Source organism: Macrotis lagotis, chromosome 1 (genome assembly GCF_037893015.1).
Source record: "Macrotis lagotis isolate mMagLag1 chromosome 1, bilby.v1.9.chrom.fasta, whole genome shotgun sequence".
In the NCBI taxonomy this organism is placed as follows: domain Eukaryota; kingdom Metazoa; phylum Chordata; class Mammalia; order Peramelemorphia; family Peramelidae; genus Macrotis; species Macrotis lagotis.
Genome location: NC_133658.1, coordinates 384268924 through 384413102, shown reverse-complemented (window position 1 = coordinate 384413102; position 144179 = coordinate 384268924). Strand labels below are relative to the sequence as shown.

The 144179-nt window shown below is 35.3% G+C and overlaps 4 protein-coding genes, 1 long non-coding RNA gene, 1 other non-coding gene and 1 pseudogene across 13 annotated transcripts; 5 read left to right on the top strand and 2 right to left on the bottom strand.

The window, feature by feature from the left end:
• The first annotated feature begins 7873 nt into the window (after positions 1-7873).
• Positions 7874-8371, top strand: LOC141518141 (small ribosomal subunit protein eS10-like; annotated as a pseudogene).
• Positions 8372-33655: 25284 nt separating this feature from the next.
• LOC141510574 (U6 spliceosomal RNA) lies at positions 33656-33758 on the top strand. The gene has a single exon (XR_012475036.1). It is a non-coding gene; the product is annotated as a U6 spliceosomal RNA (small nuclear RNA).
• Positions 33759-49109: 15351 nt separating this feature from the next.
• CCNG1 (cyclin G1) lies at positions 49110-56062 on the top strand. Its single transcript, XM_074212479.1, has 7 exons — positions 49110-49335; positions 50025-50288; positions 52184-52437; positions 52724-52802; positions 52884-52982; positions 53161-53355; positions 54687-56062. The coding sequence occupies exons 2-6, from the start codon at positions 50025-50027 to the stop codon at positions 53350-53352; spliced, it is 888 nt and encodes a 295-aa protein (XP_074068580.1). The 5' UTR covers positions 49110-49335; the 3' UTR covers positions 53353-53355; positions 54687-56062.
• On the bottom strand, positions 50930-64221 carry LOC141506061 (nudC domain-containing protein 2). Of its 2 annotated transcripts, XM_074212480.1 has the most exons (5): positions 64073-64217; positions 63580-63978; positions 61119-61167; positions 60751-60902; positions 50930-57927 (listed from the first exon to the last, which is right to left on the bottom strand). In XM_074212480.1, exons 2-5 carry the CDS (start codon positions 63766-63768, stop codon positions 57844-57846), a joined length of 474 nt encoding a protein of 157 aa, XP_074068581.1. In that variant the 5' UTR covers positions 63769-63978; positions 64073-64217; the 3' UTR covers positions 50930-57843. The 2 variants fall into 2 exon arrangements, with proteins under 2 accessions (XP_074068581.1, XP_074068582.1); XM_074212481.1 differs by having other exon boundaries at positions 57867-60278; positions 63580-64221.
• HMMR (hyaluronan mediated motility receptor) lies at positions 63858-88242 on the top strand. 5 transcript variants are annotated; one of them, XM_074212476.1, is made up of 18 exons: positions 63864-64461; positions 67071-67169; positions 67887-67978; positions 71167-71223; positions 74375-74563; positions 77699-77782; positions 77868-77971; positions 78459-78533; positions 78632-78810; positions 79649-79812; positions 79973-80187; positions 80927-81043; positions 81320-81478; positions 81889-82041; positions 82124-82217; positions 82640-82816; positions 85011-85173; positions 85859-88242. In XM_074212476.1, the coding sequence occupies exons 1-18, from the start codon at positions 64416-64418 to the stop codon at positions 85876-85878; spliced, it is 2187 nt and encodes a 728-aa protein (XP_074068577.1). In that variant the 5' UTR covers positions 63864-64415; the 3' UTR covers positions 85879-88242. The 5 variants fall into 5 exon arrangements, with proteins under 5 accessions (XP_074068574.1, XP_074068576.1, XP_074068573.1 ...); XM_074212473.1 differs by lacking the exon at positions 85859-88242 and having other exon boundaries at positions 63858-64461; positions 67890-67978; positions 85011-85849; XM_074212475.1 differs by lacking the exon at positions 85859-88242 and having other exon boundaries at positions 63860-64461; positions 67890-67978; positions 79664-79812; positions 85011-85849.
• On the bottom strand, positions 70786-93115 carry LOC141506062 (uncharacterized). 2 transcript variants are annotated; one of them, XR_012473762.1, is made up of 5 exons: positions 92567-93115; positions 88755-88866; positions 87151-87283; positions 81537-81643; positions 70786-71070 (listed from the first exon to the last, which is right to left on the bottom strand). It is a non-coding gene; the product is annotated as an uncharacterized LOC141506062 (long non-coding RNA). The 2 variants fall into 2 exon arrangements; XR_012473763.1 differs by lacking the exons at positions 70786-71070; positions 92567-93115 and adding an exon at positions 75478-76051 and having other exon boundaries at positions 88755-88997.
• Positions 90860-105675, top strand: MAT2B (methionine adenosyltransferase 2 non-catalytic beta subunit). 2 transcript variants are annotated; one of them, XM_074212478.1, is made up of 7 exons: positions 90860-91008; positions 95998-96192; positions 97201-97315; positions 97510-97662; positions 98445-98638; positions 103451-103564; positions 104685-105675. In XM_074212478.1, exons 1-7 carry the CDS (start codon positions 90979-90981, stop codon positions 104853-104855), a joined length of 972 nt encoding a protein of 323 aa, XP_074068579.1. In that variant the 5' UTR covers positions 90860-90978; the 3' UTR covers positions 104856-105675. The 2 variants fall into 2 exon arrangements, with proteins under 2 accessions (XP_074068579.1, XP_074068578.1); XM_074212477.1 differs by lacking the exon at positions 90860-91008 and adding an exon at positions 92945-93074.
• The last annotated feature ends 38504 nt before the right edge of the window (positions 105676-144179 follow it).

Genomic DNA, 144179 nt, shown 5'->3' with positions numbered 1-144179 from the left:
AAGTTGACTGAACCTTGAAGGGAGAAAAAGAATGTCAGCATTTGGAAATGATGAAAGTCAAGACTTGGGAGATAGCATGAGAATGATATGGAAAAAGAAGGTAACTTCCCTATTTCTGTTGGAGGCACTACTGTTCTTCATTGTCCCAGTTTTGAACCTTGATGTTCTCCTTTACTCCTTTCATATGACATTACACTCTGTTGTGAAGGGTTTCAAACACAGAAAAGCCTCCAGGAGTGTGTTGTTTGGATTTCTCAAGAGACTTTCCTGAAGAAAGTAGGAGAATATCTATGTGGCTTCCAGTGTCCAAACTTTCCAAAACATAGCTGGGGAGCTATGTGTGGTATTTGTTTACCCTCCCCAAGACCAAAAGCAGATATCTGTACCTGGACTATATTTGGTACCTTTCCAGTTAATAAAGGGTAAATTTTCCAAGAGAGGTCCCAAGAACCTCTAGGCAGGTTTGAGAGCTCCAGACATAACACCTGATCAGTAACTTTATTTTCACAAATATTTCTACCTACTCTTAAAGCGGTATTCTCATACCATTACAATAATTGTCTTACAGTGCTCTTTGCTGTTTCAAGGTTTTTAATCTTGTCTCTTCAAGACCTATGGTTGACTATTCCCTATAGAACCTTTTATATTATGCACATAACATAAAAATAATTCACAGAATGATAGAACTTCAGATTTCAAAGAAGCTTCAGAAACTTTATAACCCAAATCACACCTGAAAAACCAACCCTTCTACAAATAGGAATCATATAACATTTAAGGTTTCTCCTAAAACAATCCATTCCACTTCTTGGTAAGTCTAAATCTTAGTTATTTCCTTATGCCAAGTTGAAACTTTTCTCTTTGCAGATTTCATCCATACTCACAGTTCTTCCCTCCTGAGCCAAAGAGGATAAGTCTAGTTCTTCTTTTAAACAAGAGAACTTTAAATTCTTAATGATAGCTATCAAATCCTTCCAATGCTTCTCTTCTCCAGGCTAAATATGTCTAGTTCCTTCAGCCAATATTTATATTGCCTGAACTAAGGGTCTATCAATACCCTGATTGTCTTCTGCTGGATACTCTTTGGTTTGGTAATGTACTTTCTAAGATATGACACCTAGAACTGAACATTTTATTCCAGATATTTTCTGAATATAGCAGTGTACATTGTGACTATCATCTCATTATTCTTGGATGTTTGTCTCTTTTAAATATTTTTAGATTTCTTATCAACCATATAAAATTGAATAATACAATTCCTCCTTCAGGTCCAAAAATCTTGCTCCTTCCTTCTAAAAAAGCCAGCTTGGATGCCATTATTCATTTCCAATACCCAGACAATGTGCTGTTCAAGCAAAAGTGAAGTTGTTTTTTTTTTTGCTTGAATCATCTAGGAAAAAATTCAATTCTAAAATCAACTTGTCTTCATTTCTTTTGTGAATGTAGATACAGAGAAATTTTCTTAGAAGTCTTAATTGAATCAGCTTTTTTTTTCCTAATGTGGAAGGAGAGATACTATGAGTGTATATGTATGTGTTGTGTCTGTATGTGTTTGTGTGTTTGTATGTGCACATGAGTGCATGAATGTGCATAAGAGGCTGGAAAGATTTAACATAGATATAGGGTATTTCCTATCAATAAAATCTTTCAAGCCTCTCTTGATATTAGAAACTAGACATCATGTCATTTGCAAAAACCTTAGTTTGGAGTAACTAATATTAGTGACTGGTCCAAGAGAAAAATTTGGGTTTAACTCAGATGAAATATACTTAAGGCTAGAGTAATCCATTAGGAATATTAGAAGCACCTCAAGGATTCAACATTCTCTGCAGCAGGAAGCAAAATGCCCCCAGGGCGTTAATTAAAATTATGGCTCTCCCTCTCAGTGAATATTTTTACAATCACAGAAATTTCCAGTCATTATTTATGGATGAAGTCCAAAAAAAATGAATATCACATCCATACATAGGAAAGACATGAACAAGCTAGTAAGCTTTATTAAACTCCTAGGCTGAATGTTCTCTCTATATATTTAGATGAATCAAGCTTGACCTTCAATCGAAAAGTGGCATAATGCTGCCATCTACAGTTAAAATGATGAATATCAAAGATCCCAATGGTCAAATAAAGCTGACAATTCCAGTCTGGTGTTGCAAAGGAACATTACTTTTTTTTTTTGCAAGTGAACTTTAATTTATTATTACAATAATTTTGTTATGAGTAAACATAAACCCCCCTGCTCCCCCAAAAAGCTGAGAAACCTCAAGAATAGTGAGAGAGAAAAAAAATGTACTTCAGTCTATGTTCAGATTCCAATGACTCTATCTCTGGAGTGAGTTGCTTTCTATATCATAAGTCCACCAGAGAAGTTGCTTCAATATTTTTCCCACAGTTACTATTACTAGCTGTATTTCTCTCCACTCTATTCCTCCCCACTCTCATTTATTCTATTCTCTCTCTCTCTCTCTCTCTCTCTCTCTCTCTCTCTCTCTCTCTCTCTCTCTCTCTCCTTTCATCCTGGCCCTGTCCAAAAGTGTGTTGTCTCTGAGTACCCTCTCCCTCAATCTTCCCTCTCTCCTATCACCTATTCCTCCCTTCCCTCCCCCATTCCCCCTTATCCCATCCCTTTCTTCTCATTTTTCTCTAGGGTAAGGTAGATTTCTTCACCCTATTAAGTGTATATGTTATTTCCTCTCTGAGCCATTTCTGATGAAAATGAAGACTTACTCATTCCCCCTTGCCTTCCCCCTTTCCACTCCATTGAAAAAGCTTTTTCTTGACTCTTATGTGAAATTTCTTAGTTTCTTCTTCATCTCCTTTCCCTTCCTCCCAGTACTTTCCTTTATCACCCATTGACTCCATCTGTTTACTATATTATATCATTATATTCCACTCCTTCCTGTGCCCTGTCTATATATGTTCCTTCTAACAGCTCTTATAAATCAGAAAGTTCATATGAGTTATCAATATCTTCTTCCAATGCAAGAATACAAACAGTTCAATATCATTAAATTCCTCATTGTTAGTCCTTCTTATCTACCCCCTCTGTGGTTCACCAGAGTCCTGTACTTTGAGATCAAACTTTCTATTCAGCTCTGGTTGTTTCAATAGGAAAGTTTTAAAGTCCCCTGTTTCATTGAAAGTCCATCTTTTCCCCTGAAAGAGGATGTTCAGTTTTGCTGGGAAGTTGATTCTTGGTTGTAAACCAAGATGTTTTGCCTTCCGGAATATCATATTCCAATCCCTGTGAGCCCTTAATGTAGATGTTTCCAGATCCTGTATAATCCTGACTTATACAGACTTGGTAGCTAAATTGTTTGTTTCTGACAGCTTTTAGAATTTTCTCTTTGATTTTGGAGTTTGGGATTTTGGCTGTAATATTCCTGGAAGTTTTTCTTTTGGGATCTTTTTCAGGAGGTGACCAGTGAATTCCCTCAATTTCTATTTTACCCTCTGCTTCTAGGATCTCAGGGAAATTTTGATGTATTATTTCTTGAAAAAAAATGAAGTCTAGGCTATTTTCCTGGTTGTGGCTTTCAGGTAGCCCAATAATTTTTAAATTATTTCTTCTGGGTCTGTTTTCGAGGTTGGTTGTTTCCCCCAGGGAAATATTTCACATTTTCTTCTAATTTTTTACCTTTTTGGAAGAGTTTTATTTCTTCCTGATTTCTTGAAAAGTCATTAGCTTCCTTTAGTTCCATTCTGTATTTGAAGGAGTTATTTTCCTCAGAAAGCTTTTTTATCCCCTTTTCCAGCTGGCCAATTCTGCTTTTTAAGGCATTCTTCTCCTCATGTGCCTTTTCTTTTGCTTTTTCCATTAGGTCTAAACTGGTTTTTAACATATTATTTTCTTCAGTATTTTTTGTACTTCTTTCACCAAGCTGTTGATTTGGTTTTCATGATTTTTCTGCATCACTCTCATTTTTCCTCCCACTTTTTCCTCTACCTCCCTTGCTTTTCAAAATCTTTTTTGAGCTCATCCATAGTCTGAGCCCATTTTCTATTTATCTTGGAGGTTTTGGATATGGGGGCATCAATTTTGTCATCATCTGAGTACATGTTTTGATCTTCCATAGGACTAAAGTGATTCTCTATGGTCAGATTCTTCTTTTCCTGTTGTTTACTCATTTCCTCAGCCCAAGACTAATTTACAGCACTTCCAAGGCTGTGGGGTTTTGGGGGGGGGGAGACACTCCACTAAGACCTTTATTCCTCCAAGGTCTTATGCCCTCTCGCCTGTGCTTTGATATGTAGATGACCACAGCACTTCCCTCTGCCCTAGAGCTGTACGGAGGCATCCTGCTCTGCTATCTTAGTATGGAAGCCCAAACTGAAACCTGGATCTGAGTGTGCTCCTCCCCCAGGGAGAGCAGAGAAATTTCTTCAGTCTCCCCTGACCCCCTACCCTCTGTGAGCTATGCTCTGGAGGTGCAGGCTCCAGATTCTCCAGATTCATGCTGCAGGTTCTGCTGCCCTTGCTCCATCACTTCACACTCACTCTAGTGCAGCAGAATTCTCTCCCCACCCCTTCAAGCTGTTCCAGGGCTGCGCTGCAACCAGGCTTTTTCCAACTCCTCGTCCTGGTGAAACACACCTTTCCAGCAGAACTTCTAAGTTATCTTGGGCTGGGAAAATGTATCACTCAGTTTTTCTGTAGGTTCTGCCCCTCTAAATTTTGGCTAGAGTCATAATTTGATGGCTTTTGGAGTTTGAGGGGGGAAGGAGTTCCCAGGAAATGTTGCCTTCACGCTGTCATCTTGGCTCCACCACCCCCAAGGGAACATTTCTAAAGGTGAACACAGAAGGAAAGGGAGAACAGGCATAAATTTCAGAATAAGAGGCCAATCATTAATATACCCCAAATAATCTTTCTCTAATCAGCTTCATTTCTTCATACTTTTATAAAACATTAGAACCAAAATAAGCTTTTAAGTCGTTTGATTTCTCACATATTTATAATTGAATGAGTGAATGAAAAAGCACTTTTTAAATGCTTTCATTTGTGTGCTAAATGATGAGGATGAAAATACAAATATAAAGATACTCTCTGCTTCCAAAGAGTTTCCATTCAAATATAAGGAGACAACAAATATAGGCTAATAATGACACAAGATGTAGCCATCACTTTAATTTAACAAATCACAAAGTTGGTAAATGAAGATGCTTTTACATCCTTTTCAATAGTAATGGCAGCATTGATTTGATTATAGCTTCAAACCAGAAGAGTTGGGGTAAGGGAAAAGATGCATGTACAACTGTTGCAGGTAAGAAAATGACTGGTACTAAAAGTAAGGCATGCCTAGAGCTGGACTACATTTAGTTGACTATATGGAGCACTCACCAAAAAGAATAACAGTGTGAGAATTCCTAAATTGAAAGTGTCCAAGACATGCTCTCATTAGCAAGACAGTTAATGAGAAAATAGCTAGGGAATAAAACATATAATATTCATTAAAATTCTTTTTCTACTTAAATAACTAGTTCCTTGTAACATATCTCACCAAACAATGGGCTTTTAAAAAATTTATTAATGAAGATATTCTAATGCCCTATTGAATAATACAAGGTTCTTAAAGACCATGAGAAAGTAACACAAGCTCTAGGAAAGATTTTGAGATAAAGCCTATTGGTATATCAGTCTGCTAAGCACTAACTAGTACTGAAGTTGGGGTCCTTGTTGTGTCCAAATCTTTAGAAAAGATATTGGAGCATTTTACCATTTCCTGCTCAAGTAAATTAAGGTAAATAGAGATTTATGTATAGCACTGCATTGCTCATCTGGGTAAGAGCACATGCAAATATCAAGACTTGATTTGATGAAAATGATGAGGAAACACAGAAGTTGCTTAATTAAAAAGGAGAACTTCACAGGATCTACCAGCAGGATAGTTCAACAATCTTTATGATAGCAGGATTTGATTCCATCAAAAGTAAAGTGCAGGAGAAGTTAAGAGAGATGCAGTTCAGTAGGAAAGCAGATGATATTCAATTTTATGCCCTAAATAACAATCCAAAGCACTTTTATGATATCCTGAAGACTATGGGTCAAAAGTCTATGTTGCATCTCAACTACTGGAGGATGATGGAGCCACATTGATTAGTGTTAAGGATATGACCCTAAAGAGATGGGTTGAAAATCAGCATACTATTCTCAACAGACTGTCTTCAATCAATGCTGAAGTCATCGACCTTTTATCTCAGGTTGAAGTCAATCTTTGCCCAATAGGTTTCAACTGAGCTTTTGAAGACCTTTCCTGAAGCCAACACCTGGTGCTGCTTCAATTCCAGATGAGATCTACAAGGGGGATTGTATGGGGAAAGCATTCCTCATATAAAAATTGACTAAGATTTTCTGGGTTATGTGTCAAGAAGAAGTTATACCCCAGGAGTTCAAGGATGCCTCCATTGTCCATCTCTATAAAGGAATAGGGAATAGATTGTCCTGTGACAATCACAGTAAGGGTTTCTTCACTTAGTCATTCTTGTCAGAGTACCCCTTCATAGTCTGAGCCTTCACCTGGAAGATGCTCATCTACCAAGAGCCAGTGTGCCTTAAAAAGAGGCCAGAGGAATGGTCTCTACAGTGTTTCCTGATCAACAATGCCAGAAGAAATGCCAGGAGCAGAACAGAGGTCTATACAGAACATTTATAGATCTCACAGAGGCTTTTGATGCTGTCAGTTGTGAAGATTTATGGAAAATTATTTCAAATTTTGGTTACCCAAAGAAGTATATCATCATTGTACTTTAATTTCATGATATCATACTTACCTTGGTTCTGGATAATGGACAATGCTCTTGCATATTCCTGGTCACCTATGGAGTGAAGCATGTCCTTCCTCCCTAGCTATTTAACATGATTTTTTTCAGTCATGTTGCCAAATATCTTCATTGAGGAAGAACAGTACAGACAGCAAATTCTTCAACCTGAAAAGGTTTACCAGCCAAGACCAAAGTGGAAAAATTGTTGGTACTTGATTTTCTGTTTACAGATGATTGTGTACTCAATGCAGCCTCTGAAACTGAGATGCAACAAAGTATGCATTGGTTCTCTGCAACTTGTGCTAATTTTATCCTAACAATTAGCACCAAGAAAACACAGGTGTTGCATTGGCTAGCACTATACCACTCCTATGTAGAACCATTAGTTATAGCAAATGGGGAAATACAATGATGATGAAATTCTCCAGGTAACCAAAATTTGACATAATTTTCCATAAACCTTCACAACTGACAGCATCAAAGGCTTTAGTCAGATCTATAAATCTTCTGAACAGACCTCTTGCTCCTGGCATTTCTTCTGGAGTTGCTAGTCAGCAAATGCTATATAGATCATTCCTCTATGAATAAGTTCACTTGCCTTGGCAGTGTAATTTCCAGGGATGAGCACATTGATAATAAGGTTGATATACTCATTCCCAGAGCTAGCTCAGCATTAAGGAAAATGGAGGACAGAAATGGCATTAGACTATTAAACTGAAGGTCTACAGAACTATTGTTGTATGCCTGTGAAATCTGGACAGTATACAGTGCCAAGTCAGGAAACAAAGTTGCTTCCATGTGCATTGTCTTAGGAAGACATTTGGCAGATCACCTGGCAGGACAAGACACCAAATAGTGTGGTCCTTTCTCAATTGAAAATGTCAAGCATTCAAATTCTGCTATAGAAAGCACAACTCTTTTGAGCTTAGCACATGTTTAGTATGACAACATACTCTTGTCAATATTATTTTATGGAGAATTCACACAAGGTAAGCACCCAGGGTGGTCAGGAAAAGTTAAACAATGGCTCTCTCAAAGTTTCTCTTAAGAACTTTGGAATTCTTTTCTATCCTGGGCTCCTTGAAGAGCAGCACCTGTCTCTGCCGTCGAGATGTTGATGTCCAAGAAGAACCGAATTGCCATCTATAAACTCCTTTTTAAAGAGGGAGTAATGGTATCCAAGAAGGATGTCTACATGCCAAAGCATTCTGAGCTGGCAGACAAGAATGTACCCAATCTCCATGTCATGAAGGCCATGTAGTCTCTAAAGTGTCATGGTTATGTTAAGGAGCAGTTCCCATGGAGGCATTTCTACTGGTATCTCACCAGTGAGGGCATTCAGTACCTCTGGGATCACCTTCACCTGCCCCCTGAGATTGTGCCTGCCACTCTTCCCAGAAGTATACCTGAGAGAGGAAGGCCAAGGCCTAAAGGTCTGGAGGGTGAGTGACCTGCCTGGCTTACTTGGGGTGAAGCTGACAGAGACACATACAGACTAAGTGCTGCTCCCCCTAGTACTGACAAGAAGGCTGAAGCTGGGGCTGGGTCAGCAACAGAATTCCAATTTAGAGGTGGATTTGGTCCTGGACATGGTCAACCTCCTCAATAAGAACCTTAGAGATATGTTTCATATTGAATAAAATTTTGGGGAAGAAATAATGATTTATGTACTTGTTGTGTTGGCATTTGTAGTCTTTTTTTGTACCTTTGGTCATTCCCAGGAAAGATGACTGATTTGTATATCAGTATTTGAACTGAAAGGTGCCATTTTTAGTATCCGGGGAGGTGAAAGGAGGAAGTTAGGGAAACAGCTTTCTTGCCCTCACTTTTATATATACATATATATATATATATATATATATATATATAGAGAGAGAGAGAGAGAGAGAGAGAGAGAGAGAGAGGGAGAGACATATATATGCAAAGATTTTGAGTTTTACATATATAATATATATTTTGAGTTATATATATGCAAAGATTTTGAGTTTTACATATATACATATATATGTATATATCTTGAGTTATATATATATATATATATATATATATATATGCAAAGATTTTGAGTTTTACAATTTCTCCCCAATCTTACTTCCCTCCCTCCCCCCACAGAAGGCAATTTGTCTGTCTTTACATTGTTTCCATGTTTACATTGATCCATTGCCCTCATTTTCAAGATGACAAGTTATTTCTGTGAGAGCTGCTTTGAAATGGGAGCTGTCTGTTCTGCTTGGCTAAAAATGTTCCTAAGTACTCTTGATTTTCCCCTCAGTAAAGCCTGCTAGTTACTTGCAAGAATGCATGAGGTGACGCAGTGGATAGAGCACTAGCCCTGGATTCAGGAGTACCTGGGTTCAAATCCGGTCTCAGACACTTAATAATTACCTAGCTGTGTGGCCTTGGGCAAGCCACTTAACCCTATTTGCCTTGCAAAAACCTAAAAAAAAAAAAAAAAGAATGCATGAATGTAGTTCTTAATAGAGAGAGTATTTTCACCAGTGAAAATGTTAAATTTCAGACTGGAGATATATTGTAATAAGAGGAATTTTTAAACTGTCCTTAAGATGAAAGCCCTGAGAAGCCAGAGAAATTCATAGTTTTTGAGTTCTAGTAAACTATTTACAGTCTAAGCTGGGTCATTTGTTTAATAAGTCCAAGTCACTGAATGCTAATTTAGGAGGGATTGGTTGCTCTTGCAAAGTTTTCATTTTAAGCACAATCATAAGTAGCAAACTTTTTTTCTTCCAGTGTAGTAGATGAAAAGATTCTCTCCATAGAATTCTTGATTCTTTGGGGGGAAAAATGCAAAATCTCAGCAAGAGTTTTGTAGAGCAGAGTTTCTTTATCTGAGATCTTTGAACTTGTTCATTTTTTTAATACTTGGATTACTCAATATAAGTGGTTACCTTTGTAATACTATATACTTAATCCATTTAAAAACATTAAGAAGTTCATAGCCTTCACCAAACCACCAAGAAGAGCCCATGACAGAAAAATTAAGAAACTTTACTATAGAAGGATGTGAAAGGCAGAATATAAATTATAAAAATTTAGAAGAGAATCCTGAGTTTTCCATTCCTGCATTTTGCTTTCATTGTAAGTGAATTTCAAGATTAAGTTGGATATTAAAGAATGTTTATTTAAAAAAAAAGGAACTTTGGAATTGATTGTACAATATAGGAAATACTGGCCCAGGACTGCCCAGCATGATATACCCCCATCAGAGAAGGTACTCTATGAGCAAGGCAGAATTGTGGTAATTGAAAGGAAACACTAGATATGAATATTTAGAAAATGCACTCGAAATGTTTAGTCTATTTTTACATGAAACATTCTGAAGTCATATTGGTCTGATCAGTCAGTTGGATACACTATAACCAAAAGGAGGGCCTGTAAGTGAGAGACCCATTGGCCAAAGCATTCCATTGAAGTAATAAACAATGCTAATCAAGATTAATACCTTAAAGTTTCAAATCACAATTTGCCTATGTGTACAGAAGCAGGGGCATCCCTTGAGCAATATCAGAAGATGTAAAGAGTTATCTTTATCATCATCCCATCTCTTCTTTCAGCACCTACACACACACATACACACACACACACACACACACACATCACTTCTCATGCCTTTCCCAGATTTGATATCATCACCCTCTACCTTTTAATCCTACTCTTGACTAACTATCTTGCCTGAGAAGAAAGTTGATAGGAAGCATTCGTGGGCCTCAAACTCAAAGATTTATCTTCATTTCAGAGGCAGTAGAATTTCACAATTTATCCTCCCAATAACAGAAGGAAGATTTCTAAGTATCAGAAGCTTTTAAGGCTTCTTGGGACATGCTTTGAGGGCTTGTAGACTATATTCCCTAGAGAAGAAATTGAAGGAGTTCCCAAATCACTGTAGCCATTGCAATAGGAAAAAGAATAAAAGACTAAATTTGCACAGCGTAGTTTCAAAGTATATTTGGGGGAAGAGGGAATTCAAACCATCGGTTCACTATTAGTCTTAGAGGGTGATTGTGTAAGGTTCTATAAGACAGTTTCTCCCACTGTTGCCCCAAAGCCAACATCAAATTTAGTTCCCTTCCTAGAGGAGTTAATGTGTTTTCTGCATTTGCTTATAGGTTCCTTACAGAGCTTTGCAACTTCTGCAGTTTTCCAGGTAACGAAAACGTTCTCTCCCAACCAATATGCAGTGTTACATTAAATACTCATACTTGAATTAAGATGCTGTTAGCTACATTTGGGGCATGCACATATTTGTAGATTTCTCTGAGGAAACTCTAGGTGTAAACACTTGAGTTAAAAGAGAATATGGCCTTTTAATGACAGTCCCTGAAATCATATACAATCTTTGTGATGAGCAGAGCTTGAGGGTCCTAGGCCTTATACGTTCCATTTACCAACTATGGAGGCAGCTAGATGGCACAGTGGATGCAGAATATCACCTGGAGTCAAGAAGACCTGAATTCCTTCTCAATAGTGATGAAAGGCAATTCCTAAAGACTTTTTTTTAGGTTTTTTGCAAGGCAATTGAGTTAAATGACTTAACCAAGGCCACACAGCTAGGCAATTATTAAGTGTCTGAGGTCACATTTGAACTCAGGTCCTCCTGACTCCAGGGCCGGTGATCTATCCACTGTGCCACCTAGCCACCCCTGCAAAAGACTTTCAATGGAAAATACCATTCACATCCAGGGAAAGAACTATGGACTCAGAATGCATACTAAAGTATACTCTTTTAACTCTTTTAAAGTTTTTTTTTCTTGTGTTTTTTTTCCCCCTTTTGTTCTGGTTCTTTTTCAACTTGACTAATATGGAAATATATGAAAATGGAAATATGTTTAACATAATTGCACATGGATAACCTGTATCAGATTACTTGCTATCTTGGGGGCGGTGGAGGGAAGGAGGGAGGGGAAAAATGTGAAATTCAAAATCTTATTAAAAAGAATGTTGATAATGGCCAATATGACCAGAAGGGACAATGATCAATGTTGGAAGGGATGCAGGAAGTCTGGGATGCTAATACATTGTTGGTGGAGCTGTGAACTCATCCAACCTTTCTGGAGAACAATTTGGGATTATGCCCAAAGGGCAATAAAAACGTTAATACCCTTTGATCCAGTAATACCACTACTGGGTCTATACCCTGAAGAGATTATAAAAAAGGGTAAAAACATCACTTGTACAAAAATATTTATAGCATCCCTGTTTGTGGTGGCAAAAATATCGGAAATTAAGTGAATGTCCTTCAATTGGGGAATGGCTTAACGAACTGTAGTACATGTTTGTCATGGAACATTATTGTTCTATTAGAAACCAGAAGGGATGGGAATTCAGGGAAACCTGGAAAGATTTGCATGAACTAATGCTGAGCAAGATGAGGAGAACCAGAAAAACATTGTACACCCTAATAGCAACATGGGAGGTGATAATCAACCCTGATGGACTTGCTCATCCCTTCAGTGCAACAACCAGGAACAATTTTGAGCTATCTGCAATGGAGAATATCATCTGTATCCAGAGAAAGAATTGTGGACTTTGAACAAAGACCAAAGATTATTACTGTCAAATTAGGGGGGGAAAGCATTATATTATTATGTAATTTTACTATCTCATTCTTTATTTATCTTCCTTATGAATATGATTTCTTTGTCATCACATTCAACTGAGATAAATGTATAACATGGAACCAATGTAAAGACTAACAGAATGCCTTCTGTGGGGGTGAGAGGAGGGAAGCAAGAATGGGGAAAAAATTGTAAAACTAAAAATAAATAAAATCTTTAAAAATAAATAAATAAATGTTAACAATCTGAAAAAAAGCATTTTGAAAGCTATCTTTACATCTAATTAGAAAATATAAAATACAAAAATAAGGAGGAGGAGGAGGAGAAGGAGAAGGAGGAGGAGGAGGAGGAGGAGAAGGAGAAGGAGGAGGAGGAGGAGAAGGAAGTGGAGAAGAACAGAACAAAAACAGGAAGAACAAGAAGATCAACCTTTTAAATACTGTCCAACACAATAAATAAAAGGGGAAAACCCATTCACATTAAAAGTTATCTTCTAGTACTCAATACTCTGAACCTATGATAATGTATTACTCCCCACATGGATATCTGTATTTTAATAGCAGTCAATAAAATGAATATTTAACTGGGAGTCAAGAGTCCTGGAATCTAATCCTTATTCTGACTTATCTTTGTAATATTGGGTAAATTCTTTGATTCTTAAGGTCTTCATCTGTTTAAAAAAATGAAGGGGAGGACTGGATCTCTAAGGTTCCTTTCAGTTCAAAATTTCAATGACTTTATAATTTTCCTTTAAGCCAACAGTATTGACATGGCACTCATGGCTGTCTCTTTCATCCTAATGCAAAAGCATCACCTTCAATGAAGCATTATCTTTCATAGCAGACAGATAGTAATTCCATGACCATGAAACTTGAAGAAGCTAAATGAAGGCCTTTGCTAATTATGCCAAATCTCAGAGTAATACTACAGTGACTCCTTAAGTAGATCCACAAAGAATCAAAAAAGTTTAAATCTTTAGTAAATGAAGCAGAGCTACTGCAGACTTCTCACTAAAATGACAAATCAATATATATATTGTCTAGTGTTTTAATAAAAACTTTTAAAAATAAGGTTGAACAGCCCTGATCTAGACTATGCAGGTAGATAGATGAATGATTGAATTGGTCTGAGTACATATAATTGAGCAGCCTGGCCCCAGAGTTTATAAAAAAGACTGGGCAACTAGGTGGCACAGTGAATAGACCGCTAGCCATGGAGTCAGGAGGACAGGAGTTCAAATCCAGACTCAGACACTTGATACATTCTAGTCATGTGATCTTGGACAAGTCATTTAACCCTCATTGTCTCGAATCCAGGGTCATCTCCAGTCATCCCGATTTACATCTGACCACTGGACCCCAAATGACTCTGGAGGAGAAAGTAAGGCTGGTGACTTAGTACAGTTTCTCCTCTTTCAAATCCAATATATCTGCTTGTCATGTCATTACCTCCCTGATGTCAAGGTCTTCTGTGAGAATGAAAGACAAAGAAAAGGATTCGGTTATGCACTTGGGAAATGATGTGGCATTTTCAGCATTCTCAAGCTCCTCTCAGATATAAAAACTCATTAAAGAATAATATTCTTCCTATGATTCTACATAGCCAACCAAAAGGTCATAAATAAGCTATAGGCAGTGATGTATGTCAAGGGAGACAGAGAAAGCAAAGTCTGACATTATGAAAAGTAAAAAAAATAATAAAGATAAAATAAAATAATATTAATAATTAATGATCTGTATTTTACATATATACATACATATATAATTTCTGTTTTATTCTTGTCAACAAAAACAAAAACGAAGTAAGGCAGTGGCAATCTGTGTCTCAAGTCAGATTGTGCAATACTCTCACAAACTGGGTTAAGCACATACAAGAAGTATGTACTATTGCTATTTCTTTGGATTAGGTTCAAACAGTGCAAATCCTAACTGATATTGTTTGTGCCTCCCTAGTTATGGACCCCACCACACATCTGACCAGCACTGACTTACAAAAGCAGGAATCTAAATGATACCATCCACAAAATGTAAGATCAGAAAAGGTGGTAGATCAACCATGTAAAAAGAGCAACTATTAACAGAATGTCTTTCTCTGTATCCCCAAAGTAAAGCAAAGTATCTTGCAGGCAGTCAGTCAATAAACATTTATTAAGAACGTACTATGTGTCAATCACTATGCTTAATCATGGGGATGTGGAAAAATACAAAATACCAGTCCCTATTATCATAATCTAATGGTATGTAGTAGGTGTTTGATAAATGCTTCTTGACTTGACTTCCACACCAGGTAAGATGTAGAAGATCTCCAGAATGAGTGCTCTCCCATGAAGAATTTAGGAAGGATATGGACAATATAAAAAAAAGGTATGAATGGTTTGTGAGTCATACAACTGAAAAGAACACTCATATCTCTCGTGTAACAAATATATATTTGGCCTTGGTATATGTGAATTAGAACAAAAAGTCTTTGAGAACAGGAACCCACTTCTCTATTAATATATTCAGTGTTCCAATGATGGTAATGATAATGCTGAAAATTAGCAGAAATATAGGACCTTAAGGTTTGCAAAGAAGTTTTTAAAACATCACTTTTATTCTAACAACAACCCCAGGCAATAAATGTCAATACTATTCTTGTGAGGAAACTGAGGCTGACATTAGTTAAGTGACTTGCCCAGGATCCCACTATTGCTAAGTATATGAGGCTAGATTTGGATTCAAGTCTTTCTGGTATAACTCCACTTAATAAATTCTTAAGAAATGTTTACTTCCTTCATTTACTGACTCTTCAGAAGAACCTGAATAACACCCAGATACATAGAGAGTAGTTATTGTTGTGAACTCACTTGGGGAAAGGGGCAATGATGAAATAACTATATCTTACAATTATTTGCTTTAACATATTTTGTCTTATTTGATTCTTTCTTTCTTTTATTCTTTCCTTCTTTCTTTCCTCCCTTCCTAGGTGGCACAGTAGAAAGCACCCTAGGCCTGGAATCAGGAAGACCTGAGTTCAAATCTGGTCTTAGATATGTCCTAGTTGTGTGACTCTAGGCAAATTGTGTTTGTCTATTTCCTCATTTTTAAAATGGTGGTAATAATATTACTTGCCTCCCAGGGCTGTTATGAAGAGCAAATAAGATAGCTATAAAGTGTTTATCATCAGCCTTGACACCTAACCTCAGAACCATAAATGCTGTGTAAATATTAGTTATTAGACCAATCATTCCTCCCTTCCTTCCTCTCACCTCCACCACCACATTCCCAAGGGCCTGATGTTCTTAGTCCCCAAATTGTGCTCCTGACACTTTTGACTCTGAATTTTTCCATCTCTCCACCTCTTCTTAAAACTTTCCTGTCCTGTTCCCATTTCTTTCAATGTTGTTAGGTGAATGACTAATAAACTAACGACTTAAAGTGTTAATGGCTAGTAATTTAAAGTGCCATACTTTCTAAGAGGACACAGATCATTTTGAGAGCCCATTCAATGCCTTGCCCAAAATAACTAAGTAATTATGGATGTAGCAGTCATTCTATCATGATCAATGAAGGAGTTAGCTGGGCTCAGAGGGGTACCTCTTAGTACACTTCTGACCATATATATCTATCATTTGTGCCCATGAATATTCCACATCTAGGGAGGCAGCATGGGAGTAGAGAAGTGTTTAATTCTTAGCTCTACTACTTACTTCTTCTATGGTCTTATTAAATTAATATAATATTAGTGGGCCTTAGTTTTCTTATCTACACAAATGAGGGCATTTAGATTAAATAGTCTCTAAGATCTTGTCTAGTTATAAATCTGTTGTTTTACATGAGATCTTGGAGATATGCCCCAGATTTGGTCATTTCTACAAACAATTATATGAAAAGGAGTCCTATCAAAGATACATGGCAGTTACTGTTAATTTGGGCTCTAAAATGGAGCTAAATACCCCATTTAACTATCTACACATCAAATTTATCAGACAATTGTTGTAACTCACTTGATCCTGTGGTAAGGAAACCTGGCTATTTCCTTTGAGTTCATCCTTGTTGATCTAAATGCCAAAGGATAAACATTATCTCAATCACCACAGCAATCAACAATCTTCCTAATATTTTCAGAAAAGTCAATTATAGATTAATCAATGGTGTTCAACTAGAATAAAAAACATTAGCTCTGATCATACTTTTCTAGGAAAATGTGACATAATTTGGATATGTAGCAAGAAAGAATATTTTTCATTTTCTTGGAGAGAATCAAGAAGATTACACTGAATGACCTCTAGGATCCCATCTGTCTCTAAATCTATGATCCAATGATCATAGAATTTCAGAAATGGGGAAAAACCTAATCAGACATTCCTATTGTACAGGGATTTGTTCACAATCATGCAGTTTAATAATGAAAGGCTCAAAATAAGAATTCATATTTCTTTCCAAATCCAATATTCTTTTCCTCTATATAATATTGTTTTATAATAGGAGGATTAGGAAATAATCTAAAGATTGAGTAGGAAGTAATGATTTAGAGTTAAGAGAAATACCTCATTAACCCTTTAAATGCTTCAGGAAATTCAGTAGTGAAATTGATACTGAAAGATCAATCTTGAAGCCCAAATAATGAAGACAACATGTTGTCAAGAGTAAAGCTCCTTTCTTAATGTCAAAAAAGATGAATTCTAGTGAGTGCTAGTTTATTTTAACAACCAACTCTCCGAAAAGAAATACATGGCATACTTTTAAGTTTAATCTGTATTATTAATATTTTTTAGTTTCTTAAATCTCTCTGAATAATCAACAAAACAGTAAATAAACTCTGAATTGTAATAGTATACCTATTTCCAATAGTAAATGATTACAATGGAAATTAAACAATGCGAGGCAGATAGAGTAGGACCCTGTATGCTGCTTGATTCCAATCATGTATTTCTGTCACTCATTCATTAATTTTCACAAGTCATTTAATTTCTCAGCTTCCCTTTATTATTCTGTAAAATGAAAGAATTGAACTAAATTATCTAGCTACAACATTTTAGTTTGATTCTAACCTCCCTGAAAGAATGCTTTCTAATCAATATGCTCTTCCCAATTTGAAGTGGCATGTCTGCAATTTTCCTCCTTTGAATTGGGGAAAGCAAGACTGACAAAATGATATAGAGTTTGACATTCGGGGTAGAAAAAACTGAAATTCTCCTTTTTTTTGTCTCAAATTAATTTTATTCCATTCAGATCTAACCTTCATCCCTAATCTATTCTCATCTACTTCTTACCCTAAGCTTGTTTGTGTTCTTGGTTTTGACCTGGATTTAGCTTCAGGCATCCACCCTGCCTTCCTTTTCCCCTCTGCCCCCCCCCACTATTTTTTGAGGCAGAATTAAGTGATTTGAGCAATTAGTACTTTTCTGAGATTGAATTTGAACAAAGGTTCTCCTGACTTCAGGGCCAGTGCTCCATCCACTCTGACACATAGCTACATCCACATTGCCTTTTGACAAGTCAGGTGCATGTTGGGCAAACCCAACTGATTTTGGTTTTTGCTACAAATACCCCTATCATCAGGCCCTTCTTGTGTCCCTATAAATACCCCTAAGAGCAGTCCCCTATTGTTCATACTCTCTTACCATGACCTGTGCTGAAATATCTTGAAATCAACTTCTAGTCTTGTGACCTTAGGAATAAAGGACACCTGGGAAAAGTTCAGTCAAACTCAGGTAGCCTATATAACTATAGGCTTTGCTGTCCCTTACCCAAGTGCTTCTGAGATGAAAAGTATGAGATTAAAATCTTTTTCACAGAAACACTTTGGATACCCTTTGAAATAACCAAATTGCTAATTGTATGTATGATGTTCTTGCTAGTAAAAAGGAAGCTCTGCTATCCAGGGGAAGAGAAAGGGTTAAATATTGTCAAATATTTTGATTAATCAAAAGTTAATTGGTATTACCCTAGGTCTTTATTCCTTGAGCTTCCTTATTCTTCAGTCAAACCAAAAGTAATAAAATGGCAATGATTACCTTATTGTTTGAAAGAAATATGAGCAGAGAGGTGGGAACAATAGCAACTCACTCCTAAGCATGAATTCAAACAGGAATAATAAACAAGTATTCCCTAGCACTCTATACTAACTCCAACATACACTGTCCTTGCATAATAGCAACATTGGTACCAGTTGTGAGACTAAGCATCTCTATTAGAAATGCCAGTTTCTAAAGCTTGGTGATTGACAAACTACCAGGTAACACACCTTTTGCTGTAGTCCCTGTCCCCACATGCAAAAAAATGTCTCTGAAGCTATGTTGCTCATGGAAATCATCAGGAGCAATTACACTAAATGCCATTTAGACTTTGTGTTCTTGAAGGTCAATAATTTAATGCTGTGGACATGCTCAATTAAATCTCAGCATAAACTCCCCATTCATCCCTAGGAATCCTAAGTCACCTTCAAATCTATGTTTCCCTTCTAATTTTTCTTGATAAAGTACTTCTTTCATCTTTAATCTTTCCAATGATTCACTTTGAATGACTTTATAATTAGAAAGTGCTTTAGAGACTTTACATTGAGCTCAGAATAACACCCTGTTAGTTTGGATTGTAGAAAGTGTTTTAGTACAAACTGAAGTAGTATTTTTTTTTTGGTGGGATTGATGATAGAAGCACACCATCAGCACCATAAGCTCCTTTCATTTTTAGAATTAGAATTGCTGCAAAAACAAACAACCTCTATTTTGGAGGGTTACGAAAAACTCATTTAATCAAATCTTTACAAAAGTTAATTTTGCTTCCCTAACTTTCTATACATAGACCTATACATAGGTAGACTATATGGTCACTTACTTGGCATGATTGATGGACACTGAAAAACCAGACTGAGTATCTTTCTCACTGGCCTGATAGTGCCTGAAATTCCTATCAAATGCAATGTGTCACTTATTTGGATTCATGCCCAGTCTCCAAGAAAGAAAGCACCTGTTAAAATTCACAAATGTTAAATGAGAGTAGAAAAAAAAATGACCCACCAGTCTCTACTAACAAATTAGCATGGATTTGTTGTATTGTTTTCCCTATCACCAAGAAGATCCTTAAGGAAAAAGCAATTGAAAAACTAAGTTTTGACAAGTGGGACTAAGAATAAATGCAAATGTCCAGAGCCAAAGTTGCTTTTCTTAGGGGAGACAGAACTGAGTAGGAAAAGGATAATGGAAATTACAAAAGACACACTTCTCTTAATTAATTTTGCCTGAAGTAGAAATTTTCATAGCTGATGACAGAGGTAGAATCCAAATTGCCATTCCCCATATTTCAAGACTACAAATGCAGATAGGGCAGGAAATAAACAGCAGTTTCAAACTTGCAACTGAGACATTCATTGTTTTCACTCTAAGGAAGCTACAATTGTTGAGTGATGGGGTCTGCAGTAGCATTTAGAGGCCAAAGGCTATCATCATCTCCCACTCTTAGCCTTCTGGTTTATACAGAAAAATCAGAGAGGGTTAGAACTTCTGGCTGGGGTTTGTTAGACCTGCTTCATTGCAGTGGGAGGAAAAAAGAAACAGTAATTCATAAAATTGCTTTTGGTGGTAGAGCTGTGCAAATCTAGCAAAGTATTCTGTGTGTAGAGTGGAGGACAAGTGAGGAGGCTTTTAAATGAACTGTTCTAAGTCATATGTAAACCTAGGAAAATATGTTTGCTAGGCGATGTGATGGGCTAGCCAAGGTTTAACACACAAAAAAACCCCAGAAGATTATATATATATGTGTGTGTGTGTGTGTGTGTGTGTGTGTGTGCATGAATATGTGAATATGTGTATTTGCATCTATATATGTGTTATGTATACAGATTGCATAAATGTGTATATTCATATATATGTATATTTGATTGTTTCCATAAACAATCACACTCTTGATCAGATGTCATGGTCATGGTGAGAGAAGATGATACTAAGTTCATACGTAAAGAACTAAACACACAGTCCTTATCAGTACTTTTTAATTATCACTAGATTCACTTAGAAGATTTATTGTATTTTTTTATCGATGACATTGAAGAAGGGAGGAATAGTGTAAGTATATGTATTCCTGCATATATACTCATATACCGCATGAAAAATCCTAATATATTTCAGATATGTAATATAATGTATCAATATATAGTATGTATGCTATACTTGATATCATTTCATAGAGAATACATCAATAAAGTTACTGTTTATATTCACATAAACTACATGAATATATTATATATGCATGTATTATGCATATATTATAATATATTATGCAGGTAATTGTTTCCTTATAGTAACTGATATGCATAAATACTATTAAATATATAATATCATATATCATTTAAACTGTTAACTTCCAGTAGTTAGCATAGAACCTGACATAACAGGTCTTATTAACTGACTACTAATATATACCATATATCAATAAATAATTATATTTATATATTCACTGCAAATATATAATAAACATTAGGATCTGAAAGCATAACTAACTCTTTCAGGTAATTAATGTAATTCCAGATATTGTTGTAATATTTTACTCAGAAATTGGGCTTCAATATTTTAGCAGTAAATTATCCCTCCTGTCAAGTACATATGTCACTAGCATCTCTTATGCTAGAAACTTTAAACACTAATCGCATATTTATCTGTATATATCCCTGCCATACATGAAATTATCATATTTATTAATAAAAACAATTGAACTTTCTATTACTTGTACATAAGTTATCTATAACAAATGTTTAATTCCTGATTAATTTCCTATAATCACATAATTTATATCAAAAATATAAACCATATTTTAACACCTTATCAAATAAAATCAAGCATACAATTGCTTTAAAGTCATAAAATAATTTTTCATCAAAAATTATACATGAGGGTGAATGGTCTAGAATGAAAAATAGATATACATATATATATATATATGTTTATATATACTATAAGGGAAAGTCAATAGATGAATTTTAATTTTCATTAACATTATTTATTGTCAATGGATACATGATGACAGATCCTCCTTACTGTGTCTGTATGATCTTGAATTCAGGATCAGTCAGCTGCTCTGTGAACAATGGAAAGAAGAAAACAAATATTTATCAAGCAATCTATTCCAGGCTTTGTGTTAAGCATTTTATAAATACTGTCTTATTTAATTCTTACAATTACCCTGAGAAGCAGGGTATAACATTTTACAGTTAAAAAAAATTTAGGAAGAAAATAATAAAGTGACTAGGGAAGTATCTGAGGTTGAAGTTGAACTCAGGTCTTCCTGACTCCAGACACAGTACTCTAGTCATTATTCAACCTTTAGGGATCATGCATGTACCTAATAAATTTTGAAGTCACTAATACTTTCTAATACACAATGCAGTTGCCTCTCGTTATTTGTAAATTTCCAAAGTTTTATAAATAAAATTTACTTTTTTCCATTGTTCAGCACTCCAGAATATGAATTATCTTATTCATGTGAAGAGTTTGGCTTTCATTTGTTTTTCTGTTTTCCTGTTTTTCCCAAAAAAATAGTATTTCATACCATACTTTTACAAACTCCAAGGATTAGAAGCTTGATTCCCTAGAGGGTGGTCAACTACTTCTCCATCAAGGTTGTAGAGAAAACTGAAAAAGCAGGGAGGTCTATGGTCACTGGGGAACAAGTCTGACCAGAAGGATGCCTCAAGCAGATCATTTCAAAAAACCAGGGAATGACTGTGCAACAGGCAGTGGTGGTTATCTGAATGAAGAGTATCTTGTTATTTAAATAAAATGGTAGCAACTGTTAACAGCTGTTTTTCTACTGCTCTTCTTGTTGCTCTACCAACTTCAAAAAGTTTATGAGTTTACAACTACAATAGTTAGAAAGATTTTTATCTTTCTAACAGTCATTGAAATGTTCTCTTTAATGCCTGTATCTTTTGCAAGTTTCCTTGGTATAATATCCATTCTTAAGAAATCATAGAATTAAAAACACAACAAAATAGTGCAATAGGGCTTTGCACATGCCCAGCTCAATTAAGATGGAAATCCTCACTAATGTGGAAATTTCTTCTGAGAGAAGACATGGAATTATCCTATCACTTGGTTGCACAGTCTCTTTCCATTGCATAAGCAGAACTGGCTGTAATTTTAAATTTATCCAACTGAGGCACAATTATTATCATTGTTTTTCTGGTGACACCTAGGGGTGAAGATCTTGTACATCCAAAGCATGGACTTCATGCACTAAATTGGCCATGAGGAAAGGTGACCCTCCTACTCTTCCTTTAGACTCCCTGTATCTTAAGATTTGGGTCTGTTTTGTTTCTCCTTTTCAGTTGTAAACCAGTGGTAGCCTCCAAACCAGGAGCTTGAGACAAAATGAACTGAAGTCAGCATTCCAGGTCAGTGTTATTACCAATTCAGCAAGGAAGCGCTGACAATTCAAGGTGCATAGACATGGATCTGAAGGGGTTTGGGACTTAAAACTTGGACTAGCTAAGCTGGTACATGGGTAGGATATTGTCTGGATATTTTTAGCTCAATTAGATCAAACTCAGATATTATGAGTCAGTTCACTATTATAAGAGCTATATACAAATGACCATTGCAGTCTCAAAATGAAACTGTTATAATCGTTGCGCTTATTAAGTATTTGCATGCCACTTTGTGTGTGTGTGTGTGTGTGTGTGTGTGTATGAGAAGCAGAATGATGTAGTGAATGCAGATTAAAGTGCTGTCCCTGACATATATTGGTATTGTGAGCCTGGACAAACCAATTAACATCTCAATTCTATAAGAAAACTCTATCAGTCTTCAAAAACTTTTATTAAGCACCCACTATGAGACAGGCACTGTGCTAAGTGCTGGAAATACAAAGAAAGATGAAAGGTAGTCCCTGTGTTCAAAAAGCTCACAAATTAATGAGGAGAAGATATATAAAATGAAGCTGAAAAGATGGGGAAGGGAAGGATAACTAGTATGAAGGCATGATGAAGTCCAGAGGAGTGAAGGTAGATGGGGAAGGATAAAATGATTGCCCTGAGTTCCCTCCTTAAATGGAGGATCTGTGAGGTGCTCTCCACTGTCCATCCTCTGACCTTCCCATTCAGAAGGAAGAAGAGGCCTCTGAGACATGGGTTATTGAGGATATGAGGGTTTCAGAGCTAATGTAATCTTGTAGGATGGTAAGATTCTAAAATTCTAAGGCTATGTAAGTAGCAAAGAAGGAGCCAACCCACATTGGTAGTGAGAATTTCCTCATCTAGAGAGTTTGCTACATCAATAAATAATGCCTAGTTCCCATACTATCTCTATAGATAGAAAAATAGATATAATATTAAGAAACATTTGCTAGAGCTCTTTTTTGTAGAGATAAAGATTTGGAAATTAAGGGGATGCTCTCAATAAGGGAATGGTTAAACAAGTTATGATAAATGAATTTGATGTAGTGCTATTGTTGTATAAGAAAGAAAGACTAGACTTTAGAAAAGCCTAGAAAGACTTGCATGAACTGATGCTGAGTGAAGTGAGCAGAAGGAGGAGAACATTGTATACATTAACAGCAACACTGTGAGCTGATCAAATATGATGAAAGCAGTTCCTCTCAGCAGTTTGATGATCAAGGACAATCTTGAAAGACCTGTTATGGAAGATGCTATCTACATGGAGGGGGGGGAACTATGGGGTCTGAATGAAGAGCAAAACATGCTAATTACATTTTCTTTTATGTTTTCCTTTCTTATGATTTCCCCCCTTAATTCTAATTCTTCTTTCACAACATGACTAATATGGAAATATGTTCAACACAATTGTAGATATATGACCTATATAAGATTGTTCACTACTATGGAAATGGGGGAGGGAAGGGAGAGCAGTAGAAAAATGTGAAACTCAAAAGCTGACAAAAAGATGAACATAGAAATCTCCTTTTCCATGTAATTGGAAAAAATAAATAAAATTTAAAAAAAAAAGAAAGAGGGGAAGTTAGGTGGCGCAGTGGATAGAGCACTGGCCTTGGAGTCAGGAGTAACTGAGTTCAAATCCAGCCTCAGATATTTAATTACCTAGCCGTGTGGCCTTGGGCAAGGCACTTAACCCCATTGCCTTGCAAAAATCTTAGGAAAAAAAAACCCTTCACTAGATCCAGAAATCCGAGACACTATGCCCATCACCTTTCCTACTGAAGTTTGGTCTGTTCTGGTCCCAGAAGCAGAATCAGAATGGATTTGGTCCTGTAAGACCCTGACTTCTAATAAATGACTTTTTTTCTCATGGAGGGTAATGTAAAGGATTCATCACATAGACTATATCAGGTATTAACAAGTGTTTATTTTCTACAAACAAAATAAGTAACAAAACACAAAAGACTGACAATACTGACATGGCATCGAACAGTATTCAGTTACTTAAAATATAACTACTGTTATAATTTATCGTGAAGTTGATATTCCTCATCAGAAGATAAAGCATTTGGTGGGATTGCTAATTAGTCATTTAATATTTTGCCTCAACTCTCTACTGTCCAAACAACCCCTCTCCACATCTGCTAATAAGACAGACTATGCTGGACCAATTATCATCAATCCTCTTGCTGGTAGCTGTCTTCTCTGATCAAAAACTTTGCCTTATATCATCCGGTTCCACTCATTAGACCCTATAAGTTTCTTCTGAACTTCTCAAACTCACAAGGTCACCTCCAAGCTTGGACATATCTGCCACAAGACTGATATTCAGCCTAGACAGGAAACACAAAGTGATAAAAGACAGCCAGGGCCCTGGCATAGGCTTGTCTAGTTGGGTCCACATTCTCCATGGGGGTAACAGTTTGGAAGTACAACAGTGGGAGATGGTGGGAGTCAGAGATCACAGTCTACCCATCCCTCAAAGGGTATCTAGCCACATAATGCACTGTTTGCCCCTTAGGAGAATAGAAGCAAGGGCTGAGTCAGAAACTGTTTCCTTTTAAAAAGTTCATTGAGTCACAGGCTTTTTCAGCTCCGCAGCCATTTAGGGCATCGCTTCATAATTTCAAAGAGTCCATGTCCTTTAAGCCCTGAGCTAACACATAACCAGAAACATAATGGTAGTGTGATACCTACAATATATCTAAATATTGACTCAACATGGCCTTGGATTTAGTCCCCACTAGGTTTCAGGGAAATGTCAAGTATAAAAATCCCATATGGATCTCTGCTACATATGAAATATTTATTTATAAGCATATATGTTTGCATGTATTTCAAAACTCCTACGGATTCATGATCTCATCAAAATGGATATTCCCTCCTTTGGTGCAGATCACAAGAAATCTTCACTTTCTTATCTATAATTCCTCTTACCCATGTCCTCCATAAAAGCTCCACAGACCATTTTCTAGGTATATTTCATTTCATGGACACCCATATAGTTATAAAACCATCCATCCTGGTGCATTTTTGCTTCCTAAACAGACTTCCTCATTTTATACTAGGTGTATTCTAAGTGATTTATAAAAGTAAACACCTTAGTTTGCATTGATAAATTATACTTTGGAGTAGATAGGGGCTCACAGAGTACCTTAAGCATAGAAATATATTATATAAATCTTCTTAATTCAATAATATATAACACCTGAAAATAAACATACTTTATCATATATAATTCTTATTTTAGTTCTGTTTGGGTTGGAGGGTTAATATAGGGAGGGGAATAATGTTACTAATAAAAGAAGAGCTAACTGAAGTTAGAAGGAAAATAGAAAAGTAGGATAATTTTGAAAGTTACATGTTTAATTTATTACATACTTTTAAAAACCAAGCTATAGGTAACAAATATTCGTGTTTGCATATATAATTATTTTCTATACCATTTTGCATATAGAGCTATGACTTTTTGAAGCTTGTTAAAAAAATTCTTAACATGTCATAGAAATGAAGTGACAAATTATAATCAGTATTTCCTCAGAATAAATTAGGAAATAGTTGAGCAAAAATGAGTTTAAAGAAAATTTGTCAAGAAACTCAACTAAACAAAGTAATCCTGAGAGTATTTAATGATGACACTAGAAAGAAGAAAACAACCAATTGAAAAATATAAAAAGTCTGCAAATATTTTATGACAAATACTTTTTACTTTCAAAACAGTAGTGCCATCATCTTTGTATTCTAACATTACATCACAGGTATACTGAATGAGGAAATGGAAATAATGCTGAAATTTTTAAAGCCAGGATAGGAATCTAGATTTCAAGAAATCTATGTTGGAATCTATAGGAAATTCATTTGGAAGCTATACAAGGTGGTGAAAGATAATTTTTCAAGCTGTCTGAATAAGAAAATACCAAAGCATGAGGGGAGGGATAAAAATTTCTTCCACTGGCATCCTCATGATGTTAAAAGCAATCAAAGATGCCACAAACTATAATTGATATCATGTGGCAAATTTATGAAAGGCAACAGACAAGAGTCTCATAGATTGAGTAGGGATTTGCAACACTGCAGAGAGTAACTATGTTTATAAAATACAGATCAGTTTAAGTCATCACTTAGTCCTTGCTATTCATTTTCCAAATATTAATTTGATCTTTGTATTGTTCTACAATCTCCACCCCTTATCTTCCTCTTTCCTAACCCAAATTCTTGGATTTTCTTTTCTTTCTTCCCTTTCTTTCCCTCCCCTTGTTCCCTGATCCCTTATCCTACCCTCCCTTCCAACTGAGAGAGAAGGGAAAGATTGGAGTGCATTTCAGTTCAGTCATTTTTCAGTTGTACCTAGCTCTCTGTGACTTCAGTTGAGATTTTCCTGGAGTGTTTTTGCCTTGTCTCTTTCCAAATCAATTTTCAGAGAAAAAATTGAGGCAAATGGCGTAGTGATTTGTACAAGGACAACCATTTGTGTTAGAGTGTCTGAGACCAGATTTGAACTTAGGAGAGTGAATTTTTCTGACTTTCTGGTACTTTTTTTCCAGCTAGCTGCTGTAGGATATAATAGGGGAGAGATTTGAGAGAGATAAATTGGGGAGAGATAAATAGTTTGGAATAGACAATATGGTTATTACAGAACAATTACAGTATGATAAAGATGCAATTAGGAGAGAATTTCTTCCCTTCATTCCCCTCCCATGACCTTTCCCTCCCTTTTCACTTTTCTACATTCTTCCCTTCTTGTCTCTGGGGAAACCTGTCAAAATGACACCCAGAACATTCCTGCTTCATGAAGTATCCAAATCCCAGTCCCATGCATTCCTAAAGCTCTCCAGATTGGGTGAAAGATTAAAAAAGAATAAGATATGTCTCTAGGAATACCCAATTAGACATGCATTTCAAACCCTCCTCTTCCTCACCACCCAATTTATTTTACCCTATACTTTCCCACAACCAAAAATGTTGTTTCTTTAAGAAGAGACTATAAGTAGGGACAGTTAGGTGGTTCAGTGCATAGAGCACTGACCTTGGATTCAGCAGTACCTGAATTCAAATATGGCCTCAGGCACCTTAAGAATTGCCTAGCTCTGTGTCATTAAGCAAGCCATTTAACCCTATAGCCTTAAATAAATAAATAAAAAATTTAAAAAGATAGAACATAAGTTAAAGGAAAAAAAATTCAATTTTTTAATCTATTTATTTCTTTTACCCCTTAAATTCCTTTAACCTGTAATATCTCTCTACCATTATAGGTTTGTATTGTTTTGGTATGATTTTTATGCATGGTCTTATCTAGTCCTTTAATGGAAAATAGTTTGATTTCCTGCTTATTCTTTTCTTACCTACTGCTTTGATTTTCCTAAATAGTATTTCTTGGGGCAGCTAGGTGATACAGGACATAGAGCATTAGCCCTAGAATCAGGAGGACCTAAGTTCAAATGTGACCTCAGACACTTAAAACTTAGCTGTATGATCTTGAGCAAGTCAATTAATCCCATTGTCTTGCAAAAATAAAATGGTGTTTCCTTTGATGTTTATGGTACAAGGTGCATGAATGGGAGATGAGATTCCAGAATAGCTTTCTATTCTCTGTGAAGAAGGGAGACCATTAAGAAAGGGAATAAAGCAAAAAAAAAAAAAAACTGTTTAGAAGAGGGAAGAATCTAAGTATAACTATAGACTGAAGATTTTAAAAAAAGAAGAAGCAATTGAAGTGTATGTCAAATGTCCAAACGAAGTAGAAAGTATTAAAAGCACAAAGGAGTTGTCACTGCTTTGTCAAGGCTGAAGAAAAATTGGAAAGAATAAAAGGGATGATATTGAAGGATGTTAGGGTACAGAATAGGGGAGTAATAGAGTTTATAAAAGATAATTTCTATTTCCTCAGTTAACCAATCAATCAACCAGCATTTTTTAAGTGCCTACTGTTTTGGGTGGGGGGTACAGTACTAGCCACTGAATTACAAGAGTAAGACACAAACACTATTCTCAAGGAGCTAACAATTTACTGGGTGAATACAATATTTTCACAGAGAAGTACATGATATATGCAAATACATTCAAAAATTTCAAGGCAGAGAACAGTAACATCTGAAATCAAGAAGAGTCTCTTGAAGGAGGTGGACAGGATTTTTATGATAACCCTGAAAATAAGAATGAGAAAAATTAGCTAGACAAGTAAAAAAAATTACTGTAACAGAGAAGAATAAAAACCCAGGGGTGAAAGAGTATCCAAGTGAAACTGATAAGCTATGTCAGCTATTGCAAAGAAGTCAAGAAGATTGAGGACTAGGCGAATTTTAAAAACAACAAAAAACTCAACTATTGACTAAAGCAAGAGAAATATTCTTAAGTGGGAGATGATACATATAGATAGCTTTTTCTAGAATTGTGACTGTGAAACAGAAGAACAAAAATATAAGGTCAAGTGACAAAGACAGAAAGTTTAGGACACATTATGAAGCTTAATTGAGGAGTGACAACCACTGTGAGTCTGGCCTTAAAAATAATAATTAAATGAAATATATGTCAACCTTCAGAGTTTGTCCTAATAAGAGACAAACATTAGTCCATAAGAGTTTGGCCTCAAGAAATAGCAAAACAGAATTAGGTTAACAAGCATGTTTATTAATATTTCTTTAAGCTCACTAATTACACAAGTGGGGGAGGGCGCTGGCTAGAGAACCAGACCCCCCAAAAATGGGTGTTTTGGAAAGGGATTTTTTTTTAAATTCACTATCAGAAGGTAGAATCTTAAAAGCCATTTCTGGATTTCTCCATTAAGGGTTAAGTGGTCCTCCACTCATATCAGAGTCATATATCAGACACATCTCCTAGGAGGTACATCCACAAGGACATGCCAGGAGAGATTGTTTCTCTCAAACCCAGAATCTTTTGCCTTATCAATTATGCTAAAATCTCCACAAAGCAATGTGATTTTCCACCTCTAGATTGTCAATACCACCCAGTGATCATTAATGGGAATTAGAGATCATCAGGAGATATAGTTTGGAATAGACAATATAGATATAGAAGTATAATGCAATAAAGATTCAATTAAGGAAAAATAAAAGGATTGACCTGCAACTGTGATGATCCAGTTAAGATAACATAAATCAATATTGATCCTAGTTGACATAGTTTTATTGCATTCCAGCAGTATTTCCCAAAATATATTTATGACTGAAGACAGAAAATGGTGAAAGATTGCAGTTTAATAAGATATGAGAATAAAGAGTAATCTATACAACTGAATTTTCTATTAAAAAAAAGAAAGACAAATAAACCCAAAGAATAATTAATGAGAGTTAAAAAAAGTAGAAGAAGAAATATGATACTTGGATTTCCTCTGGGCAGTCTATTTTCATATTCAGTCTTGAATAGCATTCATTTGGCTTTATAACATTCATACCCTTTCAATTTTGTTGACATTTTATTGTTTTATTAAATTGTCTTCCATTTCTATGTTTAAGGACTCCATAGCTACCATTTATTTTTTGGAAAGGATTTCTTTTTTGAAGGTATTTCTTCTTGTAAGTTCTCTCTATTTACTTTTGAAATTTCTTCACTGAGTCATCTGACAATCACTAATTTCCATATTTGTTTCTTTTTTTAAGTAGTTATTTCATTCATTTCTGTATGATCCTGGAACTTCTTGTCATTGTTCCATCACCATTTCTGAAAGTATGCCTTGCTTTTCCTTTAATCAGGGATTTTTGAGTAATTTTTGTTATCCAATATTTATTCATTATAGTGTATCCTTTTCTAGATTTCCCAGAGTTTTTTGTTTTTGGTTGTTTTTTAATCAGTCTTTCGGTTGGTTTATTTATGATGTGTACTTTTTTAAAAAATCTGTTTATGTTTTATTTTTGTTTCCCATTATTCTTTATTTCCATGTGGCATACTATTTCTTTGTTTTGGATCTATTTGATTATTTTTTGGATGATATAAAGAGGTTCAACTTAGAGTCCTCTCAGTTATCTCCTTGCAATTTCTTTGGGTTTTTTTTTCTTTCCTTTGTTTATTCTGGTGCTTTAGTCATTTAGGAGGTCATGACAGGAGGATTAGCCATATCCAGTTTTTGGGGGGGGATTTTTTGGCAAGACAATGGGGTTAAGTGGCTGGCCCAAGGCCACACAGCTAGGTGTCTGAGGCCGGATTTGAACTAAAGTACTACAGACTCCAGGGCTGGTGCTTTATCCATTGTGCCACCTAGCCACTACCATATCCAGTTTTAAATTTAGATTTTTTCCTTTTATTACTATAGTGTTATATTAGATCTTGCATTCTTGTGAAACCCCCCCATCCACAATTTGTTGTTTTCTCCCATATAGATTTCTGTAGATTGCTAAATTCAATGCTATTGCTATTTTCAGTCATTCAGTCATGTCCCACTCTTCAGAATCCCATGCACCATAATGCATCAAACCTTTCTATCTTCCACTATCTCTTGAAGTCTGTCCAAGTTCACCCAAACTCAATGGGAGTATTGGTCTGATTCAGTGGGGAAAAGGGAAAAGGTCTAAGAGGTAACATCAACACTGGCACAGACAGACTTATACTTGACCTCTTAGGAAGCTTTCTTTTCAGAAATCACTTCCATTTGGTTCTTGAAAACTCTAGATAAGACCTTAAATTTTAAACATTCTTCCTCCACTCCACATCTACCCCCAGGCTGTCCACATACACCTTTACAGCCTCTATATTTCTTCTCTAGAACATGGACTAACTAAGCTTGTTCAGATGATGCCATAAGAAATGATGACCTATGCCAGTGTCCTTTATCTGCCATAGTTTTTTTTGCTATGAGTTTATTGCATTGTAACCATTGTCAGATTGCTCAACAGTTGAAATAGACTCCCCTCCAATTCTCCCATTCATTGACTCTTCACCCCTCCCCCATCAGAGATTCTGGAGGAAGTTCCTATATATGAATAATAGATCCATTTCTAAGCTCAAAGTCCAAAATTTTATCTTCTTCAAAAGTGGAAGGAAAAAAAAGGGAACTAGTGTACCAACTTGATTTAGGTATGGAACAGGAAGTTTATTTATGTCACAAGAAAAGGAACACTAAGATATTTAAAATCAAAGAATGATTAGAAAAGAATCTGGTGAATCATCACTTCTAGTACAATCAGTTGAGAAGTTTGTTGGGGAACATAAACAGTATTTAGAAGACAGCTAACTCAGGTAGTTAGCATTCTGTCTCCACTAAGCATGGTATGATTAGTCAACAAAGGACCTTCCTTCTAGGGACCTCCTTCTTCTGTACCAATGTCTTCCCTATAAGAAGTTCTAATCCTGCTACTACTGTTGCACAGCCACTCCAATAGATACCATCCTTGTTGCCAGCCTTCAAGGACCTCCCAGAACCTGAATTTGCAAGGTTGATATTAGAAGAATTAAACATAAAAAGAGGGGAAGGCAACCTGGGCCTTAAGTACCAACCTCACTATTGCTCAAGTAAGAGAAGAACCACTTTCCATCTTCCTAAAGTAAAGAAGGCCCTTTCCTCCCAAATGGAGTTACATTTTAGCTTCTCAAAAAACTTCCCCAAGAGAACCACCAGCCAGAAGCCACTCCTTCTACCAGGAGTGGCACCCTGCACCATCAACTTTTCTGGTTCAACAATCAATTGGGAGATTAAATGGAGCTGTGGCACACACATAGCCAGAAGCAGTCAGAGGATATCTGTAACTGCTCAAATTCTTGTTAGGTCAACTTCCCCACTCCATCCACAAAACAGAAAAGATGGGGAACAGGAGGATAGGAATTTGTTGTATCACAAGTATTTAACTGAAATTAGTGGGATTCAGTAACTATTGCTCTAAAGTGGGTATGGTTATCCAACTGGCTCACTGCCTAAGGGAAAGTATGAGAGAAAGCAAAAGGTGTTACCATAACTACTGGAATTGAGACAACAGATCAACTTATGAAAGCTGAAAATTTTGATTTCTGTCCATGTTGTTTTTTTCTCTCTGAATCATTCTCTCAATTTTTCTACTATTGTTTTATTATTTTATAAGTAGTATTGCTTGCTCTTTTGAACTGGATGAAGATGAGGGGCAATGCTTAAGTGAAATATCTCACAGAAATCTCTACAGAAATCCTTGGGATCACATTTTCTTTTATTAACCACAGTATTCTAGTGGTGCTGTTTAATGATGAAAGTCCTGGAAAGAACCTCAAAGAATTAAAGCTGTGCTAGTATCAAAAGAGAGGATGGCAAATGTGAACAGGTTACAAACATTAAGAAGATACCTGTGCTAAGTATATAGTGAAAGAAAAGGATAAACAGAACAATGAAGGAAGTGCCCCAGTGATATCTATATCACAATCATAATTCAATAAGTATTTATTAAGAATTTACTATGGACCAGATACCATGCTAGGTGCTGGAGATACAAGAGATATGGAGGAAGTTCCACTGCCATGTTGAACTGAACCATGTTTGTGGATGGACATGGTTAGGAATCAAAAAGGCTGAGAAAGCTTAGATGGGATCTGCTTCTTTGGAAGAGTTGTCCAAATCAGAAAGGTCACAAAGCCCAGTGAAGCACTAAAATTACAAAGTGTATTCAAAGTGGGAGCAAAACCTTTGTTAACAGATCTGTACCTCCCCGTTTTATGCTTCATTTGCATAGTCAGAAAGTCAAAAGAGATAGTTCTATGATTGGACTTATTAAAGAATCTCATATACATGAGAGACCACTTATTGGAGGAAAGCTTTTAAAAACCAGAAAAAAAATCTAGGCAGAAAACAATGTTATCAAAATTATAGAAGGTTTTTTTTTCCTGTAACATCACAATATTTTTTTAAATGAGGTTTCTTAGAAATCAAATGTTTATTTACCATGTTTGCCACTGCTAAGGATTTTAATGATGTTAAACATCTTATTTAGAGTTATATAATATATATAAAGATAACTTTTCCATTCAAAATATATAGAGATGTGCTCGCTTCAGCAGCACATATACTAAAACTGGAGTGATACAGAGAAGATTAGCATGGCCCCTGCGCAAAATATATAGAGACATCATGCTCCTAAAACTTATTATTTTGAGATGAATTTTCTCATGGGTGGCTTCCAAAAAAAGACTAGGTATTGTAGGAAAGTTTAAGAAAATTCATTGCTTTGCTTTATATCTGAATTAGATATGGGTATGATGAACACATTCATTGCTTGGGTTTGGGTTTTTTTTTCAGCACTGATTCAAAGCCACAAAAACATGACAAGTCAAAAGGTTTTAACTGAGGAAAAAATTTTCAGAATAATCCTAGAAATAAAGTGCATCAGCTTCTGGAACCTTTATTTCTCACCTCATTTTCCTCAAAAATAATTTTTCATAAAGGAAAATGTGTAGAATTAATAGCTTCCCTGTCCTATAGGGTAATTTGAATAGCCTACTTGGTTAAAAGAGATTCTTCCCTATTTAAGAGAGAACTATGGAAAAATCATGACTTTTTATTAGTTCTAAACAAGTTGGGACTATTGCTCATATAAGAGAATACCCATCTCACATGATGGGGGTGGGGAAGAAATTCAAGAGTTGCAGTCATCACATATGACTTTAAAGTGAATAACAAGGAATCTTTTGAAGTTGGAGAACAATAGAGTTTTGTTCAATACATAAACTGTGTGGTCAGAGGTCACTAGCATCAGCAGCAAAGGAAAAATCCTCAATAAGAGGACATCCTTAGTTTGGCAAAGACTTATAAGTTTAATGCAGAAAACTGGCTACTTTCAGACAGGGAAAATGATGAGAACTTTCCTAGAGAAAGACTTTTGGGTAGAGTTTGGGCCATGCTTGAGAGCAGCAACACCTGGTGCTGACTGCTGGTAGCCTGTTATATAGAAGTGCAAACACACTTTGTTGGATAATACTTACAAAGAGAACAACAAATTCTGAAGGAGTTACAATGCCTGACATCACCTTCTTGGAGCAAAGAAAAACAGGAGAAAAAAGTCATGTTTGACAAAAAACCAGCTGGGAGTAGCAGAGAAAAAAGCTGCCTATTCAAAATTATGTTTGAGAATCCTTGTAAAACTTTAGAAAAGGGCTGCTCAAGTGAAAGTCTCTCTTCCCCTCTTTCCCCCAATGAAATTTCCCTTCTCTAACTTGGTGAATCTTTTGCTTACAAGGGAGATAGTGGCAGAAAACCAGTTAGTGGAAGATACTGACTTTCTATGATTTTCCAAGTGGGAGAAATGAAGCCTCTATTCTGACATTCAAGCTACAGATTCCCCGCAAGAAAAAGAGAAGATTCAAAGAAGTTTTCAACTGTAGATATTATGGATGATATTTAGTGAAGGTCTGTCTCTTTGGGGAAAAGGACGAAGTAAAGTGCAGGAGGTGGGAGAGCAGGCAAGCAAGAAGCTTTTAGCCACAATGTAACCAAGGTTCCAACAGCTTGACAAGAGCAGAGTTCCAAGCAGCTAGATAGCAAACCAGCAGGGAGGATCCCAACCTTAAACAAAGTCTGTACCCTGGGAACACCAGGGCAAAAAACAGGACTGGGTTGGAAACAAACCACTGCTAAGTCAAAACCTGGACATAAAGGAGGAAACAAACCTCTGAAAAGGCAAGGCCTGGACTGCATAGACAGCATCTTGGCCAACCATAAACCAGGGATTAGACCCCAATCCCAGCAAAGCAAAAAAACAAAAAAAAAACAAAAACTATACTCCCTATACCTCAGGAGCATAGTTAAAACAACAAAGATAAGCAAAAAATTTAAAAGAGTGCTCACTATAGAAAACTACTTTACAAAGTTGATAACAATGTCATGTCTGAAAAAGAAATCAGTGAAAAATCACTCATGGGGAAGTCTCAAATCAGTCTATGAAATGGACTCAGATCCAAAAGCTCTTCTACGACCTTAAAAGAATTTTAAAAGTTTAAAAAAGAATTTAAAAACCAAAGAAGAGAGAAAAAAGAAAAATGAGAGTCATATAGGAAAACTATGAAAAAATGACAAGAGAAGTGGTAATTGAAGAAAATAAAACCCTAAAAATTAGAATTGAACAAATAGAAACCAATGAATCTATAAGACTGCAATATTCCATCAAACAAAATTAAAAGGCTGAAAAAAATGGAAGAAAACTTTTAAAAGGGGAAAACAAATGACCTGGAAAATAGATCCAGAAGACACAATCTATGAATCAATGGACTATTAGTAAACCTGGACCAATAAAAGAACCTGGAAAGCATCATGCAGGAAATTATTAGAGAAGACTACCCAAATATGCTAGAATAAGAATACAGTTATAACTAATGAAAGAATACACAGAACCCCTCCAGAGAAAGATCCCAGGATAAAAACTCCAAAGGATGTTAAAGCCAAATTTCGGAATTCTCAAATAAAGGAGAGAATATTGCAAGCAGCAAAAAGAAAACAATTCAAATACAAAGGAAACACAATCACACTCACACAGGACCAATCAGTCTCAACATTGAAGGTCCAGAAGACCTGGAATAACATATATCAGAGAGCAAAGGACCTGGGATTGCAACCCAGTTTATACTAACCTGCAAAATTCAGCATATACTGTCAGGGGAAAAAGATGGATGTCCACTGAGATTTTCCAGGTGGGAGCTAAGACCCAAAGAAATGAAAAATCTCCTCAATGTAACTCACATAATAAGAGCTTGGCATAAAGATTGCATAAATTATAAATAGGCAATGATGACACAAAACATTGACATTTTAGAAACATTTAATGATGTTCTTAAAGATCAACCTCAAGTCTGAAAATTTCAACCATGAAAATTTCTTTTTATCCTCCCCACTCCAGTCCAAATCAAACATTCATATTAATCCATGAGTTATTAACTTGTAGTTTTCATAACAACATAGTTGGTATAGTTAATGTTAAAGTAATTGTAAATTCATTTGGAATTTTCCTTGTAGTGCCACAACTTGATGAAAGGTGTTATTGAAGTATATTTAAAGTAAATAATGATGAACACAGAATGCACACATTTTCTATTCCATTATATTTGAAGATGATTCTCCTAACAGGTTTAAGTTTGCCTGAAACATGAGTTGCCATCAGTTCTTGTAATGACTCATTGCCCTTCTGGGGCAAAGTTTTAATGTGAAGTTTTAATCATTCTCTGCCAAGCTTTGCCAGCTAGCAATATTTGAAACAGTCTTCTTTGAATATTCATGTAAAGTCCAGGATATGTGATTCTACTGATTCTAGGTTGTACAGCTTCCAATAAACAGACCCTTTTTGTCTATTATATATTAGTTCTCCTCCTCCTTCTCCAGTTCCTGAAGACCATGTTTGTTTCTATAAATACACACACACACACACACACACACACACACACACACACACACAAACACACTCACACACACAAATCTACACTATGCAATGTTTATGTTACACACAATTTCACTTTCTCCATCTATATTCACACTGGCAGTTAAATTCTCAGAGCAAGATTGCTTCTTCCATTGATTATCAGCTGAAATTAGTCAGACTTAATTAGTTGTCAGAAATGGTTATTTATTGAGTAGATATAGCAGGATCAGGAGTACAAAAATACCCTCTAAATTAGTGCATACTGACCCCTCTAAAAACCCATTGGGAAAGTAGAACCAGAATTAAAGTAGTTGCTACAAAACTATTCCCCTCACTCCCAAAATTCACTTCTTGTTGTGATACACACTATGGAGGAGTTATTTCCTTACTTGCAAGGGTGTCTTAGCTACAAATTCAATTCATTGCTGGACCAGATAAACTAGACAGGTCACTTCTCACTTCTGACAACTGACCTAACTAAGCTATTCAGCTGTAACTTTATAATAGACTTCTATTTTTGTTTGGGGTTTTTTTGGCAAGGCAGTGGGGTTAAGTGACTTGCTCAAGGTCACACAGCTAGGTTAATTATTAAGCATCTAAGGCTGTATTTGAACTTAGGTCCTCCTTACTCCAGGGCCAGTGCTCTATTCATTGCACCACCTTATAATAGACTTCTAATGACTCTTCCAACTTTTCAAAGCTCATAATATCATAATCTGATCCATTCAATCTCTAATTATTTATCAAAGATCAAGAAATAATGATCACAACAGGTTAGAAGAAACAGAGGGAATAGGGGTCACATGGCCTCCTGAATGGGGGGATAAGGTAGCCAGAGGAACTATTTATTATCTCTCTCTCCCCTTCTAGAGGGTTAGAATTTCTTGCTCATTTCTCAAAAGGCTCCAAGAAAAAAAATAGTCATCTTTTCCTGACTATGGTATTCACACAGTGCCAAATCAATAGTCAATTTAAAGGTTTTCTATCAGCATACAGAAAGCAGATAAGAAATGATTAAAGAAAAATTTTCACATACTCTGAAATGGGGTTTGTCCTTACAACATATTATGTATTTCTGGAACCACAGTCCCCAGTCTTTCACATTGGTTAACAACAGGCACAGCATCCTTTTTCAGACCAGCATCATGTGCATAACACTCGTAGAGCATGTAAAGATAATGCCTCCAAATTGTTTTTGTTCTTAAAGACCTCCCAGCTACAGCTGTCTATTTGAAATTTTAACCAACATTCATCATTTTTGTTTGCCTATTTCCTTTCTACTTGGATCTTATATGAATTTTAACTTTGGTTTGCTTCCCTGATTTTAAGTCTTATCCTTCTCTGATCTTTGATGCTTTTCCATGCTCTGGATAACCATTGATTCTAGGTGTCCAGCTCTCACTTGACTAATAGCTTCTCTGACTCTGACTAGTTATCTATTGATCGCCCATTCTTTTTTTTCCCCTAAGATTTTTTCAAGGCAATGGGGTTAAGTGGCTTGCCCAAGGCCACACAGCTAGGTAATTATTAAGTATCTGAGGCCAGATTTGAACTCAGGTCCTCCTGACTCCAGGGCTGGTGCTCTATCCACTGCACTACCTAGCTGCCCCATGTTCTCCCATTCTTTATTCTCAGTCCTATCTCATTTTTTTAAGTTCTAGCTCCTTATTATGAGAGAAACAATTCCACTGGTATAGTCACATACAGGAATGAGGAGTCTTTTTTTTTCCAACCAAGGGCTATTTGGATGTTTATAACATCATTTGAGACTATATCTATGCAAACATTTAATTAACTCATTCCTAAAAAGCTCCTAGATTTGTTGAATTTCCAGTCCTGCTAATAGTTGTCTAGACACCAGATCAATAAACTCAGTGGCCTAAGGTTCCTTGACCCTGTATGGGATGAATCCTGGATCTGAAGCAGCAAGTGCTAAGCAAGTCATCTCCCCTCAGGCTGTGAGGAAGATAGGCCAGGATCCTGAGTTCAAGAGAATTCTCCCCCACCACCAGGCCTGCTTCAACCTCAATCCTCATAGCCTTCATCTAGGAAAGCAACAATTTTGGAGAAAGAGCCAACCACACACACCAACATTCAATTCAGTTGGCTCAGTTGATTACCATCCTCCCTAAGAATCTGAAAGAGAATGCCCAGAATCCTGAACCCAAGAGTAGTTTTGTTTTCAATCCAGTGTCCCAAGCCATCATCCTAGGAAACATTTTCTGTACAGTTGCATCTTGGAAACAGTTCAAATACAGCAAGGTTTCAGAAAAACAGACTTGATATGAAGAGGCCATTGTGCACAGTAACATTGTGCAAAGATGATCAATTGTAAAAGACTTAGCTACTCCCATCAAGACAATGATACAAGACAAAAGGACACATGAGGAAAAATACTACCTACCTTTAAAGAGAGGAAATAATAAACTCTAAGTACAGGTTGAAGTATGTATTTTTATGTTTCTTGTTTGTGCTTATGTGTGTGCATATTTTTCAACCCAGCCACTATTGGAAATATGACTTGTATAATTTTACATGTATACTGTATATCATACTGTTTGCTTTCTCAAGGGGTGGGGAAGAGCAAGAGGGAAGGAGAGAATTTGGAATTCAAAATTTTTTTAAATTTTAAATGTTTTTTAAAAAATTAACAGTAAGAACTGTAAATTGATAGGCATGCCTGTCATTTGGAGAACAGTTGAACAAGTTGTGGTATATGATTATAAAGGAATATTATTATGCCATAAGAAATGAAAAGCAAAGTTAGTTCAGAAAAACCTAGAAATGATAGTTAAGTGTTCAGAAGCAGGAAAACATTGTATGCAATAATAGCAATATAGCTTGATGAACAACCATGACTTAGCTATTCTCAGCTATACAATGATCCAAGAAAATCCTAAAGGAATCAGGATGAAAAATGCTATTTGTCAGACAGCTAGAATAGAATGAATAGAGCACAAATCCTGGAGGCAGGAGGACCTGAGTTCAAGATTGATTTCAAGCACTTGATACTTACTAGTTGTATGACTTTGGGCAAATTATTTACCTCCATTGCCTCAAAAATCAACGAAATACTGTCTCCAAAGAAAGGAAGTGCATTTCAATACAGATCAAAGCATACTACTTTTCTTCCTCCCTCCCTATTTCCCTTCTCCTTTTCTTTCTCTCTTCTTTCTCTTCCTGCCTTCCTTCCTCTTTCTTTCTTTCCTTCTCTTTCTTTCTCTGCTTCTTTCTCTCTCTCTCTTGTTTTCTTCCACAAGTTGACTATTATGGGAAATGTTCTACATGATTATACATGTATAAAGAAGATCAGATGGCTTGCCATTTCAAGGAGCTATAGGGAAGGGAGGAAGACAAGGATAAAATTTGGAACTCAAAACTGTTTTTAAAATGTTAAAATTCGGGGCAGCTAACTAGTGTAGTGGATAAAGCACCGGCCTTGGAGTCAGGAGTACCTGGGTTCAAATCTGGTCTTAGACACTTAATAATTACCTAGCTGTGTGGCCTTGGGCAAGCCACTTAACCCCATTTGCCTTGCAAAAACCTAAAAAAAAGTTAAAATTTGTTTTTAGCATGCAATAGGAGGAACTACTGACCTTGCAAAGAAAATTCTTGCCACCAAATTCCTTGACACTATGGTATAGTTCAATATCAAAAACTAATATGATTTTTAAAAGTAGAAATGACAGAAAAGAAAAAGAATTTACTTCTGTTTGGTTCCTGAACCATGGGACCAGGGGATTTTTCCCATTTGAAGCTTTTCATATGCTGTCTCCCCTACTAAAATGTGAGCTACTTGAGAACAGAGGTTGTGTTGCTTTTCCAGTCACATGTTAAGTGAATAATAAATGTTTTATTTATTCATTTATTTAGTATTTGCATTCAAATCCCATCTTCCACTTAATCTTATTGAGTCATAATCATAGTCAATAAATATTTATCAAGCATCTACTATGTGCCCAGATCAGTATTAAGCATCAGGAACACAAATACAAAAAAAAAATCTTTTCTCAGGGAGTTTATAATCTACTGGGGAGGGGGAAAAGATTTACAAACAGAGCTAAGAGTTTGGGGTTCAGGTGAGGCAGGGGTGGGAGGGGGATAATCTTAAATTATTTTCTCTATGGATTTTAGTTTCTTCATCTGAATATGAGAGCTTTGTATCAGATAATCTCTAATCTCTTCCAGCTCTGTCTGTCTTGTCTCTCACCTTTTCTTCCTCTCACCTTTCTCTTTTCCTCTCTTTCCTTTCCTCTCTCCCTTGTTTCTCTCTATATCTCTCTTTATGGTTCTCTATCTCTGTGTCTCCCTATTTCTGTCACTCTGTGTAACTGGCCTCTTTATATATCACAGGCATACCTCTTCTGAAACTTATAGTCTTAAGAGTTGTCTATCCAGGATTCTATGCTACACAGTTTACCTCTTTCCAAGGCAAAGTACTTAGTCCGCAATTAACTGTAAGGCCCAAGGAATACATAATTTAATTTTATGGATGATAGAAGGATAACCAGAAAGCCTTTTTTTGTTCTCAATTCTTGCAGAAAGTTTTTCTAAAATGTTACATCAGTCATATGTAATGAAGATTATTAAACCTTCCTTTGTAGATGGATGATCTAACCACAGTGCCTTGGAGGGGTATGATTTTAGACATGAGTTTCATTGTACAGAACTCTAGGTGGAGTGTAGAAAGTATTAAAAAAATTGGCTGATTCCACACTGAGCTTGGGGTATACCACAGGAGCTGATCATTTGAAATATCCTTGCTTTTATGTGGTTACTTTTCATCCAAGGCAAAATTCTGTTTGAGGCCCCATCTTCTTAACTGAAATTTTGCTGTATTATTCCAAACAATTTTTCTCAAGGAGAGGGGGGAGGAAAGAAGTATAGTTGAATTAATTTTTGTTTAACTCAAGTTTCTAAGTATGACAGAATGTTTTTGTTGTTTTTCCTAAGAAAGTCTTTCTACTTTTAAATGAAAAACCCGCATCTTACCATATAAGAAGAGGTCACTCTCACAGTAATAAATTACTTAAAACATTTGATTGGAAACTATGCATTTGATACGAAAACCATGCATTGAAAGCTGTGATTGAAAACTATTTGATAAAAATTATGATTGAAAACCTTTCTCTGCTATGAAACATGCCATACAGCTATTCCTGCTTCCAGCCAACCAGACCCTTAGGACACATGCTACCTAGGCCTAATCCTAATTTTGGATTGCCTCTTTTGTGTTTCCTTTCTTGGGAAGATGATTAAGGAACTTTGAGACTGTTCTGTCCAGGGGTGACCTTGTGAGTTCAAAGGGTATGAAGATCATGGGACCAGTGAGAAAAGCAACTAGTTGCAGCAGCAATAGGATCTGGCAAACATCAGAAGTTTTTCATAAAAAAAAGATGACCATAGACAAGAGGGTTAATTCAAGGCTGGGGTGTTTAAACGGTACAGAGTTAAAATATAAAAGGCCTAATTAGCAGGTGTTCTGAGTTAACTTCTCTGAACATTATAATAGTACTTATATATGTTATAGTTGTTGAATCCCATTAAGTTACTGAATCCTGTTAACATGTGCTTGTGAGTTCTTTATATTTACCCTTTTCTTGCATGAGTTGGAATAAATTACCTGTTCCATACCTGATTTCCACTGTATAATATGTACTTATTTTACTCCTTCCCTTTGTGAGAATCTCCTTGACTTGTAAGTCATAATCAAATTTACTAAATTTGCAGGTTTAACCAAGGTAGAGAATTTTAAGAGGTAAGGGAAAAAAAACAGAACCTAATCCCTCCTAATTAGAGGGTGACTAACTGAACCAGATCTAAACTACATACAGAACAGGGAGTGACACAGTAGCCCCTGTGGGCCCAGTAGTATTACTTCAAGGCTAGACATGTAAGTTTCAAGTAATAAATAAATAAATAAATTATTTTTCTGGGACATAAGTCACTTCAAGTTCTAATCTTCTTGATTCTCTTTTCATTTAAAATAATTTTGTGTTCTATTTTATTTAATTATATTCTCCTCAACAAACATTTTAATCTCACTTTTATTAAGCATTTGTCTAGATCAGGAGGTCCTGATCATACCTTTCCACTGAACCCAGATGGTTTTGGAAAAGAAAATAAGGCTTTGCAGAGCCCTTCCTCAATTAAATACAGTTCACTTGCTTATCATGATATCATCTCCCTGATGTCCTGGTCCTCTTCCAGAAGGAAGGACAAACAAGCTGTGAATAGTAATATCAGCTGCCCCACTGGAGACCCAAATGGAACCAAGTGGTTGGACAACACAGCTCCTTCCTTCCCTCTTCCTTCTTTCCTCCCTTCCCTCCTTTCCCCTCTCCTCCCTGCCCCCCACCCCCACCCCTTCCCTTCCCAGATTTGAAATTAGGAAGGTTAGGTTTCAGACTTTGGGGAGGAGCCAAGATGGGGGTGAGAAGCTAACCTGTGCTGGGAGTCCTTCCCTACCAAAAATAAATGAAGCCTCTACTCTGACATTCACACTACAGATTCCACCAAGAGACAGAGAAGATTCAAATAAGTTTTCAATTGTAGACATCATGGAGGATCTTCAGTGAAGGTAAAAATAACCAACTAGAAAAAGAAATACAGAAGATAACTGAAGAAAATAAAATCCTAAAAATTAGAATTGAACAGTTAGAAACTAATGGCTGAAAAAATTGAAGAAAATATAAAGTACCTTGGGGTGGCTAGGTGATACAGTGGATAAAGTACCAGCCCTGGAGTCAGGAGTACTTGGGTTCAAATCCGGTCTCAGACACTTAATTGCCTAGTCGTGCGGCCTTGGGCAAGCCACTTAACCCCATTTGCCTTGCAAAAACCTAATATATATATATATATATACATATGTATATGTATATATATATATATATATATATACACACACATATACATACACACACACACACACACATATATATATATATGTATGTATGTATGCATGTATAAAGTACCTTCAAGGGAAAATGAATGACCTGGAAAACAGAAAACATATACAGGAGAGTGCTATAGCATCCAGATTCCTAGAGGAAAAGATGAATGAATTACAAGGAGAAATAGACAGCAAAACTTTAATAATGAGAGACTTCAATCTCCCTCTCTCAGAGCTAGATAAATCTAAAAACAAAATAAACAAGAAGAAAGATAAGGTGAATAAAATCTTAGAAAACTTAGAAATGATAGACCTCTTGAGAAAACTTAATGAGGATAGAAAAGAATAAACCTTTTTCTTGGCAGTACATGGCACCTTCACCAAAATTAACCATGTCCTAGAGCACAAAAACTTTATAATCAAACACAGAAAGGCAGAAATAATAAATATACACTTCTCAGACTATGATGCAATAAAAATTACTTGTAATAAAGGGTCAAGGAAAGATAAACCAAGAATTAATTGGAAATTAAATAATTTTATCTTAAACAGCAAATAATATAAATAATAATTATATTCAAGAAAATGATAATAATGAGATATCATACAAAAATTTATGGGATGCAGCGAAGGCAGTTTTAAGGGGAAACTTTATATCTCTAAATGACTATATGAATAAAATAGAGAAAGAGTAAGTCAATGAATTGGGCATGCAACTAAAAAAGCTAGAAAAAGAACAAATTAAAAAATCCCAATTAAATACCAAATTAGAAATTCTGAAAATCAAGGGAGAAATTAATAAAATGGAAAGCAAGAAAACCACTGATCTCATAAATAAAACTAAGAATTGGTTTTATGAAAAAGCCAATAAAATAGACAAACCTCTGGTTAATCTGATTTAAAAAAAGAGAGAAGATAACCAAATTACCAGTATCAAAAATGAAAAGGGTGAACTAACCACCAATGAGGAAGGAATTAAAGAATAATTCAGAGCTACTTTACTCAACTATATTCAAATAAATTGGACAACTTGAATGAAATGGATGAATATTTACAAAAATACAAACTGCCCAGATTAACAGAAGAGGAAATAAATTACTTAAATAACCCTATTTCAGAAAAAGAAATTTAAAAAACCATCAATAAACTCCCTAAGAAAAAGTCTCCGGGTCCAGATGGATTTACAAATGAATTCTACCAAACATTTAAGGAGCAATTAATTCCTATTCTACATAAACTATTTTAAAAAATAGGAGAGGAGGGAGTTCAGTCAAACTCCTTTTATGACACTGACAAGGTGCTCATACCTAAACCAGGAAGAGCCAAAACAAAGAAAATTATAGACCAATCTCCCTAATGAACATTGATGCAAAAATCTTAAATAAAATCTTAAATAAAAATCTTAAATAAAATCTTAGCAATGAGACTACAGCAAGCTATTACCAGGATAATACACTATGATCAGGTTGCATTTTCAACATTAGGAAAATACTCAACATAATTAAATATATCAATAGTAAAACCAACAGAAATCATATCATTATCTCAATAGATGAAAAAGCCTTTGATAAAATAACATTCCCACTAAGAACACTAGAAAGTTTAGGAATAAATAGAGTTTTCCTTAAAATAATAAATAGTATCTATCTAAAACCATGAACAAATTTTACATTTAATGGAAATAAACTCAGAGATTTTCTAATAAATTCAGGGTGAAACAAGGATGCCCATTATCATCATTACTATTCAATATAGTATTGGAAATGCTAGCAGTAGCAGTAAGAGAAGAAAAAGAAATCGAAGGAATCAGAATTGGCAATGAGGAATTAAAACTTTCATTCTTTGCAGATGATATTATGATATACCTAGAGAACCTGAGAAAATCATCTAAAAATCTCCTTGAAGCAATTAACAAATTCAGCAAAGTGGCAGGATATAAAATAAACCCACATAAATCATCAGCCTTTCTATATATGAAAAACAAAGTCCAAGAACAAGGGATAGAAAGGGAAATTCCATTTAAAATAACTGTAGACAACATTAAATACTTGGGAATCTACTACCCAAGACAAACCCAGAAACTAATTGGGAAAATGTCAAATGCTCATGGTTAGGTCAAGCTAATATGATAAAAATGGCAATTCTATCCAAATTAAATTACTTAGTGCCATGTCAATCAAACCACCAAATAACTACTTCACTGAACTAGAAAAATTAGCAACAAAATTCATCTGAGCAACAAAAGGACAAGAATAGCAAGGGACCTGATTGAAAAAAAAAATGTAAAGGAAAGTAGCCTAGTTCTACCAGATCTAAAACTATACTGGTGGAGTTGTGAACAGATCCAACCTTTCTGGTGGGCAAAATGGAACTATGCCCAAAGAGCAATAAAACTGTTCATACCGGTTGACCCAGCAATTCCAATTCTAGGATTATATCCAGAAGAAATTGTAAAAAATGGGAAAAGTCCTACATGTTCCAAAATATTCATAGCAGCTTTTTTTGTAGTGGCAAAGAATTGGAAACTGAGGGGATGCCCATCAAATGGGGAATGGCTAAACAAGTTATTGTATATGAATACTAAGGTATATTATTGTTCTATAAGAAACCATAAATGGTCAAACTCTAGAGAAGCATGGAATGACTTACTGAGCGAAGGGAGTAGAGCCAAGAGAACAATATACACATTAACAACATCATGAGATGAATAACTTTGATGGAAACAACTCTAGACAGTCCAGAGAGCTAGGACAACTGTGTTAGACTGGTAATGGTCTATATTATCCCCAACCAGAGGAAGAAAAACAAAACAAAATACACAGGAAAAAAAAAATAGTACTGAATCTGATGAACACTTTATAAAAATTATCTCTTATGTATCTCTTTCCCTTAATCCTAATTCCTCATGCCAAAAATTACTAATTTGTAGTTATGTTTAACAAAATATGTAAAATGCTAACCTGACTGTTTCCTACTGAGGGGAGGGCAGTAGGAGGGAAGGGTGGAGGGAAATTTTCTAACTTGGAAATATGCATGTACAAATGGATGAAAATTTTTTAAAAATAATTTTTTTAAAAGGAAGATTAGGTTTCCTCATTCTAATCTAGCCATTTAGCTGCTCAAAACTACTAAATTCCAGTCTCAGATACATCCAAGTTATGAGATACTGGGCAAGTCACTTAGGTTTTGTTTGCCTCATCTGTAAATTAGAGATAATAATAACCACTTCCCAAGATTATTTTGAGGATCAAATGAGATAATAATTGTAAAGAACTTATATGTTAGTTGTGCCTAGCACTGTATGTTACTTGTTAGTATTTTATTTAGTTAATTAGTAGTATTTAGTGGTTTGGTGCAGTTAGAAGGCATGGTGAATATTGTGAGGAAACTTCATCTTCCAGACTTCAAATCTGAACTCAGACACTTACTAGCTATTTGATCTTGGGCAAGTCCCTTAATCCTGTTGGCCTCAGTTTCTTCACCTGTAAAATCAACTGGAAAAGGAAATGGCAAACCACTCATATTCACTCTCTTCTATTCAGTGGTCTTGGGCTCAGTCCACTACAGCTTTCTTATCACTGGGGCAAATATAGCTAGTGACAAAATTGTTAATATATTGATAAAAATTGTTAATACCAAATGTAATATGGACTGCCACTTTCTCAAATGATTCTTGAAATAACAGAATCTCAGTAATATTTTTACATTCCTACTTTTAAGATATATACTCTTAATTAGGTTGAAATGAACCACATCCTAGGGCCCCCACCCAAAGATATTGCCTTGTAGAGAACACAGCTCAATCTGGATCGCATCTTCTAGTGTCCTTGCCCCTTCCATTAGGATTCCTGACATGGTGGACAAAACACAGTCACAATGAAGTGGTTTTTTCCTGCCAAGGCCCTAGGGTCTTGCTATCTACTTCACCGCCCCAAAGCCTCCTAAAACTGCAGAATTTTTCATGGGCCTGTTTGATTGGGAAATCCACTGGACATCCTACAGGGTGGCAGGTTTTCTACCCTATTATCTCAATTAAAGATACTTTATTTCTCCACATGTGGTTTTGATTTATTTCAGGACTTGACCCAGCTTTTAATAGACAGAGTCATTAGTTTACTTCAACAGACCACTGGGCTTGGTAAACTCTGTTGCTGAGGCCCAGGAGACTCAAGCTTTGCCTTCTTACCAGAAGCTAAACAATCCGAATTTTATTGGGAGCAGAAACTGTTTAGCTTTTCTATCTAAAGCCTCAGCTCTTAGCCCCAAAGCTTGCTACAACTTAAGCTCCAAATAAATGCTTTAATCATTCCCTCATTCATTCAGTTCAGTTTAGTCCTGTCCTATTTTTAATAAACCTATCAGGGGGTTTTCTTGGCAAAGATCTTGGGGGTGATTTGTCATTATTTCCCCCCCTGCTCATTTTACTGGGACCTGTACAGGGTCACACAGCTAAATCTGAAGATTTGAATTCATTGAAAACGAATCTTCTAGACTCCAAGGCTGCATTCTATCCACTATGCTACCTAGCTGCCTTATCCATTCATTACACACTTTCATTGCATTCTCCCCCCCTTTTTTTTCTTTTTGTATATTTGGCAAGGCAATGGTGGCTTGCCCTAGGCTACATAGCTAAGTAATTATTAAGTGTCAGAGGTCGCATTTGAACTCAGATCCTCTTCACTGCAGGGTCTGTGCTCTATCCACTGCCACCTAGCCGTCCCCTGGATTTTTACCTTGTTAAGGTCAAAGGTTACGTCGCTACATTTAGGGGGATGGAAAACAAAACACCCAAACAGCCACTACAATAAAAAGCACTAGAACCCAGTGAATTAGAATAGCTTAGGGCTAAAGTTTTTCCCTAAAAGGAAACTTCCAGTAAATCCTGGAACAGAGTCAACCAATCCGGGAGGAAGGCTGGGATCCAGCCGAAGGGAGGGGCTGGTGGGTGCGGCTCATAGCTCCACCCCCTCCGTATTCAGTTCCTAGGTTGTGTACCTTTCGGTAGGCGGAGCGCAATTTTCAGCGAGTAGGAAACGGGAACCCAAACGGAAGGAATCAGGGCGGTGATTGGTTGTATTTTTCCTCTTCCCGCCCCGTAGCCAATCTTGATAGCGCATCCTGGCGAGGCCGCCAATCAGGGCTAAGATGTAGAGGCCCGCCCCCGAGGCCCCGCCTTCCTATATATATAGCGGAGCCGGCCCCAAGCAGCTGCCTGAGAGCTCCGCGGCCTGGGACCGGCGTCCTCCTCGCTGGCTGCAGCTGCTGCCCCGGGAGGCCCCTCTATCCCCTCCCCCCCGGGCCCCTCTCCTCGCCCCTAGATAGTTCCCACGTCGTCCGGGACGTTTGAACTAATTTTTCCGGGTGAGGAGAGGCGTGGTCCCGGGGGGGAGGCTTGCTTTGGAGGAAGAGCCGTCTGGAGGAGCTCAAGGTGAGGGGTCGGGGCGGCCCGGGCCCCGGCAGCGGACGCTGGAGCAGTTGCGAGGCTTTTTGGAATTGATGGGTCGGGGCTCCGGGGTGTGCGCGTGCTGAGGTGGGGGTTGCGGGGTGCAACAGCTGCAGCCGCCCGCCCCGATCCCCACATCCCGGTTCTGCCCCCTAAGGCCCCCCAGTCTCTGGGTAACTGTCTCTCTTGTCGCCTCCCAGCCCCCACTCCTTTGTTTCTACCCCATCCTGCCTCCCCCCCCGCACCTGCCTTTCCCTCCCCACGCTTCTTCCCCTTCTGTCAGCCCTCCGGCTCACTTCCCCCGGACCCGGGCCTGTTTCCCAGCCCCAGTCTGCCCTCTCCACGCCCCCCGGCCCGCGGACCCCAGTCTGCTATGCCTCCTCCCGGGGCGCTAGCCTAGACTTGTCAGCGCCAGGTGGAAGTGGGCGGGCCCCCTCGGAGCACACGTGTCTCGCTCCACCCCCAAAGGCTGTAATGTAATGGGCGGTGACTTGTTGGGAGTAAAAGGAAGTAGATTTGAAAGGCCTTCTGAGCCGTGCCCTCTGCCATTCACCACCCCCTTTACCCGTAAACGTTTCTGAGGAGGACAGACCTAGGAAACGGCGACCCTGACCCCACTCCCTCTTTCTGACCGCTTGTCTTATGTTCCTTTCTTGGTCTTGCACTATATATAGATGATAGAGGCCCTGGTAACAACCGAAGCTCAGAAACTGCTGCACCAGCTGAATGTTCTGTTGGAACAGGAGTCCAGATGTCAGCCAAAGGTCTGTGGCTTGAGACTAATTGAATCTGCTCATGATAATGGCCTTCGGATGACTGCAAGACTGAGAGACTTCGAAGTGAAAGACCTTCTTAGCCTCACTCAGTTCTTCGGTTTTGATTCAGAGACTTTTTCTCTAGCTGTGAATTTACTGGACAGATTTCTGTCTAAAATGAAGGTAGGTTTTAAAGTGTCTCACACTGAATGTTACTTGATTTGGGATCTGAGATGAAATTGTTGACTTTTAAGTTAATTTATGGTCAGGATCCATTCAACTAGCATTTTGAAAATCTTCTAAGTGTTAGGCCAGACTGGGGATAAAGGGACAGGCAAAACAACACCTGTATTTAAATAGCTCATATTCCATTAGTAAAATGACCATGTTAGTCTCTTATATTTGTGCACATAATGTAAAATACATACAAAGTAAAGTTTATAACCTTTTTTTCTTTCATTCTGTTGAAAGTCTGTTATACTATTCACTAATATTTACAAAAATTAAAGATGAACCAATTAGATAAATTGAGACAATAATTTAGAGCTGTAATAATGACTAGAATTTTCTGATTGATACATTTCTGTATTTTAATAGTATTGCTTTTGAATTAGCTAGCACTATTAGGTATTTGATGGCTTATTTTATGTTATTGTTAAAAAAAATGGCAGGGAATTGTAAAATTGAAAATAAGAATGAGATGGCCCTTATTTATTCAGTGTTCCATTTCACCCTCCTTAAACATTTTCAGTTTTTATGACCCATTTCAGTCAATGAGGGCTATTCTTGATTACTTATTATTTGTCTTATTCTTGATTACTGTACAGATTCATAGGATTGTAGATCAAGAAAAAACTTCAACTACCACTTAGTTAAATCCTTTTTATTTTACAAATGTAAAAACCAATTTCACATAAGTAGAATCAGAAATAGGATTGAACCCCTGTCCTTTGACTCTAAACACTTTAGCCCTCCATGTTGCCTCCTTCCAACTTTAGACAAATACATGAAAAGAACTTCAATAAGAGTCCTCATTTGTGAAAGTTCTGCTTACCCCAGAGAATAAAAATAATCTGCTAAATTTTGGTATATAGCCCAAAAATGCATTTTTGAAAGATTAGCATTACTCAACAAATCACTGTTTGCTACAAATTACAAAAGTTATAAACCAGAGAGAGTTTAATGAGGTTATCTAATATGGAGAAGTAAGTGAACCACAAAAATACTAAAGCTAAGTGGGGGGAGTGCCATAAGGGGTACTAATTAATTGCCAGCATTCAGAACAAAAGGGAGTGATCAAAGCTGGTTTAGGGAATCACTTAATCTTTAAAAGATAGGTAGGATTTAACCTGATAGAGACTGGGAGGTTAGACAGGGAACAGTATGTGTGATTGTTCTTGTTCATAATTATTACTATATTGTGTTTGTAGTATCAAACTTCATAGTTGTGTAAATTAGTTTTACTTTGTAATCTAAATTACTGTAAAATACTTTCCAGAAAATTAAAACCTATGTTTTAATTTGAGAATCAAATGCTTAGAATGGGATAGCACCTTTCTTCCAAGTGTAAAATAATATTCTTTAGGAAAGACAAAACTTTGTAATTGTGATCCAATTTACATTACCTATTAAGTATTATTATAATACTAAATTATTATTTCTAGGTTGACTGGAAAATCTATTTTTATGAGAATGCCTTAATAGGGGGAAAATTTCAATGATTGGAAACTTTATAGAATGTTTCTTTGTTAATTTTTTTCATCAGTTCCACTGATTACATAGTTCTTAAGTGGGCAAGTCATTTGTTTTTCCACAGATTATACTTTTTTTTTTGTAGTCAAATCAATTCAAATATTCAGTTAGGAAATGAGAATGTATACAGATGAGTATAAAGTACAAAATTAGAAAAAAATAGCTACGTGTATTTGCACTGAGGAGGCTAAATCCAGTTTGTCTATTAAAAAAGATGATAATAATAATAAAAGTTAGTTAGAAATGTTGAAATGTATTTGTTTTAAAAATCATGGGTTGATTTTTGATGTAAATATGGCAATTCAATATTTTGAATTGTTTTGTAGGTACAGCCCAAACATCTTGGATGTGTAGGATTAAGTTGCTTCTATCTGGCTGTGAAATCAACAGAGGAAGAGAGAAATGTCCCATTAGCCACTGATTTGATTCGAATAAGTCAATACAAATTCACAGTTTCTGACCTGATGAGAATGGAAAAGATTGTATTAGAGAAAGTGTGTTGGAAAGTCAAAGCTACTACTGCTTTTCAGTTTCTACAGCTCTATTATTCACTCATTCATGAGAATTTACCATTTGAAAGGTACGTAATCTGTATTTTGAAATAATCTGTATTTTGAAAGTAGCTTCTTACAAAATATACTGATTTGATTTTTCTGCCCTGATCATTAATACTATGAAACAATTTTAATCATTTGGACATTTTAATACTAAAAGGACAACTGACAAAGTATTTTAGCCTTCTGCTCCATTGCAAGATAATCCATTTAAAAAATTCAGATATGAAGATATGTAGTTATTAGTTCCTCTGTAAGTCATTAGTGGGTAATCTTTGGGCTCTCATGAAAGACCTTGTATTTCTTTTAAAGGAGAAAGAATCTGAGTTTTGAAAGACTGGAAGCTCAGCTTAAGGCCTGCCACTGTAGGATTATGTTTTCTAAAGCAAAGGTAAGTCTTTTTAAGATTTAAATCTATTGATGTAAACCTGTTTTTACATTTAACATTTATTACAAATTTTATCTTCTTTAGCCTTCTGTATTGGCATTGTCTATAATAGCACTGGAGATTCAAGCACAGAAATTTATGGAATTGACAGAAGGAGTAGAATGTCTACAGAAACATTCTAAGGTGTGTTTTTTGTCATTTGCTCAAATATCTATAGCATTTGTCGATATATCTTTTTGTTATTGTTGCTGTATCTTAAACAAAAACGAATGTTGTATTTAGTAGACATTTTAGACCATTTTATATATTAGGAAATTATATGATGTTAATTTTAGCCATAATTTAAAATATTTTTAAACAGATACATTGCAGAGATCTGACCTTCTGGCAGGAACTTGTAGCAAAGTGCCTAACTGAATACTCATCAAACAAGTGTTCTAAACCAAATGTTCAGAAGTTGAAGTGGATTGTGTCTGGGCGTACTGCACGTCAGTTGAAGCATAGTTATTACAAAATTGCTCATCTTCCAACAATCCCTGAAACTGGGTCTTAATAGGTAATTTACTTTTATTTTTGAAATGAGAATCTATTGGTACCATAACTTTTCTTCCACTTTGGATTTAAATGTTAATTCTCATTGTATTGAATGTTTCATATATTGAGAGACTTTAAAATGAAATTAGATTGAGAAAGATAAGGGAACATTGACCTTCCATTAAAGATAACAGTGATTGAGTGTCTGCTCTGTGAATGACACCATTCAGGAGTTTTTTTTTTTTTGGATTTTTTTCTATATTATTGCTGTTACCTAGGGCTTATCATTTAAAAATGGAATTAGTGAAATGAGAAATATTATCATGGTGGTATGTTTTCTACTAGGCTCCCTTAACATTTTATTACAAATGATAAATTTAAGAAAACTCAATTCTTGGGTGGCTAGGTGGCACAATGGATAGAGCACTAGCCCTAGAGTCAGGAGTACCTGAGTTCAAATCTGGCCTCAAACACTTAATAATGACCTATGGCCTTGGGCAAGCCACTTAACCCCATTGCCTTGCCAAAAAATAAAAAACCCACAAAAACTCAATTCTTAAAAAAATTTTTAATCTTAAGCATGAAGAAAACCATAGTGAATTGAAATTGCCCTCAAAATAATGTATTCATTTTAAAATGGAAATTATTTTAAATGTTTGCTTATGAAATATGTCTGAATGGCATGTTCTGTCTGTACATGCATGTAACTCCTGTGTAATTTAAAATTCTGGATTGAGGCCCTTTGCTCTGACAACTTTTCATATAGCCATAAGTGTTCTACTTTCTGAACTAGAAACTTATAACCATGAAAGCTCCATTATGTGGGTCATGAGTTTAAGATAAATGCTTCTGTAAATATTTTTCACTCTGCTGATACTACTTGCTTTATACTAATCTTAATATGATACTTCTTAGTGAGAGAAAAAAGGATAGGAGATTTTTGGATTTTATGTACTACAATACCTTTTCCTTTTTAACCTATTTTTAAAAAGTAGTGAATTTGTTTTTGTGGTTTGTGAGTTTAATTAATTAGGAAGTGTCTAGAGTGTCACATGAAAACATATAATCCAAATGGCCTGGTAATATTCTGTGCACATAGACTACAAATTGTATATTTCCTGTCCTTAAAATTTTAAATATTTTTCATTGAAAGGCCTCCTTTCCCCCAAATCTTTAAATTTTAAATTTATGTTGGTTGAGTAGAAAAGTGATTTTTCTCAAATTAAAAATTCATTTCCTCATAAAAGTTCTTGAAGTAGTTTGTGATTGTAAAGCTGTAGATAGGAATAAGTAATGTAAAAAATGTTTATATACATGTATGTTTCTAATAACTTAATTACTTTCTATTAATAGGATTCTTAGGGTGAAGAAATTCCAACGATTTTGAAGGCTTATTTCACATAAGAACTGTGGACTTCAATATTAGAATGGATTTAAGCTGTGAAGCCTGAAACACAGCAACTAGGTTAGCATTGATGTTTTCAGATGAGGGGAAAAGAGGTTATAGCTGGAAATCAGTTGTGTGCTGTGGTTGCAGATGTGTTCAGGACTAAATTATGATCTTCTTTTGAAGCATGTTTGTAAAAACTCAAATGTGAAACCCCAAAGTAGATTTAAGAATGGGAGACTATACTGTGAATTGGTAGTTAATATTGATCCAATCTAGTAGTATCTGGATTGGTATACCAATTATGGATAGTATTGATGGCAAGGTGTGATTTACTTTTAATGTTATTTGAATTGTGATACAAGTTCACATCAAAAACAGATCAACTTCAGAAAAATGGTTTGGTGCACTTAGTGTAGTCCAGTTACTAGTCTTTGAGGCAGTATAAACAGTCTTGATAAAGCCTTATACAACTAGATAATCCAATAATTCTAAAGACTTATTTTTGGCCATATTTTTCATTTAACTTTGATTTAAAAATTCTATCAAAGTTGTAGACAGACAAATTATATTTAGGTGGTCTTCAGCGTTATCCTGGAACAAGTGATATGGTATACAAAGTTTTATACAGAATGAATTTTCTCTCAATATCTGACCCCTTAGGAAAAAAAAATTTGTTGTACAAGCAACTCTTATAGTCTGCCACCCTGAAACCTCAGCTTTGTCCTTCTAAAACAATATATTCTAATGCTAACACTAGAACTGTAAAAGAGTACTCTTGGTATGAAACTGGACCATTGGTATAGAACTTTGTATTTAATAGCAATACATAGGGAGTATGCTATTGTCATAATGCTCCTGTAACAATTAGATTTGAGAGACTAAAGTGAGTTTTCTGTCCAGATTCAAGTAAGCAGCAATTTAATTTAATGTGGTAGTTGGAACACTTAAGGCTTGTTATAGGTAAATGAATCTAAATTGACATAGGATTTGGAAAAGCATATATTTAATCAGTGCAATAATATATATATATATATATATATGTATAGCTTAAGTTCTATATAGCTATAACTAGTTCAAATTTCCCTTTGACATCATGTTATGGGGGGAGGGAGAAAAACTTCCCTTTAAAGATAAACCAAAGAACCACAGTATTGTCTCATGCTTCATTTTGTGAAGCATTTTGCAGACACTCTTCAGTTACTCCTAAACATCTAATTTCATTGAAGAATTTCCTTTTTAATTCATCAATGCAAACTTAAGTTGGCTGAAGTAACCTAACAAAGTACCATTATATTCAAGTACTAAGAAAGTGACCTTTCAATAAAACTATTGAAATGCATTGTCTGGAATGTTTTATGCACTTTTAATAAAGCAGGTAATTTCTACTAGATTCCGGTACACCTGGTGTAGATGAAAAATCATTGACCTGGGAGTTAGGAATCTTGACTGCTTGACTTATTTTCCAAGTTCCATGAAACTGTGATTTCAGTTATGTTACTCATACTGAATTTTAAAATAGGAAAGACCTCAGAAATAATCAAGTCCAACTTGTATTTGAAGAATCCCTTTTACATGACCTCCTTAAAAAGAACTCTAGAAAAGGTGATCCAAAATGAAGCAGTTCATCTTACTTTTGGACAGCTCTGGTAATGAAGTTTTTTTTTCATTTAAGATAATCTTAACATTCTTCAGTTTCTGCTTGAGAAATTCTGAGCCCCCAAAATAAGGAGTAAAAGTCTGTGACAATACTTAACAATACCTTGTGGACTACAAAGCAGCATTAAATTTTGGAGTCAATTTAAAATTAAATGACCTAACTATAATGAAGTCGGGGTTCTTAAACTTTTCTGTCATGAATGAAGCCTATGAACCTTTTTGGGGGGGGGGGCAGATTCAGAGGTATAAGATTACAAAGGAAAAAGAAAAATACTACTCAAGTTATCAAAATGGATATATTTTTAAAAAATTATGACACTCCCCCCTAGGTTTAGAACCCTGCTTTTAAAAGATAAAGCAGATCCATCTGGAATTGGCTTTACATATTGGCTCACCTCTATTGTATTCATTGCCAAGGAAAAAAATGTAGCTCATTTACATTTAGTCACTCTAGTGGGTAATAAAAATAATATTAGGCCTCAGTACTTCTATCCACTTGGAAATCTAGAGACTGAAGGCATGAAAAGATGAGAAACACTTATTGACCTTTAAAACTTAATTCCCAAATAATCAGTTACATCCAAATACTTGGCACTACAGTTTTATACAAAGGGTTAAAATTAATAGCAATCTTATTTTCATAAAATAGGGATATTGGTAGAAACAACAAAAATTACACTGTTCTTTGCTTACACAGGGTACCTTCTATACCATAATGATAGATCTTGTCATAGATTGCTATTTTGACTATCCCCAGAGATAGCTATAATGGTAGCTAAAATTTGCTGGGTTACATTTAGGTTCATAAAAAAGATAACTTATTACATTGTATTTTTAAACTACATTATTGCTAGTTTCACCCCTCTTCCCTCATGTTCATTAAAAAAAAATACAGATTTAGATTATTAAAGGCATTTAACTTATCTGAAAGTGAAACAGAACTAGGTTTCAGAAGAATGTTATGCCAATTTAAGAATGGTCAAACTTAATTTTCCCAGTAATAGACTGTTTAAAACTATGGTGAATCATTTCCCTTTGGTACTCTAAAATTGTTGGGAAACAACTATCCTATTTTTACTGGAAGGCTTTATTGACAGTTATTCTGGATTATAGTCCACCCCCACACACACGCACAAACCTAGTTTCCCTGAAGGCACACTTGAGTTTCACATGATTATGGCCCACTGCTTAACAAATTAGAGTTTTAAGACCTGTTAAAATGTCCTCAGCAAAGTAAGTCCAAAAAAAAGACCCATTTCTCCATAAAAGTTTCCAATGAAATTAAGAAATGTTTTCTATGTAAACTATACTTTGAATTATTCTTTGAAGTCATACTTAAATGTTTTTTACAATTCTCATTCAGTTGTATAGGCAAATGAAATTTTCTTCAATCACATAATCCAATCTTTTTACATTGGCAACATCTTCTAGGGTCCATGGAATATAGGTTAAAAATGTTAGTTTTTATTTTTCAAGACTAGAGAAATCTGGTCCACCTTTACTGTAGTTTCCTGAGATTTCTGCTCCACTGAAATCAAAACCAGGGTTCTGAAAGAAGGGAAAAAATTACTAAATGAAATGTGTGTACATCAATTAAGTATTTTAAGTGAAGAACAAGCCAGACATCACTAGGCAATAGAAAATACAAAAGTGAGTCAATCCCTTTACAACCTAGATATAACATGTTTTATATTAAATACAAAATGAATATAAAGTGTGGCTTCAGTTGGGTTAGCAGAAAAGGAGACTTAAAGTAACTTAGCTGAATTTTGAAGGGAGCTCTTAAGGATTCCAAGGAAGAAGTGAAGGGAGACATGGGGAAATGGCGTAAAGGCAGGAAGATTTAAGTGAGGCAGGAATAAAAGCAGCAGGTAAGCAATTTTGGGTGTGGGAATAATATGTAATTGGCCTGGAAAGATTGGTTGAGACAAACACAAATACAAATTTTATACTAGAGGCAGTTGGAAGCCATTGAAGTATTCATGAGTTGGGGAGAGATGAAGATTGGGCCATAGATACTGTCATCTGCACAGGAGGTGCTGAACCCATAGGAGCAAAGCAGATTACCATTTAAGTGAGGAGAAGAAAAAAGGTCTTAGAATAGATCCTCAGAATTCATACACAGGTTAGGGCATGGATAATGATGCAGGAAAGGGAATTAAAAAAGACTGGTCTGATAAGTAACAGACCCAAGAAGGAGCTCTGTCATGAAACCCAGAAAGTCTCTCCAAAAGAAGGTATTAAAAAAGCCATCAGATTTAGCAAATGAAGATGGAAGTCATGCTGTCCAGTTCTGGAAACAATGAGTGTAGACATTTCTAAAAGTCTGTGGAAGAATAGAGATAAAGATCAGTCTAAAAGGATAATATCAAATGATTTTTAAAGGATGGGGGAGGATTTGGTTATCTATGAAGGTGATCAAGAAGCATTTGTTATGCCCTTATATACCAGACCCAGCTAGGCTCTGGGGACACAAAGACAAAAGTTAAGCAAATTATACAATTTATAAATGTCTAATAGATACAAAATATACACAAAAGAAACAAAGTAACTGAGAAAAGAGACATTAGAAGATGGATACTGAAAGTCATCATGTAGGAGGTAAAACTTAAACTAAGTTTTGAAAGAGGGAAAAGTTTCTAAAATGGGGGTGAGTAAGGGGTGAATTTCAAGAAAAGGCTAAGGGGGGAAGGGAATGGAAATTTGCATATGACAAAGCATACAGACCAGTTTGGCAAATACAATAATGTTTGTGTTCAGGAGTAATGTGTAGTAAATCTGGAACTAGATGGTAAAACTCAAATGTCCAACAACAGAGTATTTGATCCCCTAGAGAACAGGAAGCCACTAGAGCTCTTGAGAAGGGGGACGACATGGTCAGAAACTGGCTATAAAGTCAGCTATATGGAATATCAGAAGGAGGGAGAGACTAGAGTGAAAGACCAATTAAGTCCTTGCAACAGACCAGTTGAAAAGTGTTAAGGATGTGAAAATTTGCCTATGATTTATAACGGGGAAAAAAAGGGATATGTGAGTGAAAGTAAAGAGCAGATGATAACTAAGGTTAACCTGCATCACCAAAAGAATGATAAAGATGTCTTAGATAAAACAGGGAAGTTGTGAGGTATTAGTTTAAGGGAAAAGGAAACCAATTTGGTTGGGAAAAGTTGAATTTGATTCACCTGTGCAAGTACAGAAATCCATCAGGCAGCTGGTGTTGCAGGCTAGATATGCAGATTTGGGAGTACAGAAATGGTATTGAACTTATGAGAAATGAGATCAAGAGAGATTATAAAGAAAAGAGAAGAGATCCTAGTATCAAACCTTAGGGGGGTAGAATAGCAGAGGAGCCAGTGAATGAGAAGTTGAAAATAAAGGAACAGAACAGAGAGGACAAAGTAGTACTAGAAGAGATTGGAAGAGATGGAGACCATGTTTAGGTCTGGAAAGAAGGACCACCTCATTCTCTTAGGACAGCAATAGCAAAGATGGAGGGTGACGCTGAGATTATATGAGATTTATAATTGGAAACAAAAAGACATTTGATAAGAATGGTCTAATTTTTTCCCCCACAAAATAAGTCAAAGTTCTTGTTGAAAAGAAGGAAAAAGAAGATATAGATGGTTTTGAAAGGAAAGAGGAGGTTTAACAGCTGTGGTGGAGAAAAAGGATACATAGACAATAATTGAGATTGGATAACAAATTTATTGGTCCATTTTTAAGACTTTAATAGAGCTCAGCAATCAGGCAAGCAGAAGAAGAGGGTGGTAGATGAGGAAAGTAATCCAAATAAGTTGGAGTTTGGAAAGGAGAATTCACTCACAAGTTAAGGATAGTAAAGTTGAACCAGTTAAGAGATTTTGATGGGAGGAAAGTGAGCCCAAACCTGAGGGGATAACCTGGAATAAGATAGAGAGGTGGGTTTTAGAATATTTTTAGGAAACATGAGGTACAAAAACAACTGTAAAGACAAGAAGTGATAACAGGGGAAAATTAATGGATTGAGGTGATAAGAGCAAAGGTATAACTTATCTATGTGTGGCTGAGGTGGAATAAAGGTATGGATCATAGAAGTTGAGAATGATAAAAAGCAAGGGTTAAGAGACAATAATATATAAGCTGAAATCCAAGCATTAGGACAGGGACTGGTAGGCAAAGAAAGAGTATTATCATGAGCTGGTAGTGAACTCCAAATCCTGGTTGAGTGATGTTTATGGATTAAAGTGAACTTCATAAGAGAGGTTACTAAATGATGATAATATATGAATGAATACCTTCCAAAGACCTTCTACAAAGGGTTAGCACATCAATAGCTGTTTTGTGGATTTCACACATGTTGAATACAGGAATTCATAAATTCATGTGACTTACTTCTTTTTGGAATCTCTCCAGGGTAAGTTTTCTTTGCATTTGGTCCTGTACCCAAGGATCAGCTGCATATTCAGTTTCTAAAAGGGAAGTCCAACAATTTGCTGCATCTCTCTTTGTCTTGGTAAGGACTATACGAACCATTTTTCTGTCCTCTAAGAGAAAAATCACAAATTGTGAAATTGTTTTTCAGAATCCTTTAAGTTAGCATGGGAGTTTTTTCCCAACAAACTTCAGTTGCTATGTTTTTAAAGATGCAAGGAGAAAATAATATGGTTTACAGGGAGTAGGGGTGAGAAGTTGCTGATCCAGAAATAATATATGCCAAAAATTTGCCAAATTGAGTTTTCAAATGTAGGAAATATACTTACCTAATGTCCATGTTCCCTCATCAGCTATTGTAGAATCAAAGAGTTTGCCCTGAAAAGAGAAATTTGCAAGATTGCCCTAAATGCTGCAATCAATTTAAAAAATTTTTTTTATGATTTAATATATACATCATGATTTTTTCAATCCCTCAGTAGTCTCAGAAAGGCAAAGTAGTAAAATGGATAGTGAGACAGCCTTAGAAAGAGGAAGATGACACTGGAAAGGAGGACCATCTCATTCTCTGAAACAGCAATAGCAAGGATGGAGAATGTTGCCAAGGCAGGGGGAATTGATAGAATTTATTGGGAGATCCCTATACTAAGGAAGTCACAAGTCAAGACCAAAATAAAAACAAAACATACCTCAAAGAATTTTATTATGCTGATGTAGATTCATCATATTGATAGGTATTGGGACAGACTAAATGTATTCTTGCCATGATACAATAATAAACTTATAGTAAACTGGATGGAGTTTGAGGATGGTCCCTTCTGCACTTAAGGACAAGTGTGGATGGAGTGAGATTTGTATCACTGAAGAAAATATCCATACATCAATCAGAGTATAATTGTTTTTTTTAAAAAGCCATCAAATTTTTATCCATTTACATAATTTCTCTACAAAGAAGGCTGTAAGAAAACTTTCCTTAACATTTAGGTTTTTAAAACTCTTGGTGCAGAGGGACTGAACTCTTTTTTTAAAACCATGCCTATGGAACCAAGTAAAATTGTACTAATAAAGAGTCTTTCTAGGACATCCTGTTTTTCAAAAGTTGGGTAAGTACTTCAGGTCACTTCTTTGAAAAGCCATAAAACTAGTATGACTTTATAAAGAAATAACCTTATAATACCTTACAGAGGGCCTGAATATTCCTTCAGAGATGAACATGTAGATTTGAACTCAATCCAGAGAACTTCTGTCATTGAGACACAAGTGAATGGATGCCCCAAGCTTCCCTTTTCCCTTTCCTAAAATAACTTTACTAATAAACAGTTGTCTGTTGAGAAAGCTATAATTAGAATGGGTATTAAAAGATATGTAGAGTTTTGTTACATAAAATTAAAAATGTTCTAAAAGAATACCACCCTATCCTACCTCCTTTTTAAACTACCTGCTAGCTAGATCAAAAAACAACTTTTAAGAAATGTAAAGTAAGAGCCTTCTTATCTGAGAAGACATTTATGAAGAAGCCACAATCTCCTAAGTTTTTAATGTTTTAAAATAAGGAAATTTTTCTAGAAGTCATGTGAATCCATAAAAGGCTGAAATTACCGTATAATTTTGTTAAATCAGTGTATTTTATATAAATACCCCCCATTTTTGCAGTACTCAAGGTTTTTATGCATTTAAAAAAAAGACACCTTCTGAAATTCAATTCAATGAACATTAACTACCCAGTATGTACAAAACCTATAGCTAGGTGCTGAATAAGAAAATAAGTTCTGGTAAGATATTAGCCTTAATCTTTCTTATACATCCAGACAGAGGAAGAAATTTAACTCATTTTAAGAACTGAATTCAAAGGGGAAAAAGTCCTTTGTTGTTTGTGCCATGAAATGCCTTTGCAATTAATAAATGAATGGGTACAAAAATATAATGTATTGTATAGATGTTAGATTCTAAGTCATAAGTTCATTTGGTACCTTTTCACAGAAAAAGTCAGTTTAGAGCAAGTTGTTGGGGAGGGAAGAAAAAATGTTTGGAACATGATGGCCTTGAGATTACCATAGGATATAATCAAGTAAAACTGTCCCTTATAAAAGCTGGCAAATGTGAGACTGAAGAGCTAAAGACTTGAGTCATTTGCATCTGGATGAAATGTTATCAAACTCAAATAGAGTTCACTAAATAGAGCTCACTAAACAAGTGGTCTAAAAGGATCCCTTCTGGCTACACATTTATTGATTTAGAAAACCACATACAAACATTATCTGTGTTAGATTGCATTTTTGTGGATCTCTGCTATTTGACACTTTTGATCTGGTAGGGCCCAGGAAGACACCCTTAGTTATCAGAAAGTAGTTGGATGACAAAGATAATGTTCAACCTGCCACTGTACGTGAGTATGTGATACGTATCAACCAGACTGGATCAGTGTGGAGCTCGGGCAGCTGTAGACACTGCAGTTTCAAGAACAAAGAGATGAGCAATTCACAAGAGTCCTCTAAGTCATCTTCCAAACGTTCCCACGGTAACTCTGGGCATCTGACATCTTTGTTTCAGGGAGTATGAGGAAGTCTACCAGAAAAGAAGCATCCTCTTCCATAGCTCAAAAATCCGTGTCTGATAAGGTTGCAGTAGCGTTGGAATAAAAATAATAACAATAATACTGTTTCCTCTGGGGAAAGTTAAGAAATCTCTACCCCTAAGCCTGGACGGCCATGGGCTTGCTGCGGCCCCACAACACCAGGGGTCGATCCCTTGAGGCTGGGGCTCGCGGTACGGGAGAAGGGCCGTCCCTACCTTGAGGATCTCCCGGCCCCGCACCGCTAGTTCCACATGCCGACTCTGCAGACCACACTGGATCTCCTGAGCACGAGTGCCTGGTGGCACCTGGACCTCGATGAACACCTCCTCCAGGGTCTGGTACCACTGGCCCCAGGGTGTCCCACAAGGCACCACCCCGCTCCGTTCCTCAAACGGGGCAGACATGCTTCGCTCGGTTCCCAGTCAAGCCTCTCTGGCTGCCAAACGAGGTCACTCGGCGCAGGCCCAGAAACGTCTCGGCCAGCCCTGCCCAGAAGTCATGGCGCACGCGCAAAGATCGGTGTAGTTCGGGCGGAAACCATAAATTCCTCAAAGCGGCGACCATCTTGGTAACTGGCAGAGCTGGACGTGAGAGAGTTGATAGTCTGAAAAGACCTAGGAGAGGAATTTGAACAAAAGGAACAAATAATGGAAATGTTAGGAAAAGGAAAGCGGCTTAAAGATGGGAAAGTCAGATAAAATTCATTACGCTTTCAGAAATTCAGTTGAAATCAATCAAAAACATTATCGTGAAGTGCGCTTGCGCACACTCCATCAGCGCGCATAGCTTCCGAAGCCATTCCGGAATTGACGATTCCAAGCCCCGCTCCTGGCCGAGCTCCTTACACGCCCAGCGCTGCACGCCGGCCCGCTTAATTGGTGGGCCGGAGAAGTGTCTGCGCATGCTCCGAAGGGCTTCCTGCGTGGATTGGTTGAAGTGGAAGGAGTAAACGTTCCGATTGGCTCCTCCTGCTGAGCTTTTCGAATTCAAGTGAGAAGGCTGCGGTTGCTGGGATCTCTGCTGTCCCTGGAGCCTGCTTCTGGTCCTGGACATGTCCTTCCCTAAAGCTCCGCTTAAACGCTTCAACGACCCTTCGGGTGCGTATGGAGGAAAGCCTGAGAGCCCGCTGGTGGGGAAGCTTCCAGTAACTAATTTGGAGTCAGAGACCAGGGTCATTTCTCTTCTTCATGATCTAGATCCTTCTTTAATCGTAATCCAAGCCTAGGGAGGGAGAAGAACTGGAACCTCGAGGCCCTAAATTGCTGCTAGGTTAATGCTGTGATTAATATAGACCTCTGTTTACCTCTGCACATGTAGAGCCTGTATTTGATTGCTTTCTGGGAGGGGGAGGGAGAAAAATGTAAACTAAAAACCTTGCAAAAAAATTACTGGTGAAAACTTTGCATGAAGTTGGGAAAACAAATAAAGATAATTAAATTGAAAGAAAATTTGGTAGGAGTTTGCTGAGAGAGAACAAGTAGAGATTTATTATTACCTCTCAATGAATTGTGTCAGAGGTTGTGAGTTTTGGGTCCTAAAGCTAACTTTATCCTTTTTGTGTATCTCAAAGTCATTTTCCACCTCTTGAGTTTCATTTTCTTCATCTGCAGCATAATTCTATCAAATTAGGTCAGTGATTCTTAACCATCTGTGTGTGTGTGTGTGTGTGTGTGTGTGTTTGTTTGTATGTTTGCAAATGTGCATGATAAACATCTTTGGCAGTCTGATGAAGCCTATCAGTCCCTTTCCTGAATGTTTTAAATACATAAATTAAAATACATAGTATTACAAAAGAAACACATTACATTGAAATAAAGATATCACTGTTTCCCACAATCTTTAACATTTTTATTTAAAGTTTTGAGTTCCAAATTCTTTCCCTTCATCCCTGAGACAGTGAACAGACATAGATTATATATGTGCAATTATGTAGAACATTTCCATATCAGTCATTTTGTATAAAAAGACTTAAAAGGAAAAAAAAATGAAAGTGAAGAACAGCATCTATAGTCAATATCAGTTCTTTCCCTGGAAGCAGATTATAGACTTCATCATTACCCGTTTGGAATTGTCTTGGATCATTGTATTGCTGAGATTAGCTAAATCAATCTAATAGCATTGCACTTCTAGTATACATATTTCCCAAGTTTTGTTCACTATGCATCAGTTCATGTAAGTCCAGATTTTTTCTGAAATTATCCTCCTTATCCTTTAATATAGCACTATAATATTCCATTATAATCATATACCATAGCTTGTTTAGCTATTCCCCAGCTGATGGGCATCCCTTTGATTTATAATTCTTAAGCCACCCCAAAACGAGCCATATGAATATTTTTGTACAAGCAGGTCCTTTCTCCCTTTTTTTTTTGATATCTTTGGGATATAGCCCTAGAACTGGTATTACTGGATCAAAGAGTATGCACAGTTTTATGTTAAAAAAAAAATTAAAGCTAGATCTCAGGTAAAGGATTCCTGGATTACTTGAGCTTTAAAGATCACTCTGATCGTGCAAACCCAGTGACACCTTTTAGCGCTTTAGGAATCTGAAAGGTAATACAAAGAAGGATTTGATCTGTTTTTATATTTGCAAGTATAGAATTTTGAGAGGTAAATTTCAGTGGGAAATAAAGAGGAAAAAAAGTTATAGCTGTCCCAGAAAGGAATATTTCAAGAAGTAGGCCTTGAAGCTAGCTGGCAAGGTATTTAGAGTTGGTATTTGGCTTGGAATCTGGAAATCCTTCAAATAATTCCCCAGTCACTTCCTAAGCTATATGATCCTAGGCAAATCACTTAACCTCTTTCTGTCTTAATTTCTTCATCTGCAAAATGGGGATAATAACAGCATCAACCTCAGAGGATTGTTGTAAAGATAAAGCCAGATAATATTAAGAGCTTTGCAAACCTTAAACTGCAAATATAAATTTAAACACTATTATTATAAATGGGTACCTTCTTACTGAAGGTCTGTAAGTGGAGTCTGGAAGACCATTTGTCTGAGGTGTTATAAATAGAATCCATTTCAGGTATAAAGTGAATCCTATGACCCTTGAAGTTTCTTCCAACTCTGAGAATTTAGGATTCTGTGTTGTTCCTACAATTTATCTTTTTTTTCCTCTCTACCTTGGAGAGTATTATAGTTTTTTTCTTTCCTAGTCATTTCACTGTGTTTAAAGTGTTTTTAAAAAATCACTTGATGTAAAATACACATCTTATTTAGTTTATATTTAATAAGTTTTCCTTAACAGATCTGTCTGAGGAAGTATTGTTTTTCTTATAGTTGTGACTCTTAGATGCCTGGTACCCAAAGAACTATGTTAGCTTGCTAGTGGCACATTTCTTTTGGCTTAAGGCCTCATTTATCAATTCCTTCATTTGTAGGGATATTTGTGACAAACTAAAATCAACAATAGGTCTTTTGTAACAGTAATTTTAGTAATGTAAAGTCCCACAGCAAATATTACTTAATGACTTTATATTCTATACAGAAGTTTCTATTTGAAAATTCCTATCTTGAATTAAATAGTGCCCTATGATTCTCAGTATCTACAAACAGCTGGTAATATTTTTTAATGTAAAGAGAAACAAATGAGCAGCTCCATTTTACAAATGCCACTTTTGCCTCTAATAATCTCCTATTCCTTTCCTATATTTTATCCTATAATATGATAAATTATAATTGGATGTTTGATTTTGTTATTTTTAGGCTGTGCACCATCTCCGGGAGCTTATGATGTCAGAACTTCAGAAATACCAAAAGGACCTGTATCTTTTGAGAAATCACAACGATTTAGACATTCTCAGGGTAATAATACCTTCCAGATTGAAAGAGACAAGTTATATATTTTTTAAATACATTTTTCCCTATATTTTTCAATCTTTCTCAGTTCTTAATACTTTTTTCATCCTAAAATTTCTTTGTATTTGCTTATCTATGTACAAGTTGTTTTTCTTTCAATAGAATTTAAACTCTTGAGGATGTTTCCTTTTTGCTGCTACATCCCAGCACCTAGCATAGTGATTTGCACATGGTGGGGCCACTTAAAATGCTTGACTAATTAAATAATAGCCTAAAGTTTTAAAATTTGGAAACTATAATTTAGAGAGATATTTGGGTATTTCTGAAAGCTAGACATCAAAACTGCAGGCAATTCTTATATACAAAACTAAGTGAATTATGAAGGCTTACATTGCTCTACACTTGACATATTTTATAAATTTAAGTACTAAACCTGGCATGTAGTGTAACAGCAACACAAAGCAATAGGGACTCCAATGAAATTGTCATGCTTTTCCCTGACTCTTTCATTTCTAATAGGTTTAGTCAGAATACAATTAGGAACTGTAAGAAAAAAAATTTGAGTAAAGATTTTTGAATTTTTATTATGGTTCAAAAAGATTAAATTGAGCTACTAGTTATTGATATTTCAAAACTAGTATAGATGCCTTATATTTAAAATATTTAGAATACTATTGAGAATTCTGTGTTCCTTCATTTATATTTAAACTTTAATTTTTACAGCAGCTTCTATGGAAAATCAACAAGGTCTTGATAAAGACAAGGATAAGTCTATATCCACAACTATAAAACATCTGAAACCTATGAGATTAAAGGTAAGAAATTTTACATGATAGTTATAAAGCAAATAAATAATGAAAGCTATCATTGACTGATTGATATAGCCTGTATGACTTAGAGTTGTTGTTCAAGAAAGCAGTGAAAAATCTATTCTAGTATCTTTTTTTGTAGTAAAGCTTTTTTGTAAGTTCATAAAATAATTTTCTCTTTAAGATCTTCAGTACAAATTCTGTTCTAGCCAGGGTTATGTATATTTTGTTAAAATGTGCTTATTAATTCCAAATGGTCTTATTTTTCAGTTTTTATTATAAGATTGAAATTTCACAATTCTTGATATTGCTTTAAAAATTGTGGGAGCAATATTTGTATTCTAAAATTGTAGTTATTGGGGCCTGTGTGTTTATAGATTTGTATACATATGTGTATTTGATATAGGGATGTGGACATAGATTATACATGTGCAATTATGTAAAATAATTCCATATTGATCATGATCATGGATGGAACAAGACCTCGTTTAAAGTATTTATTGAAAATCTAATCCTATTATCACTAATGAATTATAAGAATAGATGGTGCTTAACATAAATTCTGTAGTCTATGTATATACAAGATGTTGTGCTCTTATTGAAGAACACAATATGACAGTGGAAAGAGTACTTAACTTTGAGTCATTTTCAAATCCTTCCTTATCTACTTGGTGTAGATGGTTGTGGGAATGGCAGGCCCCTTCTCTAAGAATATTATTCCCCTGGATAATGATTATAGGATTATGCTAGTGACAGTTGGAAATCATGGTGATTTTAGAGCATAAGGAGGATCTTCCATTGTTTTCAAGGAAGGGAGGTAGTGAAGGTGGTTTGGCCTATCTGGCATATGTTGCCCCTTGTCTTCCTCAGGATGTTTTGCTGTTTCATTTAGATTAGCTTCCCTGTCTTGTGGTGGTATTTGGTGGTAACAGGAATGGTAGATTCCTTTTCTATGGAGGTTCCTTCCTTGGATTATGAGAGCATTGATACCAAAGATTATGGTGTATAAAAATTGATTTAAAAATTCTTTAGGTCCTGTAATATATTTTGTAAAGGCAAAGAAAGGAATGTTAATCCTCATTCTAAACTGAACCTACAGCTTGACTAAAGACTCTAGTATTTGTCATCTTAATGCAGATATCATAGAGATAGGTTCAAGTTCCAACCCCCTAAGGTTCCAATTCCTCTTTGGGGGAATTAAAAGATTATTGATAACGGCAGCTAGTGACCCAGTGGATAGAGCACTGGCCCTGGAGTCAGGAGGACCTGAGTTCAAATCCTGCCTCAGACACTTAGTAATCACCTAGCTGTGTGGCCTTGGGCAAGTCACTTAACCCCACTGCCTTGCAAAAACCTAAAAAAAAATCCCAATTATTGATAATAGAGAAAGCAAGTCTTGAGATGTTTTCTTCCATTTCTGGATAAGTAACCTAGGAACAATTATGATTACATAAGATATTAGAAATCAATGCCTTGTACCTTAATTTAGAGTGAATAAAGGACTTTTAGTTCATACTTGAGTTGTTTTAAATTCTTTTCATGTCCTTTTATAGATTTAGTCTCTGGATACTAAAGTTCAAATTAATTGTTGTTTGATATAAGATTTCTTTTTCCCTTTAATGGCAGATTCTTTCTCATTCTCAAAATGTATTACTGCTCTTAGTTTTGTAATCAGAAACATTATTTATAGGGTTCTACTTAGTTACCTTTATTTATGTTAGTCTTTTTTTTCTTAGTTTTCTGCAAGGCAATGAGGTTAGGTGACTTGCCCAAGATCACACAGCTAGATTTGAACTCAGGTCCTCCTGACTCCAGGGCCGGTGCTCTAGCTACTGCATATCCAGCTGCCTCTGTTAGTATTGATTTTTAAAAATGTGTTGCAATCCCTCAGCACCAAAGTTTACAATTCTACTTGTAGTCTTGAAAGGTATAGGAAAATTGTCTCTGTTCTATGAATACTTTTCTTTCTTTCATTTATTATCTTTCTTCCAGTTTCGTTCTTAAATTTTTGCTCAGCTGGAGTTCTCACCCAGTTGCACTGTTGCTTCTCACTATTTTATGAAATAGTACTGCTCATAGTGTTCTACCTTTGGATTTTACAATGAATAATTTTTCAACCCCTTTTATATTTTTATTTAAATAGTTATATTATGCTGATTTTTTGATTCTACAAGTCAATGATCTGGTTGATTCAGGAATGATTCATAACAGTAATGAGTCTTTTCCTATATGTTAAAATCATTGCTTTCTGTTTTTGTTACTATGTTCAGTGCAATTTGCCCCCCCCCCCCGCCCCCAAAGCAGGTATTCATAATGAACTATACTTTCCAGTGCATTTCTTTGGTCATAGATCCCTGTGCTCAGCTTTGCTGTGCATGATCAAGTATATATTGATTGAATTTGGAGGGTCTTATCTAGTTATTGGTTGAATTCCTTGACACCTTCATACTTTGTTAAACATGGAGCCATATAAACTGCAGATGTTTTCATAGTAGGCTTTTTGTACATATTTATCATGAGCACTTAAATATAAGAACCAAATACAAATGAAATTATGTTTGGACATCTGATGAAACCTACTCTACTAACTTCGTTACTTTCCACTTTAAGGTGAATCTGTTTACCATCTTTCTAATAACCTACAACTATATTTTTTGGTTTCATTTCTGGCAAGAATGTCATTATTGACAGATTCCATTCTTCCAGTATTATGTCTCCTCACTTATTATTGAACATAAATCATATATATATAATACAACAGCTGAGCTGATGTTATAAAAGTCTCCAAACAGTATAATGCATAACTTCTCAGCTCCCATTGTCTTCTATTTTTGACCCTGGCACTACTGAAATGAGAAGGGCCAGCACTAGACTAAAAGTCATTTAGAAGTTTTTTTTGTTTGTTTTTTTTTTATTTGGGGGTTGTGTTTACCAAAGAATTTCTGGCCAGTTGATGATGAGCTGCTAGGCTGCTTGCTCCTTAGAATACAGGCCCAGGCAGTCCTCAGCATCCTCAGCAAAGTCTTGTCAAAGCTTGTACTTCCACAACTTTGAAGAACCTAGGTTTACCTCTGTCATGGTGGAGCACGATGAGTTCTCTAGATACAAAATAAATATGTAAAGTTAATTTCTCAAATATTTTTACCTTGTTAAATTATGCTTACTATTTATTATATCTTTTGATATTTTAATAGACAAAATCTCAAAGGGGTATTAAGGAGCCGAAAAAGCTGAAGATTCAGGAGAAAGAGGTAAAAAAAACCCCTTCATTTCTTTAAATGCAAAATAAAGCATATTTGAAAGATAGATTTTTTTAATTGATATTTTTTATTTTTTACCCAGAATTTCTCCTAGGTGTGTCTTGTCTCCACCTGTGTCCGTGCATATTTTGAAGGAGAGGGGGAAAGCTGGAAACAGCTTTATGAAAAGCTTTGAACACCAAACAGAGCATTTCATATTTGATCCTTGAGAAGCTGCTGGAGGAGTTTTTTTTGGGTGGGGAGATGAGAGGAAGGAGAAGAGAAGAGGAGAGACATGATCAGGAATGCATTTTAGGAAGATCACTTTGACATTTGAGTACAGGTTAGACTTGAGTAGGGAGAGACACCAGCAGTCTATTTCAGTAGTCAGGACATGAAATTCTGAGAGCTTATACTAAGGTGATGGTGGTGTCAGAGTAGAGAGAAGGGGGTGTTTTTGAAAAATGTTACAAAAGTAAAAACATCAGGCCTTGTCAGTAGTTTGGATGAGACAGTTGAGAGAGAATAAGTAGAGGATGACGCCCAAGTTGTGTAAGGGTGACTGTATGGATAATGGTATCCTCAACAGTCATAGGAAAATTAGGGAAAAGGGAGGACTTGAGGAGGAAAGATAATGAATTCTGATTTGTATATGTTGAGCATCTGTGGGATATCCCAATTTGAGATGTCCAATAGTTAGCTGGAGGACTAGGAGGACAACACAAGAAGTTAGGGTTGGATAAGGATAAGTTAACTTGTGAATCATCAGTAGAGAGAAAGAAGATAATTGAATCCAAGGGAGGTAATCAAGTAAAATAGTATAAAAATGAAAGAGAGCCTATGACATAACCATTTGGGTTACTCAAGGGTAGTGGGCATAATCTGGTTCAAAATGTAACAAAGAAAACTGAGGAGTGGTCAGATAGGTAGGAGGAGAAACAGGAAAGTATATTACAAATACAGGAAAATATCAAGAGGATGATCAAAAACTGCAGAGGTCAAGAAGGATGAAGACTGAGAAAAGACCATTGGATTTGGTAGCAAAGCAATCAATTTTGGAGAGAGGAATTTTAGTTGAATTATGAGATTAAAAACCAAACTGCTTAAGAATTAAAAGAGAGGGAAGGAGGAAGAATTACCTTTTGTAGACAACTTTCTCAAGGAATTTAGCCACAAAAATGAAAAGAGATGAATAGTGATGATTGAATCAAGCAAGGTTTTTTGGTGGGTTTTTTGAGGACAGGGAAGATGCAAGCATGTTTATAGGCTGTAGGTAAGCAGCTAGTAGATAGGGAGAGATTGAAGATAAGTGAGAGTGGGAATGATAGAATGGCCAGTCTCCTGGAGAATATGGGATGAAATGTCATGGAGAGGGCTTTACCTTATCAAGGAGGAAGACTGATTCATATGAGACAGGGTTTAGAACTGCAAAGGGTCTCTGTATACTAGAAGATATAAGAACTTTGTTTCCTTGTTTCTCTAGTTATTAACACAATATCTTTTCCATAATAACTGTTCAGTAAATGTATATGATGTAAGTATTGTTTCAGTGACTACTGATAAAATTATATGTATATATGTATATATATATATATATATATATATATATATACACATACATGTGAGAAGTTGACATCAATGACAGTCCTAAAGTTAAAGAAAATAATTTTCATGAAATAGATACATTGAAAAGTATTTTTGTGAGCTATGAGGTATCTGAAAGCTTATGACTAAACTATAAAAGTTAGAGCATAACAATTATTAGTATGATAACTTTGTATGATCTTATAAGTAAGAATATTTTTTTAAAGAAATTGGAGGAAGTTGTTTTGTATGGGGGAAAAAAGTTTAATTTAGACATTGAAACACTAAATTCCAGTCCATTTGAGCTACTAACTAGTTGTGTGACCTTGGAAGTTATTTCTGTTCTAGTACTATTTTTTTTTAAGGTTTTTGCAAGGCAATGGGGTTAAGTGGCTTACTCAAGGACACACAGCTAGGTAATTATCAAGTGTTTGTGGCCACCCCTCTAGTACTATTTTTAAAATTGTCTCTTAAGACCCCTTCTAGCCATATTAGTCTATGTATAATTCTGTGAGCCTTGAAATTACTTAATTGCTTCTAGAGATGAGACCTTGAACTTTGATAAATCTTCTTGTAAAACTATTTTAAATTGTTAAGTCCTGTTGAGAAAAAAAAGTTGATTCTGATTTGTTCAAATTGTTGAAAATACCTTACTAAGAAGTGAGTGGAATATTCCCTCTTAAGAGTTAATATTCCTAGAGAGGTCCTCTCAGGGTTAAAAATCATTAAAACAAAGACAGACTATTACCCTTAGACTCTTCTTAGAAGAAAAGAGGGAGAGAGGCCTTGCATTCTCAGTCAGTCAGACACCCTCCCAATTCTGTTAGGGAGGGAAACAGTGGACTATTTCCAGAAAGACCTTGCATTCTGGCCAGACACCCTCCTGATTCTGTTAGGGAGGGAAGTACTAGAATACTTTCAGAGAAGAGACCTTGCATTCTTAGTTAGCCACCTGTTTGATAATAGACTAGGAGAACAGTAGACTGCCTTCTCTTGTTTGATGATAAGTACTAAATTAAGAAGATAGTCGAGTTTCTTAGAAGACCTTGCATACTCAGACATTAATTCATTTAGATAGACAACAAAATGACATTAGAAATCTTCTTCCGATATCCTCACCATCTGGATGGTGAGGTAATATTCTGTGAAAACATTTTATTCTTCTCTTTGTTACCAGGTCATTTTTTTCACATAAAGGTTGTAACTCTGAAAACCTTAACCAATCGGGTTGGAAGAGAGGGAGCTAGGGATGGGGGAATCGTGCTAGGTCATATAATCTTGCTTGACCGTCACCTCGGGGCAGCTCCTTGATCTTTGCTACCTTTGTGAGAATTGGAATATGCCCTTTTCTTGAGAAAAGCCAAAATAAACTTTCTTTTTAGCTCAGAGGAGTCTATATTTCTTTAAGTGGATTTCTATCCCACACAGAAGTAAGATACATTCTAAAGTAAAGGAATATATATGTGGGAAGTTTGTACTAGATGACTGAAATAGGTAGAATTTAGATTTTATTATATATGAAACTCAGTTTGTGTTCATTTACATATATGAAACTTATTTTTCATTCATATGATTCTAGATACGTGCCCTAGTGCAAGAGCGTGGTGTACAGGATAAAAATCTTCATGATCTGGAAGCAGAGCTTGAGAAGATGGAAGCTAAGCTAAACATAGCAGTCAGAGAGAAAATATCTCTCTCAGCAAATATTGCATCTTTGGAAAAGCAGGTTATTGAATTAACTAGAGCTAATGAACTACTAAAAATAAAGGTATTTAGGCCTTAAATTAAATTCAAGTTATTTTTATATGTCAGTAGTGTTATAAAATATTTGTTGCTAAGATTAGTCAAATATAAAAGTTGCTCTAGTAATGATCATTTTTCTTACTTTATTTTTTAAAAATATAGATTTTTAACAGTTTTATTGGATATTTGTATTAGATTAGGAATAGCCATGCTTTACAAATGAAAAATATATTTATATGTCTTGGAAAATTTTTATTTTATGGATGTTTTCTATGTTTACACTAGCACATGACATTGTAACTCATAAGACTCATGGTAATCATCATTAAGTAGTTCCTCAAAATCCTACCTTCCCCCTCCCCCCTGCCATCTTTAATAAGAATGACTGTGAAGTCTGAAAGAATTTCAAATCAAACATAATTGGTCCATTATTTATTGAGCATCTTCTATGTGAAAGATGTTGCTAGGTAGACAATGTGCTTTGAAATTAATACACATGCAGAGTTTTAGAGTTTCATGACTAATTATTGGCACTATAATTTATAGCTTAACTTTGTTTTTTCTCTTTAAATAAAAGTAATGTTGTATATTGTCTAATAATTTTAATTTGTATATACTTTAATGTTTGAAGAGTGTTTTTCATATATTAATTCATATGGGCCTCACAACAACCCTGTGAGTTAGGTACTATTATATCTTCATTTTATAGATGAGAAAACTGAAACATATAGATGTTAAACTATTTACCCAAGGTTACATAGTAAGTTTCTGGGACAGAATTTGAACTTAGGGCTTCTGGACTTCAGATCTTACATTCTATACATTGTATCATCTAACTATTTCACTATTATACAGTTTCTTGAATAATGTATGCCTACATTTTTCCTTCAAATAGTTTTGTTCTGATATATAAATATATAATATATATAATATCTCACTATTATTTGCTCAGTGTCCCAGGTGCCTTTCTTCAGTTTGGGAGACCTTCCTTGTATGGAGTAACATCAACCACCTGTCTTCATACCCTGGCCATTCTTAAGCTTAAGGGAAATTTTTTTTTCCTTAGAAAGATTTTATTTATTTTGAGTTTTACAGTTTTTCCCCCATTCTTGTCCCCCCCCAAAGGCATTCTGTTAGTCTTTACCTTGGTTCCATGTTATACATTGATCTCAGTTGAATGTGATGATAGAGAAATCACATCCTTAAGTAGAAATATGAAGTATGAGATAGTTAAATTACATAATAAAATAACGGGTTTTTTCCCCCTAATTTGAAGGTAATAGTCTTTGGTCTTTATTCAAAGTCCATAATTCTTTTTCTGGATACAGATGGTATATTACATTGCAGATAACCCAGAATTGGCCCTGGTTGTTGCACTGATGGAATGAGCAGGTCCAAGGTTGATCATCACCCCCATGCTGCTGTTAGGGTATACAATGTTTTTCTGGTTCTTCTCATCCTGTTCATCTGCAAATCCTTCCAGGCTTCCCTGAATTCCCTTCTCTCCTGGTTTCTAATAGAACAATAGTGTTCCATGACATAAATATACCGCAGTTTGTTAAGCCATTCCCAATTGAAGGACATTTACTTTTCAATTTTTTGCCACCACAATCAGGGCTGCTATGAATATTGTGATTTTTTTTTACCCTTTTTCATAATCTCTTCAGGGTATAGACCCAGTAGTGGTATTGCTGGGTCAAAGGGTATGCACATTTTTGTTGCCTTTTGGTTATAATCCCAAATTGATCTCCAGAAAGGTTGGATGAGTTCACAGCTCCACCAACAATGTGTGTCCCAGATTTCCCACATCCCTTCCAACAGTAATCATTGTCCTTTCTGGTCATATTGGCCAGTCTGAGAGGTGTGAGGTAGTATCTCAGACATGCTACCTAAGGGAAATCTTTTATTAAAAGAGATGAGAAAACTAAGGCCCAAAGAGTCTAAATCAATGATCCAAATTCACCAGACTTGGTTAGAGCTGGATGGTGAGCCCAGATCTCCATCTTTAGTTCCTTTCTACTCTTTTATAGTTTTTTCCAGACTGACAAAAATCTGTATTTCTTTTCTTCCTACTTCTTTTGATTATGCTGCTAATTAAACAAATAGAGCTTTATTCCATCTTCTTACCATGAAAATTAAATAAAAATTTTAAATTTATTTCTCCTTTTAAAAAGTTACTGATACACTTAACCCACTGTTTTGCAAAAAACAAAAAAAAGTTTCCGATTTTTTGTTCCCCTTTCTTCTACTGCTTCCTCATGGGCCAGTGTACCAAAATAAGGAGAATTACCTATTCATGATTTCAAGAGATAGTTATATTACAGGGATGTTATGCAATCACTGAATAAGTTTATATCAAAAGCAATGTATGGAGTTAACTAATTTCTGAAAAACTTTATTTTTTAATAATTTTGAAAACTTATTAGAGTCAATAGATCATTTCCTGTGAAAATGCTTATAGAAGATGATTTGAATTAGAGTTCTCTTCTATTTCTATTTTTAGCTAAAAATATTTTTATCCCAGGTTTGTACAATATAATCTCTGATCATTTAGAACCAAGCAAAAGCTGTCTACAAGAAAATCACCTTAATTTGTAAACATGACTTAGAATCCATATTTTCATTATTAGAATTTTCAATTAGAGGATGGATTTTAAGTACCCCAAAAGGGATATTGTAACTATAAAGAATTCTAAGAATTTCTTAAAGTTATGCTTTATTTGAATGATCTAAATACATCTCTACTAAACATTGATTCATATTGGTTTTGTTTGTTACATACATGTTTAGAGCTGAAGAGGTAATTTTAATCAATAATATTTTTAAGGAAGCAAATAGGTCTGCTTTGGAATCTTAAAAGGAACAGTGCAGAACAAAGAGTAAACTATTGCCTAAATAGCCTTTAAGCAACACATCAGGATGTCCAGTAGTATGAGTGACAAAGTAAATAAAGAATGAGACATTCTGTATGATCAGTAATATCAAGTAATATCAGTAATATCAAGCTGCTCTATCATTTGAAACATCAACTGATTGTCCCTATTGCAGTGTAATTGAAGAAGTGTCTACCCTTATCATAGTGAGGTGGACAAGAAACTGCTTTGTAAAATTTAATGGTTATTGTAGCTAAAATACTTTTTGAATTTTAAATTGTTTTTAGTTTTCTGAAGATGGTAACCAGAAGAAAATAAGTCATCTAAGCTTAGAGTTAATGAAACTGAAGAATAGGATTAAAGCAAAGAAAGTGAGTATTGTTTATCCTGATAAGGTTTGTATTGTTAAAACCACAAGAGCTTTTTCCTATCACCAACTGTCATTTTATTGTTTAGAATATTATTGATAAACAAGAAGGGATGGAAATCAAACAATGTACAGCACAAAAGGAAGACCTTCATGATTCTCAGGAAAACTTGGCACAACTTGAGGAAAAACTGTAAGTTGTTAAAATAAAATCTAAAGGCCTTGTCTCTTATGTTTGATAATATTCCTGTCTAGCAGTGGGCAAAATCAATTTAAATGAAAGTCTCTGTTGGACTGTTTTTCATCATTTCCGTGCATGTTGATGGAATTATTGTCAATATTTCCCAAACTTGCTCCTTTCCACTGGAATATTTATTTGTCCCTATTGATTTGAACTATATAGATGGAATGTTAAGATTTTACTATCCGTTTAGAGAGTTTAGATTTTGGTGTAAGCCATGTTTAACTGTTATATATGTATAACTTTCTCTGTAGGTCCTGAATTCTTCTAAAACATTTAGCTCTAAGCTATTCAAAAGGTTATACACTGATTTTAGATCATAGTCTAATAATTTATTTAATTTTTAGAAAATATTTAATTTAATGTAAAACTCTACCTTGGCCGTAATTTTTATTTAGACTATATTAAAATAGCATGTGTCCCATCATTTTTTTTATAGTATTACTACAGAAAAAGAAAAGTTTGAAGAAAAATTAGAAATTGAAAATCTCTTGGAATACTTTACAGAAATCAGGTAATGTAAATAACTTCTCAAGTGTTACTTATTTAGGAAAATACTTTCTAATTGAATCTAATGAAGCTTGTGTTTCTTCCAAATTCATTTTAATAAAGCTCTACCTCAGATCAAGTGGAGAAATATAAGTTGGATGCTGTCAAGTTGGAAGAGACTTTGAATCAGAAAAATCAAGAGATTCTGATCCTTAAGCAGTCTCTGGATGAAAATGTGGATGTGTTATCTAAAAAAATTAAAGACCTGAACACTAAATGTCAGATGCTTGAAAAACAAAAAGGTACAATTATTCACAGAAATGATAATTTAAAATTATCCAAAAAAGAATTAAAAGAAAAAAATAGTGCTACATAAAGCTGAATGACCAATGAAGTAAAATATATGCTACAGGCTCTTTGTAAAAAATATTTAAACCTTTAATAATGTTAGTTCTCTAATATGTGATGACATAAATGGCATGAATGTGATTCATTAAAAGTGCTTAAAAACATTTAATTCTTGATTTTCTGATGGGGTGATAAATAAAAACTATTAATTTTAGTGAATTTATTAGTTATAACATTTTTCAAGCCATGAAATGTCATAGTAGGCACAAATGTCTTTTTGAGTATATTACTATGATATAGTAATGTATCATTAATTGAATTTAACTTTTTCTAACTTTGGTAATTTATTCTTGGCATTAATGTCTATAAGAGGACTCCTTTCAGAATTTTAAAAAGGTTTTTAAAAAAACAAAACGCACCTCCTGTTAAGAATTTTAATGTATAAAGTGATAATTGTCGGTATTAAGTAATTTTTTCTAGTACATTTTATCAACCTAATTAGTACTACAGTTATACTTCTTTACAATTATTGAATTATTCAAACATATTTACTTCTTTCCTATTTGGTCTGAAACAGTAAAAATATACTATGTAATTCTTTCTAAAGACTTAAGTGAATGAATTATATTGTTCATGAAGAAACAGGTCAAATAATTCAGAATATTTAAAGCAATTGGATTTTTTAAAAATAAGTATTTAAATATATTTAAATAGTACAAAGAAATTAGTGGACTATTAATGTGACACTTTATCCATTCACATACAATGCTTTATCTAGTTATAATGTTTTAGAAATGTCTTTAATAGGGGAACTTGACAGGCAAGACAAAGAACAAGAACAAAATCTCACTTCTGAGATAATAAGCTTGAAAGAAAGAGTAACTCTAGAAAAACAAGAAAATGAAAAGCTGAAAGAAAGGCAGAAAGAAATTGAATCACATCTGCAACAAGAGCAGGTAAGAACTTGCTTGTTCTCCAAGATAAAGAACTATTGCTCTAGTAATTCTTGGGTTTAATGTTCATTGTTTATGCTGCTTGATTCTACCTTTATATGTATCTTTCATTGTGGTTTACCTATATGTAAGAATAATTTGAAATGATGTTGTTTGTTCATAGGAATTGTCCTCTAGTCTTAATCAGAAGCTTTGTCTATTACAAGAAGAGTTAATTAATGAGAAAAATCTTTTTCAAGAAGAATTAGAAGAAGCATTAATTGAGCTAGATAAATTGCAACAAAAGGATGAACAAGCTAAAAGACTGGTGAAACAGATGGAAAAACAGAATGTATCTAGAGCTAGAGAGCTCCAACTTTTAGAAGAAAAACTTAAAGGGTGTGTAGTCTTTAATTTAGTTTTAAAGTTGAAATTAAAAATAAACAATTCTATGCCTTGATTCTTATGCATTACATATTTTAACTGATCTCTTGAGAGAGTCAAGTTCTGAAATTATATGGGTTTTTTTTAATAATTTGATTATATAGAACACAGGTCTAGGAGTTGAAAACCTTGAGTTCTAGTCCTTTCTCTGCTGTTAACTAGCCCAGATGGGAGGGTAGGTGATAGGTTCTTAATTCTGTTGTTATTGCCTTTGGTTTCATTTATTTTTCAAACACATTTTGTAATTGAACTTTTACTGCAATTTTATTTTGGCTCTGCCTAGTTTCCCAAATGATTTTTGGTTTAATAGTGAGTATATTTTAAAACCTAAAAACTTTTCATTTTGGTATTATTGTCTATTTTTGGTATCTTAAGAAGCATGTGAAACTTTTTTCAAAAGGTTGATTCATTTTTAAAGCTAGTTTTTGAACTTTTTCATTCTGTTCTTTGTTTTATAGCGATCTCTTTTCTCAAGTCCTTGAGTAATAACAGTTCCTAGGAAAAGTTACTGTTATAATGATGCAAAATATCCTTGTGAGTTTCAAAGAAACTTTCAGTGAAATGTCTTTAAGCCAAATGTTTCCTTTTTTGTTACTCCATGCTCTTGCATAATTTAACCCTAGCAATTGTTCTTGAGAGTCTCTTTTTGACAAAAAAAAAACCCATCAGTTTTATCTTTTTTTCCTCCCCCAAGAAAACAGGATGAAATTGAGAAAAACAATGAAGCCTATTATCAGGACTCTGTTCACTGGCAGAAAAAATACAATGACACATTACAAAGTCTCAAAGAAATCACTGCTGAATTTGAAAGGTATCTTATCCACCATCCATTTTCTCAAATTTTGATGCACCTTAAGCTTCACAGAAGCATAGTGTTGAAAGAATGATATCCCAAATATTATTATTATTATTATTATCTTTAGGATATTTGAATCTTTAGTTATCAGTGTATATTTATATTACAATCCTCCTTCTCCATCCTATGTACATCAGATAGGTTTTGAACTATGCAAGTTGGCAGGATTGTAACTTGTCATTGTACAATGGCTAAAAGAATTACCTTGATTTCTTTTTTTTTTTGATTAAGCCATAAAGAAACAGTGACTGAAGAGATGATGAGTCTTAGGTATGAAAATTCATCACTACAGACAAAGGTTTCTGAAGCAGAAAAAACAGTTGAATTTATTCAGCAACAAATGTTGGAGATTCAGCAGGCTAAAAATAAAAAGGATGAAGAATTTGCAAGGTAGGGCCACCTACACACTTAATTTCCATAGGGAGAAAGTACTAAACACCATACTTACATAAGCCTTGTTACATTTCATTTTTGCATTATAACTCCTTCTTGTCTTATTAGATGACATCAGTAATTTGCATGATGAACCCAGAATAGTAGAATCCACATTCATCCCTTTTCATAAGAAAGACATTAGGAAAGATTTAAATTAAGGACTTTTGTTATCAATTAGTTCAAGCATTGAATTGCTGTACATGCTATTTAGTAAGTTTATGAGATTTTACTTTGCTTCTATGAATTTTAATATTCAATTTTTTATAATAATTAAAATGAAAATGAAAATCATGCATATATGACTTTCAGTTTCACATGAAAAGACTAGCATATTTACTTGCTTTTATATCTGCCTCAAATCTAAGGATACTTCTAGATATGCAGAGTAAATTGACACGTAAAGAAGAAGAAATAAAAGAAGCAACAGCTTCTTCTCTAGAACAGATAGCTGATTTACAGAACAAACTCAAGCAACAAAGTGAAGACTTTAAGAAACAACTTGAGATGGAAGAAACAAGGTAAGGTCTTGCAATACAACTATACACCACATTAGAAATATGTTACTTATTGTTATTTAGCCTTTTTCCCTCCCTCATTTAGCAAAACTGGAGAAAAGTATATGGAATTAATGGAAGAAGTGAAAAAATGGCATCTCCTTTATGAAGAACTGTATAATAAAACAAAGCCTTTTCAGGTTTGTTCACTATAAATTTAAAGTTACTTTTGATTGCTTGGAAATGTTTAATACTGGTCACTTATGGCTATGACTTTAACACTCTCAAAGAATATTCTTTACTTTTCATAATATGAGTTCTATTTTCTAGTGTGACTTTTTAATTAAAAGGGGTGTACCTGATACTGTCATGCTTAAATCTTTTAAATTAGTTTTCTTCATTTTTTTCTTTTAAAAAAGTTTTGTTTCAGTTTGTCACTTAAAGGTATTTGTTTTGGTCTGAGGATAGAGAAAACTCAACATATAAGAATTTAATATGTATTTATGTTTTTAGTATTGTTATGATATAAAATGTTAGACTACAATGTTAAAATTTAATATTTGTGTATGTTTGACCTTGAAAATTTTGACTTTTAAATTTTTCTCTATAAATCTTTTTTTAGCAACAATTGGATGCATTTGAAGCAGAGAAGAGAGCTTTATTGACTGAACATGATGCCACACAGGAAGAACTAAATAAACTAAGTCAGTCATATGCTAAATTATTGGGCCATCAGAATCAAAAGCAAAAAATCAGACATGTCATGAAATTAAAAGAAGAAAATAACCAGTTCAAATTGGTTTGTAAATTTAACATTTCATTTTTTCATTTACAAGATTAATAAGACTCTCCTATGGAGCAAATTCATTCCCTAATGTTTTAAAACAGTATTTCAAAAATTTAAGTGGAATCATAGAATATTAGAATTGGAAATAACTTCATATGCTATGTCCCTTGTCCTTGTCATGAATCACCTGATAGTATTCCTTCATAGTCATGTAGCTCTTATGAAAATACCTCTACGGATCATTCCATTTCTTTGGTAGTTCAATTGTTAAAAAATGTTTAGTTTAAATCTGCTTAAAAGTAACTTACTCTCTGCTTTTAATTTTGCTGTCTGGGTCTCAACAAATTAGTCTAATATTTCTTCCACATTATAATCCTTAATTATTTGAAGAGTACTAACATTTTCCTTCTATCCCCTCCACCCACCACATTTCTCAGGCTTTCTTATCTACATCTCTTGTAAGTGTGTCATTTTCTAATTTGAAAAGAATATCATCCATGTCGCTGTCAAATGTTTAGAAGAGAACAAGGTCCAAAACAATAATTTGTCATTTTATCTCAGATTAATGCCTATCCACTAATAGATAGAACCATTCAGTCAGTCCTATACCCACCTAAATGTATTACCATTAAGCCTACATCTTTCCAGTTTGTCCATAAGGACATCATGAGCCATATTGGATTTCAGAAAAGCATTTGGTATCAATATTCAAAAGAGAAATAATTTGGTGTAGTAAAAAGAATACTGCACATAGTTTTAAATGACCTGGGTTTTAATCCCAGCTTAGTTATTTTTACTTATGCATTCTCTATTGAGTCATTAAGCTCTTAAAATTTTAATTTCCTCATAGTTAAAATGAAGTAATTGAGTTATATCATTAAGGACCCTTCTAGCTCAAAATTTTATGAAATGCATACATGTATATGCATATTTTGTGTACATGTGTGTTTAAATACATACATGTTTATGGTTTTCCCATGGTAGCCATCTTGACTGAAAAGGAAATGAAGTTAGTCTGAATGAACTCTTAGTGATTGACTTCTTCTAATAATTTTAAATAATCTAAGAATTTTACCAGTAATTGAATTAACTTTAACACAGAACTATCTGCTTTCTCCATTCTAGAAGCTGGGATATTTTTCCAATTCTATTCACTATCTCAGAAATCACTAGTAGTAGTGAAGAGTTTTTGAATACCCTGGGAGATAATGTATCCAGTCAGGTCTTTGACTTGATCTCACTGAGGAAGTTACTTCCTCTAAATCTTTTTAATTGACTTGAGTTTCAATTTCCTTTTTTAACTATTTTGTTATATTGAAAAGTATTCTCATTAGCAGAATAAACAAATGTCGGGATCGTGCTGAAATGTTCAGTGTTTCAAGCTACCACAATATATTTAGGATTAAAAAAATTAAAAATCTATATGAGAACACACTAGGCAAAATGTCATAAATATTTCTATTTGCATTCAAAATCCTTCAATATGAGTTATATGATAACCAGCAAGTAGAATAAAGGAAAATGTTTCTATTTTGAGATAAACTCTTTTTAGGATCATAGAATTTAGACTTGCAAGGGATCTTGCAAGATCATCTTGCCCAAACCACTCCTCATTCTTTTACTTTTATAGTTGAGGAAACTTAAAAGTGAGAATAAGTCATTTACTCAGGGTCTTACTAGTAAGTTAGCAAAGCTAGAACTGAAACCTAGGTCTTCTGACTACAAATACTTAATTATCTTTTCCAGTGACTATCTTGAAAATCATCTTTCTAAGTTTAGTTTCAGCTATACCAAAAGGGAGAAAAAAAGACAATCCTAGATTAATTCATAATTTATTATCAGTCTTAAATATTTTGAATGAAACAATTATTAGAAATTTGTTTTTAATGCATCATTTAGAACTGGTGTTATTAACTCTTTTTGGTATATTGTGAACCCCTTTGACAGTCTAGTGAAACTTTTGGACCCCTTCTCAGAATTTTAAAAATAATTTCGGCCAGAGCAAAATTATATTTTTATTAAAATTTATTTTAATGAAAATAAAGAGGTAATTTCCCCCTATACAAGTTCACAGATACCTTAGAATCTTTCTGTTTCAGGTTAAGAACCTGGACTTTGGAAACTGTACATTATTGGCAAGTGACATTTATAGCACATCTCTATTGTAAAATAAAAATTATTGGGTGTTTACATCTCCTTTATTTAGGAGGTTTCTAAACTCCGTTCTCAGCTGACTAAGGAAAAAGAAACTGGGAAAAAACTTCAAGAACAGTTGAATGAAGCAAAAGGTATCAAGAGGTTTGATCCTTCTAAAGCTTTTCAGCATGAGAGCAAAGAAAATTGTATCCCCAAAGTGCCTTTGAAAGAAGGTAAGAAAAGGTCAGTTTTGCATGGGTTATCTGAGATAGGATTTTCCTTTCCACCTCAACAAAGAACTCAAGGACATTTTTATTAAATGAAATAGTCAGACTTAATTTGATTATTGCCCCAATTAGGTATTGAGAAAGAAGGAACTGCTGCTCCAAAATGTCTCTTTGTCCTTTCTGATAATCTTTTTAATTCAGTCATCAAAGAGGACAGAGTTCTTCCATCAACTTCTACTCATTTTCCTCAAAGTTTAGTCTTTGGTGAAGGGAAAAAAGAATTTAGTGCAGAGTATTGTTTTGGAATAGTTCATAAAAAATGTCTAATGATTGTTTCTCAGATGGAAACAATGACTTCAGTATAAATTATTGTAAGATGAAACTTAAAAGAGGGAGGGAAGAAGGGGAATTGCTTCTTTGTGTTGAGTAAAAGGTTTTTTCTGTAAATTTAATCCAGTTTTTGGTAAACTTATCAATGAAAGTATTCTATAGGAAACACATTGCATTTCATTTGACTTAGAGAAGAAAGGATGGCTCCTTTCGATTCATTGATTTTGGAAAATTGACAAAATTCTAGCAAGCTATGGGAATAATTACTTCATTAATTAGCTATGAAGACTGAGAAACATTATAATTGTTATAGTATAAATCCATATTTTTCTGTATTAACATTTTCTAATGATTCTTCTAGGTAACAGAAAGTATTACTAAGATCCTATGGAGTTTCTGAGATCATAAGAGAAGACATCACAGATAATCTATAAGGACTTTATACTTTTGTTTTTTGTAATACTCTAACATTTCTGAGATTTTAATAATGCTAATAGTTTTACAATTTACCTGTCTTTTAGCTATTTGAAAAGCATATATGTGTGTGTGTGTGTGTGTGTGTGTGTATATATATATATGTGTGTATATATATATATATATATATATATATATATATATATATTTATTTATTGTGTTCCATCCACTTTGACTCCTCATATCCAAAGATAATGTCTAATTTTAGTTTTCAAACCTTTCCATTTCTCTTTCTTTTCATACTATCATTACTGAAATATAATAGTCTATATAGCTGGTTTCCATGCTTCAGGTCTTTTTTTCTCTCTTTCAATTTTTTCTGTATACTTCTATCAGATTAGTCTTTCTTTTTAAAAAAATATTTGTATCATGTATTCTTCCAGCAAAATCTGCTCCATTGTTTTCGCATTATTGATAGCAATCAAAAAGAAGAGACAAAAATTATAATGCTCAACTTAATATCTTGTGTGATTGTATTTAGATTGAAGTGCTAAATTAGGACTACTTAATTGTAACATTTTGAATAAAGACTGTATGAACTAGAGGAATTTTAAAATAAGAAAACAGTCATTTTAATTCCAGTGTTTGCAGCAAATGCATCATCAAATGAGTGCTTATTTGATAATTTAGTATCCTTTCAAAAGAGGAGGAAGCAGAACATTCAAAAGATTTATTCATTCAAAAATGACTAATAAGAGGATACTTTTCAGCTTTCTAGAGATTGTTGGTAGATGCTATAGTCATCCAGATTCTGAGTTCAAATTGGAATGTTGGCATGGCATCTCTCATATAAAGTTGTGAGTTTTCCCTTTTGTTTGAGAATAGCCCCATCTTTGATGTGTATTAAAGATGTTTTCTTCTTGAGGGAGGGGGGCAGTTAGGGCAGGGTTGTCAATAATTGATTGAGAACAAGGTACTATCTTCCATTTCTGTGCTTTGGAAGCATGAGGACAGAAGATTGGTGTGTTTCTTCATTTCCTCAAGGTTGGCTACCAAGATGTGGACAATTTTATCTAATATCCCAGTGGTTTAGGACCATTTTGGCCTAGATGAATGCTCCTCTATGAAGTTATAATTAGAGAAACCTAGGACTGGTTTCTAGCTTGAAAGCAAAAGAAGGCAAGAAATAATTAATACTACTTAGATATTCTAGTAATTAGTTAATTAATATGTGCATACCTTTTCCTAGGAAGTTCTGCCCTGAATGTTTTATAGAGCCAGAAGGATGGGCTCTCCAATAGAAATCTTAGACCTCTGACAAAGATGCTTTTTTTTTGCCTTGGAATTCTTCATGTGAATGTTAACTCAGTTTCTGAAAGAAATAGGAAAAAACACTAGAATTCTAAAGGGGAAGAGGGGCATATTAAGAGGGAAAGAAGCCTTTATTTATTTAACCATGTATAAAGGTGTATGTATATAGACACACACATATGTATAGATTATATGTATGTATGTACTTTTTTCTAGCAAGAAATATCAATTCATTTACATTTCCCTTAGGAAGGACAATACTTGCCATAACTTGCCATAATTTTATATGCATCTATATAAACAAATGTTGTGGAAACCACAAATCAGACCATTTAATTGCATTGTTACAGAATGTTAATGACTGCAGCTAATTGATTCAAAATAATTTACTGTTTCTTATACTATAACTCTGTTTTCCTTCCCCTTTTTATGCATTTTAATCTAAATCTGTCAAATAAATATATTTTTGAAAGTTAATTGGAAAAGGAAGGATAACAAATATAGTGAACAAAATTCATCTGTTTTGTATGTCTTGTGTTTCTCTACCATGCAAAACCACCACTATATAATCTTAGTTATGGGTAATCCTGAATTTATTTAATTTTGATTAATGAATAAAATTAAAATTCACCTGGATTCTCTGACTCATTCTCTTTAGTTATTTGCCATTTTCAGTCTTAACACTTTGTATTTTGAATTGCTACTGTGAGGATAGGTGATTTAAATAGCATTTAAATTGCAATGAGGGTTAGCTAGGTAGTGCAGTAGATAGAGCACTGACTTTGGAATCAGGAGGACCAGAGTTCAAATGCAGCCTCAGACACTTAATATTTAATTAATTGTGTGACCTTGGACAAGTTACTTAACCCTGTTGCCTTGTGGAAAAAAAAAATTGCAATGAGCTCTTTCTGAATTAAGAGGAGGTAAATATTTCTTTTGGATGAAAAATTTTGCGAAATTAAGATAAAATTTGTCACGAACTAATCTTTAACATTTAGATTTAAAAATAAAAACAATCAAGTATAGTGGTAGGCTTATGAGGAAAAAGTATAAATATTATTAGACTTCACAAATTTAAAGTCAACTTACAGTTAATTGGGAAAGTTTGCAAATAAAATTATCTTTTTGGAAATTGGAGGATTCAGAGTATCCTTTTTCATTTTATATACTTACCTTACTGAGCATTTTCTCCTTTTTTATCTTAATAGTATTTTTTCCAATTATATGTAGAAAGAATTTTACAAACATTCATTCTTAAAAAATTTTCTCCCTTCTTTCCCTCCCCTGTTCCTCATGACAGCAGGGAAATTGATATAGGTTATACATGCACATGATTCTGCATGTATTTATTTCTCATGTTGTGAAAGATGAATCAGAACAAAAGGGAAAAACTAAAAGATACATGAAAAAAAAAGTGAAAATAATATGTTTTGATCTGCATTCATACTCCATAGTTCTCTCTCAGGATGTGAATAGCATTTCCCATCACAAGTCTTTTAGGATTATCTTTGATCACTAATTTGAGCACTTACTCAACATTTTCATTCCAGCAGTGGAAAAATCAAGAAATGTAATGTCATTCTCAGTATTCCTTTACCATTTCCTCTTAAACTGGTAGTCAGGACATATTCAGTGAGGTTCAACCTGGTATAATAGAAAGATAACAATTTGATTCTGACACTGAATTGTGGAACTCAAGACTATATTATTCACTTAAACCTCTCCACCTATTTTCCCATCTTTGAAATTGGGATATTTGTATTACCTCCAAGACTGGTAAGGATAATAAGGTAGTATATACTAGGTGAATGTGAGCTATTGAAGTCCATAGATCTATCTCCAAAAAGTATATGTGGAAAAATATTTCTACCACCATTTTCTCTTATGATGGTCTTACTGGAGATTTTTTTTTGCTCAAATTTCTTTTAAAGCTATTATTTCAAAATGAATTTAGTTATTGCTTTGGAATTTTACCAGTGTAAAAATGGACAGAAAGACTGCATTACTTATCTCATTTATGTGTCTCCCTTTCCAGTAGTGCACATCACAGTTCATCTGACTTCTCATCCTGCATAACTTTTGCTCATACCCTTGTGTCATTTCTCCATTGGAACCTGAGCAGATTCCTTGAGGACATTCATGTAATAAGTCATTGGTGTAAATACAGCTTCTATGGTTTTTTCTTTTTTTCTTACCATGTCATAAGTTTATTGTTTTTTTTGGTTATGTATCTGCATCCTACTCCATGCATGAAATTATTTATAATGTGCTGTAATTGATGCCAATTGAGAGATCTGCAGTTCTGATCCTATAGGAATTGTGGTTAATCCATGATTCATTGTCAAAAAGCAAGATCAGAAGAGCACTGGTGTTTAAAAGGAAAAAAACAAAACAAAACAATTAATTTTTCCTGGAGATACTTTAAAGTCATTGAAAATGCAGTGAATTTTCCAAGTGTAATCCAGTCTGTTCTTTCTCATTTTTCTGGGGCTGATGGGTCTTATATTTTGTTTTTAATTCAACATTGTTTTTTCTGGCTAGATCAGAAAAAAAAAGTTATCTTACTGAACAGGAATAGCAGTTTTCCAAACATGTAGATGTCTTTCTAAATAACTGGATGTGTAACAGTAAATTAGAGACAATTGAAATATTAGGGAGGTACACAAGGCAGATGTTTTTATTCCTGTTCAAGAAATAAAATAGAATAAAATCTTCTAATTTTGTGTTTGGACACGATTTCTTAAAATCTTGGAATTAAATGATCCTGTTTGTGCAAAGAAGCATCTCCTGTTTCTGAGCATTTAGAGAAAGAAACATTCCAGGGAATTAGGTGGAATAATAGCTTTAAAACTTGGACACAGGGGTCTTTTATACTTTTTTTGTGTCTCAGTTCCCTTCCTGGTGAAACCTATCAGTCCCTTCTCAGAACACAAACACACACAAACTGGGCATATATACATGTGTATGTATATGTATATATATACATATGTATATGTGTGTATTTGTTCTTTTTACTGTCTATTACTTAGTACAAATTCAAATATAATGTTTACCCAGACTTAAAACTTTTGTCTTCTCAAGGGCTTAAAAGATGGGGAAATATCAGTATTAGCAGTTCTGTTTCCTCTTCTTCCTAATCATTGATAATGAATGGATTCAAATAATCTAAATTGGAACTTAAGAGCTCAACTGGAAACATGAATTTTCTCTAACTATATGACATGCCTGAAAAATCTTTTAGCTTTTGTTTGAAGTCTCTAATGGGAGGTGAGGGGGGCTGGACATCCTCTCTCTCCTTAGTCCATTCTTGGGATAGCTTAAACATTTAGGAAGTTTTCCTTGCAAAATACCTAAGTTTGCAACTTTCACCCATTTCTCCTAGTGTGCTGTTCTTGTAACTGCCTTCTTGATATGTCTTACAAAAGTACAGTTGCCACAAGTTACAAGAAAGCTTTTACCTTAAATCACTTGGACCTACATAATGGTTTTGCTATTGCATTAAGTTGAAATTAAGCCTGTAACTTCTCATTGGGCATTTTCAAGGCTGCCAGAAGGAATCAGCTGCCAGCTTACTAGAATGTGGAGAATGGCACGTGACCCAGTGACTGGAATCAAAATGCTAATTGAAAAAAAGGTCAAATGAAAAAGCCTCCCTCTTCCAGTGCATGTGTTGTTTGCTGGCTGAAGTAGACAAAGAAACAGCGAGCCCTGGACCTTGCCTGGGGGGGTTGAGGCAATCTTTACATTAAAAGAATTATGCCTGAAATGCTGGTGGAAATGGAACAGGTAAGAGTTTAATTCAAGAATTAAAATGCTTCAGTTTTGGAATTCGAGGTGTTGTTGCTTTAAAACTGAACCTCAGTGAATGCCTGAGAAAAAAATAGAACTAGTATGTAACAAGCCTACAAAGTTAGCTTGAATGTACCGCTTAGATGAAAAAGTTTCTTAAACGTTGAAAATGAGGGTGAGGAGAAGGCTTTGATCCTGGGCACCAAAACAATGAGTTAAAAGACAATTAAGGAGCAGATGTACACAATGCAAAATGTAGTTGATTTTCATTTGCTAGGGCAAAAGTTCTCACCACTTTGTCCCAGACTACTTAGGGATTTATTTCATCTCTGGTCCCCTGCTCCTATTTTTCCTTTGTTTAGTTAAAAGAAGAGATTTTGTCAGTTTTGGGTGTATTCCGGGGTGCCCCCCATTTAAATTTAGATTTAGTTGTGATTTACATCTTATCTACTGAAAGTATTTACATTTAATCCCCTATTATCACCTGAGGTGTGTCTTCTACTCCTACTATAACCCTGGAATAAAAAGCAAACAAACAAAAACAAGCCATTGTGTCTGGTAACCCTGTACTAATACTCAAAAGTAAGTCATCTAAGTTACAGTTACTGTGATAGGGTCCCTCCCTCACCCAAATATAAAATGAGGAAACTGCCTTCCTACATCTTAGTTTGCTTGACATCTCTCCACAGAATACTGGGGTTTTTTTTGTGTTTTCTTAAATAATTTGTGATTTAAATCAGAATCTTTATTTTAACTTTAAATGAAACCAGGTAGGTTTGCTTTTTGCATAATCAATTTATTACCTGTAGCTTGTGTGTGTAATTTCAGGGAATTTAGTGTGGTCTTAAACATCAACATACTCAGATTTATAACTTTGTTTTGGTCCCTTTTAAACAAGAAATTCACCTCACTTTTGAATGCATTGAAAAGTTGAGGGGTAGGGAAAGAATGGAAGAAAAAGTACCTGTAAAAAAAAATTCTTTTTAAAGCATTGCTTTTAATCTTAATTTATTTGATAACAAGTAACAATTAGGAAACCAGTCTGTCTCCCTTCAGTTTTCTGCTGTGGTCGAAATCATGGGTTTTCTCTGCTGTTTTGGTAATACTATTTACTGTATCTGTAAGAAAGCTATTTACTGTTATGTCTAAGATAAAGTCAAACCCAAGATGCACTCTCCTTGTTACAGGAAATACACGGTGACCTTTGTCCACCAGTAATAGTGATGGCTGTGGAAGGGGCATTCCCATAGGCCAAAGCTTTTTTTGTTTTTCCCACCTATCTGCAATCTAAACTTTTCAGGCCTCTTGACTTACTAATAGAATGCCAAGACAGGAAACAAGAGAGCCCCTTCACAGTATGAGAGAAGTCATAGCAACCTAGGTATTTGAGGATTATTGTGAAGAAAAGGGATAATGACCCTAGGAGCTAAAGGATCCTGATGGTGAGTGTGAAGAAGTCACAAATCACAGGATTCAGAACTGGAAAAGACTTGAAAGCAGAATGTCAGACTTGTTGCCTGATAAGAGATTTTAGGAGCCTTTGGGGTCACAGGACCTGGTTGTGAAGCGCATTTCCTCTCACTCAGGGGACTGGGGCCGAGTCACACGCTTCTCCTCCCCGGGGGCCTCTCGGCAGTGATTGAGCCCAGAATCACGCCTCTGCGAAGAGGAGGAGCGGAGATTCCGAATCTCTTCCCGTGGCGCCGAAGCCTGTTTGTCCCCATTGGTTTGCAAAAGGAGATAAGCCCTTATCGGCTTCCGCGAAGAGCCAGGATTTGTTTAGAACGCGCCCTGAGCTACGTTTGTTTCTTTAAGAGACTCCGCGAGGCGGGGGCCGTAGCCAATCGGCGTGCGTGTTTGTGGCGGCGGAAGCCGGAAGGGACCTCCCCGCGGGGCTGGTCCTGAGCCCGGGCGGGGGGGGGGGGAAGTGAGCCGGACGCGGGGCCCGAGCGGGGCCGGAGCCGAGGCTGGAGGCCGGCGGCGCCGCCACGGCCGCGGGGATGGTGGGGCGGGAGAAGGAGCTGACCATCCACTTCGTCCCCGGGAGCTGCCAGCTGGTGGAGGTGAGCGGCGCGGCCCTGCCCCGCTCCGTGCCCCTCGGGGAGCGGAGCCGCTGGCGCGGTGCCCCGGCTGGGGAGCGTGGGGGGGGGGGGGCGGAGGCCGAGGCGGCGCTGGGGCGGCCGGAGCCTGGGAAGCGCCTGACTAGTCTCCCGAAGGCGCCCCCCCCCCCCCCGGAGGCCGCTGGCGTGCTTCCTGCGGAGCCCCGACCCTCATTTCACGTCCTTTCTCTTGGCTGATTTTCTCAGAAATCCTAGAACAGATTTTCTGTGGCTCCAAAAAGCTCCTTGTTGGCCACCCAGACCGCCGGGGGCGCGGCTTGTCTGGCCTTCCTGATAAGGCATCCGCCTGGGCCCGGCCCCGGGCTCCGGGCTCCGGGCCCCAGGGAGGTGGGGGCTCTCAAAGAACAGTCTGGATACTGTATTCATGAAGTTTGTGGTGTTTCCTGACCTCCCGTCCTTAGGGTTGGGGTGGAGAGTTCAGTTTCTACACTGTCAGAACTAGGAATGTGGAGTCCGTGGTCTGACCCCTCTCCCTTCCCCTCTCTTAAATAAGTCCTTCATAAATATTTCTGCAATTGAATTAGGCAACAATTCTTTACATGTGTCCAAATACGCATATTTGTGTGCACGTGTATGTGTATGTAATTTTCCTTTTATATGGGGATCTTTTCCTGAAGGATAAATTTATAAAAACGAGTGCCTAATGGTAGGCTCATGAACAGGAAGCAGTACATAGTTAATAAATTAGAATAAGCTCTAGAGAATGAATATTTTCTTAGTATCCCGAATTGCAAGTGATTATTAACGATACATTCTTTTAGAGACAATAGAGTAGAGTGATTGGAGAGTGGAAATCTTGAAGATCCGAGTTTCAGTTGTGCTGATTTTATACTGACTGGGCAAGTAATTCTGAGTCTCCTAAGATTAGAAGTTGAAGACAAGGTGGGGATTTGAGAATTCTCTTATGCTAATGAAATTACAAACAAGGAGAAGTATATTAAATAATACGAAGCAAGAAAAATGTTAATCACTCACATAGCTTTGTGATTTTGGGTAGGTCATTTAATCTCAATCTGCATTCTCTGGTAAAATACAGGTAATGACATCTAACTTCCTAGGGCTTAAATGAAATAATGAATCTAAATGCTTTCCCATCCCCTATAATTTTCTTCTAGATTTTAAAATCCACATAACTACATGGTGATACTTTTCTGTAAGAAAAATTCCATAATTACTTTAGAAATGGTTGACTATTCTGAAAAAAATAAACTGAACATTGTAAACAGGAACTTATACACAACAGTAGACTTGAAAAACAGTTCGTGATGTAGTTTATTTTAACTGTTCTGAGACACTTATTTACTTACTTGCCAAATTAACATTTAAGAGACATGGCTTTCTGTGTTACTTTAGACGTAAAAGGACTTTATTTTTCAATGATTAAAACATTCATATTTAGGTGTGTACATTCACACACACGTACATATTCAAATTCCTTCACTAAAATACTGGAGACTCTGTGAGTACTTTGCATATAAGCCAAAAGAAATTTCCTCTTTTCAGAGTATGTATCTAAGTATACAGCATTTATCCCACTGTGCCTTTGTGGTACTTCATAGCGATTGACATTTGTATATTCATGTTCAGAACAATTTATAGAATGATTGTCTAAAGGATTTTTCAATGATTTTTTTTTAAGATTAACAGTCAACTGCATTTTTCTGTGAGAAGTCAGCCTTGGAAGATATGTTTACGTTTTCCTAAAAAAAAAATCTTAATCTCACAAAATTGTAATTCTCATGCATAGAATGTAATAGATAAAATATTTGAATAGATAATTTCAGTACATTTTACAATGTCTTAGCTGAATTTTATTTCATTTTAAATATCGAGTTTGAGACCAAATGTTTATTTTCTACTTACAAAAATACATATTTTTAGATTTGTTAACTTTAGGCAGTTTTGAAGCTGTGATCAAAATTTTGGTTTGTGCATGTGAGAAGTCAAACTTTCCTGAAAGCCATGATAGTCTTTTTTTTTTTAAGTTTTTTTGCAAGGCAAATGGGGTTAATGTGGCTTGCCCAAGGCCACACAGCTAGGCAATTATCAAGTATCTGAGACCCAATTTGAACCCAGGTACCCCTGACTCCAGGGCCAGTGCTTTATCACACTGGCCCACCTAGCCGCCCCTCATGGTAGTCTTGAGTATCAACCAGTAACAATAAAAGTTAATTGATATATTACTACTAATGTAATATTTAACAGACTAGTATTTATTATTCTGGTGAGACTTAATATTGGCATTTATATACATTTTATAAGGGTAGGATGTACTTATCTCCCATTGTGGAGTAAATAAGAATATACCTATCTGGTCATGAAGTATTATGGTGGTAAAAGAAACAGTGGTCATGGGAAATTGAAGAATAAAAATAGGTCATTAGAATCAGAATCAAAAGTATTAAACCATATAAACAGTTTAATCAGATAAAGTCCTATGTGAGCAGATCATAATACAAATAAGTCTAAATCTTAAGTATGGAATTTTTTGTAAATCATTAAAAAGTATGCTAACTAAAATTATTGTGTATGTGCCTCATTCAGAAATTATCAAATGAATATAAGATAAACCAATTTTAACTTAATTTGTTAAATCTTTGGAATAGAACTAAGATATACATTTTAAATTGTCTGTTTTATCTTTTTGGGGGGGATGCTTTAGACTTTCTGAAAGTCTTTTTAGTCAGTGACATTAGCTCTAAGTTCCATTAGACTTTGTTCTATAAATTATCAATTACCTTATAGGCCTGAAGCATATCAAATTGCTTGGGGCCTTTAATTGTTCAGTAAATTCAATTTGATATTAGGATTATTTCTTATGATATAGTGATGTTCAACTAAATCACTTTCTGCCTTTACATTTTAGGAGGATGTTAATGTCCCTAATAGGCGTGCTTTGATTACTGGTGCCACTGGCCTACTTGGCAGAGCTGTGTACAAAGAGTTTGAGCAGAACAACTGGCATGCAGTTGGCTGTGGATACAGTAGAGCTCGACCTAGATTTGAACAAGTCAATCTTTTGGATACTCATGCAGTTCATGATATCATTCAGGATTTTCAGGTATGGTGTTGTAGGGTTTTTTTTGTTTTTTTTTTTAAAGCAGTTAAACACCTTTGGTGTTAGGAATTTCCCAAAATAATATGGAAACTACTTGTTAAAGAATTGGCTAAAAAGCCAAGACATTATGAAATCATGACTGAAGCAAGATCTTAGTGGAAGAGTTACCATTTAAGAAGAATATAAGGTAAAAGGACAAACATTGAGAAATGAGTGTGTTTTTCCAAGAATCAAAGAAGATCCAGAGATCAGTCAATTATCAAAAGTCCCCCAGCAACCAGTAATATTTGAAATTTTTAGGAAATGCACACTTTGAGGAAGAATTTGAAAATTATTTCCATCTTTATCAGTTTGATGAATTAGAAATACATTAAACTATTTGCTTCACCATTGTTGATAATAAATCATCTAATCTTTGATTCTGTATAGTTCTTGTCTATATCTTTCCATATTTATGTCATAAAAGATCTGCCCAGTGTGCTGAAGGACTTGCTCTTGCTCTTTCATTGTTGTGTGGATATACCACACTTTCATGACATGACTTGATCACCTCCTTTATGCATATATGAAAACTTTTGTATTCAAGTCTTCACTGATATTGCCTTTACACAGTATGTTTCTATTACATGCACTTTAGCATAGCCTTAGGTTTATTAAATGCATTTAACATAGCTGTAGTCTAAGAAAAATAATCATTACAGAAATGCAGCTGAAGCTGTATCTGAAAGACCATTGTGTTGTGGACATATAGCATTTGCTGGAACTTTGATCCTTAATCATAAAGGACAGGACTAAGTAGTTCTTCAAGAGACCAGAGGTTGCATCACACACACACACACACACACACAAATACAAACAAACTCATGCATTCATTCATTCTGTCCATCACATCACCTCTCCTACTAGCTTCCTGCTGCTTAATTAACATTTTCCCCATATTTACTGTAGGGAAGATTTAGTTATTCTGCATTTGTTGTTGTTGTTAAAAATGTATAAATGCTTAACTTTCAGCCCCATGTCATAGTGCATTGTGCAGCAGAAAGACGGCCAGATGTTGTAGAGAATCAACCAGATGCTGCTGCTCAACTTAATGTGGATGCTTCAGGAAATTTAGCAAAGGAAGCAGGTAATTTGACATTACAGAACTTATATAAAATATTAATTGCTGAGATTTACTATTTAAAAAATATATTTAAGGGACTTGTTTTATATTATTCTATCTAAAAGAAACAAAACCAAAGCATTTTTCTCTTATAATTTGATAAAAGAATTTTATCTCTGTAGTCAATTAAGTAATGTGTTGTGGGTTTCCCCCCCCAGCGGGAATTGGAGCATTTCTGATCTACATTAGCTCAGATTATGTATTTGATGGAACAAATCCACCTTATACTGAAGAGGACACTCCAAATCCACTAAATTTGTACGGTAAAACAAAACTGGAAGGAGAAAGAGCTGTCTTGGAAAACAATGTTGGTAAGAAATAGTATTATTTGTCATCAAGTAGTAGTGGGTAATGTTTCCTGGTTTTGTATAGTTTATTTTGTTTTAATTTGATATTTTATTTTTTCCCAATTACATGTAACCATAATTTTTAACCTTCATTTTATACAATTTTGAGTTCCAAAATCTCTCCCTTTCTTTTTCCTTTTTCCCTTTGTTGAGGAGGCAAGCAATTTGATAAAGGTTATGCATATGCAATCATGTAAAACATTTATATGGCTTATTTTTAATGAGTAATCAACTTTATGAATAGTTTATGTACAAAAGAGACTATACAGCTGTTAAAATGTCAAGAGTGAAACTTCAGAGGTCCAGGCATCTTATCCTTCATGATTTGTTCTTACCTTTTTTATTTTATCACCAATAATTATTTTCTAATGAACACCATATGCTGCTGCCTTGCTAGATTCCTACTACTTGAACATGTCTCAAGCTTTCTTAACCCTCATTTCTACCTGTCTAATTCATAATGATTCTTTAATGTCTAACTTAAAATGCCATTTCTTCCATGAAGATATTTATATCTTATCCATTGGATTGTAACCCTTCTTTAGAGCTTAGACTTTATTTTATATTGCTTTGTTTCTCTTCATGTTGTAAGGTACCTTTTATATTGGAGGAATCCAACATTTGCCGAATGAAAAGTAGTCAAAAACAGTCAAAATAAATACTTAGAAAAAAATTAGAAAGATTTAGTAATTTTCGAAGGCATTTTAAAAACCTTAAGACTAGTTTGAAACATTATTTCCCCAAAGGTGCAGCAGTCCTGCGAATCCCTGTTTTGTATGGTGAAGTTGAAAAACTGGAAGAAAGTGCTGTCACTGTCATGTTTGATAAAGTTCAATTCAGCAACAAATCTGCTAATATGGACCATTGGCAGCAAAGGTTTCCCACAAACGTTAAGGATGTTGCCAGTGTTTGCCGGCAGCTGGCAGAGAAGAGGATGTTGGTGAGACTTGGGAAAGGGGATTGCTTGGGGCTATGGGAGTCTTTCAGTCTTCATGCCATAGTGTAGTGTTCTGCCTACCTGAAATTCACATATTAATGAACTTAGTAGATCAAATTCTTTTGGAATTAGAAAATTATGAGTAGATATTCCTCTTCAGGTTGGACATTCATTGCTCACAGCTGCTTTATGATCTTGGGTGTTTTGAGTTTTACCTTTGACCTAGTTGTGCTTTTCTTATTGTGGAGATAAAAATTAAAATTATTACAACTTGTAGTTATCTATCTGTGAATAGCAGCTATTAAGTTGTTAGTCCTAAAAACTTGGTACTAAACCATTATAATTCATTGAGAAGTGTCATGGAGTAATGACTTGAAGTCGGAAAGATTGGATTTCAGATCCTGTCTCAAATACTTGCTCACTCTATGACTCTGAGCAAAATCACTTCACTTCTCTGTGCTTTATGTTCTTCATCTGTTAAATGATGGGGTTGAGATTGATGGCCTCCACTTTGAGATTTAAATCTGTGTTTTGTTCTAAATAATGCCTTAAGATATGGATCCTAGATCTTAGGTTAGTTCCTCTGTATGTCAATGTAAAGGTTTAGATGCATTCTAAAGACTAAAGAAGCATCAATCGAGTTTATTTTTTGAGTTGCTTTAAATCCATTTTACGTAAATAGAAGTCATTTTTGTAAGAAATTTTTGAGCATCTATTGTTTTGTTGATGTGAGTTCACTAACAATAATCACAATTCTATAGCTTTCAAATAAACAAGCATTTATTAAGTACCTACTATATGTCAGGCTTTGTCTTAGGCATTGGTAATATAATGACAATACAGACATTATCTGGACTATGATAAGTTTATATCAAGGTAGGTTCACAGTCAAATAAATGCAGACTTTATACAAATATATCCAAAATAATTAGGGAGGGGAACATAATGTATTTATTTGAGTTGAGCCTTGAAGGAAGCTAGGGGTTTTAGGAAGAAGAGATGGAGAGAGAATATTCCAGCCATATGACTAGTAGGGAAATGGGGAGCAGGTCAGGGGAAGGATGGTCTGTACAAAAGTAAGGAGATGAGAGATGGATCATAGCATATGAGTAATAGAGATTAGCCCAGTTTGACTGTAGCATAGAGTACATGAGAATAATATGTAATGAGTTTAGAAAGATAGACTGAATCTAAATTGTGAGGATTAGATGCCAGCTACACAGAAAAAGGAATTTGTATATCTTAGACTATCCACAGAAATTTCTTAAGTAGAGGAATGACATAATCTGACCTTTGCCTCAGGAAAATCACTTTTGGGGGACAGACAAAGAATCAAGATGGCAAAGTAAAGGGAGGCTCACTTGAGTTCTCCCAAATTCCATTCCAAACAATGTTAAAATAACACTTCAACAAATTCTGGAATGGGAACACTAACAAAAGGACAAGGTAAAACAATTTCCCAGCCCAAGACAACTTAGAAGGTTGGAAGGGAAAGTTTTGTCTCACTAGGAAGAAAGCAGAGTGCTGTCCAGTAGTGCAAGACATAATCTGTGAGCCAGTATCAGACCTTGGGGCAAATGATTGGTTGTAGTGGCTTCCAAAACTCTCAGTCCATTGATTGTAAGGAGAGTCAGACAACTGGTCAGAAGGAGAATACAGGCACTTAGAATAGACTTTATTGCATTAACCAAACATGATTTTGGGTTACAATCCCAAGATGAGGAGCACTAGCTGGAGAAGGGACCTTAGCCAAAGTTTAGGGTGAAAAATAGGGCTTGTGCTTGAGCTCAGTGAGAGCAGTGACCATCCCCTCTCCCTAGATCATAGCACTTTGAAAGAATTGAAAATTTACAGTCTCATCCTCTTCAAGAACTACCTCTGAATATGGTAACTCATAAACTGAAGTTTGGGACAGTTGCTTCTTCCACCCCCAAAACAGAACTCTACTTTGTTACAGAGTTGAAAGTCAAGAAATAGACTGGAAAAATGAGCAAATAGCAGAAAAAGACCCTGACTATAAAAAGTTAATTATGGTGGCAGAGAAGATCAAAACACAAACTATGGAGATAAAAGATGGACTATAATATATGAGGAACAGAGATTAGACCAGTTTGACATAGAGTGCATTAAAATAATGTGAGAAGACAACAAAGTTAAAATTATGACATCCTAAACATCAAAGAAAAATTTGAATTGGTCTTAAGTCATGGAAGAGCTCAAAAAGAATTTTAAAAAATCAAGTAAGAGATAGAGGAATAATTGGGAAGAGAAATAAGAATGATATAAGAAAATCATAAAAAAGTCAACATTTGGCTTAGGAGGCACAAAAAATGCTGAAGAAAATAACATTTTTAAAAGCAAAAGAGACCAAGTGATAAGAGGCACAAAAAAATCTACTGAAGAAAGGAACTCATTAAAAAACCGAATTGTCAAGGGGTGGCTAGGTGGTGTAGTGGATAAAGCACTGGCCCTGGAGTCAGGAGTACCTGGGTTCAAATCCGGTCTCAGACACTTAATAATTACCTAGCTGTATGGCCTTGGGCAAGCCAACTAACCCCGTTTGCCTTACAAAAACCTAAAAAAAAAAAAACCCGAATTGTCCTAATGGGGAAAATGTAAAAAAAAAAAATTCACTATAGAAAAGAACTCCTTAAAAAGTAGAATTGTCTAAATGGAATAGAAGACAAAAAAGTTCACTGAAGAAAAGAATTCCTTAAAAATTAGAATTGAGCAATTGGAAGCTTAATGACTCCATAAGACATAAAGAAACGCCCAAACAATCTAAAGAATGAACAAAAATGGAAGAAAATGTAATGCCTCATTGGAAGAACAACTAGTCTGGAAAAGAGATCCCGGAGAGATAATTTAAGAAATTACCAGGGGGCGGCTAGGTGGCGCATTGGATAAAGCACCGGCCCTGGAGTCAGGAGTACCTGGGTTCAAATCCGGTCCCAGACACTTAATAATTACCTAGCTGTGTGGCCTTGGGCAAGCCACTTAACCCCATTTGCCTTGCAAAAGCTAAAAAAAAAAAAAAATTATCAAGGAAAACTGCCCTGATATTTTAGAACCAGAGGGTAAAAGAGAAATTGAAAAAAAAAACATTCATCACTTTCAGAAAGAGATCCTAAAATGAAAATTCTCAGGCATATTGTAGGTTAAGGAAAAAATATTGCAAACAACCAGAAAGAAATAATTCAGCTATCATGCTGCTGTAGTCAACATAGCACAAGATTTAACAGCTTCTGTATTAAAGGATCAAAAGACTTAAAATATGTCCTGGAAGGCAAAGGAACTAGAATTGCAATCAAGCATCACACCTATCCAGCAAACCTAAGTATAATCTTTCAGTGGGGAAAAAAAATGGACATTTTAAGGAGAGGGCTTTCAAGCATTCCTGATGTTCTTTTTAAAACTGAATAGAAAATTTGACTTTCATATTCAAGCCTCAAGAGAAGCATAAACATGTAAACAGGAAATCATAAAGGAATCAGTGAGGTTAAATTCTTGAGTTTTTAGGTAAATGTAAGACAGTGGTTGTGATGAGAAGGTCATGAGACACACAAGTCTAAAGTGATAGTTGACCATTGCTGTTGTTTCTAAATTCATTTTTTCCAAAGAACTCCTGGCCATGTCTGGTAGTCTGAGCCTAATCTAGCATTAAAGTCACCCAGAATTATAAATTCCTATGGGAAAATAATATGTGTAACTCCTAAAAGCTTTATGATTATTAGGGCTAGAAGGAATATAGAGGAGGGCACAAGTGCAAGTTGACAAAAAAGGGATAAGATCTACAAAATCAGAATTAAAGGGAGTGAATAACAATGCAGAGGTAGAATAGGATAAATTATAATTTTGGCAGCTAAGTAGGAGATTAAGGAAAGGAAGAGATTAGATACACAAAGCAGTTAGGAGGAGTTATTAAAATAGTCTGGGCAAGAGGGTCCAAGGACTTGAACTAGGGTAATTATAACGAGGTTGGGACTAGTGTTAGAGGTGTTGAGGAATTAGAATCTTTAAAAGTTAGCAACTCATTGCATATAGGCAGTTGACTAAATTAAGACTGCTAGTAAGAATAGTAGTGGTTCTTAATACAAACAGAAGTTAGGAGGAAAGAGGTAGATTTAGAGAAATAATGTTTATTTAGGCATGTTGAGTTTGAGATACTTGTGGGATGGATATTCATGTAAATCTGTTCCATAAACATTGGGGACACAGTATAGGCATTCAGAAAAGAGCTGATGACTAGATATAAAGGTATAAGAGTCCCTGTCAAAGCAGTTTTTTTTATCATGATTAGTGATGAGCATCTCTGAAAATAGACTAAACTGATCTTGGTATTACACTTATACCATCCTCCACTGTACCTATATTAAATTGAGATCATTTTAGTAGAATGAAAGTTCCCTTAGGAATAGAGATTGCTTTCATTCTTATATTTTTATCCTCAGTGCCTACTATAGTACCTATAGGCTATACGATAGATTTTATAGAAGAATTTGTAATTATTTAAATTGAGATGCACTCCTATAAATTTCAGAAATTAAGTCTTTTAGGATTCCTATTTCAATAAATGAATTTAGGCAGCTTACAGGGACAGTCATTTATATTGTTTAATAAAAAACAATATAACACACTATAAGATGTTTTTTAACTTCCTTAATGAGTCTTGTTTGCAGAAAAGTTGTTAGGGAAATAATATTGAAGAAAAAGATGGTAAACTTTGATTCCTGAGCTATTTTATATAGCCTAAGTAAATATCACTGACTGAGAAAATCTTGGTTTTTATTTTGTGTTCCCTTCCTTTGTTCCTAGGATCCTACAATCAGAGGCACTTTCCACTGGTCTGGCAATGAACAAATGACCAAATATGAAATGGCATGTGCCATTGCAGATGCCTTTAACCTTCCTAATAGTCACTTAAGACCTGTAAGTATATGGCATGAAGAAGAAAAATTCCCTTACTTAAAGACCATTTTTAGGATTGCAAAGTATAATTTAACTTGGATGAATAAGCCAAGTACACTGTGTGTGTATGTACAGAGCTTAATTTCCAAGTTGTTGGTAGAAGGAATTGGGCAATGAGTTTGGAGGCAGAGGACCTGGGTTCACATCTCAAATCTTTTACTTAATAATTCAGTGACCTTCCTGGGACTCAGTTTCTTCGCCTGTAAATTTTTTTAAACCTTTTAATCAGTCAGTCAACAATTATTATATTTTCTCCTAAATACCAGGGAACTATTCTACATGCTGGGAATACCAAAGGAAAAGAAAAACAGGAGCTTATAATTTTCTAGGGAAGACTGTGTATGTGTGTGTGTGTGTGTGTGTGTGTGTAGATATACATATATATATGTATATATGTATACACACTATAAATAGGTATCTACAAAATAAAGAAGATAATTTGGGAGAGTTAAGTACTTGTGTTGTTTTTTGGAAGGTGGTGGGTCTTAAATGGGAAGTGTTTTAGTAAAGGAGAAAGGGAATTTTGATTCTGAACTATTTTATATAGTCTAAGGATAATCACACAATTCATAAGAAATTGGTTCCCTTTGTGTTCTCTTGTACCTAGAATTCCTCAAAGATACTTTCTACTTGTCTAGCAGTAACCGGATATAAACTTTGGGTTCGGTTAAATAGGATTATAGAATCTTGGAGATTTAGAGTTGTAAGGATTCTGTCTGAAAGATATTTTCTAATCTAAACTTTATATTTTACATTTGAGGAAACTGAGACCCAAGATGGGGGGGGTGACTTTCCATGATAACATAAGTAATAAACATCAAAGGTGAGATTTGAGGTGGAATCTCTATTATTTGATCCTTCCTAATTCTGATTTGAAAAATCATGTTAACAGATTATACTTTTAGGGATGTGGTTTACTTATAAATACCTATATTTGTTCTTGTTAGAACCTCTAGATGTTAGAGATTATTAAAAATACTTTAAATTGCAGGATGTTGTTTTGTGTTATAAAAAGAAATAATAGAAAAAGAGAAGAGCCTTAGGTTTTTCCCATTTCTTTTTTTTTCTTTTTCCCATAAAGATCACTGACAGCCCAGTCTTAGGAGCTCCCCGTCCGAGAAATGCTCAACTTGACTGCTCCAAATTAGAGACTCTGGGCATTGGCCAGCGAACACCATTTCGAGTTGGGATCAAAGAATCACTTTGGCCTTTTCTCATCGACAAGAGATGGAGACAAACGGTCTTTCATTAGTTTATATTTTTTTTAGTACCAAAAGTACAGTATGTGGCACTTTTTAAAGAAAAAAGGAAATAGTTTTGTATGAGTGTTCTTCAATTGTGACACTTAACGATCTTTCAGGTAAATGATATTGCTCTTGCACTAGTGAAACGGTTTCCTAAAGGAGTTAAGTGGCGAAAGAGCCCTGATTGAAATAATCTTTCCTTTTATCATTTTTGTTTCTTCTGGCTTAACTTCTTGTTGGAGAATGGTAAATTATGATTCTTGAAATATTTTATGGCCAGGATAAAGCAGGTCCGATGCAGACTTTCTTTTGGATGCAATGCATTGTCTATGCTGTTGACCTCTGCAACTGCTGAGTTTCTGCAGCTGACTTTAATCAGTTCCTCATCACCAAAAAAAGGGAAAAAAAATCATTTTTACAGTTATCGTTCTAATGTGAGTTAAACTGATGTGAAAATCATTGGCGTTCATTATTTCATTACTTTGAGCTCAGATCAAATGTTTAAAAAAAAGTAAAACCTTATTTTTGCAACTTGAGTGCAGTTTTTATGCTTAAGATATATTTTCAGAATGTTATGTATCTTGAAACCTGTAGCTCGATGCTTCCTACATTTGTAGCAAAATACAGTAAGCACCCATATGAATGGGTTCCTTTGTGTGTTTTTGTAACTGTCTTTTTTCACTCCATGTCTCTAAATGATGTTTTAAATCTGTGGCTGTACTTTAAACGTTGTTTTAGTCTGATAATGAACCTCGTAAGCTTTTTGACTAGTCATGAACAACAATAAATCTATATTGCTGGCATGAGAGTTCTTAATTTCTTTGCGTTCAGTGATTTTTCATTCTATTGTGGTTCCATATTTTCTTGAATATGACTTAAATGGTATAGTAAAATTAGGTCTGGATCTGGAGTCAGAACATGGATTTTTGAATATTGATTCTCTTATTTATCTCTCAGTTCCCTGGGCCTAAGTCCATCAAGATGTACTAATTTATTTATAGTGTCCTTTTACTGCTATCCCAAGATACACACTTGGTGTGTCCTATTATAAATATTCTACCTTTATACCAAGTTTGCCACCTTGGAGGCTCAGCTGCCTTCTCATCTTAGAGCAATCCCCCACTATGCTATTTACAAACATGATAAATATTAAGATTAATTGATAATAATTTCAGAGACAAGGCATTAAAATTAAGTAGGACAAAGAAAGCCTTTTTACAGAAGGTGAGACTTGAAACAAACCAGGGAAGACTGGCTTAAAAATGGAGATAAAGCTGGAGAGAGTTCCAGGTCTGGGGCACAAGTAAAAATTCATTGTAGTCAAGAGATGGTATATTGTGTGTGAACAACAGCAAAAGAAACGGGTCACTGGATTGTTAAGTGGAGAGGAGTAAGATGTAAGAAGGCTGGAAACAGGATGAGGAAAGGTTAAAAGAACTTGCTTTAAAAGCCAAACTAGCTTTTTTTTTTTTCTGGAGCAGATGGGTGACATGGGCAAAAATTAGTTCTTTGATCCTTGAGTGGATAGACTAGAGTGGGGAAGAGATATGACTGAGAGACCAATAGTCCAGGTATGAGATAGAGCTAAATCAGGGTGGTAGCAGTTTTGAGGGAAAGACGCCTATAAGATGTATTGCACAGGTAAAATTGACAGGATTTGGTAATAGATTAAATTATTGGTTTGGGCAATTCTAATTTAAAGTTTTAGAGCATTGTGTGGGGAAGGGACTTCTAAATGGTCAGTCAGAATGCATCATAAGTAGGATTTGAATCCAGGTCTTCCTGAAATCAAAGCTGACTTATCTACCACTTCAGTTTAAAGAATTAATCTTAAATGCATTAGACATCAAAGGCCATAAGACACTAATAGCCTAATAGCTATTAGTATTTGAATGGGCATTATCTCATAAAAACTTAGGCCTGGGAAAGACCTTAATTCAGAAAGTCCAAGTTAATCGATTATCACTTGACTTGTATGGACTGAAGGTGGAGAGGAGAGAAAAATTGTGATCCAAGCACTAAATTGTTGAAGAAGGAAGAGAAGTGACCTGGAAGTCTGAAGATTATAAATAATAGAATTTTGATTGTTGGGCAGATAAGACTTGCATGACCATCAAAGGAAGAGAGGTTATTGAGTGATGGAGATAAGGAGAGGATTTAGAAGTGGATTAGGAGAAGACAAGATTTAAGATGAAGGAAGTTTGTCTCCCATGGAAAAGCATTCCAGAGGGTATAATGGAGTGAAAGAGTTGATGGTTGTTTGTTTAGGACTGGGAGGATTTGGGGAATAAGCAATAATGTAGTAGGGGATGTGTATGGAGTTTAGATAATCTACATAATGTTTCAGAATCATTGGCATATCATCAAGTAGAATTTGCCACTTCATTTCTCAGAGAAGACTGGAGCTAAGGCAAAAAAAGAAGTGCTTCACAAGATAGAAGGTTCAGAGTCAAATAGGCTCCATTTCATTGCTGCTCTTCCCTTTGAAGACTAGAGATTAGGCAGGAGAACATGAAACAAGAGATAGAAATCCCCAGACTTTCCTCATTCTCTTCTCTCAAGGGACAAATGCAGCAGGAGATGGAATACCTGAGATCAAAGGGAAGGTTGTTCCTCATTGAAAAAAAAATGTGCTCTCCACATCACCTCCCAATCAGACTGGCAACAGGAGATGAAAGTTGTCTTGCTGGCAAAGATGGAAATCACATCCCAGTCCTTCAGCAACCTTGCCTCGGAATGAAATCAGTAGCAAGTAGTATGCATGCAGTTGGAGTTGGGAAAAATTTAGTTTTATAGCTATAAAAATCTGTAGGGCACTGCTTCTAAGACTGGATTAGCATCTTCAGAAGAGCTAGCTAGAAATTCAGAGCCCAAGTCTTGTTTTGTTGCCCACAGTTGAATATATACTTTCCAGTGGTACCATTCTTTTCCATAGGTTATGCTGTTATTCTTAAAGAGAGCATCAAATTGTACTATTTTAATCCATAATTGCTGAAACTTTTTTGTAGTGTAGCTACTCCTATACCTCATTCATGTGTTTTCTTTGGAAAACAATCTTAGTGGTTTTACCCTTAGCAATATTCATCCTCATAGAAAGCATTTTTCATCATTATTGTCATATTTTAATACAGAAGGTAAGGCTAAAATGAGGTAGATTTTTATTAAAACCTCTGGTCACAAGAAATGAGAACATGGTATATTTGACTCAGGATTCTCTGACATCCAAAAAATGTTTTATGGAGGAAGGCCATAGTTGCCCCCCCCATCAAATGATATCAAAAATTTGTTAACCAAATTTTCCTAATTTAAAAATATTTCTAACTTGTTTTTGTATCAACATTGTTTCTGAATGTATTCCTTCAATTCATTCCTTTTAACTCCTAAGAATAAAGAAAAGTAAATTTTAAAAAAGCAAAAAAAGGGATACCTGCAGACTACTACTTTTGAAACAAGAGAAGGGGTTTGTTTTTTTCCTTTTCTCTAGGAATTGGTTCAGTCACTATAATCATACACCATTTCAGTTTTTGTTGTATCCTTCACTTTGTCATTCTGTACAGCATATTGTTTTTCTTATTAAGATTACTCTACTCCATTGTGACCTTATGTAACCACTCTGAAGAGTAATTTATAAAAAGCCCAGAGGGCAATAAAACTGTATACCCTAAAAGGGAAAAGACCCATTGTTAGGGACTCTGTGTGAGAGTATAAGTAAACTTTTAACACCTGTTGTTAGCAGAAGCTGAGGCATTGTTTGACTTGTAATTACAGAATGCCTCAGGATTGGGAGTGAAAAAGGGTATTTTTAAGTTCTTGCTTGGGGTTGAATAAACTCAGAACTTTCCATCTTTGTCTGAGTAAAGGATAAGCTAGCCAGCAGGAACACAGCAACCCATATTAACAAAAATATTTATAGTAACTTTGGGAAATGAACAATTTGTAGATTACAGTATGATGTAATACTGTTTTTCAGTAAGAAATCATGAATGGGTGGACTTCAGAAAAGCATGGCTTGCATGAACTGATGCTGAGTGAAGTGGGCAGATCCAGGAGAACATTGTATGCATTAACAGCAGCATTATGTGATGATCAGCTATGATGGAGTTAGCTCTCCTAAGCAGTGCAGTAATCAAAGACAATTCTAAAGGATTTGTGATGGAAAAATACCACATACACAGAAAGAGCTATAAGTGTCTCAGAGCAGACCAAAGTATACTATTTTCCATTTTTAAAATTTGTTCTTATTTTCCTCATGCTTTTTTGTCCCTTTTATTTTTTTCAAATATGACTAACATGGAAATATTATATATATATATATATATATATATATATATATATATATATATAATCTATATCAGATTACTCACTATCAAGGGGAGGGGGAAGGGAAAGGAGAAAGAAGGGAAGGAGAAAAATATGGAACTCAAAATCTTACCAAAAGACGAATGTTGAAAACTAGCTTTGCATGTAGTTGAAAAATAAATATATTTATATTTAAAAAAAAAAGATTACTTCACTCTTCATTAGTTCATATAAGTCTTCCCAGGCTTAGGAGGAATTCTTCATATTCACTTTTTTTTACAACATAGCAATATTATATTTTATTCATGTGCTATGATTTGTTTAACAGTTTATAAATATATAAGCATCTGTTGTGTTTACGATTCCTTTCTACCATAGAAAGAAAAGAAAAGAAAGAAATGGAGTGGGGAGGAAGTGGCTGCTATGAATAATTGGTGAATATGTAACCTTTCTGCCTTTGACTTTCTTGGGTTATTATAGGTCAAGTTGTATTTTTTTTAAAACAATTTCAACTTGTTTTCCAGAGTGATTGAACCAATTCCTAGTTTCTGTAAGACTATATTAATAGTCTTCCTGTAGTCCTTACAAAACTATTTTCATCTTTTTAAAAAAATGATCAGTTTTGCTGAGTAAGAAGTAAAATCTCTAGATTGTTTTAAATTGCATCTGAATGTCTTAATGAATTAGAGGCAGTATATATACATATATATATTATATATATATATATATATAATATATATATATATATATGAGTATAAAATGCTGAACTTTGAGAAAGGAAAGACCTGGATTCAAATATCTCAAACTTAACAATTCTGTGATCCGACAATTTAACCTATCTGGGCTTCAGTTTTCTTATAAAATGAAGTTCTCCAAGCTGCCTTCTAGCTCTAAATCAGTGGTCCTATTGCAAATCTTTTATCTAGGGCTTTGTCAAAGATCTTCAAATTAATTATATTACTTGTACTATAGTAAATAAGTTTTTAAGCTGCTATGTAAGTAGCATCTCATTTTATTTGTAGTAAAAGCACACTTTTAAGACCCCAAGCTTTCCCCTGATTTTAATATTATAGAATTTGACAAGTCTATATGTACCTTTCATAATTTTTAGATATACTGAGCATATCTTCCCTGGATTTTATTACAGATTGAGGAAACCTAATATTTCTTGGACTTATTTTAGATTTCATTCACCTGTTGGATAAGGACACATTATTTGTATATGGTTATGAGTTCCTTTAATTTAATTTTTTAATTTTTTATTTTTTTATTCTCATTTTGTACAAATTTTTTTATACATTAATAAAATATTCTTGTTTAAGTGTAAACAAAATGCCACCTCCCCCTCATGAATATAGACTTGCTTGAGCGATAAAGTAAAGGGGAGAGAAAAAAATTAAAATTAAAAAAAATAATAATAATTGTAGGTATGGCCAGGTGGCACAATGGACGAAGCACCAGCCCTGGAGCCACGAGCACCCGAGCCCACATCCGGCCCAATAGACCCAACAATCACCCAGCCGTGTGACATGCAAGCCACCCAATCCCCACTGCCCTGCAAAAACCAAAAAGAAGAAAGAAAAAAAAAAGACCCAAAATAAAATTAAATAGTAATAATAGTAGGGGTGGTTGGGTAGCGGACAGAGCATTGGCCCTTGAGCCAGGAACACCCAGGTCCAAATCTGGCCTCAGACACTCAAAAATCACCCCGCTATGTGGCCCCAGGTAGGCCACCCAACCCCATTTGCCCTGCACCCTCCCCAAAATAATAATAATAAAAAAATGTGCTTCAGTCTTTGTTCCAACACCAACAACTTTGTCATGGGTAGATCATATTCTTTATGATAAGTCCATCATAAAAGTTACTTCCATATTTTTCCAACGTTGCCTTGCTGATTGCAACTCCCTCCTTATTTCTCCACTACCATGTACTTTATTTTCTCTCTCCTTTCATTCTGACTGTGCTGTAGGGTAGCTGAGTGGTGCAGCAGACAGATCCCTGGTCCTGGGGCCAAGAAGCCCTGGGCCCCCACACCACCCCTTAGGCCCAGAATCCATCTGGCCCCATGGTCCTGGACAGGCCTTCCAATCCCAGCCCCTTGCAAGAAGTAAAAAAGAACATGTGTTATATCTGACCACTCTATCCCCATGGTCCATCCTCTCCTCCTTTATTCACATGCCCACCCCTTCCCCCTGCACCCCCCTCCTTCTTACTCCAGATGCCTATACCCCATTGAGTATATATGCTGTTTCCTCTCCTAGCCACCTCTGATGAGAGCAAAGGTTCTCTCATTCCCTCTTGCCTCCCCCCTTCCATATCATTGTAATAAAAAAATCTTATTATATGAAATATCTTGGCCTATTCCCCCTCTCCTTTTCTTTCTTCCATTACATTTGCCTTTTTTTCTATTGACTCCATTTTTACACCATATTTTATCTTCGAATTCAGCTTTCTCCTGTGCTTCAACTATAAAAGCTCCCTCTACCTGCTCTATTAACAGAGAAGGTTCATATGAGTATTATCAGTGTCATTTTTCTATGCAGGAATACATGCAGTTCATCATCATTAAGTCCCTCATATTTTCCCCCTTCTCCAATCTCTATGCTTCACCTGAGTCCTGTATCTGAAGATCAAACCTTCTGTTCAGCTCTGGCCATTCCAAAAGGAACCTTTGAAATTCCCCTGGTTCATTGAAAGTCCATCTTTTTCCCTGGAAGAGGACATTCAGCCTTGCTGGGTAGTTCATTCTTGTCTGCATTCTAAGCTCTTTTGCCTTCCGGTATATTATATTCCAAGCCCTATGAGCTTCCAATGTAGTTGCTCCTAAGTCCTGTGTGATCCTGACTGCAGCTCCACGATATTTGAACTGTGTCCTTCTGGCAGCTTGTAATATTTTCTCTTTGACTTAGGAGTTCTGGAACTTGGCTATAATATTCCTAGGGGTTGGTTTTTTGGGATCTCTTTCTCGGGGGGATCGGTGGATTCTCTCCATTTCTATTTTGCCCTCTGCTTCTAGAATATCAGGGCAATTTTCCTGTAGTAATTCTTTGAAAATGATGTCAAGGCTCTTTTCCTGATCATGACTTTCAGGTATTCCAATAATTTTCAAATTATCTTTCCTAAGTCTGTTTTCCATATCAGTTGTTTTTTCAATGAGATATTTCACATTTTCTTCTACTTTTTCATTTTTTTTGGTTTTGAAGTATTGATTCCTGATTTCTGATAAATTCATCAATCTCCCTGAATTCTATTCTTTGTCTGAAGTATTTGTTCTCCTCAGAGAGTTTTCTTATCTCTTTTTCCATCTGGCCCATTTTTAAAGCATTCTTCTCCTCAATAACTTTTTGAAGTGTTTTATCCATTTGACCTAAACTGGTTTTTAGCATGCTATTTTCTTCAGCATTTTTTTGGATTTCCTTGACTAAGCTGCTGACTTCATTTTCATGTTTTTCCTGCATCTCTCTCCTTTCTTTTCCCAGTTTTTCTTCTTACTCCCTCATTTAATTTTAAAAGTCATTTTTGAGCTCTGTCATAGCTTGAGCCCAATTTCTGTTTTTCTTGGAGTCTTTAGATACAGAAGCTTGTGCTTCCTCATCTTCAGAGTATTTTGATCCTTCTTGGGCTCATATGCAAAATATTTCTCAATGGTCTTCCTCTTGTTTCGTGGCTTGCTTATTTTCCCAGCCTGGGCCTGGTTTTGGGGTGCTTCCTGAGCTTTTGGGACACTCCCACAAGGGTCTCAGTGTGTGAGGCTCTGTCCCCCCTCCTGGTCTATGAATGACCATAAGTGCTCCCCTCTGCCACGGGGCTGAGGTGGTGGGGTTCCTGCTGTTCTATGGGGGGGCCTAGACTGCGATCAGGATCTGAATGTGGTCAGAGCCCCAGAGTCCTATTCCAGGGGCAGAGGACAGAGCTCTGCAGTCTCTCTCTTTACTCCCCTCCCTCAGCTCAATGGGCTCATGCCCTGGGTTGGGTGCTCCTGCTTACAGGCTCAGCCTGCTTCTCTTTCCAGATCTGGGCTGTCAAAAGACCAAGCTGCTTGCTGTGTGCCCTGAGGGCTGGGCTCCATGTGCTCACTCTGGCAGAGGTCCCCCGCTGTTCCCCCACTTTGTGCCCGGTGCTCCCCAGGGTGCAGCTCAGGAGACTCCCCCACTGCTGTGAGCCTCAGCTCCCAGCACCCTGAGGCTGCCTCCGGGAGGCTAAAGTTGTTTTGCTCGGGCGGGCCACCCCTCCGACCCAGGGAGCAGAGCCTTTCTGCTCTTTTCCAGGTTACCTTGAGTAGGAGAACTGCCTCTCTGGGTCCCTTTGTGGGTTCTGTCTCTCAAAAGTTTAGTTAGAGTCCTTAGTTTCAAAGTTTTATCAGAGAGCACCTAAGACTGGATCCCTTCTTGTCACCATCTTGGCTCCGCCCCCAAGTTCCTTTAATTTTAAAACACTATTTGTGAAAGCTCTCAAAGCATCATTTAATCCTCTCTGATTTTCTTATCTCTAGTTCTTCAAGCATTCAAAAGTAATATGGAGACCAGGAGCAATTCTAGGTAGACAAAAATCAACATGACACACTGATATTGACATAAAAAATTATTTACCCTTTTGTCAATAGCTATCAATTCAGGAACTTCTGGCCAAAATGGTGGAGAGAAGACAAACACTGTGATAGTGCTCTTTCCCCCTCAGAAATAACAGGAAAGAAACCTCTTAATAGAAATTCGATCAACAAAACCCAGAAAGAGAAGCTAGTAGATCACCTACAAGAAGGTTTGTCTCAGGGGACCGTGGGTGAACTGGGAGACAAGAACAGAGGATCACTGCTGGGGATGGCAGCTGGGTGAGGCTAGAGGGTCAGCCTTAGCCCTGGAGACTTTAGGTGGTGGGTATGAGATCCAGCTTTAGCTTCGGGAGTCTTTGGCCAGGGATAGAAGAGCTATGGGAGGGTGAGTTCCAGCACAGAATCTTAGAGCTTGCCTGGAGGACAACCATCTGGACCAGGGACCTGAGCTCCATACTTTCAGCAGAACCCTTTGCCCAGAAGGAACAATAAATAACCCCCCACCCCCACCCCCTCAGGGCAGCAGAGCTCACTCAACAGAAAGAGATTAACTCCCTTCCCCGGGCTCAGCCCAGTTTTCAAGGTCAAAAGCAGACCCTGCTGCTGAGGACCTCAAACACTTCAGAGAAAGCAACCATCACTCCCCACTGGCTGACCCTTGGAATTACTAAGCCAAGTGAACAAAGCCTCTAGGATCCTCAAAAATCAAACCTCTGAGAGCCAGCTCCCCCCACCCCAAACACAAAATGAAAAAAAAAAGCCAGAGAAAAGGGGGCCCATACAGAAATACTTAGAAGGGACGGATCCTAACCCAGAGAGATCTAGCACTGCTGAGGAGAAAATGAATTGGTCTCCAGCCCAGAAAGACTTCCTTGCAGAAGTCAGGTAGGAGTTTAAAAATCAATTGGAAAAATTGGGAAAAGAACTCAAGAGAAAATTAACATCTTGCAACAAGAAGATAAATCCTTGGAAAAAACAATTGGACAAATAAGAATAGCTCTCTCAAATATTCAATTGGGCAAATGCAAAAAAGGAAATGATTCTCTCAAAACTACATTTGGGCAAATAGAAAAGTCCTTCAAAAATAGAATGGACCAACTGGAAAAGAAATTGCAAAAGATGAAGAAAAATCTCCTCTAAAAAAATGTAATTGGTGGAAACTAATGACTTCATGAGACAACAATATTTTGTTAAACAAAAGCAAAAGATCAAAAAAAATAGAAAAAATGTAAAATACCTCATCAGCAAAACCACTGACCTCGAGAATTGAATTGAGAAGGGAAAATCTGAGAATTATTGTTCTCCCTGAGAACATTGAAGAGAAGAAAAGCCTGGACTTAATATTACAGGATTTAGTGATGGAAAATTGACCTGATATCATGGAACCAGAGGGCAAAAGAGTTATTGAAAGAATACATCGATGAAAACACCAAGGAATATTGTGGCCAAATTCCAGGACTATCAAATAAAAGAAAAAAAATCCTGCAAACAGCCAGAAAGAAAAAATTAAATACCAAGGAACCACAGTAAGTTTTACGCAGGACCTAGCCACAGCATCATTAAGGGATCAAAGGGCCTAGAATGAGATATTTCGAAGAGCAAGGGAGCATGGAATGCAGCCAAGGATCTACTACCGGACAAAGCTGAGCCTTTTCTTCCAGGGAAAAAGATGGACATTTAATGAAATGGGAAACTCCCAAGATTTCATAATGAAAAGACCAGAGCCAAATAAAAAATTTGGACATCAAACAGGAGGCTCAAGAGACATATGAAAAGCTTAAAAAAAAACCCTACTATACAATAAGATGAAACTGGCTATATACCCACTTAAGAGAGAGTATCATAACTCTTGAGAACTATAACTCTATTAGAGAGAATATACATAGCCAGAAGTAATGGACACTCATAACTTTTCTGTGACTCAGAATGATTTAAAAACAATACTTCCTTAAAAAGGGGGGCAGTAAGGAGAAGGGAGGTTGGAGGGAGACTGAATGGGGTAAATCTCATTACATCAAGAAGTACAAAAGACCTATCTTAATTGAGGGGAGGAAGGGAGGAGGTGAGAATCACCTGAATCTTCATCTCATCAGACTTGACTTAAAGTTAATTTAGACAAGGGCAGCTAGGTGGTGCAGTGCATAGAACACCAGCCCTGGAGTCAGGAGTATCTGAGTTCAAATCTGGCCTCAGACACTTAATAATTACTTAGCTGTGTGGCCTTGGGCAAGCCACTTAACCCCATTGCCTTGCTAAAAAAAAAGTTAGCTTAGACACACTTAATCAAATTAAGAAACTTATCTTAACCTTCAAGCATTTAAAAGGGGAAAAGGGGAGGGGGAGGAAAAAAGGGAACTAACAGAAGGAAGGAAAGAAGGGGAAAAAGGATAGGGGGGAAGGGGAAGGGGGTTGATTTAAGAGGGCAAACACACTGACAGTGGCATTCAGAAACAAAACACTGGGGAATATGGATAAAGGGAAAAAGGGGAAAATACAAACAAAAGGAAGATATATTGCTTCAATTAAAGAGAAAAAAGCAGGGGTAGCAATCCTTATCTCAGACAAAGCAGCTGCAAAAATAGTGTTAAAAGAGAGAAGGAAGGAAACTATATTCTCCTAAAATGTACCATAGACAATAAAGTAATTTCAATACTAAATATGTATGCACCCAATGAGACAGCATCCAAATTCTTAGAGGAGAAGTTGGAAGAGCTACATAAAGACACAGACAGCAAAACTCCTGCTCTCAGAATTAGATAAGTCTAATCATAATATAAACAAGAATGAAGTTAAGGAGGTAAATAGATTGTTAAAAACCCTAGGCATGACATGACAGACCTATGGAGGAAACTGAATGGGGATGGCAAAGAATATACTTTCTTTTCTGCAGTACATGGCACTTACCCCAAAACTTACCATGTCCTTAAAAAACCTAATAAAAAACCTAATGTTCAATTGGAGAAAGGCAGAAATAGTGAATACATCTTTCTCAGATCATAATGCAATAAAAATCATATGCAGTACTGGGCCAGGGAGACATAAACCCAGAACTAATTAGATACTAAATAACCTCATTTTAAAGAATGAGTGGATCAAGCAAAAATTATATAAAGAATTATTCCATCCTACACAATGACAATAATGATACAACATCCCAAAACCTTTGGGATACACTCAAGGCAGCTGTCAGGGGATATATTATATCTTTAAATGCTTACATGAATAAATTAGAGAAAGAAGAAATCAATGAACTAAATATGCAACTAAAAACATTAGAGACAGAACAAACTAAAAACCTCCAATTAAATACCAAATTAGAAATTCTAAAAATTAAAGGAGAAATTAATAAAATTGAAAGCAAGAAAACTATTGAACTAATAAATAAAACCAAGAGCTGCTTTTACAAAAAAGCCAAAAAAATTGGTAGACCTCTAGTCAATTTGATTAAAAAAAAGAAAGAAGAAAACCAAATTGATAGTATCATAAATGAAAAAGGTGAACTCACCACCAATGAGGAAGAAATTAAAGTAATAATTTGGAATTATTTTTCCCAACTCTATGCCAATAAATTTGACAATCTAAGTGAAATAGATGAATATTTACAAAAATATAAGTTTCCCAGATTAAATGAAGAGGAAATTAAAAACTTAAATAACCCTATCCCAGAAAAGAAATTTGACAAGCCATTATTGAACTCCCTAAGAAAAAATCTCCAGGGCCTGATGAATTGACAAGTGAATGCTATCAAAGATTTAAGGAACAATTGGTTCCAATTCTATATAAACTCTTTGGAAAAATAGGTGAAGACGGAACTCTGCCTAACACTTTCTATGACACCAATATGGTGCTGATATCTAAACCAAACAGAGAAAGAAAATTATAGACCTTTCTCCCTGATGAATATTGATGCAAAAATCTTAGCAAAATGATTACAACAAGTTATCACTAGGATAATACATTATGATCAAGTTTTTATCCCAGGAATGCAGGGTTGGTTCAGTATTAGGAAAACTGTTAGTATAATTAATTATATCAATAACATACCTATCAGAAATCATATGATCATATTAATAGATGCTGAAAAAGTTTCTGATAAAATACAGCACACATTCCTACTAAAAGCACTAAAGAGTGTAGGAATAAATTTTTTTTCCTCAGAATAATAAGAGATATTTATCTGAAACCCTTGATAAGCATTATATGCAACAGAGATAGGCTTGAAACATTCCCAATAAAATCAGGGGTGAAACAAGGATGCCTATTATCACCAATACTATTCAATATCATATTAGAAATGTTAGCTTCAGGGGCAGCTAGGTGGCACAGTGGATAAAGCACCAGTCCTGGAGTCAGGAGTACCTGGGTTCAAATCCAGTCTCAGACACTTAATAATTACCTAGCTTTGTGGCCTTGGGCAAGCCACTTAACCCTGTTTGCCTTGCATAAAACCTAAAAAAAGAAAGAAAGAAAGAAAGAAATGTTAGCTTCAGCAATAAGAGAAGAAAAAGAAATTGAAGGAATTAGAAAAGGGAAGGAGGAGACTAAACTCACTCTTTGCAGATGACATGATGATATACCTAGAAAATTTCAAAAAGTGATCTAAAAAAACTACTAGAAATGATTAGCAACTTTAGAAAAGTAGCAGGATATAAAATAAACCCTCATAAAGCCTCAACATTTCTATATATGATTAGCAAGATATAGCAGAAAGAGTTAGAAAGAGAAATCCTATTCAAAGTAACCTCAGACAAAATAAAATACCTAGGAGTCTACCTGCCAAGGCTGACTCAAAAACTTTTTGAAAACAATTACAAAACTCTTCTCATGCAAATAAAATCACATTTAAATACCTGGGCAAACACCAACTGTTCATGAATAGGGAGAGCTAATATAATAAAAAATGACAATTCTACCAAAACTAAACTACATGTTTAGCACCTTACCAATCAAAATTCCAAAAAATTACTTTAAGAGTTAGAAAAAGTTGTAAGTAGGGGCAGCTAGGTGGCATAGTGGATAGAGCACTGGCCCTGGAGTCAGGGGTACCTGGGTTCAAATCCTGTCTCAGACAATAATTACCTAGCTGTGTGGCCTTGGGCAAGCTACTTAACCCCATTTGCCTTGCAAAAACCTAAAAAAAAAAGTTGTAAGTAAATCATATGGAGAAATAAAAAGTCAAGAATTTCCAGGAATTCAATGAAAAAAATGCAAAAGAAGGTGGCTTAGCCTTACCAGATCTAAAATTGTATTATAAAGCATTGGCCCTCAAAACTGTCTGGTATTGGTTAAGAAAGAGAATCATGCATCAGTGGAATAGACTAGGTGCAATAGCAGGAAATGATTATAGTAATATGCTGTTTGATAAACCCAAAGAATCCACCTTTTGGGATAAAAACTCTCTTTGATAAAAAAAAAAAACTGTTGGGAAAATTGGAAGTTAGTATGGAAGAAACTTACATTAGACCAACACTTCACATCCTATACCAAGATAAGATCCAAATGGATATAGTATTTAGACATAAAAACACAATATTATAAGCAAACTAGAAGATCAAGGAATAGTTTACCTGTCAGATCTGTGGAAAGGGAAACAGTTTATGACCAAGGAAGAGATAGAGAACATCACTGAAAACAGACTAGATAATTTTGACTACATTAAATTAAAAAGCTTTTGCACAGACAAAACCACTGTAACCAAGATCAAAAGAAATGTAGTAAATTAGGAAACAATTTTTGCAACTAGTATTTCTGACAAAGGACTCATTTCTAAAATATACAGAAAACTGAGTCAAATTTTCATAAAAACAAGCCATTCTCTAATTGACAAATGGTCAAAGGATATGCAAAGGCAATTTACAGCTGAGGAAATCAAAACAATCCATAGTCATATGAAAAATTCCTCCAAATCATTACTTATTAGAGAAATGAAAATTAAAGCATCTTTGAGATACCACCTCATACCTCTCAGACTGGCCAATATGACCAGAAAGGACAATGATCAATGTTGGAAGGGATGTGGGAAATCTGGGACACTATTACACTGTTGGTGGAGCTGTGAACTCATCCAACCCTTCTGGAGAGCAATTTCAGATTATGTCCAAAGGGCAACAAAAATGTCCATACTCTTTGACCCAGCAATACCACTACTGGATCTATACCCTGAAAAGATGATAAAAAGGGGTAAAAATATCACTTGTACAACAATATTTATAGCAGTCCTGTTTGGTGGCAAAAAAATTGGAAATTAAGTGAATGTCCAATTGGGGAATGGCTTAACAAACTGTTATATGTATGTCGTGGAACACTATTGTTTATTAGAAACCAGGAGGGATGGGAATTCAGGGAAGCCTGGAAAGATTTGCATGAACTGATGCTGAGTGAGATGAGCAGAACCAGAGAAACATTGTACACCCTAACAGCAACATGGGGGTGATGATCAACCCTAATGGACTTGCTCATCCCTTCAGTGCAACAACTAGGGACAATTTTGAGCTATCTACAATGAAGAATACCATCTGTATCCAGGGAAAGAATTATGGACTTTGAACAGGGACCAAAGACAATTATCATCAAATTGGGGGGGGCGATTATATTATTATGTAATTTTACTATATCATACTTTATTTTTCCTTCCTTAAGGATATGATTTCTCTGTCATCACATTCAACTGAGATCAATGTATAACATGGAACCAATGCAAACACTAACAGAATGCCTTTCTGTGGGGGCATGGGAGAAGGGAAGCAAGAATGGGGGGAAAATTGTAAAACTCAAAATAAGTAAATTCTTTCTTTAAAAAAAATAGCTATCAGTGTTCTCTTGTTAATATGCAAGGACAATTAAACAAAAGCTAGGTTCCTAATGTGTTTTTCCCTTTTTGTGAGATAAAATCTAACTTAATTTCAACATAATCATAATTTGATATTTGATAGTCCTTTAGGAGAGTAGTTGGTAAATGATCATAATCAGGGCATCAAAACACATATTAAGTTTAAGGAACATTTAAATTTGAGCTAAAAGCTAATTCAACAAGGTCAAATAGCAGTTGGAATTTCAAAATCCAAGTATTACCTTTTAAATGGCAAAATAAATGTAAGTCTCCTCCTTAACTGATTTATGTGTTTTAAAATGAAAACACATTTTAATTGTATTAGAAATAGACTATTTTACTTTTTCTCAACATTTTCTTTTTCTCCCTAGGTTTATTTTATTTATTTATTTTTTGAATGCCTAGAGAATTTGCCTCCATACATATTAATTTTCCAAAGAGTCACAAAACTTGTGGGAAACTGGAAGGAAAAAAAGTGATCCATTTGGTTATTCTCTTGTTGACTTTGTTAAGTACTGAGAAATCTAGTTAAACTTAAAATCAAGATAGAAAGAAAATACTATCTTAAGGGGAAAATATTGTCCTTCTTAGTCAAGTATCCCTTATCAGGAACAAAATTAGTATTTGATCCAAAATCAGTCAAATGTCTTTTATCATGCTCCAGAAAGTAGCTGATTATTTTGGAACAACTTCAACAGTTAAGAACTAACAACTAACAACACTTAAGAAAATCCCCTGAAATGCTATATTTCAGACAAGAAAAATTAGATTATAGAAAAATGTCATGATAAAGTACTGGAGAAATAATGAATCTGTGTATCATTTGTAATTGTGCATTATAAAATTGTTACAGTATAAAATGGATCTGTTAACCTAGGCACAGGAAACTTAAGATATACTTTTTTCATTACAAATCCAAATTTCTTTTGAAATTGAGCTCAAAGTATTTTTAAATATTGAAAATATAATCCAAAACATTGTTTATTACATTTTTATCTGGCTTCTTCATCTCCATACCAAACTTTTATAAAAAGCAGATTTTTTTTTTCAGCTGGTAGGTCTGCAATGAAAAAAAGACTCTTTGGCTCACTAATGGAGAATAGGTCTTGACAGGCAGTTCTGAAACCAGGAAGGAAGATAAGATTTAACAGAGATACTATCCAAGAATGATGACAGAGGGTAATTGAAAAACTTTTTAGTTGCTAAATATCTGTGAGGTTTTTGTACGTCTTTCACTCTCTTTGATAAAGATAGAAAAGATATATATTCTCCTTTTTGATTAGACATTCCCTATTAGGAACATTTTTTTAAAAATGATCACAGATCATTGATAAGTGAAAGACTGTAGGGGTCACATATTAATAGAAAAATAGCATGCATTGGATTGACTGCTGACATTACAAAACTGGAAATTTGGAAAAGTTTATCTTCTTTAAGTAAAATTACTTCAACATTTCCAAACTACTGGGATCTTAAGTTTCATTTTCCGACTTTTGAGATATGGATGCTTCTATTTCTAATAGAATTTTTCATGATGAAAATTGGGATGGGCATAGAAACTTATTACAGTGTCATTACTCAACATTTATATAACACTTTTTTTTTTTAGGTTTTTGCAAGGCAAACAGGGTTAAGTGGCTTGCCCAGGGCCACACAGCTAGGTAATTATTAAGTGTCTGAGATCAGATTTGAACCCAGGTACTCCTGACTCCAAGGCCAGTGCTTTATCCACTACACCACCTAGCCGCCCCAATATATAACACTTTCTATTTGTGACCTGCTCAAAGGTCTCTCAAATATGAAATGTTCCTAAATAACCTTAGGTTCATTTATCACTTTAATATAAATCCTTTGGAAGTAAACTATAATCATGAAACTCTTTGAAAAGTTAACAGGAGCCTCAGGCTTTGAACATAACTGTGCAGCATAGAGCAACAGGCCCACTGGCACTCAAGGCATTTAATCTGAACAAGTGAGTCTGATAGTCATTTTAAGAACCATGTTTAGAGATCTATATTCCTGAAGATTTTACCTACTTAAAGAAGCATTCTAAGCATCCCGGAGCAGAAAAAAGTTCAGAAGTCTCAGCTTCAAGTTCACTTACTCAGATTACAAATGGGCCCCAAGGTAAAGGCTTCTCTATTTTATTCTATATAAAACAGACCACATTAAATATATTTTTGCATAGGGGGCTAGCTTGAGCAGGGAAGAGTGAAATAGAAGAAATTTTATATCACTCCCCTTTGGTTTGCTTTCCTGAGAATTGTTATGGTGTGATCAGGGTTTGTTCTAGAATAAGAACTAGAACTTTTCATGAGAGTCAATTATTCAATTTTCAGTATGTACTTTTTCTAAAAATCAGCAAATACTACTAATCAGGGCTTTATTTATTTAGTTTGCCTGATTATGGTTTGTTGATTGCCTAGACTCAAGAAAGTGATAGAGAAAATGCTAATATTACAGATTAAAAGGTAAAAGTGTGTCCTGTGTTTTGGAAGAATAGACAGTTAAATGTTTGTCAGTGTGTCCCTATGTATAATGGAAAATGCATTGTGGAAAACAAAACTTGTTCTTAGGTTAGTTTGCCAAATCCAAAAACCTTTTTAAAAATGTATCTTAAAATTATATCAAATCCTTAAAAGCCTTATACTATTATATACCATTACATATACTGTTAGATACCATTGATCACCCTGTCCTACTCAATCAGAATTTCTTTTCCTTTGTTGTTCTTTTTGCAGTCTAATGAAGCCTATGGATCCTTTCTTAGAATAGTGTTTTAAATCAATTGAAAGGAAGTACAGATTTTAAGTTAGAGACTAATAAAAACCTGTTTTTTTTCCCTCATCTAAATTCATGTCAGAATACCTGAGAATTCATGAATCACAGGCTAATAACCCCCTTCATAGATGCTTGGTTCTCTCTAAGTTTTCATGATACTGCCCTCTTGGTACTAACCTCACTTTTTTGAACAATTCATAATATTCTTTGTTGGATCATCATCCTTGTCCCAGATCCCAAGGTTCTGTTCTGATCTCTCTTCTTTCTATATTCTCTTATGGTGATCTCATCAATGGATTCAATTGTCATCTTTAAGCAGATGAATGCCAGCCTTTGCTTCCTGAGCTACATCCCTAATTAATAACTTGGACATTTGGTTCAACAAATTGGGCATTTGAAACTGGATATCCCATAAGCATCCTGAATTCACCTTTTCCAACCCATACCTTTTCTAACCCATATCTATTCTGATATCCATCAAGGAAAACACAGTCATGCAGGTTTACAAGCCTGATTTGACACTTAACTTCTCATTCCCCCTTAACTTCCTCCCATTATAAAACCAATGACTAAGTCTTATCAAGCTAACCTCCACAACATCTTAAAAACGTCTTCCTCTGCACCCTTTTGGCCGCCACTCTACTTCAGTCCCCTGTTATCTTTAGAATCAAATAGAAATTCTGGTTTGGCATTTAAAACTTTTCACAACCTAACACTTCTAAGCTTAGAATACATTGTACTCTTCATTCATTTAGTACACAACATTCTCCATATACAACGTGGCCCAGAAAAAGTGACCATCTTGCTGTTTCTCTCATGTAACAATCCATCTTCAATACCTGGGCCTTTGCATGCAGGCTATCTTCCATGTTTGGATAGCATTATTTCCTCACTTCCACATCTTGAGATTCCCATTTTTTTTATTTAATTAACTTCATATGCTCCTTTTACAAGAGGTTTCTTCTGATTTTCCCAACTCTTAGTGCTTCCTCCTTTAAAGAAAATTTCCTTTGCTCTTTTTTGTATATATACATATATGTGTGTGTATGTCATATGTATAAACATGTATTCTTGTACACAGGTACCCCACTAAGAAAAGAATAGCAGATGACATTATATAGTGGTTTAAGATTTGCAAAGCATTTTAAAAGTATCTCATTAGGAAACATTAGGAAATAGGTGCCACTCTTTTTAGATGAAAAAATTAGGTAAAAAGTGATTAAATGATTTGTCCAAGTAATAATGATTAAATGATTTGTCCAAGTAATAAGTATCTCAGGCTATATTTGTTTTTTTTTTTTGTAGTTTTTTTTCAAGGCAAATGGGGTTAAGAGGCTTGCCCAAGGCCACACAGTTAGGTAATTATTAAGTGTCTGAGACCGAATTTGAACCTAGGTACTCCTGACTCCAAGGCCAGTGCTTGATCCACTATGCCACCTAGCCGCCCCTCAGGCTATATTTGAACTGAGATCTGTCCTCATTGCAGTTTAGTTCTCTATTCACTGCTTTACCTAGCTGACAATAAAATGAAAGTCCCTTCAAGGTAGAGATATGTTTTAAAAAATTATTAGGTGCTTTATTGCTTGTTGACTAATTACCTGGATGATCTGGGATAATAATGCTACACAACAATATAGTCTGAAGTTAGCAAAAAATTTTAGATGCATTTTGTCATTTAATCCACAAGCTCCTTAACCTTCTTAGGACTCAACTTCCTCATATGTAGGTATAGGACTAGATAGTTTCTGTTATCCTTTGTTCCACTACATACTATTTTTTTGGTGTCTCCCCCTTCATATATATATATATATTATATATATATATATAATATATATATATATATATTCCCCATGCTAAGTCTAAAAGCTATCCTTCTGCCCCTAATTTTTTTCTAAATTTTCACTTTTTTATATTTTCTTTTTGTTAAAAAAGCCATAGACTTAGCACCATCAAACATGAATATTTCCATATTCAAATAATGAAAAAAGAGACTGTATATGAATCAGTAAATATCTATTGTATAATTGTTTTATTAATGTATCAATATTTATCTGTCTTATCTTCTCAACTTCCTTCTCTCTCCTGTGTATTTTTTTTTAGGTTTTTGCAAGGCAAACGGGGTTAAGTGGCTTGCCCAAGGCCACACAGCTAGGTAATTATTAAGTGTCTGAGACCAGATTTGAACCCTGGCCCTCCTGATTCCAGGGCCAGTGCTTTATCCACTACGCCACCTAGCTGCACCTCTCCTGTGTATTTTTAAGTTGCTTCCTTAATGCTCTTTTTTTTTAATAATGCACAATTACTGTCCACTCACTTTTCCCTATCATTTCCCCCACAAAGAACAAAACAAACTCCTCCATTATAAAAAATAAGTATAGTCAAACAAAACAGTGCATTGACCATCTCTATTGTTTTGCACTGTTGATCCATCACTTATCTGCCCAGAGTGGGGAAGCATGCATCATCATCTATCTTCAGTTTGTTCTTATTTTTCCAGACTAAGATCTTTTTTTCCTCTCTCTCCTAGTTGCCCACTTTTGAATACTATCAATATAAATAAACAGTGAAATAAACCATTCAAAAAATGCCAATATATTTTTAGGCTGCATTAAAAAATAGATAGCCATAGTAGCTTTGTCTTGGGAGGTGACTGTTCTGCTCTATTCTGACTGGAAGTTTTGACAGATTAACCTGGAATATTATATTCAGTTCTTGAATCCAAGTTTTACAAAGCACTTTTATAAATTTGAGAGCATTCAAAAGAGGACACCTAGAATGATGAAAACTCCTTAAGTCAAGTCTTATGTGACCTTTTGGCTAAAATGGCAGTATGATAAGACCTGAAGGGGTCCAGATTTCCTCACAAACATTCCATTAAAGTTATAAAGCTGAACCAGAAAGAATAATGATAAAGAAAGCCTAGGAGAAATGTCCATAAGTTCCTCTAGGTTAAGATTTCATGTGAGACTGCCAGAAAACTTTGGTGATCCAAAGTGTAGAAAAGTCAAGGTAGGCAGAAGGCATAAAATGTAAGCAACTTTTAGCCAAAGAAGGAGAATAGGATAGAGCAAAAATCAGGCAATAGCTCTTCTCATTACAGAATGAAAACTGGTCAGACCAGCACCTGGACAGGCTGGTGGTCAAGCTGCATACTCCTGAAACAATAAAAAAACAAAAACAAAATAAAAGAATAAACATAAAAAAAGAGTAAATCACTTGTTAAGAAATCGCCCCCAAAATACTGAAGAAAATAGCACCTTAAAAAAAAAGAAAAGACTAAGTGGTTAAAAGAAGCACAAAAATTCACTGAAGAAAATTATTCCTTAAAAATCAGAATTGCAGGGGCAGCTAGGTGGCGCAGTGGATAAAGCACCGGCCCTTGAGTCAGGAGTACCTGGATTCAAATCTGATCTCAGATACTTAATAATTACCTAGCTGTGTGACCTTGGGCAAGCCACTTAACTCCATTTGCCTTGCAAAAACCTAAAAAAAAAATCAAAATTGCCCTAATGGAAAAGGAGGTATAAAAAGCTCACTGAAGAAAATAATTCCTTAAAATTAGAATTAGATAAGTGGAAGCTAATAACTTCATGAGACATCAAGAAATAATCAACAAAATCAAAAGAATGAAAAAAATAGAAGAAAATGTGAAATATTTCACAAGAAAAACTAACCTGGAAAAAAGATGCAGGAGAGATTATTTAAGAATTATTGGACTACTTAAAAGCCATGATCAAAAAAAGAGTTTAGACAACATCTTTCAAAAATTATCAAAGAAAACTGCTCTGAAATTCTAGAATCAGAGGTAAAATAGATGTTGAAAGAACTCACTGATCACTTTCTGAGAGATCCCAAAATGAAAATTCCCAGGAATATTATAACCACATTCCAGAGCTCCCAGGTTAAAAAGAAAATATTGCAAACAACCAGAAACAAACAATTCAACTATCATGGAGCTACAGTCAACATAACACAGGATTTAGCAGCTTCTATGTTAAAAGATCAGAAAGTCTGGAATATGATATTCTAGAGGACAAAGGAGCTAGGATTAGTCAAGAATCATAGCTACCCAGTCAGGGAAAAATGGACATTTCATGAGAAGGCTTTCAAGCAAGAAAAAAATGAGGCAAAAAAATTGCCTCTTTAACAAAAAAAAAATCAATTGGTAGAGGAAGATCCCCCCGCCCCCCCCCCCCCCCCCCCCCCGGGTTTCTGGCCAAAACAGAAACAACTGCTATTTATATTCCCTCTGAGCCAATCTGAGTCTAAACAATGACTAAGTCAGGCTTTGCCAGGGGCCTATTGTTGACTAATCAATAAAAGTCAGAGTGATTTGTGGGGTATTAAATCTTAGATATGTTGCCAGGTTTCAGTAATCAAAATGTGTTTTCCTTTGGCCAGAACACTGCAAGTAAGGGTGTAAGAGGTAGGGGAAAGGAGAAAAATAGTCTTTGAGGTCTCTTCTAAATACAAGAATTCTCATTATATAATTTTTGTAAGACTTTCAAAGAATGATTGGGAAGACTCAAGGTATTGGGTCAGCCAGAAGCTTAATACAGAGATGTTTCCCTTCATATTTGGAGACACCTCTCATATTTTAACATTTTCAGATTACTGATGTGAATTTCAGGTATCAGTGCGGGGGGAGACATTTTTGATCAGGAAGACTTTTTTCTTTGCAAGGCAATAGGGTTAAGTGGCTTGCCTAAGGTCACACAGCTAGGTGATTAAGTGTCTGAGGCTGGATTTGAACTCAGGTATTCCTGACTTCAGGGTCCACTGCGCCACCTAGCCACCCCACAGGAAGACTTTTTAATGCTTCACAAATAATTCCACTTGACTTGATCTAATTGCATGGTGAACTCTGCCTTTTATTTCACTTCACTTGCATTTGTTGTACACATATAATATTTTAGTATTTTTCCACAAGTACATGTAAAAGCAATTTTTAACGTTTGCTTTTAAAACTTTGAGATCCATATTCTCCCTTCCTCCTACCCTTCCATTCAGAAAGCAAGCAATTTGATACAGATTTAAATATAGTTATGCAAAATATTTCCATAATAGTCATATATGAAAAACATGGACACCACTGCCAAAAAAAAAGACAAAGAAACTGCAAAAAAGTTTAAAAGTATGCTTCAGTCTGTAATCAAACACCAACAGTTCTTTCTCTGGGAATAAAGAACTTTCTTCATTATCAGTCCTTCAGAGTTGTCTTGGATTACTATATTGTTGAAAAAAATTGTCATTCACAGTTGATCATTCAATAATATTGCTTCATTTTGTACACAATACATTTTACTTTGTATCATCTCATGAAAGTCTTTCCAGGTTTTTCTGAGAGCATCTTAATCTTCATATCTTATAGCAGAATAGCAATTCATCATAATCACATACCATGATTTGTTCAGCCAATCCCCAAATGATGGACATCTTCTTAATTTCCAATTCCTTGCCAACAGAAATGATCTACTATAAATATTCTTGTAGATTTAAATCCTTTTCCTTTATGTTTTTCCTCTCTTTTGAAATAGAGGCCTGGTAGTAACATTATTAGGTCAAAGAGTTTGCATGACTTTATAATCCTTTGGGCATAGTACAAATTAATCTTCAAAATGGTTCAATCAGTTCAGAAATCCAACCAAAATACATTAATGTCTCATTTTCCCTAGATCACCTCCAATTTTTGTCATTTGCCCCTTTTGTCCTATTAGTTAATCTAACAGTTATAAGATAGTAATTGAGAATGGCTTTAATTTGCATTTCTCCCAATAGTGAGTTACTTTTTTTAATGTGGCTAAAGATAGCTTTGATAACCTCACTGAAAACTGTTCATATCTTTTGATCATTTATCAATTGGGGAATGGCTCTTATTTTTATAAATTTGACTTTCTCTATATGTTTGAGAAATGAAGCCTTTATCAGAGAAGCTTCAATTTTTTTTAGTTTCAATTCCAATTTGCCTCTATCCTATCCCTCCCTTTCTCCTTTATATTATTTTCCTTCTTTCATCCAGTCCCTCCTCAGTAGTGTTTTGCTTATGACTACCTACACCCCAATCTATCCTCTCTTCCATCACCCCATCCCTTTCTTTTATTATCTTTCCCTCCTACTTTCCTGTAGGGAAGATAGATTTCTATACCTAATTGAATGCTTATGTTATTCCCTCTTTGAGTCAATTCTGATGAGTGTAAAGTTCAATCACTCCCCCTCCACTCTTCTTCCATTCCATTGTAAAAACTTATTCTTGCTTCTTTTATGTGAGATAATTTACTCCATTCTACCTCCTCCTTTCCCTTTCTATAGCAGCTCTTAAATTTTTTAAAGATATTCCCTTCATATTCAACTCACACCTGTACCTTCTATATAAACTCCTTCTAACTGCTCCAATAATGAGAAAGTTCATATGCGTTAGCAATTTCATCTTTTCATGTAGGAATGTAAACAGTTCTATATTATCAAATCCTTGATTTCCCTTTCCTATTTATCTTTATATGTTTTATTTGAGTCTTGTATTTGAATATCAAAATTTCTGCTCAGCTCTGGTCTTTTCATCAGAAAAGTTTGAAGGTTCCCTATTTCACTGAATTTCCATCATTTTCTCTGAAAGAGCATGCTCATTTTTCCTGGGTAGTTGATTCTTGGTTATAATCTAAGCAGTTTTGGCTTCTGGAATATATTTCAAGATGTATAGTTCTTTAACGTAGAAGATGCTAAAACTTGTTATATTCTGATTGTGGCTCCATATACTTGATTTCTTTTCTTTATGGCTGCTTACAATATTTTCTCTTTGATCTGGGAGCTCTGAAGTTGGCTATAATAGTTCTTGGAATTTTCATTTTAGGATCTTTTTCAGGAAATGATCAGTGGATTTTTTGCATTTCTATTTTACTCTCTGGTTCTAGACTATCAGGGCAGCTTTCCTTTCTTTTTTCCTTTCCTTTTTTAAAGCTGGTGTCTAAGCTCTTTTTTTGAACATGCCTTTCAGAAGGCAAAAGTCCAATGATTTTTAAATTATCTCTCCTGTGTCTACTTTTCAACTAAGTTATTTTCACATTGTCTTCTAATTTTTCATTCTTTTGGTTTTGTTTTATTGTTTCTTGATTTCTCATAGTTATTAGCTTCCATTTGCTCAATTCTAATTTTTAAGGAATTATTTTCTTTAGTAAATTTTTATACCTCCTTTTCCATTTGGCCAGTCTACTTTTAAAGTTATTTTTTTCCTGGGTGGCTAGGTGGTACAGTGGATAGAGCACTGGCCCTGGAGTCAGGAGTACCTGATTTCAAATCTAGCCTTAGACACTTAATAATTACCTAGCTGTGTGGCCTTGGGCAAGCCTCTTAACCCCCTTTGCCTTGGGAAAAAAAAAAGACTTAACTGGAAAGAATGAAGGGAAAGAAAGAAGCAATGTGAGAAAGAGAAAGTTTTTTTTTCCTTCAGTGAATTTTTTGTGTCTCTTTTTTCCAATTGCTATTTAAATTAAAAAATTAAATTTAAAAATCACTTCTACTTTTTTATTCATTCTTCTCTTCACTGTCTTTTTGGACCTCTTTTACCATTTGACCTAGACTAATTTTTGAGGTGATATTTTCTTCAGTTTTTTGTGTGTCTCCTTTACCAAGCTGCTGACCTGTTTTTCAAGGTTTTCTTGTATCACTCTCATTTATCTTCCCAATTTTTCCTTTAAGTCTCTTACTTGATTTTTCAAAATTCTTTTTGAGCTCTTCCATGACCTGAAACTAATTCATATTATTAAGTGGCTTTGGATGTAGGAGCTTTGAGTGTCTTCTGATGTGTTCTTTGTGCTTCCTTATCACTGTAGTAACTTTCCAAGTTCTGATTTTTTTTCATTGTTTGCTCATTTTCCCAGACTATGACAATTTCAACTCTTTGTTAAAGTAGAACTCTGCTTCCAGGGTGGAGGGTGCACTGTCTTAAGCTTCTATGATTTTGCGCAGTTATTTTCAAGATACTTCTAGGGATCTAGCAAGTTCAGGTCTTTCAAGATGTTAAGATATAAGGAAAAGCATTTGCTACTCTCTTGACCTGTGGTCTTGTCTGTGAGTATCCACAAACATTCTGTTTTTGAACTGGAACCGTGAGGAAATCCTTGCTCCCCTGCAGCAACAAACTTTGGTATGTTAGTGGTTCCTTCATCCAGGTCTGTGACTCAGATCTGAGTAGGGGGAAAAAGCAATAGTGTCCTACCAGAGCAAAGAGACCCCCTCTTATTTTTCTCCTGATCAGTTCTTTGACCTCTTATTATCTGTGAGCTGAGAAATCTGGAAGCACCAGTTTCTGCTACTGATTCAATTTCCCCAGGACCTGCTCTTGGTTTTCCTGGGGTTCACTTTGTGCTGCCCTGCCTGCAGTGGATAGTGTTTCTTTCTCTCCTTGGTACAACAGACCATTCCTGCTGACCTTCTAAATTGTCTTTGGCATTTTGGGGTTGAGAAGCCTGGAAATCAACACTGCTATCACTGATTCAGTTGCCCTCTACTTGTTCCTGGTTTCCTTTGTGCTTCCTTGTCACTGTAGTAACTTTCTATGTTCAGATTTTTTTTTCCATTGTTTGCTCATTTTCCCAGTCTATGACAATTTTAACTCTGTTAAAGTGGAACTATGCTTCCAGGGTGGAGGGTGTACTGTCTTAAGCTTCTATGATTTTGTGCAATTATTTTCAATAACTGTCTGTGTTGCATGGCCTGCTGTTTCACTGCCCTCCTCTCAAGCTGGTTCAACAGGCCTTTCCTATCGACCTTCTAAATAGTTTTGATTTTGAAATTTGTTTCACTTTTTTTTGTGGATTCTGCCACTCTAGAATTTGTTTAGAATTATTTTTAAATTTATTTTTAATTTTTGCAAGGCAATGGGGTTAAGTGACTTGCCCAAAGTCATACAGTTAGGCAAGTATTAAGTGTCTGAGGTCAAATTTGAACTCAGGTCCTCTGGACTCCAGGGCCAGTGCTCTATCTACTGTGTCACCTAGCTGCCCCTAAAATTATTATTTAAAGGTATTTAGAGGGGTTTTGGGGAGAGGTTAGGTGAGCCCTTGCTTTACCCTGCCATCCTGAATCTGCCTCTTTGCACATATTTTTTGATCAATAAGATTTTGAATATTTTAGAGAGATAGCATTATATAAAGGATAGAAAGCTGAATTAAAAGCCAGAAATATCTAGGTTTAAAGCTTGTCTTTTATATATATATCTATATGATTCTGGGTAAGTCACAACCTAGGAAATTCTCTAAAACTGTAAGTTGTAGAGAAAATAGAGAATTCCCTCACCTGGAAATTCCCTAGCCTAATGAAATAGCAATTTTTATCCCTGTTTTTATTAAAAATTGCATAATACTTGAAGTGGTAAATCCTCTGCACAAAATTCTATTAAAGAAATCAAATGGAGAAATAGCAATCTATTTCTTCTGAGTCATGATTCTAGATGTTTGATGCTACCATGTGACAAGAAGTCCCCATTGTATACTTCATTTGGTCTGGAAACTAAGAACTTTTCTTTTTTTAATAGCAAATAGAAATGTATTTAGTTGCATAATAGTTTTAATTTCTGGAATAAATATTATCAATTGCCAGGGAATAAAATGGAGGTCTAACTTCCATACTACTTATTACATCAACAACAGAGTAACTACCAGATCTCTGTTAACCCTGTTTAAAGGAAATGAGTATTCACTTTATTAATTTCTGACTGAATTTATATTTCACTTTAGATAAAAACATTAGATTTTTTTTAAGTTTGACATATTTTCACTCAGCAGGTAATCATAACTTAATTTTGTGGGAATGAGGGGTCAGTTAATTAACAACAAATTAACATTAAACCCTGTTGAGTGTGAGACATTGTACTAAACACTAATGACCAAAGACACATGGCATTCTTTATCCTCAGGTAATTTAAGCTCTGGATGGGGAGACAAAAAAGAAACTTTAAATAAAAAGGTAACACTAAGAAGAAACAAATGTTGATGATATATCTGGCTATGTAATTTATAAGATGCTAGGTTACAATTTACTTTGCTACTTTGGATAGACTGGTAATCAATCATATCTCATTGGATGCTACCTTTAATGGTGTAGTATGATAGAGAGCCTGATTGTATTGGAGGTTCTTAACCGTTTGGGGGCCATGGTTCCCTTTAGCAGTCTAGTAAAACTTATGGACCCCTTCTCAGAATAATGTTTTAAATGTACAAAATAAAATATACACGATTACAAAGGGATTCAATTATGTTGAAATGTAGTTAGCAAAATATTTTGAAAGAGGAAAAAACTTTACATATAATAGGTTAAGAACCTTTGCTATAAATTTCTTAAAATTGTGTCTATACAATGGAGGACAATTATTCCTTACTTTTGATTCATGAGTGACCAAGGTTTTTTCCCCAGGAAATTTTTTTAGATAATATCTTTCATATCACTTTTCCTGCCCAATTCTTTGTGAGTAATATGTTAAAGCCTATTATACCCACCATATAATTTTCCATTGCTCTGGGATGACCTAGACATTTAATACTTTGAAGACTATTCTGCAACTTGCAGAATCATTCAGAATGATACTGAAATTAAGAAAATAAGATTGATTTTGGGTCTATTAGTGAGTGTATCATCTATATCTGTATATAGATATAGACATGTATATATATAAACATACACACATACATATAAACACACATACATACATGCATACACATACAAACACACATGTGCATGTATATGTACGAGTACACATAAGCACAAATATATGCATGTATATGTATATATACATATATGCATAAATATATGAAATGGAAATGGAAAACCACCCCAATATCATTTCTTTTTTTTGCCATCTCTAATATTTTATTTTCTCCTCAAGGATACAATATCTCTCCCAACACATTCAATTTCGATCAATGTATAGCTGGAAACAAACAAAACAAAGAAATGTTAGCTGCTGTCATTGTTATGGTTAGTAAATATCTAGCAAGGGAAGCAATGATTCCAAAGAGCCTCCTGGATTTCATCAAGAATAGGTGATATCCCTCAATTGACAAATGGTCAAAGGACACACAAAGGCAATTCACAGATGAGGAAATCAAAGCAATCCATAGCCACATGAAAAACTGCTCCAAGCCACCAATCACTAGAGAAATGCAAATCAAAGCATCTCCGAGGTACCATCTCATACCACCCAGACCAGCCAACATGACCAGAAAGGACAATGATCAATGTTGGAAGGGATGTGGGAAATCTGGAACACCAACACATTGTTGGTGGAGCTGTGAACTCATCCAACCCCTCTGGAGAGCAATATGGAATTATGTCCAAAGGACAATAAAAATAAAACCTTTTGATCCAGCAATACCACCATCAGGTCCACATCCTGAAGAGATCACGAAAAAGGTCAAAACACCACTTGTACAAAAATATTCATAGCAGCTCTGTTTGTGGTGGCAAAGAACTGGAAACTGAGTGAATGTCCATCAATTGATGAATGGCCAAACAAATTATGTATGTATGTGATGGAACAGGAGGGCTGGAAATTCAGAGAAGCCTGGAAGGATTTGCATGAAATGATGTTGAGTGAGATGAGCAGAACTAGAAGAAAATTTTACACCCCAACAGCAACATGGGGTTGATGATCAACCTTAATGGACCCGCTTATTTCAGCAGTGCCAACAATCAGGGACAAATTTAGGTATCTGTGATGGAGAATACCATCTATATCCAAAGAAAGAATTGTGGAGTTTAAACAAAAAGACCAAAGACTATTACATTTAATTTTTTTAATAAATGGTATCTTATTATATAATTTTGCTATCTCTTATATTTTATTTTTTCCTTAAGGATATGATTTCTCTGTCAACACATTCAATTTTGGTCAATTGTATAGCATAGAAACAATGTAAAGACTATCAGACTGCCTTCTGTATGGGGTGGGGGAGGGAAGCCAGATGGGGGGAAAATTGTAAAATTCAAAAAACAATAAAAAAAAGGTAATATCAGTTACAGATCAGTTCCTTAACTGATAAGCCTATTAAATTAGTAGTGAAGGAAATGTTGTGGATACAGTTTTCCTAGATTTTAGCAGTTGTTTTCTTTTAAATGAAATATACTGTTCTTATGGAAAAGACAGAAAAGAGTAAACTGGATACTAATAAAGTAATATGCATTCAACAGTGGTTGGAGGTCTGAACTCAAAGAAAGGATGGTTGTTAATTTGTCACTGTCAATGTGGCAGGTCTCTATTGCAGTGCATCAGGGATCTGTGCAGTTTAATGCTTTACTCAATGATGAAGAGGAAGGCAATGGAAAGCAGACTCATCAAGTTTGAAGATGGCACAAAACTGCCCAGGTGGCCTGCTCCTCTCTCCATTCTATGCCTTGAAGGTCTGGGATCCATGGCACTGTCTCTTGTTCCAGCTTGGAAATCGTATCAGGTTTGGAGATAAGAATACCAAGCGAGGTAATATTCATGTACTTCTCCAGCATCACATCCCAGTAGAGGGTCCTCTGAACAGGGTGTAATCTATCCCACTCCTCCTCAGTGAAATACACTGCCACATCCTCAAATGTCACTGACTCCTGAGTCCTGAACGTCAGGAATGCAGCTGCCATCACCTTTCCCTCTGGGTCCTCTTGGGCACCTTGGACTGGGTGGGAAATTAAACTGAAACTTCCAAACACTTGCTTCTCATGTCCAATACCATAAGGGATATCTGGTTCAACTTGATCTCTTTGAGTTGTCTGAAACAATGCTTTGAGAGGTCTCTTCTTCCTATAATGACTATTAACTGAAGGATCCCCTACTCACCTCCAAAAGCTAAGATTTACTCAAAGCTGAAAAGCCTTGGCAAAAGTCCCATGGGCCTATTTCTTTTCTTCATTAAAAGAAAACAAAGTGTACTGCAGATGGGGTAAAGTTAGTCTGCTAATTTACAAACAAAAATTTGACTAAATAAAAGATTGATGTTTTAAAATAGCTTATTTGGACCATTTAAAATATCTTAGTTTAAAATAAGAGCCATAAGGACAAGTCCTTAAAGTTATATGTTGGTTTATCTCTTCATTTTCAGTAGTTCATGAGAACCAGGAAAAAATATGACTACAAAAGGCTGTTGAGATTATAGCAAAATGTTAAATGCTGTTAAATAAATGGCTGTGGAATTAGGGTTGCCAATAAAGCCATGGGGGCGGGGGCAATAGGTTGAAACTGGAGCCTGAAAGCTGCTTGGCTCTTTGAGCAATGAAGTGTGTGGAACTCCAGGTCCTGCAAGCAGCTGAGCTGATGGATGATGGTGGGCGGGAAGTACCAATATCATTTCAAAGAAATTTCCATGGACCATATTGGTGTGATATGGTGCACAGGGTTATGAAGAATCAGACACAATTGAACAACTCAGTAATAGCAAAAATATTTGCATATGTATATATAACAATCACATATAGGTATATATTTCTAAATATATACTATATATATGTATGTATATATATATACATACATACATACATATATATATATATATATATATATATATATATATATATACTGCATATCATAGCTTGGACAAATATTCTTCATCTATTTGGGTTTTCCTGAGTGAATCAAGCTATTTTATTTTTTTTATTATGATTTCCTAATGCATCTACAAAGTCCAATATCATCTACAAATATGATCATCTTGAAATGCCCACCATTTGCAGTGCACTATCTCCCTCCTTCTTTTTGGACTCTGTACTGTATCTCTTCTGTGATAGTGGGAAACAGATGAGCATATATATATATCTCCCTGTTTTACACTGAGGGATCTTATGTACACTGTACCTTTCAGGAAGTTTTGTTATTGTAAATATGTGCTGTTCTACAGAATGTTATTTGTAAGTAGTTCTCTATTCTTTGTTTCATGCTTTCATAAAGTATGCAGGAGAATAGGCAGATGCATTGATAGTTTTTAGTGTCTTCTCAATCATTCTGTTTTGGTTAAAGGACTTAACTTTTTCCCCAAGACTTTGGTATCCTACTCTATTTTGGATAATAAGAATTGATCCTTTAAAAACTTGAAAATTGATCACCTCTGGCTAGGTAGTCCTTTATATATTTTTGTTCTTTGTTCTTTTTAGTGCCATTTCCATTTCCTTATATTAGCACTTTGAGGACTATGATCTACAGTACAAATGTAGTGGCTGCACTGTTATTGAATGAAAAAAGATCTTGTACAAATCTTTGCAGACATTTTTTATCTCAAGGCTGTTATCTTTGTAGTTTCATCTCTAAATGCCTTTGAACCAATTTCAGTTGCTTTGTTCTCTTATCAAACTATTTGTAAATTTGCTATTCCTCTCCACTGCTCCTTTTTTTTAAGTGGCAATAAGATTTCTTGTAATGAAGACTCTCCCCCTCCTCTCCATGTCATCTCCCTCCTCTCTCTAGTCATCTCCATGCTGCCCATACTCCATCTAAATGGGAAAAACCCTTCATTGAGGTTCTTTTCGTACTTCATTTTCCTGTACCTTTCTCAGCCAGGCCTCTCACACCTCCCAGGGGAAGAGTGATACAGCTACCCATACCATTTCCATTTGCTATGAGTTATCAACTACAGTGAGATTAACACCTCTAGGTCTTATCATTTGTCTATCTACTATGCTCCCTAGCCTTCTTAGAAATTCCAGGTCCTGCATGTATTTACTAAAGATCCTGTACCTTTCCCTCCATCTTGCCATTGCACCATTGGAACTTCTGGGACTTTCTATATGTCTTTCAGCTAAACTAATTTTATGTGTTCATTTTCACAATTAGTGTGTGAACTCCTTTCAAGAAGATACTACATTTTCTATTTGTATTTTTAGCCCTGATCATAGTGCTTGGAACATAGTAATAAGTAATTAATAAATGTTTTTTCATTTATTCATAATCACCAAATGTTCTCTTCCCTTGGGATCCTCATCTCTATGACTGAAAAGGAGATTATATGTTGTCTGAATCCAGAAGTTCATAGTTTCTCTTGGTCTCATTATAGGGATTGATTAGGCAAATTTCCTCAGGAAATGGTGTGGTTTGTGTAGTTATGTGGTTTTTTAATCCATTTATTGTTTTTTTCTAGTATGAAATTAAAAAAATAGATCAGGTTGCCTCAATTGTGTTACATATCTTCTATTTTTTTCTGATTTGTAACTGATTAAGATAGATTCTTGGACAAATTATTTGACTATACAAAGACAAGTGATTTAGAAATGATAACCAGAATAATAATCAGTCATTTTCCATAAAAAAATAAAGAAATTGAAAATGTAAAAACCCAAATATATCATACATTCTATAGAATGTTATTTGCAAGCAATTCTATATTCTTGTATGATGCATGTAAGTATGTATGTATTTAAATATGTATGATAAATTTGGGCTTTTACATTTCCAATGAGGACTTTATTTTCTTTTTGAAGGGTATATTATTTATGAATTTGAGATTTTGCATAGTCAACAGATCTTTAGCCTTCTTGTTTCTTATTCTGAAGCATGTTTTCAAATGGATTTATCACTATCATTGCCTGAAGCCATCAAACATTAAAATATATTTTGATTTAGGAGAATCTTATCAAATTTTTGGTGGAATTTTTCTCTACCTCCTATAATCTGTGACAGATTTTGGCACCTAAACTATTATTATCTTTCTGGTGGGCTTCTTGTAACTGCTTATGATAAGTGCCACAATGGGATATGACTAAAAGTATTATGAAATCATTCTTTGAATACATGATAAATCAACCCTGCTTGCTCTTCTATATTGCCTCTAAAATAAAACTTGATAGTCAGTTTTCCACTTAGCTATAACTTCCCTTTTTTTGTTTCATTTATAGTAAGACTGTCAAAATTAATGTGATTCATTTCAATCAGTTGTATACATGCTCTTTGTTGTATGGTATGGCTTGTGGTCTGATAAGTTTTAGCTATGAAACTATATATTTTTGTTAAAAATTATATACAAATAATTGTTCATTTTTTTAAAGTAGTCATCTTGAGAAGTTAAATGCCTATTCCAATAAATGCTGCTTCTGCTCAAATATTTTTGGAAGTTATTTTTTGCCTTCAGCATTGCCTTCAGAATCAATTTAATAAGTATGTAGTACACTGATCTTATTACTTCATAGTTATGTCACTTATTTTTAGCAAAAACCTTTTTAAGTTACTCACTTTATTTTACTTTACCCTATTTTTATCTCTTTTCAAAATTCAAGTTCACTTACAAAGGAGAAAAACTTGCCACCACTGAGTATGATCAAAAAAATAGGCCAAAGGGGCTTTTTCAGAATGGACCAGTCAATCAACAAACAGCTTTTAAGCACTTACTATGTGCTAAGAGGAAAAAAAGTCACTCCCTGCCATCAGATAATATACATTATAATATGGGAAACTGTATTAAATTAATAGGTTGAGTGAAGATATTGAGAAAAATGCAGGTAATGTCAAAAACACAAGGCACTAGGAAAGGTCTCTCACTTCCCCATTCCTCAACAGATGATCAGCTGTTGCACTACTTTGCAAAATCTTAGAAAGGAATATTAAGTAACTTAAGAAAATGTGCTATAACCTGATAGTTCATTCACTATAATTCTTCATTAATAGATACACATTTTTGTTTGTTTCTGTTTTTGTTTCTGTTTTGGTCAGCAACCCTGGGGATCTTCCCCTCCCAGATTGTTTTTTTTAAATTAAATTTTTAAATTTAAATCAACCTTAATCACTGAATGGACATGGTCTCAGTCAAAATGAAACCTTTTAAAGACTATAGTTTAAAAAAGTCAAGGTTTCCCACTGCATCCAGAGTCATCTTCAGATGACTATGGGGGAGAGAGTGAGGCTGCTGACTGCATGACCCTCCCTGAGTTAAATTCAGTTCACTTGCATGTCATGGCACCACTTCTTCTCTTCAAGAACCAGGACAAACAACAACCATTAAATGGTACAGTTTCATATAACAGATGTTATAGCAATGACTGAGATCCTAAAGTGCTTTGTGAACTTACATATAGAATTCATTATGTCTGAATTATTTAGCAAACATATTTTATTAGAGTTGACAAAACTTAAGAAAGTCATTTTGCATGGATCATATAAGTCTTTGAAAATTGTTGCTTCAAATATAGTAATACTTCCTTAATCAGAATAGCTAATGTATTAGCCATCCTGGTTAAACAGTGGTAGCAATTCAATCCAATTGTCTTTTCTAGATTTCATTTTCTCTCCTTATAAAACCTTTGACCATCACTGCCTTTTAAGTAACCAAATAAGGAATTCACTAAAATTTCATCTCTTTTTTTTTTACTTGACAGCACAGAGGTATTAATGAGGCAGATGTTAGAAAACTAGCAAGTTGGACAAATCATAATTATATAATTGTAGCAAAGATTATTTTTTTAAATAAAACAATCCAAAATTACTAAACCCTTAACTATTTAAGAGTTTTTTGGGACATTTCCTCATATGTTTTGGGTAGCTTTAATTTGTAGCCTTCAGATAATCTGGTTAAAGTTTAAGGCTAACATCTCTGTTACAAACTTTTCTGAATGAAAAAATGTGCATGCAGAAAATAATTTCAAAGAATCAAATTCTGAATTTCAAAGAAACATAGAAGACTTGAAATTCATAGAATCTAATCTAGTCCTCTATCTGGTACAAGACTCTCTTGTATTAAAAAGGCAGTAGCATTGTCAAATATGCAAAACTGTGACTAATAATAAAAACTAACAATTATGTAGTGTTTATTATGTACTAGATATTATACTAGGTATTTTGCAATTATCATTTCACTTGATTCTCCTGGGAGGATAAAACCTGGGAGGCAGATGCCATTATTTTCTCCATTTTACAGAGGCAGACACTTAAGTGACTTGTCCAAGGTCATATGGTTAGAGTGTCTGAGACTGAATTTGAATTCAAGTCTGTTACTTTATGCACTGTACCACCTAGCTGCCTTTTTCTAACAGGATATGGAGGAAGGAACATAGTTTTATGTAGTTTATATGCAAGAAAAAGGAAATAATGAGACAGGTAAAATATCCATTAGCTAACCTCCCTAAAAAAGGTATAAAATGACTACAGGTGCCAAAAACAATTAGGCTGCAAATTTGCCTTCAGTTACTCAGCCATACTCCCTAAGCATTTAGTTCTAATTAATTTTCTTCATTACACAACAATACCCCCTCCTAATTACACCAGAGAAACACTATAAACCTACTAGCTATTCAGACTCTTTATTGCACAAATTATTCTGTTAGCTTTTTACTATAAGCCAGCCCTCACTGTCTAATTTATACATGCCTCATCTTAGCAGACATGGGCTGCTTAGTAAACCCTTGACAGCTAGGCAAACTAATCCTGAATGTGACCATAATCCAAATTAGTAATTTTAGTGAAATGAAAAATCAAGGCTGAATAATTTAGATCCTACAAATGCAGAGGTGAAAAGTACAAGTAAAGGTATCATGTAACAACTGAATATATACACATGTTGCCAAGGCTTCTGATCCCGAAGCAGAGCTTCTGTATCACTTGTAGGCATGGAGCTCTTGCAACTTTAATGGAAATATGTGCAATGGGAAAGAAGGCAGTTCCTTCGATACTGGTTCTATATAGTAAAGTTAGAATTGAAACCTTAGTCCAAATTTGGCATTGTATGGAGGACCCAGGTAAGGCGAACTGCTTAATATAACCTATTTGTATTAAAATTGTAATTGGAACCCCAGTTGCAAGTCTTCTAATACGATGATCTTTCTCCCCTCCCCCTAATACATATATTACTATTTAGAGATTAGACCAGTTACACTTCCTTCTCTCTGACTACTGATCTCCTTGGCTTCATTGTTAAGTCTCAACTAAAATTCTACATTCTGTAGGAAGCTTTTTTCAATCCTTCCTAATTTTAGTGCCTTCCCTGTGTTATTTACTAATTTCCTATATTTATATAACTTGTTTTGTATAAATTTGTTAGCTTGTTAATTCCCCAATTAACTGACTGAGGCTAGAAACCATCTTGATTATTTTTTGTATCCCCCCAACACTAAGCACAGGACCTGGCAGGTAGAAGGGCCTCAATCTTTATTTATTATTGATTGATTGAACTCTAAATTAACATATTCTTTGCCCTTTTAACACAGGCCAGAGGAGATTTAGAACTGGGATATAAACTTTCTGAGGGCAAGGACTTATTCTCTTATTTTTAATTTTTATCTTTGAACAATTGGCACTGTACCTGGCACATATTAGATGCTTAATAAATGCTTGTCAAATAAATGAATGAGCCAAAAAAACCCTTTGCAATTCATAAGGTCCTCCTCTCTTATTTTTCAGATGAGGAAACTGAGTCTTAGATACCCTGGAAAGTATTTGAATCCAGGTTTTCTGGTTTTGAATTAGGGGCTCAGTCAGTCACATTCCATTAGTAGAATATGGTTGCATATTTTACGCAAACAAAACCTATTCTTTTAGATAGCAAACAATATAAATAATGTTATTTGGAAAGGAAACAGACCATGCATAGGGATACTAGTAAAATAATTTATATATATATGTAATGGGGTTAAGTGACTTACCCAAGGTCACACAGCTGGGCAATTATTAAGTGTCTGAGGCCAAACTTGAACTCAGGTAATCCTGACTCCAGGGCCAGTGCTCTAATCCACCACCTAGCTGACCTTGGTTAGCATTTATATTGTGCCTATTATGTGCCAAGAGCTTCAAGGATATTATTTCATCTTGTCCTTACAACAACCTTGTACTTGTAGTTACTATTACTTTTCCTGCTTTACAGTTGAGGAAATTGAGATATATAGAGGTTAAATGATTAGTCCAAGGTCACTAAGTAAGTATCCGAGGATGAATTTAAACCTAGGCCTTCCTGATTCTAGACCCAGCATTCTCTATCCACTACTTTAACTAGATATAATGCAGTTGTCTTATACTGGTTACCCATGTCTATACTAGCTGAATCTGAAAATTATCCTATCTGCATGGATTTTAATTAATTCAAAAAAAATTGAGAAAGCAACTTTTTTTCCCCCTTAGAGAGCAGTATAGAACTTTCAAGCAAAAGGGCGGGTACACCAGAGTCTTGACCCTAAGTTTTTGTTAAGTCATATCCAAATCTTTATGCCCCCATTTAGAGTTTTGTTAGTATAGTTACTGGGGTGATTTATTATTTCCTTCACCAGCTCATTTTACAGATGAGAAAACTGAGGCAAATAGGGGTAAGTGACTTGTCACCATCTACTAAATGTCTGAAAACCAGATTTGAACTAAAGAAAAGTCTTCCAGATTCCAGATCCTGCATTCTATCCACTGGGCCACTTAACTGTTCTTGACCTTAAGTGGATAAGATTAAAAAATAAAAGCTTCCAGTTCCTTTAGAAGCTTTATTGTTATTATCTGAAGTCTTTGGTTTATAAATCTTCAAGACTTCTAGGCATTAGTAGATTTCAGATTTTTTAGGTCAGGAAGATTTGGCCTTCCTCTTGCTAGTAGGTTTTATTAGAAGTTAGTATGCCCCCACTCCCAGTTATCTTCCCTTGGGCATTTTTCTTTTAGGTGCTGCCAGAATTTTTTGTTCATTTTGGGAGAACCCGAAAATTACAAACATATTAACAAAATAGCAGAATCTATACACTCAAATAACCTTTAGCCTCTTCAGATGCCTTCCCATGCGGCAGCAAGTGCTACTCATAATTTGGCAGTTGAAAACATTCCAAGAAATCAGTCTACTGGGTATTTTCTTCAGCAGAAGCCAGAAAAAGTTGCTATCTCCTCTGTTAATTATGTCTGACTAGTATATAATGTACTAGCACTGCTGCTTTCTAATCTAGTTATCCATATAACAATTCCA

Bases quoted from the DNA above. Each gene is read 5' to 3' on its own strand.
- CCNG1 (XM_074212479.1), top strand. From the start codon at position 50,025: ATGATAGAGGCCCTGGTAACAACCGAAGCTCAGAAACTGCTGCACCAG. The intron at 52,803-52,883 runs GTAAGTCTTTTT...TATCTTCTTTAG, and splicing joins TTATGTTTTCTAAAGCAAAG to CCTTCTGTATTGGCATTGTC. The intron at 52,983-53,160 runs GTGTGTTTTTTG...ATTTTTAAACAG, and splicing joins GTCTACAGAAACATTCTAAG to ATACATTGCAGAGATCTGAC.
- HMMR (XM_074212472.1), top strand. From the start codon at position 64,416: ATGTCCTTCCCTAAAGCTCCGCTTAAACGCTTCAACGACCCTTCGG. The intron at 67,979-71,166 runs GTAAGAAATTTT...ATATTTTAATAG, and splicing joins TGAAACCTATGAGATTAAAG to ACAAAATCTCAAAGGGGTAT. The intron at 78,811-79,648 runs GTACAATTATTC...ATAATGTTTTAG, and splicing joins GATGCTTGAAAAACAAAAAG to AAATGTCTTTAATAGGGGAA.
- MAT2B (XM_074212477.1), top strand. From the start codon at position 93,012: ATGGTGGGGCGGGAGAAGGAGCTGACCATCCACTTCGTCCCCGGGAGC. The intron at 93,075-95,997 runs GTGAGCGGCGCG...TTTACATTTTAG, and splicing joins GGAGCTGCCAGCTGGTGGAG to GAGGATGTTAATGTCCCTAA. The intron at 97,316-97,509 runs GTAATTTGACAT...TTCCCCCCCCAG, and splicing joins AAATTTAGCAAAGGAAGCAG to CGGGAATTGGAGCATTTCTG.
- LOC141506061 (XM_074212481.1), bottom strand. From the start codon at position 63,768: ATGTCTGCCCCGTTTGAGGAACGGAGCGGGGTGGTGCCTTGTGGGACA. The intron at 61,168-63,579 runs GTAGGGACGGCC...TTCTCTTTTCAG, and splicing joins GGGGCCGGGAGATCCTCAAG to GGCAAACTCTTTGATTCTAC. The intron at 60,903-61,118 runs GTAAGTATATTT...TTTTTCTCTTAG, and splicing joins TGAGGGAACATGGACATTAG to AGGACAGAAAAATGGTTCGT.